This window comes from Anomaloglossus baeobatrachus, chromosome 6 (assembly GCF_048569485.1).
Source record: "Anomaloglossus baeobatrachus isolate aAnoBae1 chromosome 6, aAnoBae1.hap1, whole genome shotgun sequence".
Lineage (NCBI taxonomy): Eukaryota > Metazoa > Chordata > Amphibia > Anura > Aromobatidae > Anomaloglossus > Anomaloglossus baeobatrachus.
This window is the reverse complement of record NC_134358.1, coordinates 478,878,313-479,021,759: the sequence shown is the minus strand read 5'-3', so window position 1 is coordinate 479,021,759 and position 143,447 is coordinate 478,878,313. Positions and strand designations below refer to the sequence as shown.

General features: G+C 47.1%; 5 protein-coding genes across 7 annotated transcripts; 1 reads left to right on the top strand and 4 right to left on the bottom strand.

Annotated features, from left to right (window-relative positions):
- Positions 1–9,024: 9,024 nt before the first annotated feature.
- MALSU1 (mitochondrial assembly of ribosomal large subunit 1) lies at positions 9,025–19,045 on the bottom strand. The gene is made up of 4 exons (XM_075316716.1): positions 18,801–19,045; positions 15,613–15,791; positions 10,864–10,945; positions 9,025–9,345 (listed from the first exon to the last, which is right to left on the bottom strand). Exons 1-4 carry the CDS (start codon positions 18,997–18,999, stop codon positions 9,188–9,190), a joined length of 618 nt encoding a protein of 205 aa, XP_075172831.1. The 5' UTR covers positions 19,000–19,045; the 3' UTR covers positions 9,025–9,187.
- Positions 19,046–26,701: 7,656 nt separating this feature from the next.
- FAM221A (family with sequence similarity 221 member A) lies at positions 26,702–69,966 on the top strand. 3 transcript variants are annotated; one of them, XM_075316713.1, is made up of 7 exons: positions 26,702–26,821; positions 32,403–32,576; positions 35,690–35,880; positions 38,397–38,603; positions 39,827–39,919; positions 41,795–41,883; positions 69,774–69,966. In XM_075316713.1, the coding sequence occupies exons 1-7, from the start codon at positions 26,760–26,762 to the stop codon at positions 69,840–69,842; spliced, it is 885 nt and encodes a 294-aa protein (XP_075172828.1). In that variant the 5' UTR covers positions 26,702–26,759; the 3' UTR covers positions 69,843–69,966. The 3 variants fall into 3 exon arrangements, with proteins under 3 accessions (XP_075172828.1, XP_075172829.1, XP_075172830.1); XM_075316715.1 differs by lacking the exon at positions 26,702–26,821 and adding an exon at positions 26,950–26,998; XM_075316714.1 differs by lacking the exon at positions 41,795–41,883.
- Positions 69,967–73,304: 3,338 nt separating this feature from the next.
- LOC142244483 (protein QNR-71-like) lies at positions 73,305–82,483 on the bottom strand. Its single transcript, XM_075316712.1, has 11 exons — positions 82,351–82,483; positions 79,958–80,110; positions 79,736–79,879; positions 79,501–79,665; positions 76,765–76,923; positions 75,654–75,998; positions 75,383–75,535; positions 75,201–75,303; positions 74,921–75,123; positions 73,596–73,680; positions 73,305–73,511 (listed from the first exon to the last, which is right to left on the bottom strand). Exons 1-11 carry the CDS (start codon positions 82,415–82,417, stop codon positions 73,361–73,363), a joined length of 1,728 nt encoding a protein of 575 aa, XP_075172827.1. The 5' UTR covers positions 82,418–82,483; the 3' UTR covers positions 73,305–73,360.
- Positions 82,484–95,389: 12,906 nt separating this feature from the next.
- On the bottom strand, positions 95,390–104,071 carry LOC142244482 (protein QNR-71-like). The gene is made up of 11 exons (XM_075316711.1): positions 103,858–104,071; positions 101,263–101,415; positions 101,041–101,184; positions 100,806–100,970; positions 98,099–98,257; positions 96,990–97,334; positions 96,720–96,872; positions 96,541–96,643; positions 96,261–96,463; positions 95,883–95,970; positions 95,390–95,607 (listed from the first exon to the last, which is right to left on the bottom strand). Exons 1-11 carry the CDS (start codon positions 103,922–103,924, stop codon positions 95,457–95,459), a joined length of 1,731 nt encoding a protein of 576 aa, XP_075172826.1. The 5' UTR covers positions 103,925–104,071; the 3' UTR covers positions 95,390–95,456.
- Positions 104,072–117,775: 13,704 nt separating this feature from the next.
- Positions 117,776–137,116, bottom strand: LOC142244481 (protein QNR-71-like). The gene is made up of 11 exons (XM_075316710.1): positions 136,972–137,116; positions 134,387–134,539; positions 134,165–134,308; positions 133,930–134,094; positions 131,210–131,368; positions 124,675–125,019; positions 119,110–119,262; positions 118,931–119,033; positions 118,654–118,856; positions 118,267–118,360; positions 117,776–117,993 (listed from the first exon to the last, which is right to left on the bottom strand). The coding sequence occupies exons 1-11, from the start codon at positions 137,036–137,038 to the stop codon at positions 117,843–117,845; spliced, it is 1,737 nt and encodes a 578-aa protein (XP_075172825.1). The 5' UTR covers positions 137,039–137,116; the 3' UTR covers positions 117,776–117,842.
- Between the last annotated feature and the right edge of the window lie 6,331 nt (positions 137,117–143,447).

Genomic DNA, 143,447 nt, shown 5'->3' with positions numbered 1-143,447 from the left:
CCCGCAGTGTACACAGTGTGATATAAAACGGATTTCACTCATGCTGGTTGTGAAAATCTTTGCTTTTAGCTGTGGTTGGAGGTAATTGATGGCGCATGGGTTCTTCTATACATTTGATGTGTTTTAAGAGCCGGTTTAGTGAAATTGCTTTTAGACACCGTTATAGACTAGTTATATGTATTCTCCAGATGTCAGCCAGAAGTTTTGCTTAAAGGACATCACTGATTTAAAGGGAACCAATCACCAGGATTTTCGTATATAACCTAAAGCCAGTGCTATTCTGGCGCTATAAGGCTGATTCTCTACATACCTGTAGTGGTCAGCTCAAATGCTTAGGTTTTGAAATCCAAGAAAGTAAAGTTTAAAAAAAATCGGCAGCTGATTGTGTACACACACACACACACACTCTCACCTGTCCCCAGCCATGCAGATCGCAGCACTGCCACTGACATCCTCAGCGCCTGGCCCCGCCCCCCACTCGGTTCCGCCCCCTCACGCACTCCGCACATGTGTGTACACACACACACACTCACCTGTCCTGCAGTCCCTGCGGCACTGACGTCCTCAGTGCCACGGCCCCGCTCGGCTCCCCCCCCCCCCGAACTCCGCCCCCCGCACACAACGGAATCCGACAAAGAATTCTGTTCTTTGTCATCCGTTGTACAGCGCATCAGTCACATGCGTCAAAGTATATTTTCTCTTAAGGTGGCTTTACACACGGCAACATCGCAAACGACATCGCTGTAACGTCACCGGTTTTGTGACGTTACAGCGACATTGCAGTGTGTGAAACACATCAGCGACCTGGCCCCTGCTGTGAAGTTGTGATCGCTACAAATCGTTCAGGACTATTCTTTGGTCCTTTGTTTCCCGCTGTGCAGCATGATCGCTAGAAAGTCTGTGTGTAAAGGGGACTTTACAGCGACTCCGCAGCTCTGTCTGTGTAGCGTCCTGATTAGCGGTCACCTGTGAACGATTCACCGGTGACCGCTAATCCCCCGAGTGACTGAAGTGTCCCCCCCTCTCTCATACTCACCGATCCCGATCACCGGCGCTGCACGGCATTCACACTGCTCCAGCGGCTTTTCCTTTTTTGAAAAAGCCGGACGCTCATTAAACAATCTCGTATTCCCCGCTTTTCCCCGCCACCAGCAAATATGATTGGTTGCAGTGAGACACGCCCACACGCTGAGTGACAGCTGTGTCACTGCACCCAATCACAGCAGCCGGTGGGCGTGTCTATACTGTGCAGTAAAATAAATAAATAATTAAAAAATCCGGCGTGCGGTCGCCCCCTATTTTAATTCCAGCCAGATAAAGCCATACGGCTGCAGGCTGGTATTCTCAGGATGGGGAGCTCCACGTTATGGGGAGCCCCCCAGCCTAACAATATCAGTCAGCAGCCGCCCAGAATTGCCGCATACATTAGATGCGACAGTTCTGGGACTGTACCCGGCTCTTCCCGATTTACCCTGGTGCGTTGGCAAATCGGGGTAATAAGGAGTTAATGGCAGCCCATAGCTGCCAATAAGTCCTAGATTAATCATGTCAGGCGTCACCCCGAGATACCTTCCATGATTAATCTGTAAATTACAGTTAAAAAACACACACACACCGAAAAATCCTTTATTAGAAATAAAAAACACTAACAAATTCCCTCACTACCAATTTATTACCCACAACAAAGCCCTCCATGTCCGGCGTAATCCACAGTCCTCCAGCGTCGCATCCAGCTCTGCTGCATGCAGGTGACAGGAGTAGCAGAAGACACAGCCGCTCCTGTCACATCCACGCAGCTAATGAAGAGAGCCGTGTGATCGGCTGAGCTGTCACTGAGGTTCCCTGGATCCAGCGGTGGATGCAGCGGTGGCCGCGGGTAACCTCAGTGACAGTCCAGCTGATCGCGCTACTCACCGCCGCACCGGTCAGCTCCACGCAGCAAATGAGGTGAGTAGCGCGATCAGCTGAGCTGTCACTGAGGTTACCCGTGGCCACCGCTGCATCCACCGCTGGATCCAGGTAACCTCAGTGACAGCTCAGCCGATCACAAGGCTATCTTCATTAGCTGCGTGGAGGTGACAGGAGCGGCTGTGTCTTCTGCTGCTCCTGTCACCTGCATGCAGCAGAGCTGGATGCGACGCTGGAGGACCGTGGATTACGCCGAACATGGAGGGCTTTGTTGTGGGTAATAAATTGGTAATGAGGGAATGTGTTTGTGTTTTTAATTTCTAATAAAGGATTTTTCGGGTGTGTGTGTTTATTTACTGTCACTTACAGATTAATCATGGAAGGAATCTCGGGGAGACGCCTGACATGATTAATCTAGGACTTATTGGCAGCTATGGGCTGCCATTAACTCCTTATTACCCCGATTTGCCAACGCACCAGGGCAAATCGGGAAGAGCCGGGTACAGTCCCAGAACTGTGGCATCTAATATATGCGGCAATTCTGGGCGGCTGCTGGCTGATATTGTTAGGCTGGGGGGCTCCCCATAACGTGGGGCTCCCCATCCTGAGAATACCAGCCTGCAGCCGTATGGCTTTATCTGGCTGGTATTAAAATAGGGGGGACCGCAGGCCGGATTTTTTAATTATTTATTTTACTGCACAGTATAGACACGCCCACCGGCTGCTGTGATTGGGTGCAGTGACACAGCTGTCACTCAGCGTGTGGACGTGTCTCACTGCAACCAATCACATTTGCCGGTGGGCGGGGAAAGCAGGGAATACGAGATTGTTTAATGAGCGGCCGGCTTTTTCAAAAAAGGAAAAGCCGCCGGAGCAGTGTGAACGCCGTGCAGCGCCGGTGATCGGGGATCGGTATGAGAGAGGGGGGGGAATCACCAGCAAATGAGGTGAGTAACGCGATCAGCTGCTGTCACTGAGGTTACCCGGTGGCCGCCACTGGATCCAGCGGTGGCCGCGATTAACCTCAGTGACAGCTCAGCTGATCGCGCTACTCACCTCATTGTGGAGCTGACAGGAGCGGCGGTGAGTAGCGCGATCAGCTGAACTGTCACTGAGGTTACCCGCGGCCACCGCTGCATCCATCGCTGGATCCAGGTAACCTCAGTGACAGCTCAGCCGATCACAAGGCTATCTTCATTAGCTGCGTGGAGGTGACAGGAGCGGCGGTGTCTTCTGCTGCTCCTGTCACCTGCATGCAGCAGAGCTGGATGCCACGCTGGAGGACCGTGGATTACGCCGGACATGGAGGGCTTTGTTGTGGGTAATAAATTGGTAATGAGGGAATTTGTTAGTGGTTTTTTTTTTCTAATAAAGAATTATTCGGGTGTGTGTGTTTATTTACTGTAATTTACAGATTAATCATGGAAGGAATCTCGGGGAGACGCCTGACATGATTAATCTAGGACTTATTGGCAGCTATGGGCTGCCATTAACTCCTTATTACCCCGATTTGCCAACACACCAGGGCAAATCGGGAAGAGCCGGGTACAGTCCCAGAACTGTCGCATATAATGTATGCGGCAATTCTGGGCGTCTGCTGGCTGATATTGTTAGGCTGGGGGGCTCCCCATAATGTGGGGCTCCCCATCCTGAGAATACCAGCCTGCAGCCGTATGGCTTTATCTGGCTGGTATTAAAATAGGGTGGGACCGCACGCCGGATTTTTTAATTATTTATTTATTTACACGGCACACAGACAGAGCCGCGCGGCATTAAATGAAGTCGGGTGAAGTTCACCTGCTTTTTTGACACGTCGTTGGCCAGGTCTGCCTGTTTGACAGCTCACCAGAGACTTTGTAGCGATCCCGGCTAGGTTGAGATCGCAGGTTGGATCGCTAGAAAGTCTCAGGCTGTGTGCACACATTGCGTTTTTTACCGCGGAAACGCTGCGTTTTGAACCGCAGCGTTTCAGTGGCAAATTGCATGCGTTCAGCTTTCCCAGCAAAGTGTATGGGAAAGCTGAAAAATCAGTGCACACGCTGCGTTTCTTTCCGCAGCGTTTTGGATGCCAAAAATCGGTGCGGAAAGAAAAGCAGCATGTCACTTTTTTTGTGCGTTGTGGCTGCGTTCTCTCCCCCATTGAAATCAATGATGTGGGGTCAGAACGCAGCTACACCGCATGGACCTGCTTTTTTGTTGCGGTCCGCGGGCTTTGTCGGCACGCCAGAACGCAGGCATTTACCTGGAAGTGAGGTCAAGAGGTTTCCTGTTGACCTCACTTCCTGGCAAAGCCCCCGGTGTCGCCAAAGTGCCCGCCCTGACCCCCGACCCCCCTCCCGAAAATCCAACATGGCCGCGCGCACAGTAGCGCACCGGCCGCCCTGCTCCTATGTTATCTGTCGCATGTGCCTTGAGACATGCGATAGAAAAATGCACCCAGGCCCTGCCCGTTCACCCCAATTCCCCCCGGTGTCATACATACCTGTCCGGTCGCAGCACTGATCCCCCGCGGCTCCCTCCTCCTTCACAGCAGACGCCGGCCGGTCACATGAGCAGAGCAGCTGACAGCCAGCACAGTGTTCAGTGTGAGCTGTGCTGGCTGCTCGGCACTCTGCAGCTGTGACCCGGGGAGAGTGGGTGCAGATTTTTGCACCCACTCTCCTCAAAATGGGGGATATGTTCCCTGAATGTGCCCCCATATTCTAGAAGGTCCAGAGCCGACGTGGGACATCCAAATGGATTTCTGCGGACCCATTTTTTTTATTAAATTGGAGAACAAGGGAATGATTTGGGGAGTGTTTTTTCTAATAAAAAAATTTTTGTTGTCTTTGTTTGCTTTTGTTTACTGTCAATTAGTTATGTCGGGTGTCTGATAGACGCCGTGACATCACTAATTGCTGGGCTTGATGCCAGGTGACATTACACATCTGGTATCAACCCCATTTATTACCCCGTTAGCCAACGCACCAGGCGCGGGATGAGTTGGGGCGAAGCGCCAGGATTGGCGCATCTAATGGATGCGCCACTTCTGGGGCGGCTGTGGCCTGCTATTTTTAGGCTGGGAAGAGTCCAATAACCATGGCTCTTCCCACCCTGAGAATACCAGACCTCAGCTGTCAGCTTCACCTTGGCTGGTGATCTAATTTGGGGGGACCCCATGTTATTTTTTTTTTATTATTTTTATTTATAAATAAAAAAAAAAAACCTGGGGAGCCCTCCAAATTGATCACCAGACAAGATGAGGCTGCCAGCTGTGGTTTGCAGCTACAGCTGTCTGCTTTACCCTGACTGGCTATCAAAAATAGGGGGGACCCCACGCCATTTTTTTTTTTTGTTTTTGTGATAAAAACTAGGCTAGGCACCCTTTAGTGCCACATGAAAGGTACTAAAGGTGCCAGCTTAGAATATGCAGGGGGGGGGGGTGGGACGTTGTATATATATTTGACCTCCATTGACGCTTTTTAGGCTGGATGCCCACAATCGGGGTTTGCAGCGTTTTGGGCGCAGATTGTTTTCCCTGCGTCCATGACGCTGCGTTGTGCAGTAGAAGCACAGTGGAAGGATTTTTAGAAATCTCATGCCCACTGTGCTTCTTTTCTCCGCAGCATAAACCGACCGGTGGCGCAGCTTCCCGAGCCTCAGCATGTCAATTTATGCTGCGTAGATGAGTGTTCTCTGCAGGTAGCATAGCGCTCCACAGCAGCCTGAACCCAAATCGTGGGCATGGGCAGCTGCATTCTCCCGTGGGAAACACTCACATCTCTGCAGGAAGGCTGACACTGGGTACTAGACGCCGTGTCGCTGGATCATGGCCACATAGCCCAACAGTGAGAATATTGTTGCTACAGCTACATTTTGGGGGAAGTAGCTGTGGATTCAAAATGTTTAATATACTCCTGATTAAAATCCTTGAGGGGTGCAGATTCCAAAATGGGGTCACTTGTGGGGGTTTTCTGACGTATAGGTACCCAAGTCTTAAAAAACGCACCTAAAAAAACGCATGAAAAACGCATGAAAAACGCATGCGCTTTCGATGCGTTGTTTCTCAAAAAGCATTGTTTACTATTCTCCCCTCTGCCAGAGGGTGCGTTTTTTTCCGCGCGGAAAAAAAAGCAACGTGTGCACATACCCTTAGTGTGTAAACCCAGCTTTAGACACTGAAGCGCTTCAGAGAAAAGTATACCTGGCTGTAATCGTGGACCCAGGCCATGAGTCATGCATTTGAAGATAGGTTCCCTTCAAGATTAGGCTCACACTTCTTTCCCATAGATAATTATTCGGTAGATTTGTCATGATCACCATTGCCAAGATAATGAAAATTACACCTCTATATACAGTAAATAACACAGGATTCACAATAGACCATGGCTACAGCTTCCGCCCCAATGGCCTCTTCATATGTCAACAGCACATGGCTAGAACTCTCCTACAGAGTTTAATGTTAGATCCGGTCTCTCGCATGTAGCTGCTGTACAGCATAAATCTCATATACAGTTTAATAGCATCTAAAACAAGATGGCAGGCCCTAAAATATAGTAAATGAAAAGAAACCAGATTGCCAATCCCTGATATATCCTTTAGACATCGGTTCCACTAACATTTTGCATGGATGAGTGCAATCTGATTAAAACATCGGACTGCACTTGCACCAGTGCAAACTATGGGGCAGTGTCCATCTGCAATTGATTTCTCATGCCATATCGGCCTGAGAAATTAATCACGGCACGCTGCGTTTGGCAGCAAGTCTCGGATCACATGCACCCATACAAGTCTATGGATGCGTATGAAACATTACACTGCACTCGCATGTCATCCAAGTGCAGTGCGATATACGCAGAGACAGGCAGCGGAGATGAGGAGAAAGTGCTCCCTCTTCTCTGCAGCTGTGATACAATCGCAAGATCGCATCACAGCCGCATGACCCTCAGCTAACACTCGCAGCAGAAGGTCGGAAGCTATGCACAGGTGGAACCGAGGCCTTAAAGTAAGCTACGTTCCTGGACTCATGTAGTAGATAAGATGACCAGTGAGCATGTTGTATTCTGCCCAAGTATAAAGCACAGCAGCGATAACCACTAGGAATATCCACTAAAGACTTTCAGAAAAGAGGAACCCTTCATCATACATAGCCTAGAGCAGTCATGGCGAACCTTTTACAGGCTGAGTGCCCAAACTGTAGCCCTAAATCCATCTTTTTTCCCGAAGTGCCAACCAATCCTATCATGTAAATAATTGATTGTAACCTTTCCTTTGACGTCTTCTCTTCTCTCCAGCAGGCGGCATCACGCTCATGCATGCTTACCACACATTGAAGCTGAGCCTCTGCCCTTTCCAGACACAGCAGTTGGATTGATCTTTCTGGAAAAAATTGCAGCATATTAGACAGAGATTTTAGCCTGGAATGCAATCAGATGTCACCCTGTAATCCACATCTACATTTCAATGTCTGATGATCTTGAAATCCCATAAAGACGTACGAGTTGCCACCCTCCCCCTTCATTGTGTAGTTATGTCCCCCTTCCTGGCCACTTCCTGGTAAACATGTCCCCCATCCTGATATATATTTACTACATTCTGGTATATTTGTCCCCATCATGGCCCCGTCCAGGCAAATATACCCCATCCCAGCATATTAACCATCCTGGTAAATGTACCCTATCCTGGTAAATGTACCCCATCATTGTAAATGTATCCCATCCTGGCATGTTCCCCCATGCTGTCAAATGACCCCATCCTGGTAAATGTACCTCATCCAGGCATGTTCCCTTATCCTGGTAAATGTCACCCTTCCAGCTAAATGTTCCTCATCCTGGCATGTTCATGTTTTCCCCCATGCTGGTAAATGTATCCCCCACACTGGTAAATGTACCCCTTCCTGGCATGTTCCCCTTACTGCTAAATGTACCCCATCCTTGCAGTCATGTTTCCCCCCCATCCTTGCAGTCGTTTCCCCCATCCTTGCAGCCTTGTTTGCCCCGTGGTCTGTATGCCCCGTGCTCTCCATGTTTGCCCCGTGGTCTGTATGCCCCGTGCTCTCCATGTTTGCCCCGTGGTCTGTATGCCCCGTGCTCTCCATGTTTGCCCCGTGCTCTCCATGTTTGCCCCGTGCTCTGTATGTTTGCCCCGTGCTCTGTATGTTTGCCCCGTGCTCTGTATGTTTGCCCCGTGCTCTGTATGTTTGCCCCGTGCTCTGTATGTTTGCCCCGTGCTCTCCATGTTTGCCCCGTGCGCTCCATATATACCCCGTGCGCTCCATGCCCCGTGCTCTGTTTATATGCCCCCTGCTCTCCATGATCCGTGCTCTCCATGCCCCCTGCTCTCCATGCCCCGTGCGGTTTATATACCCCGTGCTCTCCATGCCCCCTGCTCTCCATGCCCCCTGCTCTGTATATATGCCCCGTGCTCTCCATGCCCCGTGCTCTGTTTATATACCCCGTGCGCTCCATGCCCCGTGCTCTGTATATATGCCCCGTGCTCTCCATGCCCCGTGCTCTGTATATATACCCCGTGCTCTCCATGCCCCGTGCTCTGTATATATACCCCGTGCTCTCCATTCCCCGTGCTCCCCATGCCCCGTGCTCCCATGTTTCCCCCGTGCTGGCACTGTCCCCACACCTTGGCACAGCCGCACACAGCTTAAAAAAAAAAAAAAAACCCTCACCTAGCAGCCGCTCCACCACGGCCACAAGACACCGGCGCCGCCTACTGAGTGACGCTCCTCCGTCTCCTAGGCAACAGGCCTGCAGCCCAGGAGAGGAGGAGTGTCAGAGCGAGTAGAAATGTCTCCTCTGCTAAACACCACGTGGAACTGCCGGCGCGATCACATCGGCAGTTCAACATGGCTCAGTGTGGTGACAGCGTGCGTGCCAACAAAAAGGGCTCTGCGTGCCCAATGTTGCACGCATGCCATAGGTTCGCCATCACTGGCCTAGAGTCACACTTGCGCGAGGATCGCATCACCTGGCACGGCCGGCCGCTCTACATGCAGCTGACCGGCTCCTGGCAGTGATTCCAGCCATAAGATGAAATCAGGAGCTGACCGTCTATCTTCAGGAGGCCCCAACCTGTGGTGGCTGCAGGCATCAAGAAACTTGTGAGAAGGAAAACAATAGAACATATTGACAAAAAGTAAAATGTATTTAAGAAAAAACTGGTATACAGGAGGTAGAATCTGCAGATTGCTTCTTTCCATGATCACTGTAATCTGCCACTATGGCATATAACTTCAAAATGCTGGAAAGAAGGCGGCCGGGCCTGTGAGGCGGTGTGGATACACAGGTCACTCTTTCTGCTCGTGTAGTCCGAACATAAAATCGAAGGGTAAAATCTCCGGTGGTATTTCAGATAACTGGTCATCATATGAGCGCAACGTCCACAACTTCTCCAGTTCATAGGTCTCTCTAGTTTCAGACAGCATGAAGTGAACAACAATAGCCCCTAATGGAAAGAAAAAAATAATGGATGTATGTTTAATAAAATAATTGAAAATAACACTAAAATCTGCCTTGTAACATTATCATTATTGTATTATCGAAACAAATGAGTAAAAAACTCATGCAATAGTAAAATTAATCTGTTATCTTTTACTGAACTGCACCTGTAGTCTTTCATCTGCAGGTTTAAAGGGAATCTGTATGTGTAATATGACACTAGGGGAAAGGCAGGGCCAGAGACCCTGATTGCTGTGATGTATCACTTAGTTTACAGGGTGCAGTAGTTAAGAGAGAATCACAGTTTTCTCTGTTGCAGATCTAGCAGAGCTCAGTTGTTGAGCTGTGTATATCCCTGCCCACACCACAAATTGACTGCTTTCAGCTAATCAGTGCTGTGGCCATTTTTTTTTTCTTTTTTACTATGAAGCCATAGACACCTAGCCCTGAAGTGCCTGCAATGATTGTATTAAAAAAGCAAAACCCATCACAGTAAGTTACACATTGCTAGAATCAGGGTCTCTGCAGTACATCAGGGGGCTCTCCGATAACATGGCAAAAACCTGGTGACCAATTTGCTTTAAAGTGGCAAAAAGCCATGGCATATAGAGATGGTAATCTGGCTTTCTCCTTCGAAGTCTAATGGAGTTTTTTTTAAAGAGCCAGACAAAAAACATATTGGTAAAAATTGGTCAGAAAAGTCCTCATACTTTAACAGGTAGTGGGAACAGCCCCTTTATTGTTCATGCAGATATACTGGCCTCGTCTGTATGTGCAATTGGATACAGGAATTGGAACATTCACACTTTAAGGGTTATTCCCATCACCAAGATCCTATCCCAATATGTAATAATAATAATAATTATTAAAAAAACCTCCATTTAGAAATGTAGTATAGTTCTGATTCACTGTCGCTTACCTCATGTGCAGGGCATTGCAGAACCTTAGGTATCCATGGTTACGACCTCACATATAGTCAGTTAGTTGCTAGTGGTCATAACCATGGATTCCTAAGGCCATCAAATGCCCTGAATATGAGGTAAGTGACATAGTGAATCATAGTGAATCAGAAGGACTATACTACATTTCTAACTGGAGGTATTTGCTAACATTATTATTCTTATTATTACACCTACTACATATTGGGATAGGATCTTGGAGATGGGAATAACCCTTTAACCCCAAAAACTTGCTGATTCATGGGGTTCTGGTAGGTGGGTCGCTCTGAAATGCCCTGTGGCTATGGCCTCAAGTTCAGAGCCATTCATTCTATAGTGCCAAGTACAGCACTCTGCTTTCACCAGCAGCCCCACAGAGAATGAACGGTGCAGCGAGGACCACCTCTCCATACTGTTGGTCAGTTCAATCCCCCTTCTCAGGATCACTAGGGTCCTAGTGATTGCACCCCACTGATTAACAAGTTATTCCCTAATTTATAACTAGATAATAGCTTAAAATGATGTGAATAACCCTTTGTAAGTAAATGTGATGTTACTTTATAGAACTAAAAAGAATGTTTACTTACCAAAATCTATACACATCCAATCATCGGTGTCCTTTCCCTCTATGCACACGTGTGGATCATTTTTTCGCTTCATAAACTTATACTGTAAAACAAAATATGACTAATCTTTCTCACGTTTCCCTTTAACAAAAAAAATCCCGTAAAATGTAATATGCAAAGAAATTATACAAAAAAAGGACAGAAAACGGACTCCTGTCTATAAGATGGAAGCATACAAAATATGATCATCACCTACATGAAGGGACATAAAACAATGCTACTTGTTTTTATTTTTATCACAATGGATTGTATTCTTCTGAAATAAAAAGTATTCCGATTTTTTTTTCTATCTTTAAAGTGCACCAATTACCAGGATTTTCCTATATAACCTAAAGCCAGTGCTGTACTGGCACTATCAGGCTGAGTCTATACATACCTGTAGTGGTCAGCTCAGATGTATAGGTTTTGAAACACAAGCAAGTAAAGTTTGTAAAATGAGCAGCTTTTTCAATGACAGCAGCTGCCGATCAGCTAATAGCAGGGGTGGGTATTCATAGATTCATGCTCCCTGCATGTCCATCCTCACCCTGTTATTTATGCTAATTCTATTATAGAATAGTTTTACTAAGTGACTAGAAGGACCTGTGCTGATGTCACTCCCATGTGACCAGAAGGGGCAGGGCCTCAGCCAACATACAGTGTCTACAAGTAGTATTCAACCTCCTGCAGATTTAGCAGGATTACACATTCGGAATTAACTTGGCATTGTGACATTTGGACTGTAGATCAGCCTGGAAATGTGAAATGCACTGCAGCAAAAAAGAATGTTATTTCTCTTTTTATTTTTTTTTTTTTAAATTGTGAAAAGTTTATTCAGAGGGTCATTTATTATTCAACCCCTCAAACCACAAGAATTCTGTTTGGTTCCCCTAAAGAATTAAGAAGTATTTCAGGCACAAAGAACAATGAGCTACACATGTTTGGATTAATTATCTCTTTTTCCAGCCTTTTCTGACTAAAGGCCCAGTCACACACAACGACTTACCAGCGATCCCGAAAACGATGCGACCTGATAGGGATCGCAGGTAAGTCGCTGGGAGGTCGCAGGTGAGATGTCACACAGTCAGATCTTACCAGCGATGCAGGAACAATACAGGTCGCAGTAGCGACCTGTATAACGATCTCAGCAGTCACTGTGACCCTGTCACACAGTGTCAAACACAGTGATGTGTCCTGCCCAGCAGGACATCGCCTTTGAAGAAAATGACCTGGACCATTCTGCAACAACTAGCGATCTCACAGCAGGGGCCTGATCGCTGGTAGGTGTCACACATAATGAGATCACTAACGGGATCGCTACTGCGTCACCAAAACGGTGACTCAGCTGCGATCTCGCTAGCGATCTCGTTATGTGTGACAGTACCTTAATTAAGACCCTCCCCAAACTTGTGAACAGCACTCATACTTGGTCAACATGGGAAAGACAAAAGGAGCATTCCAAGGCCATCAGAGACAAGATCGTGGAGGGTCACAAGGCTGGCAAGGGGTACAAAACCCTTTCCAAGGAGTTGGGCCTACCTGTCTCCACTGTTGGGAGCATCACCCGGAAGTGGAAGGCTTATGGAACTACTGTTAGCCTTCCACGGCCTGGACAGCCTTTGAAAGTTTCCACCCGTGCCGAGGCCAGGCTTGTCCGAAGAGTCAAGGCTAACCCAAGGACAACAAGGAAGGAGCTCCGGGAAGATCTCATGGCAATGGGGACATTGGTTTCAGTCAATACCATAAGTAACGTACTCCACCGCAATGGTCTCCGTTCCAAACGAGCCCGTAAGGTACCTTTACTTTCAAAGCGTCATGTCAAGGCTCGTCTACAGTTTGCTCATGATCACTTGGAGGACTCTGAGACAGACTGGTTCAAGGTTCTCTGGTCTGATGAGACCAAGATCGAGATCTTTGGTGCCAACCACACACGTGACGTTTGGAGACTGGATGGCACTGCATACGACCCCAAGAATACCATCCCTACAGTCAAGCATGGTGGTGACAGCATCATGCTGTGGGGCTGTTTTTCAGCCAAGGGGCCTGGCCATCTGGTCCGCATCCATGGGAAGATGGATAGCACGGCCTACCTGGAGATTTTGGCCAAGAACCTGTGCTCCTCCATCAAGGATCTTAAGATGGGTCGTCATTTCATCTTCCAACAAGACAACGACCCAAAGCACACAGCCAAGAAAACCAAGGCCTGGTTCAAGAGGGAAAAAATCAAGGTGTTGCAGTGGCCTAATCAGTCTCCTGACCTTAACCCAATTGAAAACTTGTGGAAGGAGCTCAAGATTAAAGTCCACATGAGACACCCAAAGAAACTAGATAACTTGGAGAAGATCTGCATGGAGGAGTGGGCCAAGATTACTCCAGAGACCTGTGCCGGCCTGATCAGGTCTTATAAAAGATGATTATTAGCTGTTATTGCAAACAAGGGTTATTCCACAAAATATTAAACCTAGGGGTTGAATAATAATTGACCCACACTTTTATGTTGAAAATTTATTAAAATTTAACTGAGCAACATAACTTGTTGGTTTGTAAGATTTATGCATCTGTTAATAAATCCTGCTCTTGTTTGAAGTTTGCAGGCTCTAACTTATTTGCATCTTATCAAACCTGCTAAATCTGCAGGGGGTTGAATACTACTTGTAGGCACTGTATGATACCAGGAAGCAACATTATTTTTCAGTTGGCTGAGGCCCCGCCCCTTCTGGTCACATGGGTATGACATCAGCACAGGTCCTTATAGTCAGTTAGTAAAACAATTCTATATTAGAATTAGCATAAATAACAGGGGGAGGATGGATAGGCAGGGGGGGCGGGGATCACTATGAATACCCACCCCAGCTATCAGCTGATTGGCAGCTGCTGCCATTCAAAAAGCCGCTCATTTTATAAACTTTACTTGCTTGTGTTTCAAAACCTATACATCCGAGCTGACCACTACAGGTATGTAGAGAATCAGCCTGATAGTGCCAGTATAGCACTGGCTTTAGCTTATATAGGAAAATCCTGGTGATCGGTGCACTTTAATCCCTTTAATTCCTTCAGCCCCAGTGCCCTTTCCGTTTTTTGCTCCCCTTCTTCCGAGAGCCGTAACTTTTTTATTTTTCCGTCAATCTTGCCATATGAGGGCTTGTTTTTTGCAGGACGAGTTGTACTTTTAAATGAAACCATAAGTTTTACCATATGGTGTACTGGAAAACACCAAACAAATTCCAAGTGTGAAAAAACTGCAAAAAAAGTGTGATGGCACAATAGTTTTTGGGATGTTTTTTTCACGGTGTTCACTATATGGTAAAACTGATGTGTGGGTATGATGCCTGAGGTCGATGCGAGTTTGTAGACACCAAACATGAATAGGTTTACTTGTATCTAAGGGGTTACAAAAAATTCACAAGTTTGTCCAATAAAAGTGGCGTACATTTTGCGCCATTTTCCGAAACCTGTAGCGTTCTCATTTTTTCGGATCTATGGCTCAGTGACTGCTTATTTTTTGCGTCTCGAGCTGAGGTTTTTAATGGTACCATTTTTGCGCAGATGCTACATTTTGATCGCCTGTTATTGCATTTTGCGTAAAACTTGCGGCGACCAAAAAATGTAATTTTGGCTTTTGGAATTTTTTTGTCGCTAAGCCGTTTACCAATCAGATTAATTGATTTTATATTTTGATAGATCGGGCATTTCTGAACGCGGCGATACCAAATATGTGTATATTTTTTTAACCCTTTAATTTTCAATGGGGTGAAAGGGGGGGTGATTTGAACTTTTAGGTTTTTTTTTTTTTTTTTTTTACATTTTACTAGTCCCCCTAGGGGGCTATAGCGAATGAGCAATGCGATCGCATTGCTCAATCTGCTGATCACAGCTACAGAGCTTTAAACAGCAGATATGTTCACTTTCTGATTCACTCGGCTCCGGTCCGAGTGAAACCAAAAGTGACTCATGATAGCTACAGGTGTCATCACATGACCCTGTGCTACCATGGTAACTACCGAAAGTCACGTGATCACGCACGTGACTTCCAGTGGGGGCGGCGGTAAGTGAAAATAATGGCTGCGCGCATATACATCTCGCTGCCAGACTTTGGCAGCGGGATGTAAGGGGTTAAATGTTGCGGGTGGAATGCGATTCCACTTGTAACATGCAATATCAGCTGTTTTCAACAACTGACATGTGCGCGGATCGCCGCAACCTGCCCACGGCAGGGGGCGGGGATTAACCTCACACGATCCATGACGGATAGATCCGTCATTGGTTGTGGAGGGGTTAAGGATAAGTGCTGGAGCGTCCTTTTCTCCTAACCATATTACAGTCTCTCCAGTACAGCGCTCCGGCCATCCAGCTAAGTAGGAAAATGCATCAAAGCTTCTCTAAAGTGAACGGGGCTGGCGAGCCCGATGTGCCACTGTGACTACCATCGGGGTTAGCAAGACACCATAGTTACTACTGGGGGAAGCTACAGAGCAGTAACTGCTAAAGGAGAAAGAGGGGGCGACACTGCTGTTACTAGGGGCGATAGGTGGGTGATAATACTTTTAAGGGAAAGGGTAGGAATGTGACACTGCTGTTATAAGAGGGGACAATACAGACAGGAAAATCCGATAATATCTGCTCTTCATCATATCACAAGTTCTAGGATAGTGGGAAACATCCACATAAGTAGGTATTTACTAATGATATAAGTCGCTCCACCGCCAGGTTCATAGTAGATAAAGACTTTACCGCTTTCAGTATGTATTGGGCCATAGCCTGGAGATGCCGTGTCGATGTTCCTCCAACAATTACAAAATATTCTACATATTTCATCTCTGGGGGCACTCGGATGACACACAGATCTTTGCCATTTTCTTGCCGCAGCAAATTTACAAGTACATTGATGTTAAACTCCGGAAGATTTTCATCTGCAACAAAGAGCAGAAGAGATTACTGTAATAATAGATCTACGACACGCAGCACAGTGATGGAGACACTACAGCTGGATTATGGCGGCCGTGCTGCCTTACCCACCCATCTTCCCAGACTGGTTATAAGTAGGCTCAAGCCAGATCCTATACCTTCCCCATAATATACGAGGCCTTCAGACCGGTGAGGTCCATCCATGAGGTCACCTTGTTTTTGGTGGATACTTTAGGCTGTGTTCACACACTGCCTCTTTTTTCTGAGTGCATCTTTTTCCTTTGATTTCAGAAAATGCATCTTGTGGCGCACCAAACACATGACGTTTTGCCGCATTTTTGCCAATGCGTTTTTTTAAAGGAGAAACAATGATAGGATAATTGATAGATAGCTAGAATAGATAGATAATAGAATATATAGAATAGAAAAGAAAGAACAGATCGGATAGATAGAAATAACAGAATAGCTCTATAGAGGGATAGCTAGCTTGGCCAGCTGTTTTGGGTTTTTTTTGTTAAAAAAATGACGTGGTGTCCCCCCCATTTTTCATATCCAGCACAGAAACAGCAGCTGCTGCAGGCTGCAACCCTCAGCTGTCTGCTGTACCTTGGCTTGTTATGAAAAATAGAGGGGATCCCACGCTTTTTTTTTTTAACTACTTGATTTATTGTAAAAAAAAAAAAAATGGAGACATATTTACCTCTTTGGCCCAGATGTCTCCTCTCTACCACCCAGAACGCCAGCATCCATCAGATAGAACTATACAAACCCAGCATGATCCACGCCACTATGTCCCAGCCATGTGGATACAATGGAATACACAGGACTGCCTCACTTCTGGGACTTGTTGGTCACTCTGGTAAATATGTTTGCATTAAATTCCTCTGTTTGCCGAATTAAAAAAAAAACAAACTAAAAAACTTCTTGCATAAGATATACGACACATTGAGTAATTATCTCTTTCTCCTCCTCTCTGAACCTCAGCAGCATCAACCCATCACGAGAGTAGAGGAAAAGGATTAGTACGACCTTGGTCCGGTGGCCGCCACACCAGGGCCTCGGGAACAAGGGTCCAGCACACTTTGCTGGCTGACCAGGTTGAGAGGAGTGAGGGGATCTGGAAAAGTGAGGAGCAGACTGGGGTGCGGAGCGGCTCCTGGGGCACTGATCAGCGTGCGGAGCGGCTCCTGGGGCAGTGCACAATGGGCGGAGCGGCTCCTGGGGCAGTGTACAATGTGCGGAGCGGCTCCTGGGGCAGTGCACAATGTGCGGAGCGGCTCCTGGGGCAGTGCACAATGTGCGGAGCGGCTCCTGGGGCAGTGCACAATGTGCGGAGCGGCTCTTGGGGCAGTGCACAATGTGCGGAGCGGCTCCTGGGGCAATGCACAATGTGCGGAGCGGCTCCTGGGGCAGTGCACAATGTGCGGAGCGGCTCCTGGGGCAGTGCAGAATGTGCGGAGCGGCTCTTGGGGCAGTGCACAATGTGCGGAGCGGCTCCTGGGGCAGTGCACACTGTGCGGAGCGGCTCCTGGGGCAGTGCACACTGTGCGGAGCGGCTCCTGGGGCAGTGCACACTGTGCGGAGCGGCTCCTGGGGCACTGATCACTGTGCGGAGCGGCTCCTGGGGCACTGATCACTGTGCGGAGCGGCTCCTGGGGCACTGATCACTGTGCGGAGCGGCTCCTGGGGCACTGATCAATGTGCGGAGCGGCTCCTGGGGCACTGATCAATGTGCGGAGCGGCTCCTGGGACACTGATCAATGTGCGGAGCGGCTCCTGGGACACTGATCAATGTGCGGAGCGGCTCCTGGGGCACTGATCAATGTGCGTAGCGGCTCCTGGGGCACTGATCAATGTGCGGAGCGGCTCCTGGGACACTGATCACTGTGCGGAGCGGCTCCTGGGGCACTGATCACTGTGCGGAGCGGCTCCTGGGGCAGTGCACACTGTGCGGAGCGGCTCCTGGGGCAGTGCACACTGTGCGGAGCGGCTCCTGGGGCACTGATCACTGTGCGGAGCGGCTCCTGGGGCACTGATCAATGTGCGGAGCGGCTCCTGGGGCACTGATCACTGTGCGGAGCGGCTCCTGGGGCACTGATCAATGTGCGGAGCGGCTCCTGGGGCACTGATCAATGTGCGGAGCGGCTCCTGGGACACTGATCAATGTGCGGAGCGGCTCCTGGGACACTGATCAATGTGCGGAGCGGCTCCTGGGGCACTGATCAATGTGCGTAGCGGCTCCTGGGGCACTGATCAATGTGCGGAGCGGCTCCTGGGACACTGATCACTGTGCGGAGCGGCTCCTGGGGCACTGATCAATGTGCGGAGCGGCTCCTGGGGCACTGATCACTGTGCGGAGCGGCTCCTGGGGCACTGATCACTGTGCGGAGCGGCTCCTGGGGCAGTGCACACTGTGCGGAGCGGCTCCTGGGGCAGTGCACACTGTGCGGAGCGGCTCCTGGGGCACTGATCACTGTGCGGAGCGGCTCCTGGGGCACTGATCAATGTGCGGAGCGGCTCCTGGGGCACTGATCACTGTGCGGAGCGGCTCCTGGGGCACTGATCAATGTGCGGAGCGGCTCCTGGGGCACTGATCAATGTGCGGAGCGGCTCCTGGGGCACTGATCACTGTGCGGAGCGGCTCCTGGGGCACTGATCAATGTGCGGAGCGGCTCCTGGGGCACTGATCACTGTGCGGAGCGGCTCCTGGGACACTGATCACTGTGCGGAGCGGCTCCTGGGACACTGATCACTGTGCGGAGCGGCTCCTGGGACACTGATCACTGTGCGGAGCGGCTCCTGGGACACTGATCACTGTGCGGAGCGGCTCCTGGGACACTGATCACTGTGCGGAGCGGCTCCTGGGGCAGTGCACAATGTGCGGAGCGGCTTCCCATTGTCACGGGGCCACCAGGGATGAGCTGTACAACCCCGGCACATGGGCAGTATCGGGTCTGTACGGCCCCACCATGGAGACTGCAGACCCCGGTACCGTCTGTATAATGCAGCCGTACCAGGCTCGGGAGCGTCCTCCGCGCCGCCGCCAGGACCTGCCGAGCTGGATCCATGGCTCTGCCGGAAACACGTCCTGGTCGGTTCCGAATACGCAGCCCGCCCGGCACACACAGCAGCAGGGCGCCGCCATAAACCCGGGCGGAGCTGGGAAACCGCTCCGAAGCGGACACACAGGCGGCCCAGGCTCCGGGCCCACATCTCGAGGCTTCCGCCTGCTCTGCACAACCTTCCGGTGTCCCGACCAAGGATCTGCCCGCCTATTGGTTACTAAGACGCCAAACTGAACACAGTGATTGGGCCTGCTTGGTAACTAAGCACGTGACAAACTTACGTGACATTGTAAACATGTATCTCGCACTCTCTGTAGAGGCCATGCGGGGCGGGCAGAGCACGGAGACGTGATGAGGGGAATGTCCGGGTGGAGCAGCTGCAGTTCCAGAGCTGTCCGCTGGGTGGCGAGACTTCATTAGAAAGTGGTTTGTCATAATAACGAAGACTGTGCTGCCATCTAGTGGCCGAGCGGGGTACACCGCCCAGTCTACAGCGAAGTTTGTGGAGTTCACGGTGGCCGAATTTAGTTTTCTTCTTTCCCATCTCCCAGGAGGAATAGAAAAAAAATCTTTGGTTGGAATGGAATTGAACTGCATGTTTCCGTCCGAGTTGTGCCTCTTCTTGGTTTTGTGGGGTTGAGTTGTATTTATTGGCACTATGAGGTATGACTTTTATTATATATACTGCATGTCTTTCACACTGCTTTTGTGTGACCTTATACCATTCCTGGTGCAAAAATGTTAGCAGTTCTTCTCTGTTTGATGGCTTGTGGCTAAAAAAATAAATAAATAAATAATTGGAAAAAAAAGTGCGGTCCCCCCAATTTGGACACCAGCCAGGGTAAAGCCACACGGCTGAAGGCTGGTATTCTCAGGATGGGGAGCTCCACGTTATGGGGAGCCCCCCAGCCTAACACTACCAGCCTGCAGCCACCCGGAATTGCCGCATCCATTAGCTGCGACAGTCCCGGGACTTTACTTGGCTCATCCCGAATTGCCCTGGTGCGGTGGCAAATGGGGTTATAAGGAGTTAATGGCAGCAGCCCATAGCTGCCACTAAGTCCTAGGGTAATCATGGCAGACGTCTCCCCGAGATACCTTCCATGATTAACCTGTAAGTTAAAGTAAATAAACACACACATCCAAAAAATCCTTTATTTGGAATGAAAGACAAAAAAAACACCCTCTTTCACCACTTTATTAACCCCTCAAAAACAACTCCAGGTCCGATGTAATCCACGCAAGGTCCCACGACGCTTGCAGCTCTGCTACATCGGAAGCTGACAGGAGCGGTAATAGAACACTGCCGCTCCTGTCAGCTCCATGCAGCAACTTAGTTGCGCGAACAGCTGTGCTGTCACTGAGGTTACTCGCGGCCACCGCTCTCCGGTGGAGGACTGCAGCTGTGGCCGCGAGTAACCTGAGTGAAAGCACAGCTGATCGCGCAGCTCACTGCAGTCACTCAGGGGATTTGCGATCACAGGTGAGTCCTTCACCTGTGACCGCAAATCAAGCCGTGGCACAAGCACAGAGCCGCACGATCACAATGAAGTCGGGTAAAATTCATCCGAGTTCATTCTGATTGCGCGGCACTGTCCGCAGCCAGCCATGACAGTGACAGTGCGGTCCTACTCGGCTCTGCTGCAAGTCTATGGGGATGCTGCAGAGCCGAATGGGACCGCACTATGAAAAATGTGCATTCTGGATGCTTTCCCACTCTGTCTATAGCAGAGAAAGCATCCAGAACGCATGAATTCTCCAGGAATGTGCGCACGTTGCATTCTGCCGAATGCGTCTCAGAACGCAGCTTTTTCGTCTGCGTTCTGAGACGCACAGGAAGTGACTTACACGCTGCGGAATTGAACGCAAAGTGCGCACATAGCCTTACACCTCCTTTGCCTCCTTTGGCCCTTCTGGTCTTCCTTATGTAGATCTACTTAATACAGTGTTTATACAGGTTGGGTGCTATTTTCTGGGGTATATTACAATATGTATTGATTTTTTTGCAAACAGTTACTTCTTTGCTGGTATGTGCGCCCCCTGAATGTTTGTCTGTGCAACATGTGGTCACCTACACCATTTTTATTAAAGGTTTTTCACAGCTTTGCTATTTGGGTGTCAGATCGTATTTTTTCTCTATTTATATAGCTCTCAGGCTAGTGGTGTGCTTGTGGGAGCATTATACTGTGCATGTAGTGAGCAGGGACAGTGGTATTGCACTGTATACTAATGTACATGCTGGGCATTATTTAATCTCATATGAGCGCTTCTTCTGGTTACTGCTGTTTGCACTGCAGTGTATATTGTATACTCATTTAACTATTTACACCTTATGATGTCACAGATTCTATTTAATGTGTAGTGGTCATATTTGCTTATGGTTACATCATAGGAAGAGAAAGAGAATTTGTTTTTCTATTCACAATATAACCATTGGTATGTTGATCATGTTCAATAATATACTGTTTAGTGCATTCAGTCTTTTTGTCTTCATCCCTTCCCTTTTTTTATTGTTCATGTGATAAATTTTGCATTATTTTTTTATTATGCCTTGGAGTAACCATCGACTCTGCTCTATCCTTCAAGCCACACATCCAAGCCCTCTTCACCTCATGCAGACTACAACTCAAAAATATCTCCCGGATCCGTGCTTTCCTTAACCAAGATTGAGCAAAAACATTAGTGCATGCCCTCATCATCTCCCGCCTTGACTACTGCAACCTCCTGCTCTCTGGCCTCCTTTCCAACACTCTTGCACCCCTCCAATCTATCCTAAACTCTGTGGGCCGCTTAATCCACCTCTCCCCTCGCTATTCCCCAGCCTCGCCACTCTGCCAATCCCTTCACTGGCTTCCCATCGCCCAACGACTCCAGTTCAAAACATTAACTATGTCATAGAAAGCCACCCACAACCTGTCTCCTCCTTACATCTGTGACCTAGTCTCCCGGTACCTACCTGCACGCAACCTCAGATCCTCACAAGATCTCCTTCTCTACTCCTCTCTTATCTCCTCTTCCCACAATCGCGTACAAGATTTCTCCCGTGCCCCCCCATACTCTGGAATGCTCTACCTCAGCATATCAGACTCTCCCCTACCATGGAAAGCTTCAAGAGGAACCTCAAGACCCATCTCTTCCAACAAGCCTACAACCTACAATAGCCCTCAGTCCAGTACACCACTGTGCAACCAGCTCTGTCCTCACCTATTGTACCATCACCCATTCCCTGTAGACTGTGAGCCCTCGCGGGCAGGGTCCTCTCTCCTCCAATACCATTCTGTTTTGTACTGTTAATTATTGTTGTATGTATACCCTCTTTCACTGTAAAGCGCCATGGAATAAATGGCGCTATAACAATAAATAATAATAATTATGTTTGAATAAAAACTATTTTACTGAGATTTTGTCATTTTTTCTATGTGTATGTAAATGTGGACATTACTACAAGATGGGGACCAAGATGGGGACATTACTACATAATGGGGACCAGGATTTGGACATTACTACAGGATACGGACCAGGATGGGGCATTACTACAAGATGGGGACCAGGATGGGAACATTAATACAAGATGGGAACATTACTACAGCATGGGACATTACTGCAAGATGGCAACCAGGATTGGGACATTAATGGAAGATTGGGACATTACAAGAAAGGGACCAAGATGGGCACATTACTACATAATGGGGACCAGGATGGGAACATTAATACAAGATGGGAACATTACTACAGGATGGGGCATTACTGCAAGATGGCAACCAGGATGGGGACATTAATACAAGATTGGAACATTACAACAAGAAAGGGACCAAGATGGGACACATTACTACAAGAATGGGACCAGGATGGGGACACTACTACAAGAAGGGAACCAGGATGGGGACTTTACTACAAGATGTGGAAATTACTACAAGATGGGGACCAGGATGGGGACTTTACTACAAGAAGGGGACAAGGATGGGGACATTACTACAAGAAGAGGACAAGGATGGGGACATTACTACAAGATGGGAACATTACTACAGGATGAGGCATTACAGCAAGATGGCAACCAGAATGGGGTTGTTGGGGGAGACCTCCGGGTCTCTCTCAGGGTCACGGAGCTGGATTTCAAATCAGAACTGCGCAGATGTATATGAATCAGAAAAATGACCACACAGAGAAATGTGTCTCTATTTGGGAGAAGTGAAGGTCTTCTGCCAGTCAAAAGCATAACATTTTATACAGCTTTTTGGACAGTCCTGTAAAACAACATTCCTTTATGTCATTCAGGTGTGTCTGGGAACGGACGAAAGTCTATTCAAGAATATTGCTTAATCATGAGTCTAACCGGTTTTCCAAGAACCTGTCAGTTTACTTATTTGAGACTGCAAACTCATTACTTAGCCCTAAGCATAGTTTGTTTACATATACAATCCTTGCAACATTTCAGTCAGATATATGTAGAAAGCAATACATACAACATTCAAAATACAGATTAATCTTATTATAATATAATATCATACTGGACAAACGATTCATACCCTAGGCCTTCACATTGTCATTAATAAAAGATTAGGACATTACAACAAGAAAGGGAACAAGATGGGACACATTACTACAAGAAGGGAACCAAGATGGGGACACTACTACAAGAAGGGAACCAGGATGGGGACTTTACTACAAGAAGGGAACCAGGATGGGTACACTACTACAAGATGGAGACCATTATTACAAAATGTGGACAAGGATTACAAGGAAAGAAACATTCTTTCAGGATGGGGAACATTTATTATAGGGTGGGGACCAATATTATAGGATATGGAACATTATTACAGGACGGGGACCATTATTAGAGGATGAAGATTATTAGTTCATGATTGGGAGTAAAGGGGGCTTTACACGGTACACGGTACGATCACAATCGATCGTACCCGCCCCCGTCCTTTTTGCGTCACGGGCAAATCGCTGCCCGTGGCGCACAAAGTCGGTAACCCCCGTTACACGTACTTACCTCTCGTGCGACCTCGCTGTGGGCGGCGAACGTCCACTTCCTGGAGTGGGAGGGACGTTCGGCATCACAGCGACGTCACACGGCCGCCGGCCAATGGAAGCGGAGGGGCGGAGATGAGCGGGACGTAAACATCCCGCCCACCTCCTTCCTTCACATAGCCGGCGGCGGCCGCGTGACGCAGGTGAGCTGCTGTTCATCGTTCCCGGGGTGTCACACGGAGCAGCGTGTGCTACCCCGGAAACGATAAACAACTAAATTAAACGATATTATGGAACCTAGCGAGCAGTACATGACTCACGATTTGTGAGCGATACTGCGTCGCTAGGAGGTGTCACACAGGCCGGCATCGCCAGCGATGCCGTATGTGCGTCACAAAAACCGTGACCCCCAACGATCTATCGCACGATAGATTGGTGTAAAGCAGCCTTTAGAGTTACTATATGGAGCTAACTGTAAAACAGTATTACTGTTTGGGGCAGATAGGGGAACAAAAAACGTAAATTATTTATTTTTTTTAATCAGAACAAAGAATGAAAAAATAACGGAAAAACATTTGGCCACTAAAAACTTTTTTCTATGTAAAAACTGAGATAACAAAAAAGATCTGTACCATAATCCGTATGATAAACACCATAAGGCCTCTGTCACACGTTCGTGCCTCCGGTACGTGTTTGACAGTTTTTTCACGTACCGGAGACACGTACACATGTGGACCAATGTTACCCTATAGTAACAGGCACATTAACGTAAATCCACACGGAACGTGTGTCCGTGTGGATTGTACGTTTGTGTGTGTTTAAAAACGGCCGACATGTCCACGTATCCTCAGGCATCACGGGTGTCACATGGTCCGCACCCGTACCACACGGATGTAGTGTGGATGCGGTCCCGTGTGACACGCACCGGAGAAACACGTGTCTTTATTATAAAATAAAAAAAACACATACTCACCTCCTTCTTCCCTGCAGAATCTTCCGCTACAAACAGTTGCTGCCGGCCGGCGCTGATTATGAGCGTGTAAAGGAGGTGGGCGTGATGTCACGGGTGCTGATCTCCGCCCCTCCGCTCGGCCGGAAGCAGCATCAGCGGGGAGTGGGCAGGGCTGGAGCCGAAGATCAGTACCCTGGACAGCAGCATGGACTACATGAGTATGTAAATTACCGGTTCTCCGTGTGTTATCGCGGATAGCACACGGAGAACACACGTGGACTGCACGTACCGGAGACACGTACTTACCTAACGCAACACGCAAGGAAAATACGTGTCTCGCGGCACGTGCGTGATTTTCACGTGAGTGTGGCACAGGCCTTACAAAGAATTAAAAAACACACCAAAAATGGTAAAACAAATGATCAAAAAGTCATACAGAAAAATAATTGTATTACCGTACTGTTCAGCAAAGAAGGTGGCCTGGAATATTCCATTTTTTCTATGTGGCCCATTAGCCCGGCGGAGACCGAGAACCCAGCTATAGACACATCTGTATAATGAGAAGCTCATCTACAAAAATGTAGACTTTTTTTTTTTACATTTCCCATAGATGGAGGGTACAGCCCCTGCAGTACGCAGATAGGGACTCAATAACAGGGATTATTGCAATGATACATCTCAAAATAGAACATATTTTTTCCTACTGTAGTGCCCCTAAATACATCAGGGTGCTACAGGGAACTGCATCCTGTCACCCAGGGTGCAGGGCCTACCCCCATGGTTCCAAGTTCCCAACAACGGTGTCACTATCATCCGCACTACAAATCCCAACCACGCCTCACACCATGACCTGTACACACACCAGTGGGTTGGTCAAGTTGGAGCAATGTAACCCACCTAGTGGTCAGGCAGACTAGTGGGAAGGGAGACGAGAGAGTTGAAAGTTGGCCCTCAAAGAGTGAGGATCTGGGGACTTGTAGCTCCCAGGGAGGTGACAGGTTGGGTCGCAGACGGTGGTACGGGACCACAGGAGTCGGGGATCGGTGACAGTGACATTGGAGAGGGTGCGACGGACATAGTCTAGGAGGACTGTTGGCATCAAGACCCCAAAAGAACTGACCGGTACCGAACACGGCGGGGTACAGGACCCTAGATCAGGGAAGAGCTTTAGGCGCCTTGATAATTAACTTGTGGTGGAGCGGGACCTGGACGAGCTCCATAGAGACTGCGGTACCTAGAGACTTTGGTTTACCATCTGTGTGAGTGTCTGCTTATTCCACCTAATCCAGCACCAAGACTACCGCAGTGAGTAACCTGACCCTTGCACCCTGCTTTTCCAAGGCCGAGCCACCCGATCACCAAACCTCCTTACTTACCCCCATTATCCAGGGCCTTCCCTACCTGCGGAGGGATTAACACCATCTGCCCCGGTACACCTTTCGGCAGCGGCGGTACTCCCCTTACGGCAACCCGCAGGTGGCGTCACGAACATTTATCCCCTGTAAATACTCCCTTTACATTTGAGTGGCCGCAAGCCCCTGGGTCCAGAGACCCTCGAGCCACAGTAACCCCGAATTCGAGCAGTTCGACTGCTGCAGGGGCGGCACACACCAAATTCAGACATTTAGGATTCCCACTTATTTTTACCTACTAATATTCTGTATATGATACCACATCATGTGCTTTCAACATTTATGGTAACATTATTTAGTTATAGTGTAAATGTTGCTATGGTAACACTACGGTGTAAATGTTATTAAGGTAACATCTGACTAAATGTTGTCATGGTAATGTTACGGCAACATAACAAAGGTAGCCTGACATGCTGGGACCTGTAGTTCCACACCCGCACCGTGACCTGGTTGTGCTTCCATCAGCACACCTCTGTGAGGACAGGTTGTGTCCCAGGAGCCGCCCTCCTGTGTGTTCCCTTCCGTGTCAGCTTCTCCTGGCGCTGCCTCCTCTCTCACTGACAGGGAGCCATGGAGAGACTGCACTTCCAGGGGGCTGCGGGGGCCATAGACGACTACGTGGAGTACAAGAGGTGAGGAGTACGACTGTCTGCTGCAGCGTTACTGTCTGCAAGTAAGACGCCATTGCGACTGAGCTTGTTGCTAGGCGACCAGGAGGTTGTTCATTGTTGTCAATTGTCACTGCGCACAATAAAGTTTTCAATGTTCACAAAGCGGCGGCAGCGGTGCAGTAGTACTCCTGTGTGCAGGTAGCTTGCAGTGCACATCTCAGGGCTCAGCCATGTGTATAGAGGTACTCCTGTGTGCAGGTAGCTTGCAGTGCACATCTCAGGGCTCAGCCATGTGTATAGAGGTACTCCTGTGTGCAGGTAGCTTGCAGTGCACAGCTCAGCGCTCAGCCATGTGTATAGAGGTACTCCTGTGTGCAGGTAGCTTGCAGTGCACATCTCAGGGCTCAGCCATGTGTATAGAGGTACTCCTGTGTGCAGGTAGCTTGCAGTGCACAGCTCAGGGCTCAGCCATGTGTATAGAGGTACTCCTGTGTGCAGGTAGCTTGCAGTGCACAGCTCAGGGCACAGCCATGTGTATAGAGGTACTCCTGTGTGCAGGTAGCTTGCAGTGCACATCTCAGGGCTCAGCCATGTGTATAGAGGTACTCCTGTGTGCAGGTAGCTTGCAGTGCACAGCTCAGGGCTCAGCCATGTGTATAGAGGTACTCCTGTGTGCAGGTAGCTTGCACTGCACAGCTCAGGGCTCAGCCATGTGTATAGAGGTACTCCTGTGTGCAGGTAGCTTGCACTGCACAGCTCAGGGCTCAGCCATGTGTATAGAGGTACTCCTGTGTGCAGGTAGCTTTCAGTGCACAGCTCAGGGCTCAGCCATGTGTATAGAGGTACTCCTGTGTGCAGGTAGCTTGCAGTGCACATCTCAGGGCTCAGCCATGTGTATAGAGGTACTCCTGTGTGCAGGTAGCTTTCAGTGCGCAGCTCAGGGCTCAGCCATGTGTATAGAGGTACTCCTGTGTGCAGGTAGCTTGCAGTGCACATCTCAGGGCTCAGCCATGTGTATAGAGGTACTCCTGTGTGCAGGTAGCTTGCAGTGCACAGCTCAGGGCTCAGCCATGTGTATAGAGGTACTCCTGTGTGCAGGTAGCTTGCAGTGCACAGCTCAAGGCACAGCCATGTGTATAGAGGTACTCCTGTGTGCAGGTAGCTTGCAGTGCACATCTCAGGGCTCAGCCATGTGTATAGAGGTACTCCTGTGTGCAGGTAGCTTGCAATGCACAGCTCAGGGCTCAGCCATGTGTATAGAGGTACTCCTGTGTGCAGGTAGCTTGCAGTGCACAGCTCAGGGCTCAGCCATGTGTATAGAGGTACTCCTGTGTGCAGGTAGCTTGCACTGCACAGCTCAGGGCTCAGCCATGTGTATAGAGGTACTCCTGTGTGCAGGTAGCTTGCACTGCACAGCTCAGGGCTCAGCCATGTGTATAGAGGTACTCCTGTGTGCAGGTAGCTTGCAGTGCACAGCTCAGGGCTCAGCCATGTGTATAGAGGTACTCCTGTGTGCAGGTAGCTTGCAGTGCACAGCTCAGGGCTCAGCCATGTGTATAGAGGTACTCCTGTGTGCAGGTAGCTTGCACTGCACAGCTCAGGGCTCAGCCATGTGTATAGAGGTACTCCTGTGTGCAGGTAGCTTGCACTGCACAGCTCAGGGCTCAGCCATGTGTATAGAGGTACTCCTGTGTGCAGGTAGCTTGCAGTGCACAGCCATGTGTATAGAGGTACTCCTGTGTGCAGGTAGCTTGCAGTGCACAGCTCAGGGCTCAGCCATGTGTATAGAGGTACTCCTGTGTGCAGGTAGCTTGCACTGCACAGCTCAGGGCTCAGCCATGTGTATAGAGGTACTCCTGTGTGCAGGTAGCTTGCACTGCACAGCTCAGGGCTCAGCCATGTGTATAGAGGTACTCCTGTGTGCAGGTAGCTTGCACTGCACAGCTCAGGGCTCAGCCATGTGTATAGAGGTACTCCTGTGTGCAGGTAGCTTGCACTGCACAGCTCAGGGCTCAGCCATGTGTATAGAGGTACTCCTGTGTGCAGGTAGCTTGCAGTGCACAGCTCAGGGCTCAGCCATGTGTATAGAGGTACTCCTGTGTGCAGGTAGCTTGCAGTGCACAACTCAGGGCTCAGCCATGTGTATAAATGGAGGCCCCTGGATTTCTGCTCAGTGTTCAGTAGATGACCTGGAGAATGGAGCCTGCGGTGGGAGAAATAGAAGCCGCACTACTGCACCTTCATACTCGAGGTCCACAGGGTCCCAGTGGTTGCACCGCCACTGGTTCTAAACTGAAAGCAAATCCCAGTGATCTGCTCCTGTGGGGAAAACTAAGGGGTATTGTGGTTGGATTGGTCCAACTGCTCTGATAGTCCACCTGTGACCACCAGGAAAGAGCTTATATCCCTGTTAGAATGGTTTGGTTTGGCAGAGCGCACCGCACCGCCTCTCTTCATCCCTTATGGCCCCTCCAGAGGGCTGTGTTTAGTTTCTCCAGCAGTCCCATAGGGAGTAAATGGTGCAGCGGTCAGTCCTACTCTCTGTTGCTCCTTTCCAATGCCCCCTTTCTGGTGGTCTGTGCGGGTCCCAGAGGTCAAACCTCTTGAGGATAAGTGACAAATTCTTCCAAATGTAATACCCCTTTCACACTCAGAAATCCACATATATGTTTCAGTCCCTAATAAAATATCATATACGTGATGATAATTCAGCACAGCAATATGTTCCATAACCTTGACAGACAATCTAAGGCTGGGGTCAGAAGAGCACAGAGAATCGGATGCGATCTGCTGAGGACACTCGGCTCTGGCTCTGCTGCAAGTGTGAGCTAAAAGTCATTATACTGTACTCGGAGTCTCTCGAATGTGAGAATCAGATCACTGGTGCGATAAGGAAAGAATCTCTCCATCTTCTCCATCTCCTGTCTCTGCATACATCGCACAGCACTCGGATGACATCAGTGCAGTCCGCACCCATAGGCTTCTGTTCGTGCCCATGATCCAAGACACGCTGCCAATCTGCAAGAGAAAAAAATTGCAGATCTGCTCTGCTTCACTGATTAACATTGGTCTATAGTGGAACGAGAGATTTTACCGCATTGACCTCATCCAAATTAAATGCTAATGTGAGGAAGCCCTTATGGAAATCAAATGGACACCATTTAGACAATGGGTTTTGTCTGGGGCCGTCTGTGTTTATCAATGCAAATCAAAAAAGGTCCGTGGAGCTTCTGTTAGGGGTGCTTCACACACAGCGAGCTCGCTGCCGAGATCGCTGCTGAGTCACGCTTTTTGTGACGCAGCAGTGACCTCATTAGTGATCTCGCTGTGTGTGACAATGAGCAGCGATCTGGCCCCTGCTGTGAGATCGCTGCTCGTTACACACAGCCCTGGTTCGTTTTCTTCAAAGCCGCTCTCCTGCTGTGACACACAGATCGCTGTGTGTGACAGCAAGAGAGCGACAAATGAAGCGAGCAGGGAGCAGGAGCCGGCGTCTGACAGCTGAGGTAAGCTGTATCCAAGATAAACATCGGGTAACCAAGGTGGTTACCCGATATTTACCTTAGTTACCAGCCTCCGCAGCTCTCACGCTGCCTGTGCTGCCGGCTCCGGCTCTCTGCACATGTAGCTGCTGTACACATCGGGTTAATTAACCCGATGTGTACAGCAGCTAGGAGAGCAAGGAGCCAGCGCTCAGTGTGCGCGGCTCCCTGCTCTCTGCACATGTAGCTGCATTACACATCGGGTTAATTAACCCGATGTGTACTGTAGCTAGGAGAGCAAGGAGCCAGCGCTTAGTGTGCGCGGCTCCCTGCTCCCTGCTCACACTGGTAACTAATGTAAACATCGGGTAACCATACCCGATGTTTACCTTAGTTACCAGTCTCCGCAGCTTCCAGACGGCGGCTCCGTGCAAGCGCAACGTCGCTTGCACGTCGCTGCTGGCTGGGGGCTGTTCACTGGTCGCTGGTGAGATCTGCCTGTTTGACAGCTCACCAGCGACCATGTAGCGATGCAGCAGCGATCCTGACCAGGTCAGATCGCTGGTCGGATCGCTGCTGCATCGCTAAGTGTGAAGGTACCCTTAGGAGTCTCGACACAGAAATAGCCAGATATCCCTCCGGAAAGGACCTAGCCAAGGGGTGGCTCTTTTTAGGAGACCACCATAAACACCATATTAAGTGGCCCTTTTAGTCAATATCCAACTCTTTGACGAGTTTAAAGATATGACAAGGGAAATACCAAGGCCAGGTATCCATCCACAGACAGCTGTTTCAGGGTATTGCCCCTCATCAGTGTGGAGTAGGATTCTGGCCAGGTGGGAGCAATGCCTAGTAGACCAGCAAGACAAAACAATCACTGATCTCAGGGTAGACCAGCTAGAGAAAACACTGCCAGCAGCCAGCAAAGGTGCTCAACACAGTGAAATCCTAGGTGCATTGCCCCCTGGGAAGTATGCAAATCAAAAAAGGTCCGTGGAGCCTCTGTTAGGAGACTCGACACAGAAAACAGCATAGTAGCGATTGTGTAGCAGCAGGAGCGGAGATCCAGCTGTCAGAGACAGAGTCCTCATTAGAGAAGCCACAGACAGATTATTACTGTTTGTGCCCTCTCTATCACTGTATACACAGCGCTATGGTAATGTGTATACAGTAATCAGAAAACGCTGTCCCCGCTTCCTCCATGTGATCATCGGATGTATGGAGGGGGCAGGAGCTGCTGGGTGATAGGAGACATAGACAGCTTGGCTATGAAGCCAGAAGTCATTATTTCCCCTGTAACCTGAGTTATTATACCAGCCCCAGTTACACAGGAAATAAGGTGAAAATAAAAATGTTTTAATATTTAAATTTACCCCTAAAGATATTTAATGACTGTATGGTGTACAGAATGTGTAAAATAAATGAAAAATTAAATAAAAAATAACCGGAAATAAAAATGCCACTGTCAATGCAAAAAGGTGTTACTAACCCCATACCCGTAAATGAAAAAAAAAACTAAATGTCTAACTTCTAAAGATAATTGTTACAGATAACGCACGGAAAGAAATATGCAGCCAGAACTGCCCATGGTTCTGGGTCCATATTGCACCTGACAGGTTCCCTTTAACTGTGTAGTAAACAATACAGCACTGCTCATGCTTTTCTTTATGCGCAGCTGCATTTCTGTCAAATCAAAATGAAATGAAATCTCCTTTTTTAACATCATTTGAATTTATGATCAAAATTATTTTAATATATCTTTTATATTGTTTTTCTCATACAAAAAAACCCTTAAAAATATAATCTTTCAAAAAATAAACCAGATTTTCAATTCAACTCCTCACATATTACGCACTCTGGCCATTTTACCAGAGAAGACTTTGCAATGCTAATTTTTGGGGTGGTTGTCTCACACCAGTCAGTTGTCACCAGTAGAGGGAGCTGGGGAGCTCATTGCATATAATTAGTCAATGTATAGTGCAATTTATACATTACATTATTTTGAAAGATTCTGTATTCTTTCATTGGTCCCTGCAGGCGTCTTAATACCATAGGTTGTAGTCCACAATACCCTTGCTATGGGCTGTTTCAAATCATCTTTCAAACTTTCTTTTCATTAGAATTGTCGGTGAAGATGATGGAGGTCACATTTTTACACCAGAAGAATATGAAGCCTACAAGAAAACTGTGCTGCCAATGAGAGCACAAAACCGTCTGTTTGTCAGCTGGAGATCACCAACAGGGATTGACTGCAAGCTTGTGGGCCCCGAGACCCCCTGTTTTTGCACTCACAGGTACTTATAAATATTTGCAACATTGGCTCATTTATCTTTTTTTCTATATTCACTATTTTAGATGTGTGAATCTTTCTTTTCTTTCCTCCTTTAAAGAATGCAGACACCTTGAGAAGATGGACATTATATGGTGCATAGTGATTCTATAAGGAAATTTGGTATCTCATGGTGCCCATTTAAGTCACTCTTATTTTATTTCCACTTTTTTTTTTTTTTTTAAATCCACTGTAGGTGCCACTTATGGGCTTTTTAATTTGGTGCTAAATATATGGTCTTTTCCAAAAGGGTGGTACTCACTGGGTGATTATCCTGAGCAGCCTAAAGACACCCCCCAGAAAATCATCAGAGCCACACCCGCTTGGTAAAGATCATAAATTTAGTACTAAATAAAAAAGCCCATATCTCTGGAACTACATGGCAGAATTAAAAAAAAAATGTAGAATACCCATGGGAGCTGCAGAAATAAAGTAAAAGGAAAAATGTGCCTGGTGACAGGTCCTCTTTACTGGTAACTGCTTACTCTAATACATACGAGTCTCAAGTAGGGACGTCCATCTATTATCTGCTGTAATATGGTTTACGGACTGGGTGTGCCTAGCTGTGGACCATTCCCACTCATGAATATTCAACGTTCATAGTCTTACTACATTCACATGAATGTACTTTTGGTCTGGATGCACCTCGGACTGCGCACTGACCCCATGTGAGCCGGTGCAAAGTAGATCTCTGGTTTCATGTGCTAGTCGGTTCTGATTCATGTAAATGCAGGAATCTTTTTCACCACCTCCTCGCAGGCATCATTGATCTGATTTGTGGGGTCAGTGTGAATACAGCCTTACACACAGACAACAAAACAGCCATGTACTCAACCATGAGAAACCGCTGGGGTCACACAAGTGTATGGCATCTAATGCAAGTGAATCAGATGCGATATGCTAGCTCCCAAAGTGCTGCGAGCGTGAGCCGAGTGTCATGCCACTGTGATCCGATCCTGCGACCGGATCACAGCTGCGGAGGAGAGGGCGAGCGCTGCGGTGGAGAGGGAGGCATTAATCTCCCTATTTCCTTTATTGCCAACTGATGAGATTATTGCAGTGCACTCCGGTGTCATCCAAGTGCAGTGTGATGTTTCACTCACACCCATAGACTTGTATGGGTGCGAGTGAATACAAATCGGATTCCACCCACAGCATGCTGCAAATGATTTCTCTGTCCAATTAGAGCTGTGAAAATAATTGCAGATGGGAACGGCCCCATAGAGTAACATGTGTCCGTGTGGAATGCGATTTTTTTTTTTTTGTTTTATCGCATTCCACTTGGTCCGTTTTACTCACCGTGTATCCTATCCATAATAGGGAAAACATCCTAGATGACCAGTATATGGCTCATGTATAGAGACAAAATGCAGCCATGTCCTGCCAAGACTTAAAGGGGTTCTCCAATACTGGTCTCTGAGTACATTTTTTTTTTAAACGCTTACCCCTTTAAGGTATTGTCCACTATTACAAACCCAAGTTTAATCACCTCTGGACCCTAAAGGAAATAAAAACAATCTATAATTCCTCATGCAATTGTGGCAATCTAATGACGCTGACACTTCTATTCCCAGCAGGTTTTCTCACATGCCCGTTACAGCCAATCAGCTACTGCTGATCATCCACGGCCTTTACAATTCATCAGAGTGGACGTCCGTTGTGACGGAATATCAGTTACTGCAGCGGTCATGTGAATAGCAGCGCTCACATCATTGGTATGACACTACGGAGGAAGGTCTTATAGATTGTTTCTATTTCCAGTGGGTTCTGTGTGATTAAGCTGGGGTTGTAGTAGCGGACAACACATAAGGGGAATGTACTCAGAGACCCCTTTCTGTTCTATCAGCCTACAGTCTAATTTACTGACAGCACGATGCTCCTAACGGTAACATGACTACTGATGACGGAGCGTGTGACCAGTTATTAACCCTCATTGAACATCACTGCATATGTGTTAATTTCTAATGCCATGCATGGATGCCCAAATACAGTTTCTTTTCTTTTTGCTTTCTTTCTTTATCCTCTTTCAATTTCCCACCCACAATGCTTAAGTAGGTTGGCTACTACCTTTACATTGATGGCCTTTCCTTAGGATCGGTCATCAATGTCTAATCCCGCGGGGTCCAACACCTGGCACTCCCGTTGATTAACTGTCCTCAGTGCCAGCGGCAGCAGCAGGGGCCCGGAAAGGGCCAGTTCCAGTGCTGCTCTGTTTGCTGATAGCGGCCGGGTACTGCATATCTGCCTCCTATTGATTTGAATAGACGGTGGATGTGCAGTAGCCAACTGCGGCTACTATCAGATGATGGGGCAGCTCCAGAACTGAGCAATTCCAGCCGCTTGCTGCCGCCGGGACCACGAATAGCTGATCGGCCGGGGTGCCATGTGTCTGACCCTCGCTAATCAGACATTGATGACCTATAAAAAGGATAGGCCATCAAAGTTAAAGTAGTGGACAACCCCTTTTATATTAAAGTAGTTGTCCAGTCTTTTGCTAAAAGTCTGCAGTCACTCTATGTGATTGCAGACTTCTGAATCCTCACAGTGTTTACAGCACACGCTGTCAGCATTCTCCAGTGTCAACGGTTGTGTTGGCTGACGGGAAGTATGTAAATTGTATACATGAGGTCACATGACTGCCCACTCGTGTTTGAGTGAGGCCGTGCACCTCTAGTCTGAATATGTCCAGCAATTATGCAAATCACATACTTGCTGTGATTTGCATAATTTCTGATTCTCCGCTGACACTGGAGAAAATCCTGACAGTTTGCAGTGCGCACTGCACTTTTTTAGCAGAAGACTGGACAGCTTTCTGCCTTCATAATCCAGAGTCTATTTCATTCTGTTGTGATACATGATGCTCACAGACGCCTTTTCCCTTTTATTAATAATTTTTCTCTCTCTCTGGCCTCTATATATACCATTTGTAACAATTGTTTCCCTTTGCAATAGTCTTATTTTCATTGTCAAATGTTTTAATAAAAATCAAAGCCCCAAAAAACCCTATAGAGCGAACTTATAGAATCAATGTTGTGTGGCTCTGAGAGTGTGATTGAACTTATGATATACCTTCTTTAGGTATAAACAGCATAAGACAGACTTTAAGGAGCTTCCGAAGGATCGTCCCATTCTGTTGCCATGTAAAGTCAGTAAATGTCCATGCAAGTCCTATCACTATGTGCCTCTTAATGGCTCCCAACCCATCCGCTGCCGATGTAAGCACTTCGCTGATGACCACGGTGTTACAGGATCCTACAACTGCACCAAATGTAAGTGCAATTCCCTTAATTTCTTTACGATTGTCATATGTATTTGTAAGTTCCACCTCATTGCTGTAAAGTTAAAACTGTGCACAACGCAGTCTAATAAGTCCATCATCGGGTCACATTCTCACACTCTCTGAATAGCTTGTTCCTCTTTATTAATATTCTGCCACCACTATAAGTGCTGGATCTTCTCTCACTTCCATGACCTGAAGTAAAGCTCACCTCTCTGTTAGGCTATGTCTACACACTGCAGTTTTGTGTTCACCACAAAATTGCACCCTGTGGTCAGAAAAAACGCAGCCTGTGATCACAAAAACGCATCCAAAACCACCTACGTTTACCATGCGTTTTTTTGGCAATGCTTTTTTTATTCAATGGGTGAAAAATAGCGATGGGCGGACTATAAAGTACAACCTCTATGGATTCAAAGGCACCCGAGTGCCGGGCCTGGAATTCTGAGGGAACTAGGATCCGGCGCTCTGGAAATAACAAAAAGAAAAGTAAAAATAAAGAAAAAATAATAAAGCAAGCGCGCTATACTTACCAAGTCACTGGCGCGGCTGTAACAACTCCCACAGCCTCTCAATCACTTCCGGGGCTGTTCATTACCTTCATTGCATATGCACTGCTTCCCCCGCCAACCAGCATCTGTGATTGGAAGAGTAAGACACGCTGTCACTCAGCGTGGGGGCGCGTCTGACTGCAACCACTCACAGACGCTGGTGGGTGGGGGAAGCAGTGCATATGTAATGAAGGTAATGAGTGGCCCCGGAAGTGAATGAGCGGCCACGGGCGCATGCAGCCTCTCTGGTGACTTTGTGAGTATGAAGCGCTTGCTCCTACTCCTTTGCGCCGGATTCTGGTCCCCATAGATTATATGGCGACCAGCATCCAGCCAGATACCAGGGATCAATCCTCCGCTGACCCAGAGTCATTGGGGGATTGATCTGCGAGTCCTCCCATCACTAATGAGAAATGCACGGACAAAACGCCAAAATAATTGACATGATGCATCTTTTGTGGTCACCACAAAGATGCAGCCAAAAAAGTTGCAATGTGCAGACAGCAAAAATGAAATCTTATAGACTTTGCTGCGGAAGGAAATGCATGTAGTTTGGTGACCCAAACTGCACCCAAAAAAAACACAGCAGAAAACATAGCTTACGCATGAGGACTTACGCCTGCATGCAGCTGACAGAGGAACGAAAAGACCAAGAGCTGCCACCACTTACATGTATGGCAGTAATAGTCTGCAACGGGTATGCAACAAAATCTGGATATTATATTGCATGTAAGTCCGGCAGTGCAGTTGCTCGAATGTTATTATTATTATTTATTATTATAGCAACATTTATTCCATGGCCCTTTACATGTGAAAGGGGTATACATAATAGGGACAAGTACAATAATCATAAACAATACAAGGCACATACTGGTACAGGAGGAGAGATCCCTGCCGACAAAGGCTCACAGATGGGTGAGGATACAGAAGGTGAGGGTAGAGCTGCTCGTGCGACGCTGTATCAGACAGAGGGTTACTGCAGGTTGTAGACTTGTCGCAAGAGGTGGGTCTTCAGGTTCCTTTTGAAGCTTGTCAAGGTAGGCACGTGTCTGATATGTTGTGGCAGAGCATTCGGAGAGGCACGGGAGAAATCTTGGATGCGATGGTGGGAAGAGGAGATGAGAGGGGAGTAGAGAAGGAGATCTTGTGAGGATCGAAGGTTACGTGCAGGTAAGTACCGGGAGACTAGGTCACAGATGTAGAGAGGAGACAGGTTGTGGATGGCTTTGTAAGTTTGTCATGGTTAGGGTTTTGAACTGGAGTATTTGGGAAATGGGAAGCCAGTGAAGGGATTGGCAGAGAGGAAAGGTCGGGGAGTAGCGGGGGGACAGGTGGATTAGTCGGGCAGCATAGTTTAGAATAGATTGTAGGGGTGCGAGACTGTTAGAAGGGAGGCCACAGAGCAGGAGATTGCAGTAATCCAGGCTGGAGATAAGTGTTTTTTGCAGCTTCTTGGGAAAGGAATGTACGGATCCGGGAAATATTTTTGATTTGGAGGCAGCAGGAGGTGAAGAAGGTTTGGATGTCTGGCTTGAAAGAGAGATCAGAGTCTAGAGTTACTCCCAGGTAGTGAGCACGTTGGACTGGGGAAAGTGAGCAGCCGTTGACATTGATGGATATGTCAGATAGGGGGGTTGAGTAAGGAGGAGGAGGAAAGATAATGAATTCTGTAAATTATCTTCTCTTCTGGGGTCAGGCGATATTTTTTTTTTCCACTGGACAACACCTGTAAGTGGTAATGATAAAATGGAAACGTCAGCTATAACAAATATCAGGGAAGTAGATCATCCAGGAGTGGATCCATCAGTATCGTTAGTTAAATTTTTCCTTGATTTTTTTTTTTATCTCAACCTAGCACCACTAGGTAAGCTTGATGTATGCACACGTCTGAAGATTTTCTATTCCTGGATGGACACTTGATGTGTCTTTGATTTGTTTTTTGCTTCTATTCACACAGGTTCGAACTGCTCAGGCTTCCATAGTTCTTTCACTTGCGGATGTTCTCAGCCAGCGTACACACACGACACTGTTGTAGAGACTAAGGAAGAAAGACAAGCTCTAGGAAAACCTGTTGGACAAGATGTCCCATATGCTGCAATGGGAGGACTGACTGGCTTCAGCTCTCTTGCTGAAGGGTATATGCGGCTAGATGAAAGTGGTGTCGGTAAGTAAACATTTTGGATCTGGAAGGATTGTGATAAAAGTGTCATGCACGTCCTAATTATATTCAGTATACTCTGGTTATACATTAGTGTTAAACTATATATGACCATTAATGCCCCTGATCCTCCTGCAGTCCAGTAGAGACAGGCAGGCACCTTGAGGAAAACACTATATATACAGTGTATATATATCTCATATATATATATATATATATATATATATATATATATATATATATATATATATATATATATATATATATATTATGAGAGAGAGAGTTCAATTAGCATAATGAGCGGGCCAGGAAGCAGCAGCAGAGGCAGAAACAGCGGCGCCGGAGCAGGTAAGTATAAAACCTCTTTATTTTTATGTGATCTGTGTTTTCTCTGGTACGTGTCACACTGATGTCACACAGATCACATCACTGTGCGGTCCGTGGGACACCTGTGCTGCCGGAGAAAAACTGACATGTCGCCGTGTGGAGCACATGGACACACGGTCCATGTCAAAACCATTGAAATTAATAGGCTACATTTGTCCGTGTCTCCGATATGTGTGAAAACGGACATCACACGTACCGGAAGCATGGACATGTAAAAGAGGCCTAAGCCAAAATCAGGAGTAGAACAATCCGAGGAAAACTATAATGGAAACACAGGCACCTCCATCGATCCGTCAGTGATCTGTGGTCGCTGTACAGAAACCCTGGAAATTGCCTCTTCCCTGACGGCATCTACCGCTGTTCTTTTGATTAGCTATCCTTGCGCGATGTCACATGTGCATAACGCTTCAATGAGAACATTGCACCAGCCCAGCTAATCATAAGAAGAGCCACGAGTGCTGGCAGATTGGGAACGGTTTGTCTCTGGCACCTGTATATCGGACACAGATAACTGACATGGACGATGAGCAGGGTCCTGTGAATCGATTCACACCAACTTTATTCCCTCTACATATAAGATAAGACAATCGGTCCCATTGAAATCAACAGATAAACCCAAATTTGCTTAAATCACCATGAGCAAATTGTGTGAAATATGAGAAAATGCTGTCAGGAACCATTGCACACTGAGTTGGTAATAAGGAACAAGCATATGATAGTTGTCTGTCTCACAGATCCTGGTTCATGTTATAGACTTTCTGGTTTTAATGTGTCAAATAGAATTTTTTTCATAGATAATGTGTGTTATAGTCACCAAAATCTCATTGGATTTACTTTTTCAGGTGCTCCCAGTAAAAGTTTTTTGGACTCTCCTGATGATGGTGGATCCCATCCATTTCTAAGAGCATATGGCCCGCCATCATCTAACATCAAAGGTAATAAGTTCTGAAGTCAAAATGTTTTAAAAGAAAAGTAACTCCTTATAATATCTGGATGCTGGATGGAAAGTGATGACTACTTGTCACTTCAGAATTCCCCATACATGTTTGGTTGGATTCAGATCAGGAGACCTAATTGGCCACTTTCACCTTGTTCTTCTACAGAAATGCAACAGATGTGTGTTTTGAATCATTGTCATGTGGAAAAGTGCACTTCTACCAATGGCACAGAGTGATGGGAGCATCGTCTCTTACAATGTAGAGCAGTACATATGTGAATTCATGATACTATCAATGAAGTATAGCTCTCCGACACCAGCAGTGCTCATGTAGCCCCACATAGGGACACTGCTACTACCATGCTTCACCATAGGCACGATGCATTTTTCTTAATACATGGTGCCTACTATGAAACATGGTGGTGGCAGTGTCCACTGCCCCAGCCTCGGGCCTCACCCCAGAAAAAAAGCATCAGTGACATCCGTTTCAGCTATACTGAGCATGTGTCTATTGTCAATTTTGACAAGTAAGATCTTATCACTATTCTTCTCTGCACAGTGACAATACGCTCCCTCGCCTGCTCTGATGAGAAGTGATGAGCTATCAAGTGAGTGCACTGTCAGTGCGCATTGTAAGGATATAAGCTGTCATACAGGAAAAGCAGAGACCAGCCCTGCCCCGTAAGTTACTGCAGCCTCTGCACTCTGATGACGACTCATTTGAGTATCCCAGCATGCACTGGGCTCTCAAACGAAGCATCATCAAACAAGAAGTATTTAAGCAAAAAATAACGAGGAAAAGTAGTGAGGGAACTTTTAATTAAAGTGTATTAGACAAGAGATAGGATTAAATTAAATTTAAATTAGGATTAAATTAAATATTCGTTTCGGACCACCACTTTAACCCTACTTTCATGTTATGACTTATAAAAATGTTCAATATCTTTCAGTTAGATCAAAATTTGGGAAATTATTCTTGTATCCAGTGAGATATTTATTAAAATCTTACTTTTCAAAAAGGTGTACTCATTTATGTTGAGCACTTTACATTAAATTTTTCTTTTATGAAAATCAGATCAGATGAATCTCTTGCCAGTCACATACCTAAATATAAAGCACGGGCTCTCTGGCTTTATGATGCTGCTCCACACCTGTTATCCAATTCTTGTAGGCAAGGGAATTGGATCACAGTAGACGATACTCAGCTCATACTGGCAGAGTTTCATCTCAAGTGTGATTTGCATATAGCATCCCATTCTCTTGCATAAAAGCATCATTGGATGCTATAAACTCGTGTGACCCCTGGCTTAAAGGCAAGAATAACCCTGAATTCTTCACAATTATTGCATCTAAAAGTGACTGGATCCCAGGTAGAGGCTGTCAACACATATGTAGACAAAGCCTTAATGATCAGCTCCATAGATTTATGCTGTGTTACTGCTTTTCCACTACCTCTTACTTGTTTCCACCCCCCTAGACTGTCTGCATTTTGTCATATTGCTACTAAAAGATGTTTGATTGTCAGAATTTACAATTGTGGAGACTGAGAACAAGCTTGTTTGATGCTATTAACAATCTTAACCACCGCCTAAAGGGAGCCAATAATACAGCCGCATAAAAAAGTTGCATTTCATAACTATTCTAAATACTGGTTAGGCTGCGAGTCACATTATATATTTTCCTTACCTTTATAAATGAGTAGTCGAAATATTATTAGATTCCAATGGCTTTTACATTGGGTCGAAAAAGCACCAAAAACATTCCTTGTATCCTCTTCACTTTGACCCCCAGTAGACTTGGCCTCTGAGCTTTCACCGCTTGTCTGCTTGTGGACATTGTATATAATGGGATGTAAATTTTAAAATCTGCTTAGATCTTCCTGAAGGAAATAATCCGATGAGCAGACTGAAGACATCTGAAGAACAGGACATGGCATATTTTGAGAAGCGGTATCAGGAAAGGGTATGTAACACATTATTCTGGCACAGTGCTGGTAATGTAGCACTAGGCTTATATTTAGCTTAGGAGGCATGATGTCCTTAGAAAGGGAAAATTGGTTATTATTCTGCTTGGATCATGAAGGAAAATAAGGCTGAACCTCAAGGAAAGTGACTCAAAAACATTTTCATTCCTCAAGAATGCACAAAATTCATTAGGCGGCACTTACTGAATTTATTGCATCTTTGTTGTGGCGTTTGTCTCACCAGAAATGCTTCTCCAGTCAAGGATTGGAGTAGCATTTCTGGTGCAAAAAATGTTGTCAGTTTTGACTGGTCCACCTAGTCATACCCTTTCCCAGATCCTCCCTTATTCCGCCCATTTTGGTGGAGATGGTAAAATTTGTTGTGAAAATGACAAAAGTCTTAATTTTTTGCGTAACTCTGTGTTGCATAAATATGAAGTGACTTTTCAAAGTTATTTACTCCAGAAAACTGTAAATTACTTTGATGAATCGGCTCTCTTGTGTAGTGGCATCCATGTGAATATAACACATGATGTTATATAACACATGGATTTAATATAACACATGATTTAGGACTCACCACCAACAAAACATTATTGTAGCAGAGTACACACCTGTATGGCAGGTGTTATTCCACAATGGCTTGGCCTTTTTCAACAAAATTGTTCTGGAATGGTTTGACAGACAGATGGCTGCACATCCAATTGGAAGACTGTCTCAAGTGGGGTACCACAGGGCTCTGTCCTGGGCCCCTTGTTGTTCAACATTTTTATCAGTCATTTACATGAAGGAATTAAGGGTAAACTGATTAAATTTGCTGATGACACAAAACTAGGAGGAATAGCTAATACTAAAGAAGAGAGAGATAGGATTCAACAAGATCTAAACAAGCTGGAACAATGGGCAGTAACTAATAGAAGGGTTTTTAACAGGGAGAAATGCAAAGTCATACATCTTGGCAAGAATAATGAAAAGAGCATGGGAGGAATAGAGCTATCCAACAGCATGTGTGAAAAAGACTTAAGGCCACTTTACACACAAAGATAAATCTTTGGCAGATCTGTGGTTGCAGTGAAATCATGGACATATTGTTCCATTTGTACACAGCCACAAACCTGGCACTGATTGTCCACAATTTCACTGCAACCACAGATCTGCCGCAGATTTATCTCTCTGTGTAAAGTGGCCTTAAGGCCCCTTTCACACGTCAGTGATTCTGGTACGTTTGTGCTTTTTTTTAAACGTACCAGAATCACTGACATACGCAGACCCATTATAATGAATGGGTCTGCTCACACATCAGTGATTTTTCACTGCACGTGTCTCCGTGCGGCGTACCCGCGTGTGCGTGATTGCCGCACGGAGACATGTCCATTTTTTTCTGGCATCACTGATGTCCCACGGACCACACAGTGGTGTGGTCCGTGAAACACGTGCCAGAAAAAAAAGTGCTTTTAAAATAAAAATCATTTTTACTCACCCGGCTCCAGCGATGTCCTCTGCAGCCCGTGCAGCCTGCTACTTCTGAGCCAGCTCATTACTGTCGCGCATATTCATGATGCACGACACAGCCAACCCGGAAGCAGCTGCTGTGGGGGTCAGCGCCGGCCGGATGCTGCACCGCGGGAGCGTTCAGCACCAAGAAGAGCGGGAGCGGGCACAGGTGAGTTAATCTCTAAGTGCAATCACGGGCCACGGAGAACGGAGCCCGGATTGCACTTAGACAACCCACGTGTGCCATGATTCACGGCACACGGAGGGACATGTGCGCGTTTTACACGCCAGTGAAAAACGTCAGTGTTTTTCACTGACGTGTGAAACGGGCCTTAGGTATACTAATAGATCACAGACTGAACATGAATCAACAGTGTGATGCAGCAGCAAAAAAGGCAAACACCATTCTAGGATGTATTAACAGAAGCATACATTCTAGATCACATAAAGTCATTATCCCCCTTTACTCCTCTTTGGTCAGACCTCATCTGGAATATTGTATTCAGTTCTGGGCACCACATTTTAAAAAAGACATCAACAAACTGGAGCAAGTTCAGAGAAGTGACCAGAATGGGGACTGGTCTGCAAACCATGTCCTATGAGGAACGGTTACAGGATTTAGGATTGTTTAGCTTGCAAAAGAGAAGACTGAGAGGAGACCTAATAGCTGTCTACAAATATCTTAAAGGCTGTCACACTGTAGAGGGATCAGTTTTATTCTCATTTTCACAAGGAAAGACTAGAAGCAATGGGATGAAACTGATGGGGAGGAGACACAGATTAGATATTAGAAAACACTTTTTGACAGTGAGGGTGATCAACGAGTGGAACAGGCTGCCACAAGAAGTGGTGAGTTCTCCTTCCATGGAAGTCTTTAAAGAGGTTTGACGGGCATCGGTCTGAGATGATTTAGTGAATACTGCTTTGAGCAGGGGGTTGGACTAGATGACCCAGGAGGTCCATTCCAACTCTAATATTCTATGATTCTCGGACATTAAAATTCAGGATGCTATATTTGCCTGTAAAATTCCCCAGATTGAATATACCCTGGAGAAAATCCTGACCAAAAAAAGATATTACATTTCTATGCAAATCGATTACTGATTTCACCCATTTAATTGCAAAGAGTAAAATTAGCACAATTCCTACTGCAGTTTTAAAGGGAACCTGTCAGGTGCAATATGCACCCAGACCCACGAGCAGTTCTAGGTGTATATTGCTAATCCCTGGCTAACGGTCCCTGTATCTAGTAGCATAGATAAAGAGATCTTTAGAAAAAGTACTTCTAAAGATCCTTTATGATTTGCTAATGAGCGCAGAGGCTAGTCTCAAGGGTGTTAATTCTTGCACTTATTCCGCCCTCTCAGCATGTAAGCATACCTACAGGGGCGTGCTAACATGCTATTCAATGCCCACTGCCCAGCGTCATCATCGGTAGTGCCGCACGTACCTGTGTCTGTTGCACCGCCTCAGAGTGCTGGGCATAGGGTTAGTGCGCATGATCAGAGGTTCATGGCTCTTCCGGTCATGCACACTACACTAGTTTGAAGCCGGGACGCGTACACCCAACTTCATAGTGCACATGACTGGAAGTCCAGGGATCATGCGCACTGAGCTGAAATCCAGCGTCAGGCGTGGAGGCAGCTGAGAGGTGAGTGCGACCATGCCTCTGACTCTGCGCATTCATTACCATGTTGGCACACCCACAGGGGCATGCTTACATGCTAAGGGGGCCAACTAGCCAAGGGAACTAACGCCCTTGCAACTAGTTGCTGGCCTGATGAGCATATAATGAATGATCTTTAGAAATACTTTTTCTAAAGATCTCTTTATCTATGCTACTAGATGCCGGGACAGTTAGGCAGGGATTAGGAATATGCACCCAGAACTGCTCGTGGTTCTGGGTGCATACTGCACTTGGCAGGTTCCCTTTATAAATTTGTATTTGTGCAGCTCCTGGGCTGATTCTTCTGCAGTGTGTAGACGACATTTGATAAAATCTCATCCCCATACTCGGGAATGGCACAAACAGAAGAGGTACCCTGTACAAGAGTAGTCTGTAGGCTTTATGCCATCCAATAGTTCATTATAATGCAGCATTTTAAGTGTCTGACAGATGAAGCTTGATGTAGAAGAGGAAAATAGTGTTTTATTATGTGCATAGGCTAAAAAAAGTCCAACGTTTCAACCATCAATTTTGTTTTTTGTCAAGGACAAGAGTATCTAATGTAACAAAAACATAACAGAAAAAAATATTTTAGCTAATGTACAGTCAATAATACACATTATACAAAACATTATGAATGAAATAAAGTATACATCAGAAATGACGCTAGAGCATAATCTCTCTAACAAAGGAACAATCATGTGGTGATATGCACAAATACATGAAAAAAGGAATCATCAAGTTTATCAAACTCAGAAATTAATGTTAATTATTCTCATTTGACTGGTACAAATGCAAGACTGGTCATAATTATGCCAAACGTGCGGAATATAATATATTATATATAGTGTCCACCCGCCTAGGAAAAAAAATGAAAGAATTTTTTTTCTTTTTTCTCAAGCTATAAACTGTTGCTTCTTGGTAGGAATGTGAGGATATGGGGTGAACAGCCTAAGGTGAGTATGCAGAAAAAAATATAATGTAAGAATACAATATGCAGGAAACAGTGATACACTCATATTGGGGTACATACAGATTACAAGAAAAAAACATCAGAAACCTCCAGAGTACAGAATGGAAGATATATACCCTTTGCACTTGTATAGCGAAATCAAGGACCCAATCGTCCTAAAGACAAAAGATTTTTTGTGGTTCTCTTATTTTCCACAGCTTTATGGCATAACATCAATATCTGATTAAATAGGCAAAATGTATGGTATTATTATCCATATATAATGAATTGAAGTATAATCCATTTTAAATATATCCATAGTACCTATTTCATGGGTGAAGACTGTGACAAGTGGCAGAAAATTAATCTGCTGTGTGAACGCAGATTTCTCCCAAGTGACCTTCAGAGAAACCAATGTTATTTCAAAGGAAATTGGGGGGTGCATAAAAGTGAGCTGAATGACGTGAATAACAAAAGGTAACTTATTTGAATCTGAGTAACAATGGGGATATTTCTGAAGTGCTGTGCATATGCAGGGTATTGTGCCGATGGAAGAAGAAATAAAGAAATTACAACTCTGCATGCACATCCGGCGCACTGTGAGCACCGCTTAGTTTTCATGCCCTGAAAGTGCCCAATCGCGTGCCGCACATGCGCTGCACAACAGTGTGCACGGCGCATGTTTCGTTAGTCAGCACACTGCGTTCCATGTCCAGGAAGTGGATAATGGACACAGCACGTAGAATCATATATAAAGGTTGGTCACTGCCGCCATGGCTACACTCCCCTCCACTGGAATCACTCCCTGAACCACCACTGAAGGTATGTACTCATGGGAGAGGTCTTTACATATAATTTGTATTTCGGTCACAGGGGCATTACGTTACATATAATGTGTATAGTCTGCAGTCACTTTCAGATAACGGATCATCTTAAATGATTCACATTGATAGGTTGCAGTTTACTTAACCTAGCTCTATACCTTAGTATGACACATACCATGTTTTAATAATCTTTTATAGCAGGGAGTTTAGTCCAGGAATTCCCCTATCTCTGGAATATTATACTATATCCAATCTATTTCTATGACTAATTCTTTTCTTTGTCGCTCCATTGGGAGACCCAGACAATTGGGTGTATAGCTTCTGCCTCCGGAGGCCACACAAAGTATTACACTTAAAAGTGTAAACCCCTCCCCTCTGCCTATACACCCCCCCCCCCCCCCCGTGCATCACGGGCTCCTCAGTTTTTTGCTTTGTGTTGAAGGAGGCAGGCACATGCACGCAAGCTCCACAATTTAGTCAGCAGCAGCTGCTGACTATATCGGATGGAAGAAAAGAGGGCCCATAACAGGGCCCCCGGCATGCTCCCTTCTCACCCCACTCTGGTCGGCGGTGCTGTCAAGGTTGAGGTACCCATTGCGGGTACAAAGGCAGGAGCCACATGCTGTTTTCCTTCCCCATCCCTTAGGGGCTCTGGGTGAAGTGGGATCCTAACCGGTCACCATGCACTGGGACCGGGCTCCCTCCGCAGCCCCTGGGGGAATCTGCTGGACAGGAGCCGGGTATCATCAGGGACAGGGCCCTGCTACTCTGAGGTACTCTGTGTCCCCTTGGGGACGGCGCATAGAGCGCCTGTATAATGGACGCTACAGCAGCTGCTGGGTGTGTTTGTGCGCCGGGACTACCGCGCTGACCGCGCTTGTTTGCCGGCCGCGCTTATAACTTTAGTCCCCGGCTTTTGCGGCCTAGTACCGCATACTCCCGCCCCCGGGCCTGCCAGTCAGGGGTAAGGGCGGGACGCTGCACTGGACGTCAGCGCTGAGGGCTGGAGCATACTTTGTATCCTCCTCCCCCCTCACTGAGCACCGTGGGGCACCAGATTCCCGCACTTTCTGAGGCACGCCCACGGCTCCCTCCTCCTCTCAGAACGCTGGCAGCCATTCCTATCAGCACTTCTGACGCTGGAGAACTTCAGAGGGGAGACAACACCGAGCTCCACAGCACTGGGAGGCCCAGGCAGGGAATCTGGTGGTCACACAACCGCTGAGGGCGGTCGGTAAGCCGCACCTGTTACTAGGTGCTGGCCCCCCTGGGTGCCGAAGTGTATATTTATATGCTTATATTGTATACATTTACTCTGTACGGCCGCACTATTTGCTTTTGGCTATATACCCTCACTGATTGCTCTAAGAGGAGTAGAGTTGAGCGCGGTTCGTGGTTCGTGGTTCTCCAGTTCTAGGCTCGAGTGATTTTGGGGCATGTTCTAGATCGAACTAGAACTCGAGCTTTTTGCAAAAGCTCGATAGTTCTAGAAACGTTCGAGAACGGTTCTAGCAGCCAAAAAACAGCTAAATCTTAGCTTGGTTTCTGCTGTAATAGTGTAAGTCACTCTGTGAATCAAACTATTATCACATTTCAGTGTATAGTGTGCGTGAACAGCGCCTTCAGATCACTGCTGTTTCTATAATGGCGATCGCCATTTTTTTTTTTTTTTTTCTTGTCTTCCTTCCCTAAGCGCGCGCGTCTTGTGGGGCTGGCCAGCATGTCAGCCAATCACAGACACACACACACCTAAGTGGACTTTGAGGCAGAGAAGCAACGGCATGTGTGATAGGATCTGCATGTCACATGTCCCTGCATTATAAAACCGGACATTTTCTTCACGATCGCCATTATCTGCCTTCTGCGTCTTTGGTGTCAGACATCACTGTCGCAGTTCCGTCCTTTGTCCTATCGCCGATACAGCTGTATGCGCTGCATACACAGCGTTAGACAGCTTAGGGAGAGCACTTTATAGCAGTCCTTTTAAGGGCTCGTACCGGCAGGGTCAGAGAGCCATAGGTGACAGGTCCTGCAAACAGCAACAGCGTCTGTGTAGCCCAGGTCAGGGATTTCCTCCCTGCATTTCACCATTAGGAGGGAATAGAAAGGCAGGCTTCCATTCCTCTACCCAGAGCACCACAATCCTGCCACTGTACCCTCTTGTCCTCTGCACACTCCAACTCATTCTAACTAAGCCATTATACTAGCAAACACTCAGTGTACCTAGTGGCATCCTATCTGTGGCTATTGGACTTTGCTATAGTCCCACTAGTGCAAAGACATTTGCAGAGCACATCTGCCTGCATTGCACACTCCAAGTTTTTTAAACTAAGCAATTTTACTAGCAAACACTCAGTGTACCTAGTGGCATCCTATACGTGGCTATTGGACTTTGCTATAGTCCCACTAGTGCAAAGACATTAGCAGAGCACATCTGCCTGCATTGCACACTCCAAGTTTTTTAAACTCAGCCATTATACTAGCAAACACTCTGTACCTAGTGGCATCCTATACGTGGCTATTGGACTTTGCTATAGTCCCACTAGGGCCAAGACATTTGCAGAGCGCATCTGCCTGCGTTGCACACTCCAACAAATTATAACGAAGCCATTATACTAGCAAACACTCAGTGTACCTAGTGGCATCCTATACGTGGCTATTGGACTTTGCTATAGTCCCACTAGTGCCAAGACATTTGCAGAGCACATCTGCCTGCATTGCACACTCCAAGTTTTTTAAACTAAGCAATTTTACTAGCAAACACTCAGTGTACCTAGTGGCATCCTATACGTGGCTATTGGACTTTGCTATAGTCCCACTAGTGCAAAGACATTAGCAGAGCACATCTGCCTGCATTGCACACTCCAAGTTTTTTAAACTCAGCCATTATACTAGCAAACACACAGTGTACCTAGTGGCATCCTATACGTGGCTATTGGACTTTGCTATAGTCCCACTAGTGCCAAGACATTTGCAGAGCGCATCTGCCTGCGTTGCACACTCCAACTAATTATAACGAAGCCATTATACTAGCAAACACTCAGTGTACCTAGTGGCATCCTATATGTGGCTATTGGACTTTGCTATAGTCCCACTAGTGCCAAGACATTTGCAGAGCGCATCTGCCTGCGTTGCACACTCCAACTAATTATAACGAAGCCATTATACTAGCACACACTCAGTGTACCTAGTGGCATCCTATACGTGGCTATTGGACTTTGCTATAGTCCCACTAGTGCCAAGACATTTGCAGAGCGCATCTGCCTGCGTTGCACACTACAACAAATTATAACGAAGCCATTATACTAGCAAACACTCAGTGTACCTAGTGGCATCCTATACGTGGCTATTGGACTTTGCTATAGTCCCACTAGTGCCAAGACATTTGCAGAGCGCATCTGCCTGCGTTGCACACTCCAACTAATTATAACGAAGCCATTATACTAGCAAACACTCAGTGTACCTAGTGGCATCCTATACGTGGCTATTGGACTTTGCTATAGTCCCACTAGTGCCAAGACATTTGCAGAGCGCATCTGCCTGCGTTGCACACTCCAACTAATTATAACGAAGCCATTATACTAGCACACACTCAGTGTACCTAGTGGCATCCTATACGTGGCTATTGGACTTTGCTATAGTCCCACTAGTGCCAAGACATTTGCAGAGCGCATCTGCCTGCGTTGCACACTACAACAAATTATAACGAAGCCATTATACTAGCAAACACTCAGTGTACCTAGTGGCATCCTATACGTGGCTATTGGACTTTGCTATAGTCCCACTAGTGCCAAGACATTTGCAGAGCGCATCTGCCTGCGTTGCACACTCCAACTAATTATAACGAAGCCATTATACTAGCACACACTCAGTGTACCTAGTGGCATCCTATACGTGGCTATTGGACTTTGCTATAGTCCCACTAGGGCCAAGACATTTGCAGAGCACATCTGCCTGCATTGCACACTCCAAGTTTTTTAAACTAAGCAATTTTACTAGCAAACACTCAGTGTACCTAGTGGCATCCTATACGTGGCTATTGGACTTTGCTATAGTCCCACTAGTGCAAAGACATTAGCAGAGCACATCTGCCTGCATTGCACACTCCATGTTTTTTAAACTCAGCCATTATACTAGCAAACACTCAGTGTACCTAGTGGCATCCTATACGTGGCTATTGGACTTTGCTATAGTCCCACTAGTGCCAAGACATTTGCAGAGCGCATCTGCCTGCGTTGCACACTCCAACTAATTATAACGAAGCCATTATACTAGCACACACTCAGTGTACCTAGTGGCATCCTATACGTGGCTATTGGACTTTGCTATAGTCCCTCTAGTGCCAAGACATTTGCAGAGCGCATCTGCCTGCGTTGCACACTCCAACTAATTATAACGAAGCCATTATACTAGCACACACTCAGTGTACCTAGTGGCATCCTATACGTGGCTATTGGACTTTGCTATAGTCCCTCTAGTGCCAAGACATTTGCAGAGCGCATCTGCCTGCGTTGCACACTCCAACTAATTATAACGAAGCCATTATACTAGCACACACTCAGTGTACCTAGTGGCATCCTATACGTGGCTATTGGACTTTGCTATAGTCCCTCTAGTGCCAAGACATTTGCAGAGCGCATCTGCCTGCGTTGCACACTCCAACTAATTATAACAAAGCCATTATACTAGCAAACACTCAGTGTACCTAGTGGCATCCTATACGTGGCTATTGGACTTTGCTATAGTCCCTCTAGTGCCAAGACATTTGCAGAGCGCATCTGCCTGCGTTGCACACTCCAACTAATTATAACGAAGCCATTATACTAGCAAACACTCAGTGTACCTAGTGGCATCCTATACGTGGCTATTGGACTTTGCTATAGTCCCACTAGTGCAAAGACATTAGCAGAGCACATCTGCCTGCATTGCACACTCCAAGTTTTTTAAACTCAGCCATTATACTAGCAAACACACAGTGTACCTAGTGGCATCCTATACGTGGCTATTGGACTTTGCTATAGTCCCACTAGTGCCAAGACATTTGCAGAGCGCATCTGCCTGCGTTGCACACTCCAACTAATTATAACGAAGCCATTATACTAGCACACACTCAGTGTACCTAGTGGCATCCTATACGTGGCTATTGGACTTTGCTATAGTCCCACTAGTGCCAAGACATTTGCAGAGCGCATCTGCCTGCGTTGCACACTACAACAAATTATAACGAAGCCATTATACTAGCAAACACTCAGTGTACCTAGTGGCATCCTATACGTGGCTATTGGACTTTGCTATAGTCCCACTAGTGCCAAGACATTTGCAGAGCGCATCTGCCTGCGTTGCACACTCCAACTAATTATAACGAAGCCATTATACTAGCAAACACTCAGTGTACCTAGTGGCATCCTATACGTGGCTATTGGACTTTGCTATAGTCCCACTAGTGCCAAGACATTTGCAGAGCGCATCTGCCTGCGTTGCACACTCCAACTAATTATAACGAAGCCATTATACTAGCAAACACTCAGTGTACCTAGTGGCATCCTATACGTGGCTATTGGACTTTGCTATAGTCCCACTAGTGCCAAGACATTTGCAGAGCGCATCTGCCTGCGTTGCACACTCCAACTAATTATAACGAAGCCATTATACTAGCACACACTCAGTGTACCTAGTGGCATCCTATACGTGGCTATTGGACTTTGCTATAGTCCCACTAGTGCCAAGACATTTGCAGAGCGCATCTGCCTGCGTTGCACACTCCAACTAATTATAACGAAGCCATTATACTAGCACACACTCAGTGTACCTAGTGGCATCCTATACGTGGCTATTGGACTTTGCTATAGTCCCACTAGTGCCAAGACATTTGCAGAGCGCATCTGCCTGCGTTGCACACTACAACAAATTATAACGAAGCCATTATACTAGCAAACACTCAGTGTACCTAGTGGCATCCTATACGTGGCTATTGGACTTTGCTATAGTCCCACTAGTGCCAAGACATTTGCAGAGCGCATCTGCCTGCGTTGCACACTCCAACTAATTATAACGAAGCCATTATACTAGCACACACTCAGTGTACCTAGTGGCATCCTATACGTGGCTATTGGACTTTGCTATAGTCCCACTAGGGCCAAGACATTTGCAGAGCACATCTGCCTGCATTGCACACTCCAAGTTTTTTAAACTCAGCCATTATACTAGCAAACACTCAGTGTACCTAGTGGCATCCTATACGTGGCTATTGGACTTTGCTATAGTCCCACTAGTGCAAAGACATTAGCAGAGCACATCTGCCTGCATTGCACACTCCAAGTTTTTTAAACTCAGCCATTATACTAGCAAACACTCTGTACCTAGTGGCATCCTATACGTGGCTATTGGACTTTGCTATAGTCCCACTAGGGCCAAGACATTTGCAGAGCGCATCTGCCTGCGTTGCACACTCCAACAAATTATAACGAAGCCATTATACTAGCAAACACTCAGTGTACCTAGTGGCATCCTATACGTGGCTATTGGACTTTGCTATAGTCCCACTAGTGCCAAGACATTTGCAGAGCACATCTGCCTGCATTGCACACTCCAAGTTTTTTAAACTAAGCAATTTTACTAGCAAACACTCAGTGTACCTAGTGGCATCCTATACGTGGCTATTGGACTTTGCTATAGTCCCACTAGTGCAAAGACATTAGCAGAGCACATCTGCCTGCATTGCACACTCCAAGTTTTTTAAACTCAGCCATTATACTAGCAAACACACAGTGTACCTAGTGGCATCCTATACGTGGCTATTGGACTTTGCTATAGTCCCACTAGTGCCAAGACATTTGCAGAGCGCATCTGCCTGCGTTGCACACTCCAACTAATTATAACGAAGCCATTATACTAGCAAACACTCAGTGTACCTAGTGGCATCCTATACGTGACTATTGGACTTTGCTATAGTCCCACTAGTGCCAAGACATTTGCAGAGCGCATCTGCCTGCGTTGCACACTCCAACTAATTATAACGAAGCCATTATACTAGCACACACTCAGTGTACCTAGTGGCATCCTATACGTGGCTATTGGACTTTGCTATAGTCCCACTAGTGCCAAGACATTTGCAGAGCGCATCTGCCTGCGTTGCACACTACAACAAATTATAACGAAGCCATTATACTAGCAAACACTCAGTGTACCTAGTGGCATCCTATACGTGGCTATTGGACTTTGCTATAGTCCCACTAGTGCCAAGACATTTGCAGAGCGCATCTGCCTGCGTTGCACACTCCAACTAATTATAACGAAGCCATTATACTAGCACACACTCAGTGTACCTAGTGGCATCCTATACGTGGCTATTGGACTTTGCTATAGTCCCACTAGGGCCAAGACATTTGCAGAGCACATCTGCCTGCATTGCACACTCCAAGTTTTTTAAACTCAGCCATTATACTAGCAAACACTCAGTGTACCTAGTGGCATCCTATACGTGGCTATTGGACTTTGCTATAGTCCCACTAGTGCAAAGACATTAGCAGAGCACATCTGCCTGCATTGCACACTCCAAGTTTTTTAAACTCAGCCATTATACTAGCAAACACTCTGTACCTAGTGGCATCCTATACGTGGCTATTGGACTTTGCTATAGTCCCACTAGGGCCAAGACATTTGCAGAGCGCATCTGCCTGCGTTGCACACTCCAACAAATTATAACGAAGCCATTATACTAGCAAACACTCAGTGTACCTAGTGGCATCCTATACGTGGCTATTGGACTTTGCTATAGTCCCACTAGTGCCAAGACATTTGCAGAGCACATCTGCCTGCATTGCACACTCCAAGTTTTTTAAACTAAGCAATTTTACTAGCAAACACTCAGTGTACCTAGTGGCATCCTATACGTGGCTATTGGACTTTGCTATAGTCCCACTAGTGCAAAGACATTAGCAGAGCACATCTGCCTGCATTGCACACTCCAAGTTTTTTAAACTCAGCCATTATACTAGCAAACACACAGTGTACCTAGTGGCATCCTATACGTGGCTATTGGACTTTGCTATAGTCCCACTAGTGCCAAGACATTTGCAGAGCGCATCTGCCTGCGTTGCACACTCCAACTAATTATAACGAAGCCATTATACTAGCAAACACTCAGTGTACCTAGTGGCATCCTATACGTGGCTATTGGACTTTGCTATAGTCCCACTAGTGCCAAGACATTTGCAGAGCGCATCTGCCTGCGTTGCACACTCCAACTAATTATAACAAAGCCATTATACTAGCACACACTCAGTGTACCTAGTGGCATCCTATACGTGGCTATTGGACTTTGCTATAGTCCCACTAGTGCCAAGACATTTGCAGAGCGCATCTGCCTGCGTTGCACACTACAACAAATTATAACGAAGCCATTATACTAGCAAACACTCAGTGTACCTAGTGGCATCCTATACGTGGCTATTGGACTTTGCTATAGTCCCACTAGTGCCAAGACATTTGCAGCACGTCTGCCTGCGTTGCACACTCCAACGAATTATAACTAAGTTACATTGTCAGGGATATTTATTCTTTATTATTCTGCTGTTAATAAAGCTAGACCACCACTGCAATCTTCACCACCTCTCAATTTTTACTACCACATTTTCAGTCCACAATCTTGTCGCAATCAACATGAGTGGCAAAATGACAGATGCTGGTGGAAAGGGGAAGAGGCGTGGTGGAAAAGGCAAAAAATGTTTTGTCAGTGGGGAAGGTGGCAAAGCTCCATTATCATCTGCTGAAGATAGACCATCTACTAGCAAAAGTAAGATGTCTACTACTTATTGTGGACAATCCGATGTGCTCCCTTTTTTACGGACACGAACAAGAGGAACAAAGGTAGATGATGGGCAAAAAAGGAAAATGCTTGAATGGATCTCAAGTGGTCCAACAAGTGCCCTCTCAGCCACTTCAAGTACCGCATCCAAAAAACACCATTCCTCTGAGTTGTCATCCCAATCACACTTGATTTCTCCCAGCTCTGAAGTCTCCATCAGCCCTGCACAGTATGGTGGAACTGAGATGGCTGAGTCTGCAGAGCTGTTCAGTCACACTATAGCCTGGGAATCAGAGGTCTGCTCCCAAGCTACAGTGAGTACAGAACAGGAAATGGTCTGCAGTGATGCCCAGAACCTTTGTGACTCAGATTCAGGCCGTGAGGACCAAGTTTCTGAGCATAATGTTGACCCTTTGTCACAAACTGTAACACCTGTGGTTATAGACAATGAGGAACATACTGATGAAGATGAGACGCAGATACCCGATTGGGATGACAACTTAAATATTCGGTCAGGGCAAGAAGAGGCTCGGTCTGAGGGGGAGGGGAGTGCAAACACAACAATTGATGATGACGTTCTAGATCCCACCTACTGTCAACCCCCAGTCAGGCACTCGAGGAGGTCAACAGAGGCGGTGGAGGAGGATGCAACCGACGACGAAGTTACCTTGCGCCTTCCTGGACAGAGTCGGAGCACTGGTAGCACGTCTACAACTGCATCCTCAGCCACCACTCTGCCTATGAGCATTATTCGGGGTGGATCAACAGGTCGCATGGCCTCTAAGCCTTGCCTAGCCTGGGCCTTTTTTCACATCGAAAAAGATCGCCCAACTCATGTGATATGTAACATTTGTCATGATTCTGTTAGTAGAGGTCAAAACCTCAGCAGTTTGACAACTTCTTCCATGAATCGTCACATGAATAAATATCATAAGTCCCGGTGGGAAGCTCACCGTGCTGCAATGCCGGCTAGCGGAGCGAACCATCCACCGCCCGCCCCTTCCAGTGCATCCGCGCGCTCTTCATCTTCTAGGACTGTGGGGACAGCTGTCACACCTGTTTTTCCACGCAAAACTTCCACCACTGTAACCGCAACAGGCAGTTTGCTTGTAAGGTCGTCAGTTGGTTTGGAAGGGGAAACAAGTGAGTGTGTACAGCTCTCTCAGACATCGATAGCACCAACGTTGGATGAAGGCAACATCATGTCTCCGCCTGCACTTTCCTCACAAACCTGCATTTTTCCAGGGACACCCTACTCAACACCGTCTACACACAGCAGCCAGATCTCTGTCCCTCAGATGTGGTCAAATAAAAGGCCACTTCCTCCGACCCATGACAAAGCTAAGAGGTTGACTCTATCCCTCTGTAAGCTGTTGGCTACCGAAATGCTGCCTTTCCGCCTAGTGGACACACAGGATTTTAGAGACCTTATGTCTGTCGCTGTGCCCCAGTACCAGATGCCTAGTCGCCACTACTTCTCTAAGAAAGGTGTGCCCGCGCTACACCAGCATGTCGCACACAACATCACCGCTTCCTTGAGAAACTCTGTGTGTGAACGGGTGCATTTCACCACCGATACTTGGACCAGTAAGCATGGACAGGGACGTTACATGTCGCTGACTGGGCACTGGGTAACTATGGTGATAGATGGTGAAGGGTCTGCTGCACAAGTCTTGCCGTCCCCACGACTTGTGTGTCAATCCTCTGTCTGTCCAAGTTCCGCCACAGCTTCTGCATCCTCCACCTCATCTGGGTCCTCCACCTCCGCCCCAAGCCTGCCTGGTCAGGCCACCAGCGTTCTCACTGCGCAGAAGGAATCACGCACGCCTCATTACTATGCTGGCAGCCGAGCGCAACGGCATCAGGCGGTCTTTAGCTTGACATGTCTTGGTAATAAGAGTCACACAGCTGAGGAGTTGTGGTCAGCTCTGCGGTCCGAGTTTAATAAATGGTTGTCTCCACTCAACCTGCAGCCTGGTAAGGCCGTGTGCGACAATGCTGCAAACCTGGGTGCGGCCCTTCGCCTGGGCAAGGTGACACACGTACCTTGTATGGCTCACGTGTTGAACCTTGTCGTGCAGCAATTTTTAACACACTATCCCGGCCTAGATGGCCTTCTGAACAGGGCACGAAAACTGTCTGCTCACTTCCGGCGTTCAAGCGCCGCAGCTGAGCGACTTGCATCGCTCCAGAAGTCTTTCGGCCTGCCGGTTCATCGCCTGAAATGCGATGTGGCGACACGCTGGAATTCAACTCTACACATGTTACAGCGACTGTGGCAGCACCGCAGAGCCCTGGTGCAATACGTCATGACGTATAGCCTGGGCCAACGAGATGCAGAGGTGGGGCAGATCACCCTGATGGAGTGGTCTCAGATCAAGGACCTATGCACCCTTCTGCACAGTTTCGACATGGCGACGAATATGTTTAGCTCTGACAATGCCATTATCAGCATGACGATTCCAGTCATTTACATGCTGGAGCACACGCTAAACACTATTCGAAGTCAGGGGGTGGGACAACATGAAGGGGAGGAACTACAGGAGGATTCATATGTGCAAGGGACAACAACATCACCAAGATCCAGACGTTCATCATCACCAACGCAGCAGGCATGGGACCATGGGGAACAGGGATCGACAAGGGCGCATAGTAGCAGGCGAAATGTTGAGCAAGGTGCAGGAGAACATGAAGAAATGGAGGACGAACTGTCCATGGACATGGAAGACTCAGCGGATGAGGGAGACCTTGGTCAAATTTCAGTTGAAAGAGGTTGGGGGGAGATGTCAGAGGAAGAAAGAACGGTTAGCACCTCTATGCCACAAACACAGCGTGGACTTGGTCCGCATGGCTGCGCAAGACACATGAGTGCCTTCTTGTTGCACTACCTCCAACATGACAGTCGTATTGTCAAAATTAGAAGTGATGATGACTACTGGATTGCCACACTATTAGATCCCCGGTACAAGTCCAAATTTTGTGACATAATTCCAGCCATAGAAAGGGACGCACGTATGCAGGAGTATCAGCAGAAGCTGTTACTCGATCTTAGCTCGGCTTTTCCACCAAACAACCGTGCAGGTGCAGGGAGGGAATCTCCCAGTTGTAACTTGACAAACATGGGACGGTCTCGTCATCTTCACCAGTCTACCCGTACCAGTAGGACCGTATCTGGTGCCGGTAACAGCAATTTTATGGAATCTTTTCATAATTTTTTTAGACCCTCTTTTGCAAGGCCACCAGAGACAACAAGTCTGACACATACTCAACGGCTGGAGAGGATGATACAGGAGTATCTCCAAATGAACATCGATGCCATGACTGTGCAACTGGAGCCTTGCTCCTTTTGGGCTTCAAACATAGAAAAATGGCCAGAGCTCTCCAGTTACGCCTTGGAGATTTTGTCGTGTCCAGCTGCCAGCGTTGTCTCTGAACGTGTATTCAGTGCTGCTGGGTGTGTGCTGACAGATAAGCGCACGCGTCTGTCCAGTGACAATGTGGACAGACTGACGTTCATCAAAATGAACAAGTCATGGATCCAGAAGGAATTTACTACCCCTGTGTCATCCTGGGGAGAGTAAATGCTTGTGGATTTGGAATGTGCTTGATGCAAATCAAAACATCCTGTTTGCAACTAGGGCCCAAGTGCTGCCACTGATGGGGTGGGTGTCTGTGTGGCCCAATTTTTGGAAAAAAGGGAGACTCCGCTTGGAGTAACCCTTGCTTGCTGTGTTTTTAAAAGAAGCCAAGATGAACAGAGCTGGGATCAGGAAAGACTTTGCTACCTACCCCGGTGTCATCCTGGGGACGGATAAGAATGGCGTATTTTTGAATGTGCTTGATGCAAATCTAGCTGTGAAGTGTACAACTGGGGCACAACTGCTGCCACTGAAGGGGTGGGTGTGTGTGGGCCCAATTTTTGGAAAAAAGGGAAACTCCGCTTGGAGTAACCCTTGCTTGCTGTGTTTTTAAAAGAAGCCAAGATGAACAGAGCTGGGATCAGGAAAGACTTTGCTACCTACCCCGGTGTCATCCTGGGGACGGATAAGAATGGCGTATTTTTGAATGTGCTTGATGCAAATCTAGCTGTGAAGTGTACAACTGGGGCACAACTGCTGCCACTGAAGGGGTGGGTGTGTGTGGGCCCAATTTTTGGAAAAAAGGGAGACTCCGCTTGGAGTAACCCTTGCTTGCTGTGTTTTTAAAAGAAGCCAAGATGAACAGAGCTGGGATCAGGAAAGACTTTGCTACCTACCCCGGTGTCATCCTGGGGACGGATAAGAATGGCGTATTTTTGAATGTGCTTGATGCAAATCAAAACATCCTGTTTGCAACTAGGGCCCAAGTGCTGCCACTGATGGGGTGGGTGTCTGTGTGGCCCAATTTTTGGAAAAAAAGGGAGACTCCGCTTGGAGTAACCCTTGCTTACATTGTTTTTAAAAGAAGCCAAGATGAACAAGTCATGGATCAGCAAAGACTTTATCTACGTACCCCGGTGTCATCCTGGGGACGGATAAGAATGGCGTATTTTTGAATGTGCTTGATGCAAATCAAAACATCCTGTTTGCAACTAGGGCCCAAGTGCTGCCACTGATGGGGTGGGTGTCTGTGTGGCCCAATTTTTGGAAAAAAGGGAGACTCCGCTTGGAGTAACCCTTGCTTGCTGTGTTTTTAAAAGAAGCCAAGATGAACAGAGCTGGGATCAGGAAAGACTTTGCTACCTACCCCGGTGTCATCCTGGGGACGGATAAGAATGGCATATTTTTGAATGTGCTTGATGCAAATCTAGCTGTGAAGTGTACAACTGGGGCACAACTGCTGCCACTGAAGGGGTGGGTGTGTGTGGGCCCAATTTTTGGAAAAAAGGGAGACTCCGCTTGGAGTAACCCTTGCTTGCTGTGTTTTTAAAAGAAGCCAAGATGAACAGAGCTGGGATCAGGAAAGACTTTGCTACCTACCCCGGTGTCATCCTGGGGACGGATAAGAATGGCGTATTTTTGAATGTGCTTGATGCAAATCAAAACATCCTGTTTGCAACTAGGGCCCAAGTGCTGCCACTGATGGGGTGGGTGTCTGTGTGGCCCAATTTTTGGAAAAAAAGGGAGACTCCGCTTGGAGTAACCCTTGCTTACATTGTTTTTAAAAGAAGCCAAGATGAACAAGTCATGGATCAGCAAAGACTTTATCTACGTACCCCGGTGTCATCCTGGGGACGGATAAGAATGGCGTATTTTTGAATGTGCTTGATGCAAATCAAAACATCCTGTTTGCAACTAGGGCCCAAGTGCTGCCACTGATGGGGTGGGTGTCTGTGTGGCCCAATTTTTGGAAAAAAGGGAGACTCCGCTTGGAGTAACCCTTGCTTGCTGTGTTTTTAAAAGAAGCCAAGATGAACAGAGCTGGGATCAGGAAAGACTTTGCTACCTACCCCGGTGTCATCCTGGGGACGGATAAGAATGGCGTATTTTTGAATGTGCTTGATGCAAATCTAGCTGTGAAGTGTACAACTGGGGCACAACTGCTGCCACTGAAGGGGTGGGTGTGTGTGGGCCCAATTTTTGGAAAAAAGGGAGACTCCGCTTGGAGTAACCCTTGCTTACATTGTTTTTAAAAGAAGCCAAGATGAACAAGTCATGGATCAGCAAAGACTTTATCTACGTACCCCGGTGTCATCCTGGGGACGGATAAGAATGGCGTATTTTTGAATGTGCTTGATGCAAATCAAAACATCCTGTTTGCAACTAGGGCCCAAGTGCTGCCACTGATGGGGTGGGTGTCTGTGTGGCCCAATTTTTGGAAAAAAGGGAGACTCCGCTTGGAGTAACCCTTGCTTGCTGTGTTTTTAAAAGAAGCCAAGATGAACAGAGCTGGGATCAGGAAAGACTTTGCTACCTACCCCGGTGTCATCCTGGGGACGGATAAGAATGGCGTATTTTTGAATGTGCTTGATGCAAATCTAGCTGTGAAGTGTACAACTGGGGCACAACTGCTGCCACTGAAGGGGTGGGTGTGTGTGGGCCCAATTTTTGGAAAAAAGGGAGACTCCGCTTGGAGTAACCCTTGCTTGCTGTGTTTTTAAAAGAAGCCAAGATGAACAGAGCTGGGATCAGGAAAGACTTTGCTACCTACCCCGGTGTCATCCTGGGGACGGATAAGAATGGCGTATTTTTGAATGTGCTTGATGCAAATCAAAACATCCTGTTTGCAACTAGGGCCCAAGTGCTGCCACTGATGGGGTGGGTGTCTGTGTGGCCCAATTTTTGGAAAAAAAGGGAGACTCCGCTTGGAGTAACCCTTGCTTACATTGTTTTTAAAAGAAGCCAAGATGAACAAGTCATGGATCAGCAAAGACTTTATCTACGTACCCCGGTGTCATCCTGGGGACGGATAAGAATGGCGTATTTTTGAATGTGCTTGATGCAAATCAAAACATCCTGTTTGCAACTAGGGCCCAAGTGCTGCCACTGATGGGGTGGGTGTCTGTGTGGCCCAATTTTTGGAAAAAAGGGAGACTCCGCTTGGAGTAACCCTTGCTTGCTGTGTTTTTAAAAGAAGCCAAGATGAACAGAGCTGGGATCAGGAAAGACTTTGCTACCTACCCCGGTGTCATCCTGGGGACGGATAAGAATGGCGTATTTTTGAATGTGCTTGATGCAAATCAAAACATCCTGTTTGCAACTAGGGCCCAAGTGCTGCCACTGATGGGGTGGGTGTCTGTGTGGCCCAATTTTTGGAAAAAAGGGAGACTCCGCTTGGAGTAACCCTTGCTTGCTGTGTTTTTAAAAGAAGCCAAGATGAACAGAGCTGGGATCAGGAAAGACTTTGCTACCTACCCCGGTGTCATCCTGGGGACGGATAAGAATGGCGTATTTTTGAATGTGCTTGATGCAAATCAAAACATCCTGTTTGCAACTAGGGCCCAAGTGCTGCCACTGATGGGGTGGGTGTCTGTGTGGCCCAATTTTTGGAAAAAAAGGGAGACTCCGCTTGGAGTAACCCTTGCTTACATTGTTTTTAAAAGAAGCCAAGATGAACAAGTCATGGATCAGCAAAGACTTTATCTACGTACCCCGGTGTCATCCTGGGGACGGATAAGAATGGCGTATTTTTGAATGTGCTTGATGCAAATCAAAACATCCTGTTTGCAACTAGGGCCCAAGTGCTGCCACTGATGGGGTGGGTGTCTGTGTGGCCCAATTTTTGGAAAAAAGGGAGACTCCGCTTGGAGTAACCCTTGCTTGCTGTGTTTTTAAAAGAAGCCAAGATGAACAGAGCTGGGATCAGGAAAGACTTTGCTACCTACCCCGGTGTCATCCTGGGGACGGATAAGAATGGCGTATTTTTGAATGTGCTTGATGCAAATGTAGCTGTGAAGTGTACAACTGGGGCACAAGTGCTGCCACTGAAGGGGTGGGTGTGTGTGTGGCCCGATTTTTGGAAAAAAGGGAGACTCCGCTTGGAGTCACCTTGCGGTGTTTTACATGATTTTAGAAGGGCGTGCCATGCCTATATCTGTGTGTCCTCCTCTTTTTCCTTGTCCAGCTGTTTTGTTTTCGCATGAGTATATGTCCTTGTCACTTTCCAATGTGTTTGAGTTGTTTGTCACCTTTAGGACACCTTTGAGGGTGTTTTCTAGGTGTTTTTCTGTGTTTGTGATTGCCTGCCATTGTTTCCTATGCAGTTCGAGTTCGGTTCGTCGAACGTTCGACGAACCGAACTCGAACGGGAGGTCCGTTCGGCGAACCAACCTCGAGCCGAACCGCGACCGGTTCGCTCATCTCTAAAGAGGAGACAACAGCATGTCGTCCGCAAAAAGCAAGGGTGCCAAGGCACAGGCCTATTTTGCAACCTGTACCTCATGTGCGGCTATGGAGTAAAGACAAAATCCCTTTCGGCGCTTCCGGAGGATAAATGGATTATCAGTGCAAGTTTGCAACAACTTCAAGAACAAGAGTTTATTAAGGGTTCAATAAAAAACGGACAATTACGGACAACGCGTTTCAGCTAACAAAAGCCTTCATCAGGTGTAGTTTACTACGAACTACACCTGATGAAGGCTTTTGTTAGCTGAAACGCGTTGTCCGTAATTGTCCGTTTTTTATTGAACCCTTAATAAACTCTTGTTCTTGAAGTTGTTGCAAACTTGCACTGATAATCCATTTATCCTCCGGAAGCGCCGAAAGGGATTTTGTCTTTACTCCATTACCCACGTGGGAGCACCCGTTCAGGACTCTCATTGTTTTTCCCGAGGATTCGTGCTGCATACTGGAGGATTAATAAGAGAGTTGATCCACTACACGGATCATACTAGCGAAAACAGAAGAAATCTGCACGGTGAGTGTAAAATTCGTATGATCATACAATCTGTGTTTCCATACATCTACACTTAGATTTGGCGCCCCGTTGTTCTCTTCTTTTTTTCTTTCCTTTATTCATGTGCGGCTATGCTACTTGCAGGTTCCACCTACCCTCATTGTGTGCAATGCTCGGCCCCTGTGAAACTCACTCAGCCGGAGCCTCAGCCACCGGTGGGACCCTCGGCCCAGGTGGAACCACCTGTTGCCACTGTCCAGGTGACAGGGACAGAGTTTGCAGCATTCGCTGACAAACTTTCTGAGTCTATGGATAGATGGTCTGCTAAGATACTAGAAGCTTTGCAGTCCAGACCGGTAACACAGGCCCCGGGCACTGTTGAATCATTGCTCTCAGAACCCCCTCGGTCGGCGCAGCAAAGTGCTCCTGGGGCGACTCATAGGTCCCACGGTGAGGACTCCGACACGGACCGCAGTCCCAGACCGGCTAAGCGGGCTCGCTGGGAACTTCCCTCGACTTCATCACACTGCTCAGGGTCTCAGCATGAGGACTCTCTGTAGGATGAAGCGGAGGTGGCAGATCAGGGCTCTGATCCTGACGCCGCTCTCAACCTTGATACACCTGAAGGGGACGCCATAGTAAACGACCTTATAGCGTCCATCAATCAGGTGTTAGAACTTTCTCCTCCAGCTCCTCCGATTGAGGAGTCAGCTTCTCAGCAGGAGAAATTCCAATTTAGGTTTCCCAAACGTACACGGAGTGCGTTTCTTGATCACTCCAACTTCAGAGATACAGTCCAGAAACACCGAGCTTTTCCGGACAAGCGCTTTACTAAGCGCCTTAATGACACACGTTATCCCTTCCCCCCTGACGTAGTCAAGGGTTGGGCTCAGTGTCCCAAGGTGGATCCTCCAGTTTCTAGACTGGCGGCTAGATCCATAGTTGCGGTGGCAGATGGCTCATCACTCAAGGATGCCACTGACAGGCAGATAGAGCTCCTGATGAAATCCATCTATGAAGCTATAGGCGCGTCCTTTGCTCCGGCATTCGCAGCCGTATGGGCACTCCAAGCTATCTCAGCTTGTCAGTCTGAGATTAATGCAGTCACACGTGCCTCTACTCCGCAGGTTGTGTCCTTAACCTCTCAGGCGTCGGCGTTTGCGTCCTACGCCATGAATGCTGTCCTGGACTCGGCGAGCCGTACGGCGGTAGCATCCGCCAATTCAGTGGCAGTCCGCAGGGCCATGTGGCTACGTGAATGGAAGGCAGACTCTGCTTCCAAAAAGTTCTTAACCGGTTTGCCATTTTCTGGCGACCGCCTGTTTGGCGAGCAATTGGATGAAATCATTAAACAATCCAAGGGAAAGGACTCGTCCTTACCCCAGTCCAAAAAAGACCGCCGGAGGAACCGCTACCAAGGCGGCCTCCTCATGACTTTCGGTCTCCCCAAACCGCATCCTCGGTCGGTGGCAGGCTCTCCCGCTTTTGCGACGCCTGGTTGCCACATGTCCAAGACCGATGGGTGAGAGACATTCTGTCTCACGGTTACAGGATAGAGTTCAGCTCTCGTCCTCCGACTCGTTTCTTCAGAACATCTCCGCCCCCCGAGCGAGCCGATGCTCTTCTTCAGGCGGTGAGCACTCTGAAGGCAGAAGGAGTGGTGATCCCTGTCCCCCTTCAGCAATGGGGTCACGGTTTTTACTCCAACTTGTTTGTGGTGCCAAAAAAGGACGGATCTTTCCGTCCCGTTCTGGACCTCAAACTGCTCAACAGACACGTGAAAACCAGGCGGTTCCGGATGGAATCTCTCCGCTCCGTCATCGCCTCGATGTCCCAAGGAGACTTCCTAGCATCAATCGACATCAGGGATGCTTATCTCCACGTGCCGATTGCACCAGAGCATCAGCGCTTCCTGCGTTTCGCCATCGGGGACGAACACCTTCAGTTCGTGGCACTGCCTTTCGGCCTGGCGACAGCCCCACGGGTCTTCACCAAGGTCATGGCAACAGTGGTAGCAGTCCTACACTCTCAGGGACACTTGGTGATCCCTTACTTAGACGATCTTCTTGTCAAGGCCCCCTCTCGGGTGGCATGCCAACACAGCCTGAACATTGCTCTGGAGACTCTCCAGAGATTCGGGTGGATCATCAATTTCCCAAAGTCAAAATTGACACCGACCCAATCGCTGACATATCTTGGGATGGAGTTTCATACTCTCTCAGCGATAGTGAAACTTCCGCTGGACAAACAGCGTTCACTACGGACAGGGGTGCAATCTCTCCTTCGAGCCCAGTCGCACCCCTTGAAGCGCCTCATGCACTTCCTAGGGAAGATAGTGGCAGCAATGGAGGCAGTTCCATTTGCGCAGTGTCATCTGCATCCACTTCAATGGGACATTCTCCGCAAATGGGACAGGAAGTCGACGTCCCTCGACAGGAACGTCTCCCTTTCTCGGGCAGCCAAGGCCTCCCTTCAGTGGTGGCTTCTCCCTACTTCTTTGTCGAAGGGGAAATCATTCCTGCCCCCATCCTGGGCTGTGGTCACGACGGACGCGAGTCTGTCAGGGTGGGGAGCGGTCTTCCTCCACCACAGGGCTCAGGGTACCTGGACTCAGCCAGAGTCCTCCCTTCAGATCAATGTTCTGGAGATAAGGGCAGTGTATCTAGCCCTAAAAGCGTTCCAGCCGTGGCTGGAAGGCAGGCAGATCCGAATTCAGTCGGACAACGCCACGGCGGTGGCATACATCAACCACCAAAGCGGCACACGCAGTCGGCAAGCCTTCCAGGAAGTTCGGCGGATTCTGCTGTGGGTGGAAGCCACAGCCTCCACCATCTCCGCAGTTCACATCCCGGGCGTAGAAAACTGGGAAGCAGACTTTCTCAGTCGCCAGGGCATGGACGCAGGGGAATGGTCTCTTCACCCGGACGTGTTTCAAGAGATCTGTTGCCGCTGGGGGAAGCCGGATGTCGACCTAATGGCGTCCCGGCACAACAACAAGGTCCCGGCATTCATGGCACGGTCTCAAGATCACAGAGCTCTTGCGGCAGACGCCTTAGTTCAGGATTGGTCGCAGTTTCGACTGCCTTATGTCTTTCCTCCTCTGGCACTGCTGCCCAGAGTGTTACACAAGATCAGGTCCGACTGCCGCCGCGCCATCCTCGTCGCCCCAGACTGGCCGAGGAGGTCGTGGTACCCGGATCTGTGGCATCTCACGGTGGGTCAACCGTGGGCACTACCAGACCGACCAGACTTGCTGTCTCAAGGGCCATTTTTCCATCTGAATTCTGCGGCCCTCAACCTGACTGTGTGGCCATTGAGTCCTGGATCCTAGCGTCCTCAGGGTTATCTCAAGAGGTCATTGCCACTATGAGACAGGCCAGGAAACCAACGTCCGCCAAGATCTACCACAGGACGTGGAGGACCTTCTTATCCTGGTGCTCTGATCAGAGTTTTACTCCCTGGCCATTTGCCTTGCCCACTTTTCTATCCTTCCTTCAATCCATAATGGAAAAGGGTTTGTCTCTCGGCTCTCTTAAGGGACAAGTCTCGGCGCTCTCTGTGTTTTTTCAAAAGCGTCTAGCCAGGCTTCCGCAGGTACGCACGTTCCTGCAGGGGGTTTGCCACATAGTCCCTCCTTACAAGCGTCCGCTAGAACCCTGGGATCTGAACAGGGTGCTAACGGCCCTTCAGAAACCACCTTTCGAGCCAATGAGGGATATTTCTCTTTCACGCCTTTCGCAGAAGGTGGTCTTCCTAGTGAGAATCACTTCGGAGAGTGTCTGAGCTAGCTGCACTGTCATGCAAAGCCCCCTTCCTGGTGTTTCACCAGGACAAGGTGGTTCTGCGTCCGGTTCCGGAATTTCTCCCTAAGGTGGTATCCCCTTTTCATCTCAATCAGGATATCTCCTTACCTTCTTTTTGCCCTCATCCAGTTCACCAATGTGAAAAGGATTTGCACTTGTTAGATCTTGTGAGAGCACTCAGACTCTACATTTCTCGTACGGCGCCCCTGCGCCGCTCGGACGCGCTCTTTGTTCTTGTCGCTGGCCAGCGTAAAGGGTCGCAGGCTTCCAAGTCAACCTTGGCTCGGTGGATCAAGGAACCAATTCTTGAAGCCTACCGTTCTTCTGGGCTTCCGGTTCCTTCAGGGCTGAAAGCCCATTCTACCAGAGCCGTGGGTGCGTCCTGGGCATTGCGGCACCAGGCTACGGCTCAGCAGGTGTGTCAGGCGGCTACCTGGTCGAGTCTGCACACTTTCACGAAACACTATCAGGTGCATACCTACGCTTCGGCAGATGCCAGCCTAGGTAGGCGAGTCCTTCAGGCGGCGGTTGCCCACCTGTAGGAAGGGGCCATTTTACGGCTCTTTTACCGAGGTATTCTTTTACCCACCCAGGGACTGCTTTTGGACGTCCCAATTGTCTGGGTCTCCCAATGGAGCGACAAAGAAGGGAATTTTGTTTACTTACCGTAAATTCCTTTTCTTCTAGCTCCAATTGGGAGACCCAGCACCCGCCCCTGTTCCCTTCGGGCTGTTGTTCTTTTGTGTACACATGTTGTTCATGTTGAATTGTTCTTGGTTCATGGTTTTCAGTTCTCCGAACATCCTTCGGATTGAATTTACCTTAGACCAATTTATAAGTTTCCTCCTTCCTGCTTTTGCACCAAAACTGAGGAGCCCGTGATGCACGGGGGGGTGTATAGGCAGAGGGGAGGGGTTTACACTTTTTAAAGTGTAATACTTTGTGTGGCCTCCGGAGGCAGAAGCTATACACCCAATTGTCTGGGTCTCCCAATTGGAGCTAGAAGAAAAGGAATTTACGGTAAGTAAACAAAATTCCCTTCTTTCATCACAAACACTATGATCCCTAGGTGCATTATCAAGCCAGAGATCTAGAAATCGCTGTTATTAATTTCATACCCTGCATATGCACAGCACTTCAGAAATATCCCCATTGTTACTCAGATTCAAATAAGTTACCTTTTGTTATTCACGTCATTCAGCTCACTTTTATGCACCCCCCAATTTCCTTTGAAATAACATTGGTTTCTCTGAAGGTCACTTGGGAACCTAGGGAGAAATCTGCGTTCACACAGCAGATTAATTTTCTGCGACTGGTCACACAGTCTTCACCCATGGAATAGGTACTATGGATGTATTTAAAATTGATTATACTTCAATTTGTTATATATGGCTAATACCATACATTTTGTCTATTTACTCAGATATTGATGTTATGCCATAAAGCTGTGGAAAATAAGAGGACCACAAAAAATCTTTTGTCTTTAGGACGATTCGGTCCTTGATTTCTCTATACAAGTGCAAAAAGTATATTTTCCTAGGTGGGTGGACACTATATTTATATATTATATTCCGCACGTTTGGCATAATTATGACCAGTCTTGCATTTGTACCAATTGAGAATAATTAACATTAAGTTCTGAGTTTGATAAACGATATGCACAAATACATGAAAAAAAAAAATCATATAATCACGATTGTTCCTTTTGTTAGAGAGATTATGCTATAGCGTCATTTCTGATGTATACTTTGTCAATGCTTTCTATAAACTTGTATGTGTATTATTGACTGTACATTATCTAAAAAAATTTTTTTATGGTTTTTGTTACATTAGATACTCATATCCTTGACAAAAAACAAAAGTGATGGTTGAAACATTGGACTTTTTTTTGCCTATGCACAAATATAATAAAACACTTTGAAGCATTATTATCCTCTTCTACATTTTCTTGAAGTGTGCTGGAAATAGTATAACAAATATCTTATTACTGATTGACATTCATGGGCTTTTTCAGCATTTCATGTTCTTTAGTTGCAGAAAGAAAAAGACCAGAGAAGACTTCAAAAGGATCCGAAACACCACAGCAATCAGCGTCCGTAAGGACAGGGCAGCTGTCAAAAATAGAAGTATTTATCAGTTTGATTTTAAGAATCATTTTAGTGTATTCTAGATACAGTATGAATATATAATATTTTACAATAAATTGACAGATTGTTTTAGTGAAGGATTTTTTCCTGTATTGATCCACTTTGAAAGAAAACTGTCACACAATGCAGAAATAAGGTGACAAATCCACATCGAGATTCAGCGTGGTCATAGCCTCAAGGTGAAACAGGAGCTGCATCATTGCACATAAACCACATCCCTCAACATCACATCAAAGCAGTTAATAACTATACTGTTCTGAAGGAGCTGTATAATGTTCAGTGTCTTTAAGATGACCCGTCACCAGATCAAAAGGCCAGTTTTTGCGCTTATTTTATTAGTGGGATAATAAAAGAATAAAACTCATACATTTAAATTAATAAATTAAAAAAAAGACACAACCTGGACACAGGGTCTATTTAAAAGGTCCTTTCAGATAGGTGTATAATCAAGGAAATCATTAATGGAACACTTCCTAATTATTCATCTATCCAAACAGGCTGGCAAACACCTGATTAACAAGCAAAACTCTTGGTATGTGATTTTTTTTTTTCTTTCTTTTAACCACTACCCAATATTGGACACATTGGTACATACTATTTTGCAGTGGTATGTCCTGGAGATTGTCTGGGCACAGGAGCTATGCACGCACAATCACTGCCAGGAGCTTGGCTTAAGTGATAGCCAAGCTCTGGCTGTCCTATCCAGGTCCTGTGCCCGCCCAGTCCATAGAAGTTTAACACTCTACATGCCACGATCATATCATTTAGAAGGTTGAGAGAGGGAGTGGGCTCCTTCTCTCACCTGATCTGGACCCCCACAATGTAAACACAGGGGCCCGATGGTTGCCATGACAGCAAGAATTCAAATAATGACCTCCTGATTAGAGATTGGCAGACCCGTGGAAGTTCGGTTCAGCAGATTCAGCCTGACTAGATAAAAACAAGAAATCCATTGAAAATTACATGTACTGTATATCAAAAACAAAAAAGGGGGAAAAAAAAAAATAATCCCAGTATGGTATAAATAGGCACATATCCACAAAAGGGCACTAGCAAAATAGGAGAAAAATGTGGACTGAAATGTGCTCAGGTTAAAACATTTTTATTAAATACTATTAATAATCAAAAGGACCAGACAAACATACAAATAAGTGTTTGAAAAGGACAATAGACATCAATAATTAGGCCAGATGTGATTAGTAGTACAAAAAGTGGAACAAAATGCAAATGTTAATAAATATGGCATTCCTGAAAGTCATTTTTATCCTGCAACAAACAAGCCTACAGTCTGCTCCACGAACAAAAAAAAAAAAAAACAAAAAAAAAAACCACCACTATAGCTCTCAGAATATGGTGATGCAAAAGCAAATTTGTTTTTCCTAAAAAAGTGTGAAAGAGGCAAAAAAAAAAAAAAAAAAAAAAAATATATAAATGTGGTATCACTAATCAAACTGACCTGAGGAATACATCCGTCACCACTTTACCAGTGAACTGCATTAAAAAAAAAAATCCTGATTTGCTGGTTTATGTTCATTCTGCCTCCCAAAAATTGGAATAAAAAGTGATCAAAAAAAAAAAAAAAAAAAGTCATGTGCCCAAAAATGTTACCAATAAAAATGTCAGCTCATCCGAAGATAAAAAAAAACAAAACAAACAACCTCATGACTGTCAGAAACATGGAAAAATTATTCTCAAAATATGGTGAAAGAAATTTTTTTAGTGTGTAACAGGGGCCAAATATAAAAATCCAATTTTAAATCTGGTATCTTTATAATATCAACCCAAAGAATAAAGCTGTCCAGTCACTTATACTGCACAGTGAATGGAGTAAAAAAATAAATCAGTTCGTGACTTGCTGTTGAATTGTTCATGCCGTCTCCCAAAAATTGCAGTAAGGCTCAGCTCACATTTATCCTACGCTCCACTGAGCACTTACATCGTGGATTACTTTTATATCTGTGAAATCCGTGATTCAGATGGAACCCCTGAATGAACATTCCCTATGAGGCGGATAGTCACGGACTCTCTGACCCATTATCTGGGTGTTTTGGTTTTTTTTTTTTCTTTTGCTTTAAGAGTTCATAAAAAGCACGGTCTGCAATACTTGTGAACATCTAAAAAGACGGACACCAGAGTACATATGAGTCTAGAGTAACTCTGCTGCCTCATTATAGTGAATGCATTCATCAGGGGTTTCATCTGAATCATTTAATTCCGCAAAATTATATGTAAACCCAAATTTAAATGCTCAGCATAGAGCGCAGGATAAGTGATCCAAAATGTCATGTAAAATGATCCCAAGCAAAGCTTCAACAAAAAAAAAAAAAAAAAAAAAAAAAGTCCCAATTCAGTTCCATCATTTGTCACTGGAAATATAGGGAGGCTTCCACATTACTGGAAAGTGCTATGCCACCAATATTCCCTCTCCCCCCCCCCCCCCCAAAATCCAAGTGCCCACCTCTCACCAGCTTTCCCCCCCCCCCATCTATTCTTGCCACTCTGGCTTTTTTGGAAGCCAATGCTGTCAGAGGTGGTGGAAACCAGCATGTGGGAAGGTGCACCCAAATGTTTGTCCCCAACATGCACCGAATGCCTGCACTCTAGTCTACGCCAATATTCCCTTTCCATGTAGCAATGTGCTGCTGACTTCAGGGGAGAAGTGCTACAAAGTTGTTTTTTGTGGTTTTTTTTTTGTTTTTGTTTTTTTTTTTGTGTGCAGAAATGGCGGAATTCAGCCATTAACCCATCTACCACCATTAGTGCAACACACAATAACTGTCTTTGGAGATGGTAAAAAGGTCCTTTCACCTCTTGGGCCTGTGTGTTACTTCAATGTTATTCTATATAATACACTGAGTGGGTATAATAAGTCAATCTATGAAGATAATGTAATATTGGCATTTAACTAGACATCAAGTCAAACAGTTACTGGTCGGCCCCTGTCACTGTAGTCTAGATCTAGCAGGGGTCTGCAGCCACAGTTTAAAATGCAACACAAGACCAATGATAATCTTTATCCCACATTCAGATTTTCCAAGCCAAAAATCAGGAGTCGATGAAACATGCAGAAATGGTGGAAGTTTCTATACTTTTCCACCATAGATTCTGGCTTAAATACCAACCTAGAACGAGGTGTTTAGTTTCTTGCCAATATTTAAGGCACATTCCTCTTATAAATAAATAGTGTTTTTAGAAAAGGAATCAACATAAGGAATGTTATGATTTCATCCCTCTATCAAATATCAGCCTGCAGGATTGAAGAACACCCGACTGCATTACATTGGAGCCATTTACTGTGTGTCTTGTTGGGAAAACTAAGGTTACATTGTGGAACCAACAGGAAACACCGATGATTACAAGGGAGTTTAGACAGGAAAATATATTTTAAGAACTTTATTGACTACAGCTTTACCAGCTGAAATAAAAACAGAATACCAGAACATGGCAGACATTTACATGTGAAGCAGAATCTTATATTATTGTAGCCTTGCTTTTCAGAAGAGGATCATGCTCATTGTTTCGTTTGAAGAAGACATCTTTGACCTGACTGAAGTACACTGCAATTCCTTGACTGCTTCGTCCATCTGATGCATTTGCAATAGGTTTGTATTCCTTAGATTTCCTAGAAAAAAGAAAAAAAAAAAAATATAAAAATTTTACACACTCCATCTTGTAAAAACCATTGAGTGCTGGGACACCGACTCACCTGTACAAGGTAGCACCAATCAGCACAACAACAAGGGCTACTAGAGCGAGAGGAATAAATACTGTAGAAACTGTCTGTTTAGACCCTAGGAGTGGGGAAGAAAAAAAAAAAAATTAAACAAAAAATAAATTATTTCTTAGTGATCAGTTTGCACACAGGTTGGGTTTTGGTTCCTTTCTGCGCCCCCCTCCCGTGTTACACAAGATTACTTGAAGGCCAAAATTTATTTGTAGTTATGAGCTGGAATAAACTGCACAGTCACTCCACATTAAGCAAAATGTTTCTAATACAAAAGGAGAGGACATGAGCCTATTCATTTGTAATCTTCTTAAAGGGTGGGTGCCAGCAAAAAAAAAAAAAAAAATTAAAATAAAATTCCATTAAACTAAACAAAAACATTGGAAAAAAAGTTAAGTTTACCTATTATCCTTTCATTTTAAATTGACCAAATTATAGAAAGAAAAAAAAAGTGATATTTTCCACTCAAAACGCCAGGTGGAACAGTTACTGAAGACCTAGTGTACAACTAAATTACATTACAACTGCAGTAAAAGTGGGTGGAATCTGCTCTCCTGTGTGTGATGTCACAGCTCCCCCTCAACTTCTGGGTGTTTCCAAAAGGATAAGGGAGGATGAACTTTAGGATCACAGTGCAGAGCCATTTTGTTGGTGACTGCAGTGGTATATGGCATAGTGCTCCACTGTATACTGTGCCCCCATTGTATCAGTGATCTGCAGCCAGGCATTGCACTATAGATGTTAGGCTGCAATCACCACTCCTCGCCAGTTACTCACCCCACCTCTTCCTTTAAACCTGGTATCTCAGCAGCTCATTTCTGTAACTGCTATACTCTGAGTAGAGTGACTGGAGGAGCTACCGGTGATTGCAGGTAGCGTCATTTACAATAACTGCCGCAAACTTAACTCATTCCCGGACCTCCGCTCCTGGCAGCATCTCCTGTCAGCCCAGTGTCACCACTTGCCTAGTGCTGAGCACAGACCTGGTGACGAGGAAACTGCAGCACACAACATATGCTATAGACTCCACAGAGATGGCGGCGGTCTCCTCCCAGAGCTGTGTTCTTGACAGCCCAGGGGACACAACACAGCTTCAGTGCTAGAGAAAGTCAGGCTCCTACCCCATCAACCCTTATACGCAGGGGCTGCAGTATTTGCAGTGTGTAACTGTTACACTGTAAACCCCAAGATTGCTGCCCCCATTGTTTAAGAGAAAAAAAAAACGCAGCACCTTCCCTTTAAAATATGTTGTAATTTTACACCAGGAGCTGCCATTGGCTGGATATTACCAGTACAGAGCCACTTACCACCATCTATAGACACCAGTGTACTGGCAAGAGCCAAACTTGCCCCATTGCTCAGGGTAATATTGACACAGTAAGATCCTGGCTCAAATGCCCTTCTTAGGGTCAGCAAGCATTGAGCAGAAGCTGGAACTTCATCACACACCATGTCTCGGGGAACCATGCAGCTGTCATCTGAGACTATTGTACAGGCATCTGTAGGGAGACTGAAGGAACAGTGGCCATCAGACAAGGAGCAGCAGTAGAAGTGTTATAGATATTGTCACTATTTGCAGAGACATACCTTCCTTCACAAGTGACCACAAAGTCAATTACGGAGCTCCCACTTGGAGATGCGGATATTTGGACACTCGTCATTTCAATGATGTTGACCTCAAGGATACCATCTAAAAGTCAGTAAAAGATTCAGGACTCAGGCCCTTTATATTACCAATATTAGTGTAGAAGCAGCAGCAGACAACTCACCGACAATTGTGATGTTGTTCATGTAATAGCCATATCTGTATATGAAGCAGTCTGGAGCAGGGGTTGTATATGGAGCGGTTGTATGGCCAGTGGTAACATTGGATATCTCAGTGGGCTGAGGAGTGTCAGTGGGTGGTAGATCTGTGGAGTTACCTGCAAGGAAAAGGTTACTGTATATTCCCCATCATAAGAACATGTGATATTTGGGCCCCTGCACAGGACACTCTTGAACGCTCCATATTACATCAATATTAGTCACATTCCTACTTACCAGTGGAATTTGTAGTGGTGAAAGCACTGGTGGGAGTTGGTAGAAGTGTTGTATGGATTGGAGTGGGTGTAGCTGGTTTACATGAACCAGGAATGGCAGCTTTGATAGTCAAGTTAACACTGACGTTTCCAATCTGGGTGTAGTTATGAGCAGAGACTGGACTATTGGAAAGGGAATCATTCCCATCACCATAATCCCAGGCGAAGCTCAGTTTAGATTTATCCAGATAATGGCTTGGATCATGGATTCTGACGTCAAAGGTGATTGGTGAATCCTTAATAAAGATGTTGTCTGAGGAATTCTTGTCATTCTTTTGAGACAGCTTCACATAAAATGGGATTTGATCTAAACAAATTATATAAGAAAAAAAAAAATAAAATTCTGATCAGATATAGCAGTGCTTTAAATGCAGAGCCTAAAGTACACAAAGCTAACAGATTGTGGGGCCTACACAGTAGGAGGACTAGGGGACAAGACAATGATCTCCTGCCGATAAAACAAGGTTTTGTGGAAACAGCACAGCACCCAGCAAGTGACATCACTGGGATCAGGGTCCTTCCCTACATCATGCTGCTCTTGAAATACAACAAACCTGTTAACAGAATACAAAAAAAAAAAAAAAAAGGCAGTGGTGACCATCCATGTAGTATGGTTATGAAAGCCCCAGCATTCAGTTTACAGAGCAATTAATCAGTACAGCAGTGTGCCTTATGGGCACTATACATCTTCCATGACTGACCATTTGTAACTGATTTTTTTACTTTAAGGATAAGTGCACACGCTGAGTATTTGGTGAAGAAATATCAGCATCTCTTGGCAGGGAAAATGCAGCAAAAAGTATGAGTGAAATCTACACCAAAAAACAATTGAAAAATCTGCACAAAAAAAATAAATAAAGCTATTTTTTTTCCCCATAGGTTTTGTGGGGAATGTGTGCAGAAAGGTTACAACCATTTTTGCAAGAAATTTCTGCAGCAAAAGACGTGGGTAAAAATGCAGTGTGCACAGGGCCTAAGGATATTGTATGTGTCCTCATCCTAGTAGGCATCAGCCATCACCAAGTTTCTAGACTGGGTTCTTCGGTTCCTGTGCACACTACTTCACAACTTACCGGTTACTACATAACTACTGCTCGCTTTTGCAACTGGGTAATGCTTCCGGTAACCTCTTCTGAAGACAGTGACGTCAATCATTTGTGTGCCGGCTGTGATGTTTGTAGTATTTATGGACAAAATGGCAGAAGATCGCCCCATCATTTGGTAATACTGGCCTGAGCAAAGAAAGAAAGTCCCCAGTCATTTCCAAACTAAGGAGTCAGCTACAGCAAGTACAAGTTAAGCATTCTAGGGGAGTGGGATCACCCCAACCTGCACAGTCTGAAGTGATTATATATACCGGTTGTATATTGGTTAAAATGACATCAAGTCTCTTCATTGGCTGTAAACAATTGAAATAGATCTCTGTGTAATGCCTATATAATATGGTTTCCCTTTGTATATTTAATTACTGAAATTAACTTTGATGATATTCTAATTTATTGAGATGCACATGTATCATGTAAGTGATCTGACAATGCAATTCAGTAGTAAGAAAAATAAAGCCTAAAACAAGGTAGTTTGTTCCTTCAGACAACCTCTCACCAGTCCAGGGGATAAGTGATCTCTGGATCAGTGGTTTCTGGCTGCTGCCCCCTGCACTGATCAGCAGAATGGAATTTTTATCCCTATACATAAAGCATCAGATCAGATGCCCGACTGCCAGAAAAAGTCAGTGGAGAATCTGACCTGACGCTTCATTATACAACAGCGATAAAGAAGCCCCATTTTGCTTGTTAGTACCAGTGATCAGACAATTCAAAAGTTACCATCATGTCTCCTATAGATAGGGAAGGACTTGTTTTTCTTGGACAATCCCTGTAAGACATTTTTTCCAAGATCACAAGGCCCCCAGACTAAAGTTCTTTAATGTTGGCTATAGGTATAACCGAGCCCTAAGCAGAGCAATCTGAAGTGACCCATGACTCAGAATTGGAGGGCAAACTAGGGGTTAATAGAGCTTTTTTGCAGGCTTGGGGGGGTGGTTATCAGTAATAGGGGAATATATAAGGTCCAGATAATGGGTGGCCCACAATTGGCACCATTGCTGAAGGTGTGACGCCCTGGACTAGCCAGGTAGTCACAGGTAGACCCCCGCACTACACCTGTCCCCTAAAAAAGGAGGAGTCATCAGCCAACCACAAAAACCCTAGTCATCTCCATCAGTGCTTGATGGACACACCAGGGGGGTGGAGCCAGGTTGTTGGCACGCCCACAGAGGAGTTCAGAGGGCCTGAGGCAGGAAACAGCAGTACAATTGTAGTCAGTGAGTGGTGGAGGAGGTCAGGCCTGTGACGAACTGACAGGTGTGAGGGTCGTAGCCCGAACACCTTGGCTAGCAGGCAAGCGGAGGCCTCTGCCTGCAAGAGCCGGGAAGACGGCTTGGTGGAACCGGGACAGGGTAGTGGCCTGCCGGTACTGACCCGGGGAACCGACTCGGAAACCGGAGCACACAGGTGGGGGGTTGGTTTGGTAACTCAGACCTTGAAACGAGGTCCAGAATCCACTGGACTGAGTTAATTCACTGATTGCGGTCTGGACTATAGGTCCTTTCCCACCCAAGTCCCGACTGAAGACAACAGCCCACCAAGGGGGATAGAAAGCCACCGCACAGACAGAGATCCCACGGGCCAGCGTCTGCGGACAAACGGGCTCTCCCGACACATGCACAGCCGGGGAGCGGACTCCCGTAGCTGAAGCGCAGGCAGTCTACATCTACACAACACGGTGCAGGAGAATGGCAGAGACCACCATCTGGGTGGGGGACCCGATCGCAGCCAGCTGCAGGCACCGACCACCATCAACTTTGTTTACCAGTGACTTGTGTGTCAATAACAGCAAGTACAACAGTACCCTCCGGTCGCGCACATCGCCCTGCACAGCTATCCCCAACGGGTCCCGGGGGCCATCATTCCTGCTCACAGAGGGGGTTAATATCTGGCTGTACGAACATCTCCCCCGGGTGCCCCGCAACTGCAATGGTGGTGTCTACCTTCACCACATCCCGTGGGTGGCGTCATGAACTCAAGCACAGCTCTGGCCGTGCACCTACCTAACCCCACGACCGAAAGCGTCAGCATCCCCTTTCAGAGCGACATGACCCCGGGTCCGGAGGCGCTGGAGCCACCCACCAACGAGCCCGGATCCGAACGGCTCAGCTGCGGCCGAGCGCGGGGCGGTACAAAGGCATGATGGACAGGGTTGTTTAATTAAAATGGTTTGGTGGGGTGAATGGTTATTGGGTCATTTCGGCGTGCGGGGGAGAGGGGGGTTCATTGAGTGGGTGGAAAAATTCTGGTTGGTTGGGGGGGGGGGGGGTACATCTGGTGGGTGTAACCTCCCATTTTTGGACAGTTTTTGGTAAACTTGCCTGGCGAATTTGGGGTTCTTCAGGGTGGGGTCCCTGGGAGTCTGTGTGGTTGGCTATGTTTTATGGCAGTAGTGGTGCCCCCAAGCCTGTGGTTGCGGCTGGTGGCAATGCTGGTTGTTTTTCCTTGATTAATGGTTTTGCCAGGTTTTGGAGCTCCAATAACCTCACCATTCATGTTAAGTTGTTATTGTTTGTTATAATAAAGGCCAATTTGGCCATAATCCAAAATGGTTCTGTCGTTTACTGGGGAGGCGAGCTGGATAGGTAATGTGGTGGTTGGAGGTACAAGGTGCAGACTCTACAATACTGCAGTCAAGCTTTAAGATGTCAGCTGTGTATTTAAAAAAAAAAAAAAAAAAAAAAAAAGCAGCACAACCTTTACCTTGGGTGGAGAAGATATAAATGAAGTTGTGTCGTCTCCAGTGCGGGGGATGTGGGAATGGTTTCCCATCTGGAAAGCTGCTGGAAAAACTGCAGTTTCCTTCATCACAGAAGTCCATCCACTTGGTCCAGTTGTACACATATTGGTCTAGGGAAATGGAGGAAACTAGAAGGACAAAGATATTACGTGACCTTATGCCAGGATTCAGTATCTAGCACTGTAAAGCTGCATTTACCATTTCCACATCCTCTTTCATATTCAATGTCTCCATCATAATTTTCTTGCTGACATCTGGGAAACTGCAGGGTCACAGCAAATGTGATATTTGACCCTATCAGCGCAGGGCTGTCACTGGTCAGCAATGCCACCACTTTGCCACCTAGACAGAAAGATTAAGACAGCATGATTGAGAGTAATTGTCAGTGAAATGGAGACATGCATACATCTCGCATAATACCTCTCCAGCAGTTCTCCCATCTAGAGTCACCAGACTTCCAGGCAGGGTAGAGATTCTCATCCCAAGAGTTGGTATCAGGAGACCAGCCAGCAATATGGTTACTGGGACCTGTAGAGCCAGATTTCCTTCTAATCTCCATTACATCCTGAAACCCTGTTCAGTTGAACATAGAACATTCACATACTTAACTGCTCTGTATATTCTTTACAACTGGTTATACTAAGAAGGTGCTAAGCCATCATTACAATAGTGCCATACTTCAATTGCCACCATCTAATCTGTATTGTGCCTTCAGCAGGGACTCCAGGCCAATACATGTGCCATTAATGTACATTAGCTTACCCTTCAAGTCGTGTACTTTGACATTTAGTTCTGGATCAAAAGACTGAAGACATGATACAAGCCATGGCTAAGAAGTTTGTGATAACAGTGTCATCTAGATGGCACCAATGATGGGTCCTGTGGACTTTTTGTCTACAAGGCTAAGGATAAATGATCATGTAGCAGCTCATTCAACAGCATCATAATTTCCCATGAACTAGTTAAATAGGTTGTCTACTACTTGGACATTGATGACGTATACCTTGGGATTATTTAATAAAGGTTTGCCTTTTATCATTACGCCAGGTTGTGCTAGCTCCAATCTTTAGTGTCTTTTCCTCCTCCTGTATCCTTGTGATATGTCATCAATGTCTCATCAGCCTTGCTTCGGTACCCCCAATGATCAGCTGGTTTGTGCTGGTGGCCAAAAAGGTTTGTATGAAGTCCAGCTCACCATATTCCCCCTCAGTATGGAACCCAGTATTTGGCCTTACTATTGCCAAAAAAAAAAATCCCAGCTCAAACTTTGTTGTTTTATTCAATCATAGTGCATCAAACAGCAAACTCATGGTTAGCGCAATCAATGCGTTTCACTCTTCGTCATGATGCTTGAGCTGGATTTCTTTTATTTTAGATGGCTGAAAGTGTCCAGTTCCAGAGTTTGCGTCTTCTGATAACAGATACAGCCGGGTACCGCACATGCACCTCCTATTGATGTGAGTAGTAGATGTGCAGTGTCTGTCTGCAGCCATTATCAGAAGACGGGGCACCCCCCGGAACTGAGCATTTCTGGTCCCCTGCTGACGCCATCACTGAGAACAGAGTGATCAGTGAGGGGGTACCAGGTGTTGTACCCTGGGGTGATCAGACATTGCTGTTAAAGTATTGAATAACTTCTTTAAGCTCATGAGACCAATGTCCAGTTTATGCTCAAATCATTAATCCAGCTTGAAGGTTTGTTGGGAAAGTTCATCAGATGTATGCAAACAGAGGCTACATACACCAGCCATTAGGCGGTACAAGGAGGAGACAGGTCTTCTAACCTGGTTAGAGGAGACAACACCAGGTTTAGGTCACCTGAGCACTATATGCCATTTTCATGAAGTTCCCTCCCAGCCCAAGGAAGAGAACAAGACACCATTGATAGTCCCTTATTAGGCAGAGTTTCTACAGATGTACAAGTTATTGCCACAAGATCACAGAAATTTGTGTTGCATTTAAAAGGTCTCAGATTCACAGCAGCAACATACTATATATAAATTAGATTTTTTTAATTTCATAATTCAATACTAGACACTGGGGGTATATTCACATTTTTCTTTTTTGCTGCAGCAAAACCTGCTCAAGGTGTCATTTCAAGACCTACTGCTGCAAGGGTTCTTGAAGTGACAGATCCATAGACCTTTATGGTCACCAGCTTTAAACCCCTCAGTAATGGGAAGAATCTGTAGTCACAGAAAGGTTACCCATGAAGGGAGGCTGAGATCAGAAATCTGCTTCAAAGTGGCTCATTTTCACACGTACAATTGATTTAAGAATAATCAATTGTTTTTATAAAAAAAAACCCACACACACACACACACACACACACACACACACACCTTGGGCATTAGACAGCTATCAGTTATTTACAGTGCCAGTTATTAGCCCCTAAGGTGGCTTTACACACTGCAACATCGCAAACGACATCGCTGTAACGTCACCGGTTTTGTGACGTAATAGCGACCTCCCCAGCGACATTGCAGTGTGTGAAACACATCAGCGACCTGGCCCCTGCTGTGAAGTTGCTGATCGCTACAAATCGTTCAGGACCATTCTTAGGTCCTTTGTTTCCCGCTGTGCAGCAAAGTTTCAGTGTGTAAAGGGGACTTTACAGATACACAATGACTTTTTGTAGAAACCAGTAAGCCCCAGTGTGGCCACAACGGGGCAATTATTAGTGATCCATAGATATCCAGCAGCCCAGTACAGATCCTTGTCCATCTTATTGACTACTCAGCATCTCAATCTACATACATTGTGGATCTTGTACCAAAGTTTCTAACAACCAAACCAGTTAACCCGTCACTTACTTTTTCCTGCCTGGATGCCTGAGACCAGGCAGAGCACCACCAGCCCCTGCACTGCTGCCTGCAGCATCCTGAACACTGACTGAGCTGCTCAGGGATCTCACCCCAGCATTTAAATTGTGTCCAACAAGTCCCAGCTGCAGGAACCAGCAGTGGATCCCCTGATCCCTCCTCCTGTATATGAGAAGCTGCAGGCCCATCATGTGATGGGATCAGGGAGAGATGTCTGCTCATGTGCTTCTGAGTCACTCAAAAGAATCTCACACTTTTTCTAAGTTTTTTAAATGCTACATTCAGTTAAGACTTTTCTTCCATCAGGAATTTACCACAAATTGTCAGTGTAGTTTAGGCTACTTTCACACATCAGTTTTTTTTGCATCAGGCACAATATATGCAAAAACGGATGTGCCGGATCCTTTTTTTGATGAATCCGGTATACCTGATCTGTCAAAAACGGATCCGGCGCATCTGGTTTTGCATCAGTTTCGTCCGTTTTTTTTGCTGGATCAGTTTTTTACAATAAATTGGAGCATGATCAGTTTAAAAAACCGGATCCGACGGCCGCATCCGTTTTTTTTGCCGCATTACACCGGATCCAGCGTCCATAGACTTCCATTGTAAATCACGCCGTATCGCATCGGATGCGTTTTTTTGTGAGAGACAAAAAACGTTACAAGAAACGTTCCATTCGGCCGCCACATTAGCCAATTACGAAGGATCTGGTAAAAGCCGGATGCAACGCAAGGCCATCAGGCAAAATCCAGCTCTAATACAAATCAAAGGGGATAAAACGGATCCGGCGCCGGATCATTTTTATCCGTTTTTTTCCGGATTGTGCCTGATGGAAATAAACTGATGTGTGAAAGTAGCCTTATAGAGGTGACGCAAAAAATCATGTGAAGTCTCCTGGAGTTTTTATAGATAAAAAAAATTCTTGCGTAAATCTACATTTGTGGCGTATGTCCACATTCAGCTTTTTATGTTGCTTTAAAGTCAATGCTAAAAGAAAATGAAAAGATGTTGCAGGGGAAGATATTGATGTATTTGTTATGGTGGTCTTAATAAAAAGGAAAGAAAAAACAACACAACTGACGCTCCTGCAGTTTGGCTTTTTTTTGTCAGACCTCTCCTAATTTATTTTTTGGGGGGGGGGATGTGTTTGTTGTACATTTTTGCTAGGCTTTATGAAGTCTATTAAACATTCAGTAAAATGCATTTTTTCATTTGGAAACCCTCCCAAAACTTCTGTTGTAAAGAATGGTGTGTCTTCCAAGCAGGAAATGCCTTCAGAATTGTTTGCAAGCGTCTTTTAACTGCTAATAATAAATAACTATATTTATATAGCGCCAACATATTCCGAAGCACTTTTTGGCAGATTCCCTTTATTAGGCTCTGTGCGCACTAGTGCGCTTTACCCGCGGATTTGCCGCGGAAATTTCTTGAGAAATGTCTGCAATCTTTATGCAGACATTTCCCAGCAAATTCTATGAGAAAAAAAAATAGCTGTGCGCACTGTGCGGATTTTTTTCAAGAAATTTCCTTGAGAAGAATTTCTCGAGAAAATTTCTTGAGAAAATGAGCATGTCAATTCTTTTCCGCAGGTACCCTGCAGATTTCAGCAGTACAGTCTGCAAAATCCGCAGGGAACCACCCGCGGGAAAATCGCGGCAAATTCGCGGCAAATCCGCATGCGGATTTGGTGCGGATTTTTTCCGGAGGTCCGGAAATCTTTCACTCCCAGAAGTTTCTCTTGTTACAGTATATCTTATCTATCCCAATTGTATCTTCTCACTGAGCAGTTTCCGGTCTCAGTTTCTGGTGGAAATTATATCAGAAATGATTTCTGCAGGACAGACAGCACAAATCATGTGTCAGATTTAGTAAGGTGCATGTGCCTAATACATTTCTGATATAGATCAAAATAACTTTGGCACACCTCTTTTACTAACTATTTCACTTCAATCTTTCACCGCACGTCACATCCCAGCATTGTGCACATTCTCTCCTTCACTGCTTTCATTAACAGAGTGCCGCAAGCATGTGCAGTGCTGGGTTGTGACATGCGGTGAAACTCCGCCCACAGCCCAGTCACTCAGTGAGACTGGGGCCCACCTCAGTGATATCGGGTCAATTTCCAATTCCAGAAGTTGATGTGACATCACTGAACATCAGAGGCCACTGCAGCCTAGGTAAAAAAAAAACACATCACTATCGCATACGGTATGATGCGGTTTTTTGCCAGAGGTGTAGATTGGGTGCAGGAATATGGTGTAAACATTTCAGCACAAAATTTGCATCTCTAGGCAAAAAAATGCACAAAAACGAGTTTCATGCCATTTGCGTGCAGTCTTCTGCCTGGAGGTGCAAATTTGGTGCTAAAATCTGGTGCAGACATTTCAGCACCAAATTTGCACCTCCTGGAAGAAAACTGCATCAAAACTGTTTTTGTACATTTTTTGCCAAGAGATGCAGATTTGGTGCTGAATTTTTTTATACCCTATTCCCAATATGCACCCAATATACACCTAATGGCAAAAACCCGCATCACTACCGCATCATACTACATGTGGTTATGATGCGTTTTTTTTGCCAGGAGCTGTAGATTAGGTGCAGGAATATGGTGTAAAATTTTCTGCATGAAATCTGCATCTCTTGGCAAATAACCCCACAGTTTTCTTTGAGAGTTCATTGAGGTCATCTGGGGTCTGGTTACCTGTGGAGGACTGTTTGAACCTCCAGCTGTGACTGCAACTAACCTAAGTGACATCACCGCTCATCGCGGCTTAGTCTCTGCCTGAACACATAGAGCCTGCTAATGCGCATGTGCACTTGGATCTGCCCTACTGAGAGCAGAGCCGGTCTCTGTTTGGGATGTCACAGCGGCCTGGCTCGGCTCCGTGACCCCATCTGTGTCAATAAAAAAAAGGAGATGGGGATGATTGGTATAGTAGTTCTTTGTGACGCTACCTGTGGTGTGGTACTATAATATGGGAGCCGCCACTACAAGGAGGTTCCTCTGAGGGCCGGAGATAGTGCAGCTAGGTTCGTACAGCTCTCCACAGGCAGCGCTCAGGCCCACAGGGAAGTTGGGAGTAGTAGTCCACTCTGGCTGCTGCGCAGCAAAGGTGTTGGAAGGAAGGGATGACACAGGGGTTGCAGTTAAATTTCTTTACTCAGTGAGAGGTCACCACCTTTGGACTGCCGGATTCTGCTGTCATGGGCTCCAGGCGGTCTCGGATAGTTCAGAACCGATGTTTCTTTCAGTGAGTCCTTCCTCCCTGCGGCTTGACGGTATGCTTGGACCCGAGTCCTGGGAATGGTTTCTTTCCCGTATAGCAGGCAGCGCAAGTCCGTAGATGGGGGCCACCCTATGGTCACGACCCTTTGCTATATATGCTTCTGTGCCCCAGATACTGTGTGTAGGTCAGAAGACTTTAAATCCTCTGCCCAGCATATCTGCTGGCAGGATGTAATGTGCCCACCAGCCTAGGGCTCTGCACCCTATAGTCTGTGCCCAGTCAACAAGGAGCTATGGCACAGCTCTCCCCTCAGCGACTGTCCTCCTGCATCTCACTTGTTTCCTGGTTGCTGTGTGTTGCCTTGCTCCCCAGTGTCAAGCTCCTCCCCCCTGGTTCCTGAACTAGTGAGCAGAGGGTCCACTACATTAGTGATAGTTGCCCTCTCACCAGGACTGGGCTAGTGTAGAGACTTGGGCAGTGGCTAACTATGGTTTGGTGAATTGTGGTGGTTTACTGGCAATGACCTCCTTACCCAGGATGAATACTGCACCTCTGGTGAGGTGCAGTACCCTGTGGCAACAGGTGTTGTGTATACACACACACACACACAGCACCCTTGACCTATGTACACCACATTCTGGAGATCATATATTATAATATAATATAATATCTCTCTCTCTCTATATATATATATATATATATATATATAATTGCCTTATTCTGTCTGTCTATCTTGCTCCAAAATTGTGTCCTTACGGTGACACAAAGCTGATTGGCCGCTGGGCTCGCCATGGCCCCGCCCCCCGCACGGATTGGCCACTCGCCAAGGCTCCGCCCCACACGGATTGGCCGGCCGCTCGCCTAGGCTCCGCCCCCCCACGGATTGGCCTCTCGACCCGCCACCCTGCAGGCATTGGCAACTCGCCCACGCCCCGCCCCCCTCACGCAATGCACGCTCGCTCTGGCCCCGCACGCATTCCCCGAACCGACCGACACGGAGCCACGACTCCCAGGTGAGTACTGTACCCCCGGGAGCCCACATCAGCGTACGCCGCCAACCCAGCCGACACATACCCTCGCATTGCTGGGGTTGCCGCCGTATGCTGGTGTGGGCTCCCATGCGAGCGGGGGATAGGATACGCTGGTAACCATGGTAGCATAGTTACCAGCGCATCAAGGTCCTGCAGCGGCGGAACATACACACACGCACACATCAGATCACACTCACCCTCACACACACCTCACATCGCATCCACACACTCACAACATCCTGGGATATCGCTTGCTTCTCGGCGGCGATACTGTGCAGTGAACTTCCAGGACCTGCCGGAGGATCACATGGCCAGAAGCATGTGGTATCTCCGGATGTTGTGATTGTGAGCGCGTATGTGCAATATCGTCAATGTGTGTGTGCGTGAGTGTATGCGATCGGGTGTGTGAGTGTATGCGATCGGGTGTGTGAGTGTATGCGATCGGGTGTGTGAGTGTATGCGATCGGGTGTGTGAGTGTATGCGATCGGGTGTGAGAGTGTATGCGATCGGGTGTGAGAGTGTATGCGATCGGGTGTGAGAGTGTATGCGATCGGGTGTGAGAGTGTATGCGATCGGGTGTGAGAGTGTATGCGATCGGGTGTGAGAGTGTATGCGATCGGGTGTGAGAGTGTATGCGATCGGGTGAGTGTATGCGATCGGGTGAGTGTATGCGATCGGGTGAGTGTATGTGTATGCGATCAGGTCTGTGTCGGCAGTGGAGCACGGCGTGCTGGAGGAGGCTGAGATAAGAGAGGCTGATGCTGCGGGAGGTTGAGGCTGGGGTAGGCTGGGAGGAGAGAGGCTGATGCTGCGGGCAGAGAGGCTGATGCTGCGGGCAGAGAGGCTGATGCTGCGGGCAGAGAGGCTGATGCAGCATGGGGGATGGAGCACGATGGGGAGTGCGCAGCATGGCTGATGGAGCACGTTTGGGAGTGCGCAGCATGGCGGATAGAGCACGTTTGGGAGTGCGCAGCATGGCGGATGGAGCACGATGGGGAGTGCGCAGCATGGCGGATGGAGCACGATGGGGAGTGCGCAGCATGGCGGATGGAGCACGTTTGGGAGTGCGCAGCATGGCGGATGGAGCACGATGGGGAGTGCGCAGCATGGCGGATGGAGCACGATGGGAGGTGCACACCTCCCCCCAACACACACACACACACACACACACACACTGCACAACACACACACTGGGAACCACAAACACCACCCTACACAGACACCCACACACAGACAACGCCACACACACACACACACACACAAACACCCAACACAAACACCGCGGCATACATAAATATACGCACATACCGCACAACACACATTGCACAAAACATACCTCCCCCAAAACACAGCACACACACAAACCGCGCAACACACAGCGCTCCACAAACGCAACACACATACAACACCGCTCTCACCCCCCGCCACACCCAGAACATGTACAGCGCCCTACACAAACACTTGGTAAGTACACACAACAACACATATTATGAGAGATCTCGAATATCTCGAGAGATATGCATCTCTATTATATATAGATAGAGATAGATAGATATATCTATCTAACAAAAATCATACATGAACTACACAATACGTAAATTCTAGAATACCCGATGCGTAGAATCGGGCCACCTTCTAGTATTATATATACACATATACTCACTGGGGGTGGCTGCAGCTTTTAGGGGAAAATCCTGGTGACAGGTTCCCTTTAAGCAACCCTGTGGAAAAACACAATTTTTCCTTCCACATTCCAAAGGATTTAACTTCTTGAATGTTTGAACACTGAGGTGTGCAGTTTTTAAAATTGTGTCATTTAGGTATTGTCTGTCACATAGAAGGACCCACAAGAACAGCATTTGTAGCTTTTGCTGGCCAGTGGTTCATAACATAATTCAACTGGTTTTTTTTTGTGGTGGAAACTGGGCTCTTACATCTTGGACCATTATGTGGCTTCACCAATGGTATATCTGTGACGCCCTGGCAAAACCAGGGTGTCAGAGCCTGCAAAATCCATCAAAGTGCAGGCCATTCTCCTCCTTGGTAACCTGATCCCACACCAGTGCAGCAGGACAGACACACCAGGGGGGGGGGGGGGGTTAAGAGCTAAACAGGAGGGGTGTGAAGAGAGCAGACCAGGAGAGCTAGCTCCTGGCTGCTATAAGGAAGGGAAGTGTGAGGAAGGGGCCCGAGGTGGCCGGGGCAGGGTAGTGGCCCACCGGTATCCAGGGGGTGACCCGGATCACTGCAGGGGGAGTGGGCTCCCCGTTTCCGACTGAGGAAGGAGAAAGAAGCGTCTGGCTGCAAAACAAGACCAGGATCCTGCTGTACCGTGTGTGGGACCCCAAAACACCCTCCGCACCGAAGGCTGCAGACACCGGCAATTTCTGGTTAATTCCTGATTGTGAATTTCCTTGCAAAGCGAACTGAGTAACAACATCCCCGGTCCAACCGGGCGCACAGCTCTCAGACGGTCTCCATCTCCTCCCTGCACCACCTCACCAGGGTCCCGGGACACCAACACCCTACCCGTGGAGGGAAATCACCACCTTGCTGCCCACCACCATCCCCGGGATCCATTTACCGGCAGTCCTCCGTTACCTCACCGCACACCACGGGTGGCGTCACGGACAATCTCCCTTACCTAATCCCCTTTTTACTGTGGAGCCTGGGATCACAGACCGGGTCACGCCACCGTGATACCCACAGAAGTGACCCCGTGGCCCGGATCCGAGTACCCCTTATCCCGGGGCATCACATATCCACTCAGTGCACATGTCAATTTATGATTAAGGATATTGTAATATTGGCATGTAGCTGAACAGCGAGTCCGCAAGCTCAATGTTATCGGTGGGCCCTTATCACCCCAGTCTGGCTGTAGACCCCCGTTATGTTACCTGTGACCCTACAGATCTAAGAGCAGTGATCATCTTTAGGCCATGCTCAGATTTCCCAAGCCACAAATCAGGAGTGGGTGAAAATAAAATGCAGGAATGGTGGATACATTTCTGTTATACTTCTCCACTCCCTATTCTGGCTTACAGATACTGAGGTAAAACACTAACCAAAACCTGAAAGTGGCCTTAGTTTCTTGCCAATATTTAAGGCCTCCTCTTATGAATAGTGTTGATTTCTTTAGTAAATACAAGGAAAATTAGAATTTCATCCCTCTATAGACACCAAATATCAGCCTGTGATATTTAAAGGCCCCTTTACACACAGACTTTCTAGCGATCCCACCAGCGATCCCAACCTGGCCAGGATCGCTACAAAGTCTATGCTGAGTCGCTGATGAGCTGTCAAACAGGCAAACCTGGCCAACGACGCAACAGCGATCCGGACCTGCAGAACGACCTAGTTAGTCATTGGGGACGTTGTAAAGCAGCTTTTTGAAAGGGAAGTCGCTAACGAAGTTGCTGTAAAGTCCCCTTTACACACTGAGACTTTCTAGCGATCATGCTGCACAGCAGGAAACAAAGAACCAAAGAATGTAAAATCCCATGGCATGTAGCTTTGGGATTGTCATGATAGCACGGACCCTATTTTGGTTAATATGAGGAGGATTTTTCTGCCTGGTAACGTGAGTCAGCTGGCATGTAGCCAATCAGCTGACTGCACGGGTGTTTATGAAATATTGATTGGTTATTGTCAACTTTGTGTGAGAAGGAGTTTGTATAAATATCTGGGTTTTAGTCAGCTGTGTCAGTCACAGCTGACAGGATCAAGTGATTTGTCATGAAGTCACTGCTGCAACAAATTCTCAGGAGAGCTGGAGAGGAAGACGGCGATGAGAGCCTGCCTTGGGATGTTACCGCTGAAGTATCGGGCGGTATGGAGCGGGGCGAGGTGTCTGTAGTACCTGTTCCTGGTTCGGGTGCGACTCCGGTGGAGGTTTCGGTCGGTGGTCGAGGAAAAGGAAAGAAGTGTACTCACCGCCGGCGTCAGGAGGAAGAACGGGTCGGAGGTCGGCTGGAGCGAAGAGTAGCAGCGCTTGGAAGAAGTCGGCGGCGGCATCGCTGGACCAGTCCCGCGGTGAAGGAAGAGGCAGTCGGGCGAGATCTTCGTGGTCAATCCCAGTGGTATCGCGAGAATTGGGCATCACGGGCTGGCTGGTTGTCGCGTCATCACGAGGTGACCGCCGGCCAGGATGTCTGATGTCTGGCTTCCACCGCTCCAGAAGAAGATGGGTTCTTCAGGCCGCCGGCGGGTGAGGACTTCGGTCTGGGCTGTAGCTTGCCGTCGCTGCTGCAAAAGAGCTCTAGTGCAGCGGCGGCGCTACAGGCCTGGTCTTCGGAGGACTCCGGGAGCGAGAGCGGTGAAGCGGGATGTACTTCAGGGCCTACCGCTGTGGCCGGCGCAGCCATCGTTCCCCAGCTGCTGGAGACAACCGACAGGATTGGTGATCGTCCCTGCAAGTCTGGTAAGCTATCCTATTCCCTCGGTAATAACACTGGAGTAGGTAATAGGGACAGTGTTAGGGAGTTAATTTACAGCGTGTGCGCTGAGTTCATGCAGGGGGGAAGTAGGGTAGACACCATACACACACATGTACAGCCTGATGCACATGAGGGTAGCTTTAAGGGCATCCCTCAAACATGCTTTGAGGAAGCATTAACTTGTCAGGCTTCGCCTTTAGGTTTTCATCTGAGCAATGCGACAAAAGAGGATTTGGAGCAGAGAATATATGGATGGGTTTTCTTTGTCACCATCAGGTAGGGCTTTATTGTGTTTGAGTGGGTATGAAGCCAAAGGTGAGAGTGAGGTTAAGAAGAAGGTTTTCAAATCCTTTCACATTTGGCTGCAGGCCTTCTCAATTTCTTATCGTGGTTTTGGGGGCATTGCTTGGCTTATATACGATGAATCATTCCGGCACAAGATGCGGTACATTCCAGGATGAGATGGGGTGAGAAGGATGTGGGGTTATGGCTGAACTTGATGTTGCCACAGAGGGGTATTTTAGCAAAACAGGCTCCTACTCAACAATTGAACAAGGAGTATGTTTTGTTAATAATGAATTGACGTGTAAGTGGCTTAATAATTTCGGGTTCAGGCATGAGTGCTCATCCTGTGGTGGTTCTCACCTTTTAGCCAGATGCTTTAAACGGGGTGGGTCAACAGGTTTATAATCCTTGGGAGTTTTTTTTTTTCCTCAAAAGCACAGACTCCTGTGAGCTTGGGAAAAATGCTGCCATGGTTAAAGCGGTACCCAGACAGGGAGAAAGCCAGAATAATATATAAGGGCTTTAAACATGTTTTTTTTTTTTTTGTCCCTTATTTTACAGGTTTAGGATGTGTTTTAGTTAAGAATTTACCGTGTGTTAGCCCTCAGAGGGTTTTTTGTTGTTAAACACATCGGAAAAGAGCTACGGTTAGGTAGGTTAGCAGGGCCTTTCCCTGGACCACCTTTTGTTAATTTTCGTATTTCACCATTAGGGATAGCACCTAGGAAAGAAACTGGCTTTTTCAGGGTATTCCATCACCTTTGATATCCTAATGGTGGGTCCCTCAATGACGAGGTGGATACCGGAGTAGCTTCAGTTAGTTATGTGTCATTTGATATGGCAGTAGAGCTCCTTAGGCAATTTGGTCAGGGGGGCCCTACTGGCAAAATCGGACATCAAGTCTGCATTTCCGCTGCTTCCAGTACACCCTTCAAGGTTTAAATCTCTTTTTTTTTTTTTTTTTCTTTTCTTTAATGGTGAATTTTATTTCGATAGATGCCTCCCGATGGGGTTCGCATTGTCGCGTTTTTATTTCAAATGTTTTTCTTCATTTCTTTATTGGGTAGTGCAGGATTCAGTACTTGCTGGTGGAGTCCTGCACTATCTTGATGATTTTTTGTTTATTGGCCACGGGGGCTCGAATTTATGTATGGAATTGGTTCAAAAATTTTTAATGGTCATGGAACATTTTGTGGTTCCCGTGGCCAAGGAAAAAACGGTATTCCCATACCAGAAAATAGAATTTTTAGGAACTTCAATTGATTCTGTGGCTATGGAATACAGCTTTCCAAAGTAAAAATGGTCTCGCTTGCAAAGCTTGTTAGAGGAAATTTCTGCTAAAAGAAAGGTTACCCTTCGAGAGTTACAATCTCTGTTGGGATCGTTGAACTTTGCTCTCAGATTTATCCCTATGGGGATGGTGTTCTGCCGACGGTTGTATGAGAGTATCAAAGGTTTGAATTCAGCAGGTGCGCATGTTCAGGTGTCGGCTGAAATGAGGGAGGTTTTATTGGTTTGGCAGAGTTTTTTTTTTTTTTTTGTGAGCTAAATGGAATTACGTGTTTTCAGGATCGGTTTTGTTCTTCAGAGGATCTTGGTTTGAGCATATGCACAGATAGTGGTTTTGGTTTTTTAGTTTGTTTTGGTATGGATTGGTCAACAGGGACCTGGCAGGAGAAGTGGGTTGTGGTTGGTTTAAATAATGAGAGATGTTTTGGATTTGTTTTCAGTTCTTGTTTCTGTTTCTATCTTTGGTAGCACGCTTGCCAATAAGAGGATTAGTCTTCGGTCTAGTAGTGAAGGGGTTGTTTTCGGGATCAATACCCTTTCTTCAAAATGTTTTTGGGCAGCGAAGGTTTTGAGACAGCTGGTTTTCAGTGTTTGAAATATAATATTTGGTTGAAGACGTCTCTGTTCAGGAGCTAGAGGTTGTTTCACTTTTATCTTGCTTGCAGCGGCTGACCAGTCTGAGGGACGGAGCGCAGGAGGGAAGAAAAGAGTTGCCCTGTCCAGAGCACTTGTGGGTAGTGTTGGGAATTTAATCCCAGTATATATTAAAAATTCTTTAGCTTCGAATACATGGGCAGCATATACTGCCGCATGGGAAAGATGGAGGAGTTTTTGTGAGGGAAGGGTTTTAATTGTTATTGCAGTAATTTCTGTTGTGTGGGAATATGTTCACTTTGAGCTGTCATTTGTTATTAGTTATGCAACACTACACTAAGCTTTGTCTGGGGTTTCCTTTTTTCTTAAATTGTGGGGTTTTTTTATTCTCTGTTTTTCGTTTTTTCCGATCAGGCAGTTTTTGAAACGGCTTAAGAGAAGCTCCAGGCAGGCTGATGTTAGAAGTCCCATTTTGGGTGGGATTGCTGGACGAGTTATGGGTTACCTTAGGTTCGTTTTGTATGGATGACTTTGAAGCAGCTTTATTAAGGACTGCATTTGTGATAGCATTTTTGGCAGCTTTGCGTATATCTGAGTTGGTGTCGCCAAGTAAGAAAGTGGTAGGTGGTCTATTGGTTAATGATGTGAAAGTATTTAGAGGTCATTGTTTGATTTTTATTGTATGTTCAAAAACTGATCAACTCGGCAAAAGGGCAATTGGTTAAGCTATCAACTATTAGAAGTTCAAGGGTCTGTCTGGTTGCGAATCTCAGGCATTGGTTTTCGATTTGTCCGCATCTTGGTAATGCTTTATTTTTGCACAGGTCTGGAGATCCGGCTACTAGGTTCCAATTTAATGCAATGTTAAAGAGCTGTTTGGTTAGTTGCGGTGAGAGCAATTTAAAATTGTAATCACATTCATTCAGAATTGGCGCTGCTAAAGTAGCAGCCAGCTTTGGTAATAGAAAAAAAAAAAAAAAAAAAAAAAAAGTAGAATTATGAAGTTGGGGAGATGGACTTCTGGTAAGTACAAGTTATATGTTTGACCGAATTTTTTGTTTAATTAAATTTATTTTCAGAACCTTTAATCTTGTGGATTGTTGGGCATTCGTTTATTTATTTGGCCCAGAAGCGGGCTGCTGTGCGGAGGTACACAGAAAAGCTCTCTTTTTCACATGATCAAGTTATTTATTTTTTGGATTAGTTGTAGAGGTATGAGATGGGAGCACCTGATAGCTGAGCTGAAGAGGAGTGCTAGGCGATATCAGTCACTGGATTTTTTAATAATCCACCTGGGAGGTGATGATTTGAGTAGGGTAAAGAATCTTGAGTTTATCTCTCGGGCTGAAAGGGACATTATTTTTGTTAAGAACCTTTTTTCCTACAGCTTCCGTTGTATTTTCAGAAATCATTCCTGGATTGGTTGAAATTGTTTTCATTTTGGATTTATGAAAAAACATTAGGAAAGAATAAATATGGTTTTTGGGTGGCCTATATTGGCCTGATGGAGTACATCTATCGGACGGACATAGATATTGATATTTTCAATCTTGGACTTCAGAGTATGGTGGAAAAATGGCTGTGGTTGTGTGTGTGGGGGGGGGGGGGGGGGGTCACTAATGAGGCATTAGTGTCCTAGTGGGGTAGAATCGCCCATTGGCCATGGATGGATTCTGGTATTCAGTACAGTAAAATGGTAAGGTTAAAGTGGTATTTTTATGATGGTTATGGTTTTTATGAGATCTGGTTAAGTTTGGTAACCCTTAATAAAAACAATACGGCCAATTTTTCCAACCATATTCAAGTGTCTGTGTCAGTTTATTGGTATGAGAATGAATGGGTTCTGTGTTATCATGGTCCTGAACGATTTGTAGCAATCACAACTTCACAGCAGGGGCCAGGTCGCTGATGTGTTTCACACACTGCAATGTCGCTGGGGAGGTCGCTATAACGTCACAAAACCGGTGACGTTACAGCGATGTCGTTTGCGATGTTTCAGTGTGTAAAGCCACCTTAAGAGAACATCCGACTGCAGTAGATCCTGAGTTAGAGCCATAAACTCTTTGTGTCTTGTTGGGCAGACTAAGGTTACATTGTGGAACTGACAGGAATCACCAATGGATTACAAGAGACAGGAAAATATTTTAAGAACTTTATTGACTACAGCTTTACCACCTGAGATGAAACAGCAGAATACCAGAACATGGCAGACATTTACATGTGAAGCAGAAGCTTATATTATTGCAGCCTTGCTTTTCAGGAGAGGATCATGCTCATTGTTTCGTTTGAAGAAGACATCTTTGACCTGACTGAAGTACACTGCAATTCCTTGACGGCTTCGTCCATCTGATGCATTTGCAATAGGTTTGTATTCCTTAGATTTCCTAGAAAGGAATTAAGAGCATAGAGGCTGTGATAATTCAAGGAATAGCGCATGTCAGGCAACACAGCCCCATCTGCCATTTGCAGAGCCTGGTTGATTTTTTTTTTGTTTTTTAATATTGGCATCTGAAGCGCAGGTCTGAGTTTACAGCAGCTAGAACAAGACTTGTCAGATTCTTATACAATTTACTGTAGAGAGTTTCTCAGCTAAAACCAGACAAGATTGGGTAATAAGTGAATCCCAGACTCACTATAAAGAGCTGGAACACAAACTCACCTGTACAAGGCAACACCGATCAGCAGAGCAACAAGGGCTACGAGAGCGAGAGGAATAAGTACTGTAGACACCGACTGTTGTGTGGACCCTGGAAAAGGGGTAATAGTTATACACAATTAGTAGTGATTAGTTTGCACACAGGTTGGTTGGTTTCTCTCTACACCCCCCCCAATCAGCGTCACACAAGATCACTTTAGAAGGCCAAAAATATTTTTAGTTATTGACTGGAATAAACTGCATAGTCACTCACTTCAAGCAAAATGTTTCTAATACAAAAGGAGAGAAGTTTCACCCAGTCATTTGTAAGCTTCTTAAGTACGTTTGTTTGTACACCAGGAGCTGCCATTGGCTGGATATTAGCAGTACAGAGCCACTTACCACCATCTATAGACACCAGTGTACTGGCAAGAGCCAAACTTGCACCATCGCTCAGGGTAATATTGACACAGTAAGATCCTGGCTCAAATGCCCTTCTTAGGGTCAGCAAGCATTGAGCAGAAGCTGGAACTTCATCACACACCATGTCTCGGGGAACCATGCAGCTGTCATCTGAGACTATTGTACAGGCATCTGTAGGGAGGCTGAAGGAACAGTGGCCATCAGACAAGGAGCAGCAGTAGAAGGGTTACAGATATTGTCACTATTTGCAGAGACATACCTTCCTTCACAAGTGACCACAAAGTCAATTACAGAACTCCGACTTGGAGATGCGGATACTTGGACACTCGTCATTTCAATGATATTGACCTCAAGGATACCATCTAAAAGTCAGTAAAAGATTCAGGACTCAGGCCCTTTATATTACCAATATTAGTGTAGAAGCAGCAGACAACTCACCGACAATTGTGATGTTGTTCTTGTAATAGCCATATCTGTATATGAAGCAGTCTGGAGCAGGGGTTGTATATGGAGCGGTTGTATGGCCAGTGGTAACATTGGATATCTCAGTGGGCTGAGGAGTGTCAGTGGGTGGTAGATCTGTGGAGTTACCTGCAAAGAAAGGTTACTGTATATTCCCCATCATAAGAACATGTGATATTTGGGCCCCTGCACAGGACACTCTTGAACGCTCCATATTACATCAATATTAGTCACATTCCTACTTACCAGTGGAATTTGTAGTGGTGAAAGCACTGGTGGGAGTTGGTAGAAGTGTTGTATGGATTGGAGTGGGTGTAGCTGGTTTACATGGACCAGGAATGGCAGCTTTGATAGTCAAGTTAACACTGACGTTTCCAATCTGGGTGTAGTTATGAGTAGAGACTGGACTATTGGAAAGGGAATCATTCCTATCACCATAATCCCAGGCGAAGCGCAGTTTAGATTTATTCAGATAATGGCTTGGATCATGGATTCGGACGTCAAAGGTGATTGGTGAATCCTTAATAAAGATGTTGTCTGAGGAATTCTTGTCATTCTTTTGAGACAGCTTCACATAAAATGGGATTTGATCTAAACAAATTATATAAGAAGAAAAAAAAAAAAATTCTGATCAGATCTAGCAGTGCTTTAAATGCAGAGCCTAAAGTACACAAAGCTAACAGATTGTGGGGCCTACACAGTAGGAGGACTAGGGGACAAGACAATGATCTACCGATAAAACAAGGATTTGTGGAAACAGCACAGCACCCAGCAAGTGACATCACTGGGATCAGGGTCCTTCCCTACATCATGCTGCTCTTGAAATACAACAAACTTGTTAACAGAATACAAAAAAAAAAAAAAAAAAAAAAGGCAGTGGTGACCATCCATGTAGTATGCTGGGGCTTTCATAACCATTCAGTTTACAGAGCAATTAATCAGTACAGCAGTGTGCCTTATGGGCACTATACATCTTCCATGACTGACCATTTGTAACTGATTTTTTTACTTTAAGGATAAGTGCACACGCTGAGTATTTGGTGAAGAAATATCAGCATCTCTTGGCAGGGAAAATGCAGCAAAAAGTATGAGTGAAATCTACACCAAAAACAAACAATTGAAAAATCTGCACAAAAAAAAATGCAGCTATTTTTTTTCCCCAGAGGTTTTGTGGGGAATGTGTGCAGAAACAACCATTTTTTGCAAGAAATTTCTGCAGCAAAAAACGTGGGTACAAATGCAGTGTGCACAGGGCCTAAGGATATTGTATGTGTCCTCATCCTAGTAGGCATCAGCCATCACCAAGTTTCTAGACTGGGTTCTTCGGTTCCTGTGCACACTACTTCACAACTTACCGGTTACTACATAACTACTGCTCGCTTTTGCAACTGGGTAATGCTTCCGGTAACCTCTTCTGAAGACAGTGACGTCAATCATTTGTGTGCCGGCTGTGATGTTTGTAGTATTTATGGACAAAATGGCAGAAGATCGCCCCATCATTTGGTAATACTGGCCTGAGCAAAGAAAGAAAGTCCCCAGTCATTTCCAAACTAAGGAGTCAGCTACAGCAAGTACAAGTTAAGCATTCTAGGGGAGTGGGATCACCCCAACCTGCACAGTCTGAAGTGATTATATATACCGGTTGTATATTGGTTAAAATGACATCAAGTCTCTTCATTGGCTGTAAACAATTGAAATAGGTCTCTGTGTAATGCCTATATAATATGGTTTCCCTTTGTATATTTAATTACTGAAATTAACTTTGATGATATTCTAATTTATTGAGATGCACATGTATCATGTAAGTGATCTGACAATGCAATTCAGTAGTAAGAAAAATAAAGCCTAAAACAAGGTAGTTTGTTCCTTCAGACAACCTCTCACCAGTCCAGGGGATAAGTGATCTCTGGCTGCTGCCCCCTGCACTGATCAGCAGAATGGAATTTTTATCCCTATACATAAAGCATCAGATCAGATGCCCGACTGCCAGAAAAAGTCAGTGGAGAATCTGACCTGACGCTTCATTATACAACAGCGATAAAGAAGCCCCATTTTGCTTGTTAGTACCAGTGATCAGACAATTCAAAAGTTACCATCATGTCTCCTATAGATAGGGAAGGACTTGTTTTTCTTGGACAATCCCTGTAAGACATTTTTTCCAAGATCACAAGGCCCCCAGACTAATGTTCTTTAATGTTGGCTATAGGTATAACCGAGCCCTAAGCAGAGCAATCTGAAGTGACCCATGACTCAGAATTGGAGGGCAAACTAGGGGTTAATAGAGCTTTTTTGCAGGCTTGGGGGGGTGGTTATCAGTAATAGGGGAATATATAAGGTCCAGATAATGGGTGGCCCACAATTGGCACCATTGCTGAAGGTGTGACGCCCTGGACTAGCCAGGTAGTCACAGGTAGACCCCCGCACTACACCTGTCCCCTAAAAAAGGAGGAGTCATCAGCCAACCACAAAAACCCTAGTCATCTCCATCAGTGCTTGATGGACACACCAGGGGGGTGGAGCCAGGTTGTTGGCACGCCCACAGAGGAGTTCAGAGTGCCTGAGGCAGGAAACAGCAGTACAATTGTAGTCAGTGAGTGGTGGAGGAGGTCAGGCCTGTGACGAACTGACAGGTGTGAGGGTCGTAGCCCGAACACCTTGGCTAGCAGGCAAGCGGAGGCCTCTGCCTGCAAGAGCCGGGAAGACGGCTTGGTGGAACCGGGACAGGGTAGTGGCCTGCCGGTACTGACCCGGGGAACCGACTCGGAAACCGGAGCACACAGGTGGGGGGGTTGGTTTGGTAACTCAGACCCTGAAACAAGGTCCAGAATCCACTGGACTGAGTTAATTTACTGATTGCGGTCTGGACTATAGGTCCTTTCCCACCCAAGTCCCGACTGAAGACAACAGCCCACCAAGGGGGATAGAAAGCCACCGCACAGACAGAGATCCCACGGGCCAGCGTCTGCGGACAAACGGGCTCTCCCGACACATGCACAGCCGGGGAGCGGACTCCCGTAGCTGAAGCGCAGGCAGTCTACATCTACACAACACGGTGCAGGAAAATGGCAGAGACCACCATCTGGGTGGGGGACCCGATCGCAGCCAGCTGCAGGCACCGACCACCATCAACTTTGTTTACCAGTGACTTGTGTGTCAATAACAGTGAGTACAACAGTACCCTCCGGTCGCGCACATCGCCCTGCACAGCTATCCCCAACGGGTCCCGGGGGCCATCATTCCTGCTCACAGAGGGGGTTAATATCTGGCTGTACGAACATCTCCCCCGGGTGCCCCGCAACTGCAATGGTGGTGTCTACCTTCACCACATCCCGTGGGTGGCGTCATGAACTCAAGCACAGCTCTGGCCGTGCACCTACCTAACCCCCCCACCGAAAGCGGCAGCATCCCCTTTCAGAGCGACATGACCCCGGGTCCGGAGGCGCTGGAGCCACCCACCAACGAGCCCGGATCCGAACGGCTCAGCTGCGGCCGAGCGGTACAAAGGCATGATGGACAGGGTTGTTTAAGTAATTAAAATGGTTTGGTGGGGTGAATGGTTATTGGGTCATTTCGGCGTGCGGGGGAGAGGGGGTTCATTGAGTGGGTGGAAAAATTCTGGTTGGTTGGGGGGGGGGGTACATCTGGTGGGTGTAACCTCCCATTTTTGGTCAGTTTTTGGTAAACTTGCCTGGCGAATTTGGGGTTCTTCAGGGTGGGGTCCCTGGGAGTCTGTGTGGTTGGCTATGTTTTATGGCAGTAGTGGTGCCCCCAAGCCTGTGGTTGCGGCTGGAGGCAATGCTGGTTGTTTTTCCTTGATTAATGGTTTTGCCAGGTTTTGGAGCTCCAATAACCTCACCATTCATGTTAAGTTGTTATTGTTTGTTATAATAAAGGCCAATTTGGCCATAATCCAAAATGGTTGTCGTTTACTGGGGAGGCGAGCTGGATAGGTAATGTGGTAGTTGGAGGTACAAGGTGCAGACTCTACAATACTGCAGTCAAGCCTTAAGATGTCAGCTGTGTATTTAAAAAAAAAAAAAAAAAAAGCAGCACAACCTTTACCTTGGGTGGAGAAGATATAAATGAAGTTGTGTCGTCTCCAGTGCGGGGGATGTGGGAATGGTTTCCCATCTGGAAAGCTGCTGGAAAAACTGCAGTTTCCTTCATCACAGAAGTCCATCCACTTGGTCCAGTTGTACACATATTGGTCCAGGGAATTGGAGGAAACTAGAAGGACAAAGATATTACGTGACCTTATGCCAGGATTCAGTATCTAACATTGTAAAGCTGCATTTACCATTTCCACATCCTCTTTCATATTCAATGTCCCCATCATAATTTTCTTGCTGACATCTGGGAAACTGCAGGGTCACAGCAAATGTGATATTTGACCCTATCAGCGCAGGGCTGTCACTGGTCAGCAATGCCACCACTTTGCCACCTAGACAGAAAGATTAAGACAGCATGATTGAGAGTAATTGTCAGTGAAATGGAGACATGCGTACATCTCGCATAATACCTCTCCAGCAGTTCTCCCATCTAGAGTCACCAGACTTCCAGGCAGGGTAGAGATTCTCATCCCAAGAGTTGGTATCAGGAGACCAGCCAGCAATATGGTTACTGGGACCTGTAGAGCCAGATTTCCTTCTAATCTCCATTACATCCTGAAACCCTGTTCAGTTGAACATAGAACATTCACATACTTAACTGCTCTGTATATTCTTTACAACTGGTTATACTAAGAAGGTGCTAAGCCATCATTACAATAGTGCCATACTTCAATTGCCACCATCTAATCTGTATTGTGCCTTCAGCAGGGACTCCAGGCCAATACATGTGCCATTAATGTACATTAGCTTACCCTTCAAGTCGTGTACTTTGACATTTAGTTCTGGATCAAAAGACTGAAGACATGATACAAGCCATGGCTAAGAAGTTTGTGATAACAGTGTCATCTAGATGGCACCAATGATGGGTCCTGTGGACTTTTTGTCTACAAGGCTAAGGATAAATGATCATGTAGCAGCTCATTCAACAGCATCATAATTTCCCATGAACTAGTTAAATAGGTTGTCTACTACTTGGACATTGATGACGTATACCTTGGGATTATTTAATAAAGGTTTGCCTTTTATCATTACGCCAGGTTGTGCTAGCTCCAATCTTTAGTGTCTTTTCCTCCTCCTGTATCCTTGGGATATGTCATCAATGTCTCATCAGCCTTGCTTCGGTACCCCCAATGATCAGCTGGTTTGTGCTGGTGGCCAAAAAGGTTTGTATGAAGTCCAGCTCACCATATTCCCCCTCAGTATGGAACCCAGTATTTGGCCTTACTATTGCCAAAAAAAAAAAAAATCCCAGCTCAAACTTTGTTGTTTTATTCAATCATAGTGCATCAAACAGCAAACTCTTGGTTAGCGCAATCAATGCGTTTCACTCTTCGTCATGATGCTTGAGCTGGATTTCTTTTATTTTAGATGGCTGAAAGTGTCCAGTTCCAGAGTTTGTGTCTTCTGATAACAGATACAGCCGGGTACCGCACATGCACCTCCTATTGATGTGAGTAGTAGATGTGCAGTGTCTGTCTGCAGCCATTATCAGAAGACGGGGCACCCCCCGGAACTGAGCATTTCTAGTCCCCTGCTGACGCCATCACTGAGAACAGAGTGATCAGTGAGGGGGTACCACGTGTTGTACCCTGGGTGATCAGACATTGCTGTTAAAGTATTGAATAACTTCTTTAAGCTCAAGAGACCAATGTCCAGTTTATGCTCAAATCATTAATCCAGCTTGAAGGTTTGTTGGGAAAGTTCATCAGATGTATGCAAACAGAGGCTACATACACCAGCCATTAGGCGGTACAAGGAGGAGACAGGTCTTCTAACCTGGTTAGAGGAGACAACACCAGGTTTAGGTCACCTGAGCACTATATGCCATTTTCATGAAGTTCCCTCCCAGCCCAAGGAAGAGAACAAGACACCATTGATAGTCCCTTATTAGGCAGAGTTTCTACAGATGTACAAGTTATTGCCACAAGATCACAGAAATTTGTGTTGCATTTAAAAGGTCTCAGATTCACAGCAGCAACATACTATATATAAATTAGATTTTTTTAATTTCATAATTCAATACTAGACACTGGGGGTATATTCACATTTTTCTTTTTTGCTGCAGCAAAACCTGCTCAAGGTGTCATTTCAAGACCTACTGCTGCAAGGGTTCTTGAAGTGACAGATCCATAGACCTTTATGGTCACCAGCTTTAAACCCCTCAGTAATGGGAAGAATCTGTATTCACAGAAAGGTTACCCATGAAGGGAGGCTGAGATCAGAAATCTGCTTCAAAGTGGCTCATTTTCACACGTACAATTGATTTAAGAATAATCAATTGTTTTTATAAAATACAAAAAAAAAAAAAACAACAACACACACCCCCCCCTTGGGCATTAGACAGCTATCAGTTATTTACAGTGCCAGTTATTAGCCCCTAAGGTGGCTTTACACACTGCAACATCGCAAACGACATCGCTGTAACGTCACCGGTTTTGTGATGTAATTGCGACCTCCCCAGCGACATTGCAGTGTGTGAAACACATCAGCGACCTGGCCCCTGCTGTGAAGTTGCTGATCGCTACAAATCGTTCAGGACCACTTAGGTCCTTTGTTTCCCGCTGTGCAGCATGATCGCTAGAAAGTCTCAGTGTGTAAAGGGGACTTTACAGCGACTTCCCTTTCAAAAAGCTGCTTTACAATGTCCCCAATGACTAGCTAGGTTGTTCTGCAGGTCCGGATCGCTGTTGCGTCATTGGCCAGGTCTGCCTGTTTGACAGCTCACCAGAGACTTTGTAGCGATCCCGGCCAGGTTGGGATCGCTGGTGGGATCGCTAGAAAGTCTCAGTGTGTAAAGGGGCCTTTACAGATACACAATGACTTTTTGTAGCAACCAGTAAGCCCCAGTGTGGCCACAACGGGGCAATTATTAGTGATCCATAGATATCCAGCAGCCCAGTACAGATCCTTGTCCATCTTATTGACTACTCAGCATCTCAATCTACATACATTGTGGATCTTGTACCAAAGTTTCTAACAACCAAACCAGTTAACCCGTCACTTACTTTTTCCTGCCTGGATGCCTGAGACCAGGCAGAGCACCACCAGCCCCTGCACTGCTGCCTGCAGCATCCTGAACACTGACTGAGCTGCTCAGGGATCTCACCCCAGCATTTAAATTGTGTCCAACAAGTCCCAGCTGCAGGAACCAGCAGTGGATCCCCCTGATCCCTCCTCCTGTATATGAGAAGCTGCAGGCCCATCATGTGATGGGATCAGGGAGAGATGTCTGCTCATGTGCTTCTGAGTCACTCAAAAGAATCTCACACTTTTTCTAAGTTTTTTAAATGCTACATTCAGTTAAGACTTTTCTTCCATCAGGAATTTACCACAAATTGTCAGTGTAGTTTAGGCTACTTTCACACATCAGTTTTTTTTGCATCAGGCACAATATATGCAAAAACGGATGTGCCGGATCCTTTTTTTGATGAATCCGGTATACCTGATCTGTCAAAAACGGATCCGGCGCATCTGGTTTTGCATCAGTTTCGTCCGTTTTTTTTGCTGGATCAGTTTTTTACAATAAATTGGAGCATGATCAGTTTAAAAAACCGGATCCGACGGCCGCATCCGTCTTTTTTGCCGCATTACACCGGATCCAGCGTCCATAGACTTCCATTGTAAATCACGCCGTATCGCATCGGATGCGTTTTTTTGTGAGAGACAAAAAACGTTACAAGAAACGTTCCATTCGGCCGCCGCATTAGCCAATTACGAAGGATCTGGTAAAAGCCAGATGCAACGCAAGGCCATCAGGCAAAATCCAGCTCTAATACAAATCAAAGGGGATAAAACGGATCCGGCGCCGGATCCTTTTTATCCGTTTTTTTCCGGATTGTGCCTGATGGAAATAAACTGATGTGTGAAAGTAGCCTTATAGAGGTGACGCAAAAAATCATGTGAAGTCTCCTGGAGTTTTTATAGATAAAAAAAATTCTTGCGTAAATCTACATTTGTGGCGTATGTCCACATTCAGCTTTTTATGTTGCTTTAAAGTCAATGCTAAAAGAAAATGAAAAGATGTTGCAGGGGAAGATATTGATGTATTTGTTATGGTGGTCTTAATAAAAAGGAAAGAAAAAACAACACAACTGACGCTCCTGCAGTTTGGCTTTTTTTTGTCAGACCTCTCCTAATTTATTTATTGGGGGGGGGGATGTGTTTGTTGTACATTTTTGCTAGGCTTTATGAAGTCTATTAAACATTCAGTAAAATGCATTTTTTCATTTGGAAACCCTCCCAAAACTTCTGTTGTAAAGAATGGTGTGTCTTCCAAGCAGGAAATGCCTTCAGAATTGTTTGCAAGCGTCTTTTAACTGCTAATAATAAATAACTATATTTATATAGCGCCAACATATTCCGAAGCACTTTTTGGCAGATTCCCTTTATTAGGCTCTGTGCGCACTAGTGCGCTTTACCCGCGGATTTGCCGCGGAAATTTCTTGAGAAATGTCTGCAATCTTTGTGCAGACATTTCCCAGCAAATTCTATGAGAAAAAAAAATAGCTGTGCGCACTGTGCGGATTTTTTTCAAGAAATTTCCTTGAGAAGAATTTCTCGAGAAAATTTCTTGAGAAAATGAGCATGTCAATTCTTTTCCGCAGGTACCCTGCAGATTTCAGCAGTACAGTCTGCAAAATCCGCAGGGAACCACCCGCGGGAAAATCGCGGCAAATTTGCGGCAAATCCGCATGCGGATTTGGTGCGGATTTTTTCCGGAGGTCCGGAAATCTTTCACTCCCAGAAGTTTCTCAAGAAATTTTCTTGAGAAACTTCACATTTCTAGGGCGCACATAGCCTTAGGAAGCTTTCTGAGCGCTTTTTCAGGCTTTTTTTTTTGGGAAGAAAACAAATAATGGCAATTGTGGCCCAGCTTTGATTATTGCCATGCTTGTCCCATTTTCATAAAGGCTGTGTACACATTTGGCTATTCCAAGATTGTAGAATGTCTCTTCCATTTTCTGTCACCTTTTCAATTCAGCACATTGTCTCCCCATCTCCCGCTCTGTACCCCTCATCTGATCCCCATACCACATCTTCTCTTGTTACAGTATATCTTATCTATCCCAATTGTATCTTCTCACTGAGCAGTTTCCGGTCTCAGTTTCTGGTGGAAATTATATCAGAAATGATTTCTGCAGGACAGACAGCACAAATCATGTGTCAGATTTAGTAAGGTGCATGTGCCTAATACATTTCTGATATAGATCAAAATAACTTTGGCACACCTCTTTTACTAACTATTTCACTTCAATCTTTCACCGCACGTCACATCCCAGCATTGTGCACATTCTCTCCTTCACTGCTTTCATTAACAGAGTGCCGCAAGCATGTGCAGTGCTGGGTTGTGACATGCGGTGAAACTCCGCCCACAGCCCAGTCACTCAGTGAGACTGGGGCCCACCTCAGTGATATCGGGTCAATTTCCAATTCCAGAAGTTGATGTGACATCACTGGACATCAGAGGCCACTGCAGCCTAGGTAAAAAAAAAACACATCACTATCGCATACGGTATGATGCGGTTTTTTGCCAGAGGTGTAGATTGGGTGCAGGAATATGGTGTAAACATTTCAGCACAAAATTTGCATCTCTAGGCAAAAAAATGCACAAAAACGAGTTTCATGCCATTTGCGTGCAGTCTTCTGCCTGGAGGTGCAAATTTGGTGCTAAAATCTGGTGCAGACATTTCAGCACCAAATTTGCACCTCCTGGAAGAAAACTGCATCAAAACTGTTTTTGTACATTTTTTGCCAAGAGATGCAGATTTGGTGCTGAATTTTTTTATACCCTATTCCCAATATGCACCCAATATACACCTAATGGCAAAAACCCGCATCACTACCGCATCATACTACATGTGGTTATGATGCGTTTTTTTTGCCAGGAGCTGTAGATTAGGTGCAGGAATATGGTGTAAAATTTTCTGCATGAAATCTGCATCTCTTGGCAAATAACCCCACAGTTTTCTTTGAGAGTTCATTGAGGTCATCTGGGGTCTGGTTACCTGTGGAGGACTGTTTGAACCTCCAGCTGTGACTGCAACTAACCTAAGTGACATCACCGCTCATCGCGGCTTAGTCTCTGCCTGAACACATAGAGCCTGCTAATGCGCATGTGCACTTGGATCTGCCCTACTGAGAGCAGAGCCGGTCTCTGTTTGGGATGTCACAGCGGCCTGGCTCGGCTCCGTGACCCCATCTGTGTCAATAAAAAAAAGGAGATGGGGATGATTGGTATAGTAGTTCTTTGTGACGCTACCTGTGGTGTGGTACTATAATATGGGAGCCGCCACTACAAGGAGGTTCCTCTGAGGGCCGGAGATAGTGCAGCTAGGTTCGTACAGCTCTCCACAGGCAGCGCTCAGGCCCACAGGGAAGTTGGGAGTAGTAGTCCACTCTGGCTGCTGCGCAGCAAAGGTGTTGGAAGGAAGGGATGACACAGGGGTTGCAGTTAAATTTCTTTACTCAGTGAGAGGTCACCACCTTTGGACTGCCGGACTCTGCTGTCATGGGCTCCAGGCGGTCCCGGATAGTTCAGAACCGATGTTTCTTTCAGTGAGTCCTTCCTCCCTGCGGCTTGACGGTATGCTTGGACCCGAGTCCTGGGAATGGTTTCTTTCCCGTATAGCAGGCAGCGCAAGTCCGTAGATGGGGGCCACCCTATGGTCACGACCCTTTGCTATATATGCTTCTGTGCCCCAGATACTGTGTGTAGGTCAGAAGACTTTAAATCCTCTGCCCAGCAGATCTGCTGGCAGGATGTAATGTGCCCACCAGCCTAGGGCTCTGCACCCTATAGTCTGTGCCCAGTCAACAAGGAGCTATGGCACAGCTCTCCCCTCAGCGACTGTCCTCCTGCATCTCACTTGTTTCCTGGTTGCTGTGTGTTGCCTTGCTCCCCAGTGTCAAGCTCCTCCCCCCTGGTTCCTGAACTAGTGAGCAGAGAGTCCACTACATTAGTGATAGTTGCCCTCTCACCAGGACTGGGCTAGTGTAGAGACTTGGGCAGTGGCTAACTATGGTTTGGTGAATTGTGGTGGTTTACTGGCAATGACCTCCTTACCCAGGATGAATACTGCACCTCTGGTGAGGTGCAGTACCCTGTGGCAACAGGTGTTGTGTATGCACACACACACACACAGCACCCTTGACCTATGTACACCACATTCTGGAGATCATATATTATAATATAATATAATATCTCTCTCTATATATATATATATATATATATATATATATATATATATATATATATATATATAATTGCCTTATTCTGTCTGTCTGTCTTGCTCCAAAATTGTGTCCTTACGGTGACACAAAGCTGATTGGCCGCTGGGCTCGCCATGGCCCCGCCCCTCGCACGGATTGGCCACTCGCCCAGGCTCCGCCCCCACACGGATTGGCCGGCCGCTCGCCTAGGCTCCGCCCCCCCACGGATTGGCCTCTCGACCCGCCACCCTGCAGGCATTGGCAACTCGCCCACGCCCCGCCCCCCTCACGCAATGCACGCTCGCTCTGGCCCCGCACGCATTCCCCGAACCGACCGACACGGAGCCACGACTCCCAGGTGAGTACTGTACCCCCGGGAGCCCACATCAGCGTACGCCGCCAACCCAGCCGACACATACCCTCGCATTGCTGGGGTTGCCGCCGTATGCTGGTGTGGGCTCCCATGCGAGCGGGGGATAGGATACGCTGGTAACCATGGTAGCATAGTTACCAGCGCATCAAGGTCCTGCAGCGGCGGAACATACACACACGCACACATCAGATCACACTCACCCTCACACACACCTCACATCGCATCCACACACTCACAACATCCTGGGATATCGCTTGCTTCTCGGCGGCGATACTGTGCAGTGAACTTCCAGGACCTGCCGGAGGATCACATGGCCAGAAGCATGTGGTATCTCCGGATGTTGTGATTGTGAGCGCGTATGTGCAATATCGTCAATGTGTGTGTGCGTGAGTGTATGCGATCGGGTGTGTGAGTGTATGCGATCGGGTGTGTGAGTGTATGCGATCGGGTGTGTGAGTGTATGCGATCGGGTGTGTGAGTGTATTCGATCGGGTGTGAGAGTGTATGCGATCGGGTGTGAGAGTGTATGCGATCGGGTGTGAGAGTGTATGCGATCGGGTGTGAGAGTGTATGCGATCGGGTGTGAGAGTGTATGCGATCGGGTGAGTGTATGCGATCGGGTGAGTGTATGCGATCGGGTGAGTGTATGTGTATGCGATCAGGTCTGTGTCGGCAGTGGAGCACGGCGTGCTGGAGGAGGCTGAGATAAGAGAGGCTGATGCTGCGGGAGGTTGAGGCTGGGGTAGGCTGGGAGGAGAGAGGCTGATGCTGCGGGCAGAGAGGCTGATGCTGCGGGCAGAGATGCAGCATGGGGGATGGAGCACGATGGGGAGTGCGCAGCATGGCGGATGGAGCACGTTTGGGAGTGCGCAGCATGGCGGATAGAGCACGTTTGGGAGTGCGCAGCATGGCGGATGGAGCACAATGGGGAGTGCGCAGCATGGCGGATGGAGCACGATGGGGAGTGCGCAGCATGGCGGATGGAGCACGTTTGGGAGTGCGCAGCATGGCGGATGGAGCACGATGGGGAGTGCGCAGCATGGCGGATGGAGCACGATGGGAGGTGCACACCTCCCCCCAACACACACACACACACACACACACACACTGCACAACACACACACTGGCAACCACAAACACCACCCTACACAGACACCCACACACAGACAACGCCACACACACACACACACACACAAACACCCAACACAAACACCGCGGCATACATAAATATACGCACATACCGCACAACACACATTGCACAAAACATACCTCCCCCAAAACACAGCACACACACAAACCGCGCAACACACAGCGCTCCACAAACGCAACACACATACAACACCGCTCTCACCCCCCGCCACACCCAGAACATGTACAGCGCCCTACACAAACACTTGGTAAGTACACACAACAACACATATTATGAGAGATCTCGAATATCGAGAGAGATATGCATCTCTATTATATATAGATAGAGATAGATAGATATATCTATCTAACAAAAATCATACATGAACTACACAATACGTAAATTCTAGAATACCCGATGCGTAGAATCGGGCCACCTTCTAGTATTATATATACACATATACTCACTGGGGGTGGCTGCAGCTTTTAGGGGAAAATCCTGGTGACAGGTTCCCTTTAAGCAACCCTGTGGAAAAACACAATTTTTCCTTCCACATTCCAAAGGATTTAACTTCTTGAATGTTTGAACACTGAGGTGTGCAGTTTTTAAAATTGTGTCATTTAGGTATTGTCTGTCACATAGAAGGACCCACAAGAACAGCATTTGTAGCTTTTGCTGGCCAGTGGTTCATAACATAATTCAACTGGTTTTTTTTAAGAGCTAAACAGGAGGGGTGTGAAGAGAGCAGACCAGGAGAGCTAGCTCCTGGCTGCTATAAGGAAGGGAAGTGTGAGGAAGGGGCCCGAGGTGGCCGGGGCAGGGTAGTGGCCCGCCGGTATCCAGGGGGTGACCCGGATCACTGCAGGGGGAGTGGGCTCCCCGTTCCCGACTGAGGAAGGAGAAAGAAGCGTCTGGCTGCAAAACAAGACCAGGATCCTGCTGTACCGTGTGTGGGACCCCAAAACACCCTCCGCACCGAAGGCTGCAGACACCGGCAATTTCTGGTTAATTCCTGATTGTGAATTTCCTTGCAAAGCGAACTGAGTAACAACATCCCCGGTCCAACCGGGCGCACAGCTCTCAGACGGTCTCCATCTCCTCCCTGCACCACCTCACCAGGGTCCCGGGACACCAACACCCTACCCGTGGAGGGAAATCACCACCTTGCTGCCCACCACCATCCCCGGGATCCATTTACCGGCAGTCCTCCGTTACCTCACCGCACACCACGGGTGGCGTCACGGACAATCTCCCTTACCTAATCCCCTTTTTACTGTGGAGCCTGGGATCACAGACCGGGTCACGCCACCGTGATACCCACAGAAGTGACCCCGTGGCCCGGATCCGAGTACCCCTTATCCCGGGGCATCACATATCCACTCAGTGCACATGTCAATTTATGATTAAGGATATTGTAATATTGGCATGTAGCTGAACAGCGAGTCCGCAAGCTCAATGTTATCGGTGGGCCCTTATCACCCCAGTCTGGCTGTAGACCCCCGTTATGTTACCTGTGACCCTACAGATCTAAGAGCAGTGATCATCTTTAGGCCATGCTCAGATTTCCCAAGCCACAAATCAGGAGTGGGTGAAAATAAAATGCAGGAATGGTGGATACATTTCTATTATACTTCTCCACTCCCTATTCTGGCTTACAGATACTGAGGTAAAACACTAACCAAAACCTGAAAGTGGCCTTAGTTTCTTGCCAATATTTAAGGCCTCCTCTTATGAATAGTGTTGATTTCTTTAGTAAATACAAGGAAAATTAGAATTTCATCCCTCTATAGACACCAAATATCAGCCTGTGATATTTAAAGGCCCCTTTACACACAGACTTTCTAGCGATCCCACCAGCGATCCCAACCTGGCCAGGATCGCTACAAAGTCTATGCTGAGTCGCTGATGAGCTGTCAAACAGGCAAACCTGGCCAACGACGCAACAGCGATCCGGACCTGCAGAACGACCTAGTTAGTCATTGGGGACGTTGTAAAGCAGCTTTTTGAAAGGGAAGTCGCTAACGAAGTTGCTGTAAAGTCCCCTTTACACACTGAGACTTTCTAGCGATCATGCTGCACAGCAGGAAACAAAGAACCAAAGAATGTAAAATCCCATGGCATGTAGCTTTGGGATTGTCATGATAGCACGGACCCTATTTTGGTTAATATGAGGAGGATTTTTCTGCCTGGTAACGTGAGTCAGCTGGCATGTAGCCAATCAGCTGACTGCACGGGTGTTTATGAAATATTGATTGGTTATTGTCAACTTTGTGTGAGAAGGAGTTTGTATAAATATCTGGGTTTTAGTCAGCTGTGTCAGTCACAGCTGACAGGATCAAGTGATTTGTCATGAAGTCACTGCTGCAACAAATTCTCAGGAGAGCTGGAGAGGAAGACGGCGATGAGAGCCTGCCTTGGGATGTTACCGCTGGAGTATCGGGCGGTATGGAGCGGGGCGAGGTGTCTGTAGTACCTGTTCCTGGTTCGGGTGCGACTCCGGTGGAGGTTTCGGTCGGTGGTCGAGGAAAAGGAAAGAAGTGTACTCACCGCCGGCGTCAGGAGGAAGAACGGGTCGGAGGTCGGCTGGAGCGAAGAGTAGCAGCGCTTGGAAGAAGTCGGCGGCGGCATCGCTGGACCAGTCCCGCGGTGAAGGAAGAGGCAGTCGGGCGAGATCTTCGTGGTCAATCCCAGTGGTATCGCGAGAATTGGGCATCACGGGCTGGCTGGTTGTCGCGTCATCACGAGGTGACCGCCGGCCAGGATGTCTGATGTCTGGCTTCCACCGCTCCAGAAGAAGATGGGTTCTTCAGGCCGCCGGCGGGTGAGGACTTCGGTCTGGGCTGTAGCTTGCCGTCGCTGCTGCAAAAGAGCTCTACTGCAGCGGCGGCGCTACAGGCCTGGTCTTCGGAGGACTCCGGGAGCGAGAGCGGTGAAGCGGGATGTACTTCAGGGCCTACCGCTGTGGCCGGCGCAGCCATCGTTCCCCAGCTGCTGGAGACAACCGACAGGATTGGTGATCGTCCCTGCAAGTCTGGTAAGCTATCCTATTCCCTCGGTAATAACACTGGAGTAGGTAATAGGGACAGTGTTAGGGAGTTAATTTACAGCGTGTGCGCTGAGTTCATGCAGGGGGGAAGTAGGGTAGACACCATACACACATGTACAGCCTGATGCACATGAGGGTAGCTTTAAGGGCATCCCTCAAACATGCTTTGAGGAAGCATTAACTTGTCAGGCTTCGCCTTTAGGTTTTCATCTGAGCAATGCGACAAAAGAGGATTTGGAGCAGAGAATATATGGATGGGTTTTCTTTGTCACCATCAGGTAGGGCTTTATTGTGTTTGAGTGGGTATGAAGCCAAAGGTGAGAGTGAGGTTAAGAAGAAGGTTTTCAAATCCTTTCACATTTGGCTGCAGGCCTTCTCAATTTCTTATCGTGGTTTTGGGGGCATTGCTTGGCTTATATACGATGAATCATTCCGGCACAAGATGCGGTACATTCCAGGATGAGATGGGGTGAGAAGGATGTGGGGTTATGGCTGAACTTGATGTTGCCACAGAGGGGTATTTTAGCAAAACAGGCTCCTACTCAACAATTGAACAAGGAGTATGTTTTGTTAATAATGAATTGACGTGTAAGTGGCTTAATAATTTCGGGTTCAGGCATGAGTGCTCATCCTGTGGTGGTTCTCACCTTTTAGCCAGATGCTTTAAATGGGGTGGGTCAACAGGTTTATAATCCTTGGGAGTTTTTTTTTTTCCTCAAAAGCACAGACTCCTGTGAGCTTGGGAAAAATGCTGCCATGGTTAAAGCGGTACCCAGACAGGGAGAAAGCCAGAATAATATATAAGGGCTTTAAACATGTTTTGTTTTTTTTTTTTTGTTCCTTATTTTACAGGTTTAGGATGTGTTTTAGTTAAGAATTTACCGTGTGTTAGCCCTCAGAGGGTTTTTTGTTGTTAAACACATCGGAAAAGAGCTACGGTTAGGTAGGTTAGCAGGGCCTTTCCCTGGACCACCTTTTGTTAATTTTCGTATTTCACCATTAGGGATAGCACATAGGAAAGAAACTGGCTTTTTCAGGGTATTCCATCACCTTTGATATCCTAATGGTGGGTCCCTCAATGACGAGGTGGATACCGGAGTAGCTTCAGTTAGTTATGTGTCATTTGATATGGCAGTAGAGTTCCTTAGGCAATTTGGTCAGGGGGGCCCTACTGGCAAAATCGGACATCAAGTCTGCATTTCCGCTGCTTCCAGTACACCCTTCAAGGTTTAAATCTCTTTTTTTTTTTTTTTTTTTCTTTTCTTTAATGGTGAATTTTATTTCGATAGATGCCTCCCGATGGGGTTCGCATTGTCGCGTTTTTATTTCAAATGTTTTTCTTCATTTCTTTATTGGGTAGTGCAGGATTCAGTACTTGCTGGTGGAGTCCTGCACTATCTTGATGATTTTTTGTTTATTGGCCACGGGGGCTCGAATTTATGTATGGAATTGGTTCAAAAATTTTTAATGGTCATGGAACATTTTGTGGTTCCCGTGGCCAAGGAAAAAACGGTATTCCCATACCAGAAAATAGAATTTTTAGGAACTTCAATTGATTCTGTGGCTATGGAATACAGCTTTCCAAAGTAAAAATTGTCTCGCTTGCAAAGCTTGTTAGAGGAAATTTCTGCTAAAAGAAAGGTTACCCTTCGAGAGTTACAATCTCTGTTGGGATCGTTGAACTTTGCTCTCAGATTTATCCCTATGGGGAGGGTGTTCTGCCGACAGTTGTATGAGAGTATCAAAGGTTTGAATTCAGCAGGTGCGCATGTTCGGGTGTCGGCTGAAATGAGGGAGGTTTTATTGGTTTGGCAGAGTTTTGGTTTTTTTTTTTGTGAGCTAAATGGAATTACGTGTTTTCAGGATCGGTTTTGTTCTTCAGAGGATCTTGGTTTGAGCATGTGCACAGATAGTGGTTTTGGTTTTTTAGTTTGTTTTGGTATGGATTGGTCAACAGGGACCTGGCAGGAGAAGTGGGTTGTGGTTGGTTTAAATAATGAGAGATGTTTTGGATTTGTTTTCAGTTCTTGTTTCTGTTTCTATCTTTGGTAGTACGCTTGCCAATAAGAGGATTAGTCTTCGGTCTAGTAGTGAAGGGGTTGTTTTCGGGATCAATACCCTTTCTTCAAAATGTTTTTGGGCAGCGAAGGTTTTGAGACAGCTGGTTTTCAGTGTTTGAAATATAATATTTGGTTGAAGACGTCTCTGTTCAGGAGCTAGAGGTTGTTTCACTTTTATCTTGCTTGCAGCGGCTGACCAGTCTGAGGGACGGAGCGCAGGAGGGAAGAAAAGAGTTGCCCTGTCCAGAGCACTTGTGGGTAGTGTTGGGAATTTAATCCCAGTATATATTAAAAATTCTTTAGCTTCGAATACATGGGCAGCATATACTGCCGCATGGGAAAGATGGAGGAGTTTTTGTGAGGGAAGGGTTTTAATTGTTATTGCAGTAATTTATCTGTTGTGTGGGAATATGTTCACTTTGAGCTGTCATTTGGTATTAGTTATGCAACACTACACTAAAGGCCCCGTCACACTAAGCAACATCGCTAGCAACATCGCTGGTAACGAACAACTTTTGTGACGTTGCTAGCGATGTTGCTGTGTGTGACATCCAGCAACAACCTGGCCCCTGCTGTGAGGTCGTTGGTTGTTGCTGAATGTCCTGGGCCATTTTTTAGTTGTTGCTGTCCCGCTGTGAAGCACAGATCGCTGTGTGTGACAGCGAGACAGCAACAACTAAATGTGCAGGCAGCAGGAGCCGGCTTCTGCGGAGGCTGGTAACTAATGTAAACATCGGGTAACCAAGAAGCCCTGTCCTTGGTTACCCGATATTTACCTTTGATACCAGCCTCCTCCACTCTCACTGTCAGTGCCGGCTCCTGCTCTGTGCACATGTAGCTGCAGCACACATCAGGTAATTAACCCGATGTGTGCTGTAACTAGGAGAGCAAGGAGCCAGCACTAAGCAGTGTGCGCTGCTCCCTGCACATTTAGCTGCAGCACACATCAGGCAATTAACCCGATGTGTGCTGTAACTAGGAGAGCAAGGAGCCAGCGCTCAGTGTGCGCTGCTCCCTGCTCTGTGCACATTTAGCTGCAGCACACATCGGGTTAATTAACCTGATGTGTGCTGTAACTAGGAGACTGGGGGCTGGTCACTGGTTGCTGGTGAGCTCACCAGCAACTCGTGTAGCCACGCTCCAGGGATCCCTGCCAGGTCAGGTTGCTGGTGGGATCGCTGGAGCGTCGCAGTGTGACAGCTCACCAGCAACCTCCTAGCAACTTACCAGCGATCCCTATCGTTGTTGGGATCGCTGGTAAGTTGCTTAGTGTGACTGGACCTTAAGCTTTGTCTGGGGTTTCCTTTTTTCTTAAATTGTGGGTTTTTTATTCTCTGTTTTTCGTTTTTTCCGATCAGGCAGTTTTTGAAAGGGCTCAAGAGAAGCTCCAGGCAGGCTGATGTTAGACGTCCCATTTTGGGTGGAATTGCTGGAAGAGTTATGGGTTACCTTAGGTTCTTTTTGTATGGATGACTTTGAAGCAGCTTTATTAAGGACTGCATTTGTGATAGCATTTTTGGCAGCTTTGCGTATATCTGAGTTGGTGTCGCCAAGTAAGAAAGTGGTAGGTGGTCTATTGGTTAATGATGTGAAAGTATTTAGAGGTCATTGTTTGATTTTTATTGTATGTTCAAAAACTGATCAACTCGGCAAAAGGGCAATTGGTTAAGCTATCAACTATTAGAAGTTCAAGGGTCTGTCTGGTTGCGAATCTCAGGCATTGGTTTTCGATTTGTCCGCATCTTGGTAATGCTTTATTTTTGCACAGGTCTGGAGATCCGGCTACTAGGTTCCAATTTAATGCAATGTTAAAGAGCTGTTTGGTTAGTTGCGGTGAGAGCAATTTAAAATTGTAATCACATTCATTCAGAATTGGCGCTGCTACAGTAGCAGCCAGCTTTGGTAATAGAAAAAAAAAAAAAAAAAAAAAAGTAGAATTATGAAGTTGGGGAGATGGACTTCTGGTAAGTACAAGTTATATGTTTGACCGAATTTTTTGTTTAAATTTATTTTCAGAACCTTTAATCTTGTGGATTGTTGGGCGTTCGTTTATTTATTTGGCCCAGAAGCGGGCTGCTGTGCGGAGGTACACAGAAAAGCTCTCTTTTTCACATGATCAAGTTATTTATTTTTTGGATTAGTTGTAGAGGTATGAGATGGGAGCACCTGATAGCTGAGCTGAAGAGGAGTGCTAGGCGATATCAGTCACTGGATTTTTTAATAATCCACCTGGGAGTTGATGATTTGAGTAGGGTAAAGAATCTTGAGTTTATCTCTCGGGCTGAAAGGGACATTATTTTTGTTAAGAACCTTTTTTCCTACAGCTTCCGTTGTATTTTCAGAAATCATTCCTGGATTGGTTGAAATTGTTTTCATTTTGGATTTATGAAAAAACATTAGGAAAGAATAAATATGGTTTTTGGGTGGCCTATATTGGCCTGATGGAGTACATCTATCGGACGGACATAGATATTGATATTTTCAATCTTGGACTTCAGAGTATGGTGGAAAAATGGCTGTGGTTGTGTGTGGGGGGGGGGGGGGGGGTCACTAATGAGGCATTAGTGTCCTAGTGGGGTAGAATCGCTCATTGGCCATGGGTGGATTCTGGTATTCAGTACAGTAAAATGGTATCTTTAAGGTTAAAGTGGTATTTTATGATGGTTATGATTTTTATGAGATCTGGTTAAGTTTGGTAACCCTTAATAAAAACAATACGGCCAATTTTTCCAACCATATTCAAGTGTCTGTGTCAGTTTATTGGTATGAGAATGAATGGGTTCTGTGTTATCATGGTCCTGAACGATTTGTAGCGATCAGCAACTTCACAGCAGGGGCCGGGTCGCTGATGTGATTCACACACTGCAATGTCGCTGGGGAGGTCGCTATAACGTCACAAAACCGGTGACGTTACAGCGATGTTGTTTGCGATGTTTCAGTGTGTAAAGCCACCTTAAGAGAACATCCGACTGCAGTAGATCCTGAGTTAGAGCCATAAACTCTTCGTGTCTTCTTGGGCAGACTAAGGTTACATTGTGGAACTGACAGGAATCACCAATGGATTACAAGAGACAGGAAAATATTTTAAGAACTTTATTGACTACAGCTTTACCACCTGAGATGAAACAGCAGAATACCAGAACATGGCAGACATTTACATGTGAAGCAGAAGCTTATATTATTGCAGCCTTGCTTTTCAGGAGAGGATCATGCTCATTGTTTCGTTTGAAGAAGACATCTTTGACCTGACTGAAGTACACTGCAATTCCTTGACGGCTTCGTCCATCTGATGCATTTGCAATAGGTTTGTATTCCTTAGATTTCCTAGAAAGGAATTAAGAGCATAGAGGCTGTGATAATTCAAGGAATAGCGCATGTCAGGCAACACAGCCCCATCTGCCATTTGCAGAGCCTGGTTGATTTTTTTTGTTTTTTAATATTGGCATCTGAAGCGCAGGTCTGAGTTTACAGCAGCTAGAACAAGACTTGTCAGATTCTTATACAATTTACTGTAGAGAGTTTCTCAGCTAAAACCAGACAAGACTGGGTAATAAGTGAATCCCAGACTCACTATAAAGAGCTGGAACACAAACTCACCTGTACAAGGCAACACCGATCAGCAGAGCAACAAGGGCTACGAGAGCGAGAGCGAGAGGAATAAGTACTGTAGACACCGACTGTTGTGTGGACCCTGGAAAAGGGGTAATAGTTATACACAATTAGTAGTGATTAGTTTGCACACAGGTTGGTTGGTTTCTCTCTACACCCCCCCCCCCAATCAGCGTCACACAAGATCACTTTAGAAGGCCAAAAATATTTTTAGTTATTGACTGGAATAAACTGCATAGTCACTCACTTCAAGCAAAATGTTTCTAATACAAAAGGAGAGAAGTTTCACCCAGTCATTTGTAAGCTTCTTAAGTACGTTTGTTTGTACACCAGGAGCTGCCATTGGCTGGATATTACCAGTACAGAGCCACTTACCACCATCTATAGACACCAGTGTACTGGCAAGAGCCAAACTTGCACCATCGCTCAGGGTAATATTGACACAGTAAGATCCTGGCTCAAATGCCCTTCTTAGGGTCAGCAAGCATTGAGCAGAAGCTGGAACTTCATCACACACCATGTCTCGGGGAACCATGCAGCTGTCATCTGAGACTATTGTACAGGCATCTGTAGGGAGGCTGAAGGAACAGTGGTCAGACAAGGAGCAGCAGTAGAAGGGTTACAGATATTGTCACTATTTGCAGAGACATACCTTCCTTCACAAGTGACCACAAAGTCAATTACAGAACTCCCACTTGGAGATGCGGATACTTGGACACTCGTCATTTCAATGATATTGACCTCAAGGATACCATCTAAAAGTCAGTAAAAGATTCAGGACTCAGGCCCTTTATATTACCAATATTAGTGTAGAAGGAGCAGACAACTCACCGACAATTGTGATGTTGTTCTTGTAATAGCCATATCTGTATATGAAGCAGTCTGGAGCAGGGGTTGTATATGGAACGGTTGTATGGCCAGTGGTAACATTGGATATCTCAGTGGGCTGAGGAGTGTCAGTGGGTGGTAGATCTGTGGAGTTACCTGCAAAGAAAGGTTACTGTATATTCCCCATCATAAGAACATGTGATATTTGGGCCCCTGCACAGGACACTTGTGAAGCCCCGCCGGTGTAGTATCAGTGCATACCTTCAGGGACTCCACGTAGCTGGTGCTGGTCACAGGTAGGGAATCTTCAGTGTTGATCGTGACGCCACTCTCAGATTTGCGGTCAGAGGGGACCGCCACTGCAGATTAGGAGGCACCTGGGGCTGATGGTGGGTGCAGTCGGGTGTAGTAGCCTCCTGAGAGTGAGGCAAGCCCCAGGGCCCTTTGTAAAGCTGTAGTACCACAAGTCGCAGAATGACCACACACAGGCAGAGTGTCTTTCAGGGTTTTTACTCACTTCAGGTGGCAGGGTGAGTAACCCGGGCGTAGCTGGGATGAACCAGGTGGGAACCAGGTATCCTTCCGGCTGACTGTATGAGGGTGACTACAAACTCGCCTTCCTTAGCCCTTGGTGGTTTGGGGTGACCCCGACTTTGAGTCCCTATGGGGGTCACCCAGGGAAGATGCTCCAAGCCTCTCTCCCCTTCTTGTTTTGCCGTGTGCTTGTTCCCCGGGCCAGGCCACTCCAGCCTCTTGCCTCCTGTGACCTATGGGCCCTACTTGCGGTTACGTGGCTGCGGCTTTTGTAGTTGTGGTGTGGGCTGTAAGAGCCCCACACCGGCAGGTTTAGCAGGGAAAGGTGAATCTATCCTCGCTTCGGGATCTGCCGCCCGGTTGGGCCTGGTGCTCTCTAGAAGTCTCCTTACTTCCCACTCCGTGCACTCTCTAGCTGAAGCTGGCTTTCAGGCAGCACTTCTAGTTGACCGTTCTCCCCCGTCTGTAGTCACTGCGCGGGCGCTGTTAGACAGCATCAGCCCCACAGGTCTGCTCCTCACTGAGCCCTCTGGAGTTCTCCTTCTAACTGACTCACTGCTCCTCCTCTCCTGTTCTTGCCTACGCCACCTAGCAACCAGACTCTCCACCACACCCCTTGAGAGGAGATGGAGGCTTTTTAACCCCCTGCCACTATTCCAGTGGAGGTATAGGCTTTGCCCCCTCCTGGGATCCCCAGGGGTCCTCTCATGGGTACATGTGTGAGACCTGATCACTATGCGCCTGTGTTCCACACCCCGGTCAGCCTTCTGGATTACCTGTATTGTGCTGTTCCCAGCATGGGTGCAGCACTCAGTGGTGCCTGACCAGGTCAGGGGCGCCACATTCCCCCTTAGTTATCACCAGCACGTCCTCGGGCTGCAAGACAACATTTTAAAATGCATAAAACATTAAAACATGTAAAACATTTTTAAAACCACCAGGTATCAGACATCACCACCCTCCACCCACAAGTCCGTTAACCCACCCAAAACCCTCTCAGGAGGCAGGTCACCGGTCCTGTTGGTAACCAGGTCTGGGCCATCCGTTTCCTCAGACCTTTCCTCCAATCTTCCTCTCCCGTTGGCCGCGACTTCAGCCACTTCTGGCAGGATGTAGAGGCGGCTTTCATGGGCTGGTGGTTTCAGGGTATACCTGGCCTGGTGGATCCGCGCCGTCAGCCTCTTCTGGCAGAATTCAGAGGCGGCCTCCACAGTTGGTGCTGACCAGGTACCCTCTTTGTGGTGGTGAGCCAAGGCCCCATAAACAGGCGTGCTCTCTGGTCGCAGGTGAGCCAAGGCCCTTTTCTACGGACGGGCCCCCCCTGGTTGCAGACGAGCCAAGCCCCTAAACAGGCTGGCCCTGGTGGTGGTGCCACTGGTGTAACTTTTTACACTGCGAGAGTTTGTGGCTATAGCAAGTTCATAGCCTTAAGTTTGTTTCTCACAATAGTTCTTGTGGGCGCATTTCTTAAACAATAACGTTGCAAACAGAACTTTCAAAACTTTAACTTCTGTACTTCTTTTCTGTACTTTACTCCTCTTTTTCACTAGGGCGAGGGCACGTTGGGCACTGGCACCTGTGACTTTCTTGCTCTTTGTCTCTGTCTTCATCTGTAGGATCTTTATCTTTCCGTTCTTGGTCTTCATCTGTTTCTACATCTGGTTCTTTATCTCTATCTTGTCTTTCTTGTCTTTCTTGTCTTTCTTGTCTTTCTTGTCTTTCTTGTCTTTCTTGTCTTTCTTGTCTTTCTTGTCTTTCTTGTCTTTCTTGTGGCATGGGATGGCTGTAGGGTTTGTTGGTACGTAAGGCTACATCAAGTGCGTACAATCCCCTTTCACCTTGGTGCATGGTAAACTGTACCAAATCTCCCATTTTCAGATTTCTGCAAGGGTGTCCTCTTGGCAGATGAGCGTTCACATCTCTGCGGTTTACAAATATCCCTTCTTTTATTCCTGGTGCTACAATGAAGCCATAACCACTTTTCAAGTTGAAATCTTCCACTATGCCATAACACAGGGGTCCTCTAGCCTGGGCTTTGGACTCTCTCAACATACGCTTCTCCTTTAGGTCTCTGGCGGTGACTGCTCTCTGTTCAGGAGACTGTGGTGCTGGAGCAAACTGTGTTCTTCTGCGCCGTGTCTTGCGGGCTGGATCCATGCCTGTGGGCTCCCAGGTGAAGCTCTTAGGCAGCTCTTCTTCTGCAGAGGGGGTCAGGTCCTCCTCGTCCCAGCGGGAGTATGGCAGCATTTCCGGCTCTGAATACACATCTGCTGCTGGTGGCACTGGAGTCGGAGTCAACCCTTCTGCTTCCTGGCCTCCTCTCCCCCTTAGTTCTTCCTGGCACTCCAGCTGTGGCAGTGCCGGGGATGGCTGCTCTTCGGCCGGCCCAGGTGAGGGACTCCTTGGTGTAGCTGCTGCAGGAGTTAGCAGGAGACTCTTTGGGGTATGCGGAGGGGGTATGTACTGGCTCACCAGCCATTGTGGAAATTTGGCCTCCAGGTCAGCCTTCATCTGCCAATATGCAGGGTCTTCACCCACCGTGGGCTGCCTATCAGGGACCTCTGTGGACCGGGGAGCGGTATCTGCTCTGGCCTTACAGGCCGGGGTAAATGCTGAGGTAGTCTTTTCTTGGCGGGCCGCGCCTGGCATGGCGGCGGCCTGGTCTTGGCGGGCCGCGCCTGGCATGGCGGCGGCCTGGTCTTGGCGGGCCGCGCCTGGCATGGCGGCGGCCTGGGCTTGGCGGGCCGCGCCTGGCATGGCGGCGGCCTGGTCTTGGCGGGCCGCGCCTGGCATGGCGGCGGCCTGGGCTTGGCGGGCCGCGCCTGGCATGGCGGCGGCCTGGTCTTGGCGGGCCGCGCCCTGTATGGCGGCGGCCTGGTCTTGGCGGGCCGCGCCCGGGATGGCGGCGGCCTGGATCAGTGTCGCTGTTGCAGGGGGCTCGGTGCAGGCTGGGCTGGACGTCGCTGCAGCAGTCTGGGCTTGGCGGGCCGCGCCCTGTATGGCGGCGGCCTGGTCTTGGCGGGCCGCGCCCAGGATGGCGGCGGCCTGGACCTGGCGGGCCGGGCAGGGCATCGCTGCAGGGACTGGGTCTTGGTGGGCCGAGCAGGGCATCGCTGCAGCCGCTGGGGCTTGGCGGGCCGCACCTGGCGTGGCTGCGGCCTGGTTCAGCGTCGCCGCGCCGGGCGCCTCTTCAGGGACCGCGGACGTGGCAGCAGGGGTCGGGGCACTTGCGCTAGCCGGGGCATCACTTGACTCACCCACCGGTGGCAGCATCGGGGTCTGCGTCGTCGCCGTCCTGTCTGACACTCGGCATGCAGCTCTCCCTTCATAGGCCCGAACCGCCGCGGTCAGCTCCTGCAGTTCCATCCGTTCCTCCCGAATCTGCTCCACGACCCGGGTCTCCAGCCGGTTGCAAAACTGGGCCAGCTCTCGGTACCACCAGGCAGCGGAGCCTGGTTCTGGGTTCCTGCGGTCAGACGCCATTTCTTCTGCGCCGTCTTCTGCACGGTCTCCCAGCAGTGGACTCTTCGCTGCCTCCTGTAACAAGCTGTCCAGTTTCTGCTCTGCCTCTTTCAGCAGCTCCTCTCCCAGCAGCAGGCTTGTGGCTCTCTTTCCTTCCCGCCGTCTCCCGACGCTTCCACTCTCATAGCTGGCAAGGTCAGAACTCTGCAGGGGATCTCTGGGTAGCCACACCTCTTCGTGGGCGGTAACTTCTTCCAGCGCGGGCTGCTGTTGTTTTTCAGCGCGCTTTTCATGGTGGCAATATGGCGGCGCTTCCAATTTTTCAAGCGGACCGCCTAGGCACATGGTCACCTGTCTGAACAGGTCTAGTCCTTATCCTGTTCGTGACGCCAGATGTGAAGCCCCGCCGGTGTAGTATCAGTGCATACCTTCAGGGACTCCACGTAGCTGGTGCTGGTCACAGGTAGGGAATCTTCAGTGTTGATCGTGACGCCACTCTCAGATTTGCGGTCAGAGGGGACCGCCACTGCAGATTAGGAGGCACCTGGGGCTGATGGTGGGTGCAGTCGGGTGTAGTAGCCTCCTGAGAGTGAGGCAAGCCCCAGGGCCCTTTGTAAAGCTGTAGTACCACAAGTCGCAGAATGACCACACACAGGCAGAGTGTCTTTCAGGGTTTTTACTCACTTCAGGTGGCAGGGTGAGTAACCCGGGCGTAGCTGGGATGAACCAGGTGGGAACCAGGTATCCTTCCGGCTGACTGTATGAGGGTGACTACAAACTCGCCTTCCTTAGCCCTTGGTGGTTTGGGGTGACCCCGACTTTGAGTCCCTATGGGGGTCACCCAGGGAAGATGCTCCAAGCCTCTCTCCCCTTCTTGTTTTGCCGTGTGCTTGTTCCCCGGGCCAGGCCACTCCAGCCTCTTGCCTCCTGTGACCTATGGGCCCTACTTGCGGTTACGTGGCTGCGGCTTTTGTAGTTGTGGTGTGGGCTGTAAGAGCCCCACACCGGCAGGTTTAGCAGGGAAAGGTGAATCTATCCTCGCTTCGGGATCTGCCGCCCGGTTGGGCCTGGTGCTCTCTAGAAGTCTCCTTACTTCCCACTCCGTGCACTCTCTAGCTGAAGCTGGCTTTCAGGCAGCACTTCTAGTTGACCGTTCTCCCCCGTCTGTAGTCACTGCGCGGGCGCAGGTCTGCTCCTCACTGAGCCCTCTGGAGTTCTCCTTCTAACTGACTCACTGCTCCTCCTCTCCTGTTCTTGCCTACGCCACCTAGCAACCAGACTCTCCACCACACCCCTTGAGAGGAGATGGAGGCTTTTTAACCCCCTGCCACTATTCCAGTGGAGGTATAGGCTTTGCCCCCTCCTGGGATCCCCAGGGGTCCTCTCATGGGTACATGTGTGAGACCTGATCACTATGCGCCTGTGTTCCACACCCCGGTCAGCCTTCTGGATTACCTGTATTGTGCTGTTCCCAGCATGGGTGCAGCACTCAGTGGTGCCTGACCAGGTCAGGGGCGCCACACACTCTTGAACGCTCCATATTACATCAATATTAGTCACATTCCTACTTACCAGTGGAATTTGTAGTGGTGAAAGCACTGGTGGGAGTTGGTAGAAGTGTTGTATGGATTGGAGTGGGTGTAGCTGGTTTACATGGACCAGGAATGGCAGCTTTGATAGTCAAATTAACACTGATGTTTCCAATCTGGGTGTAGTTATGAGTAGAGACTGGACTATTGGAAAGAGAATCATTCCCATCACCATAATCCCAGGCAAAGCTCAGTTTAGATTTATCCAGATAATGGCTTGGATCATGGATTCGGACGTCAAAGGTGATTGGTGAATCCTTAATAAAGATGTTGTCTGAGGAATTCTTGTCATTCTTTTGAGACAGCTTCACATAAAATGGGATTTGATCTAAACAAATTATATAAAGAAAAAAAAATAAATTCTGATCAGATATAGCAGTGCTTTAAATGCAGAGCCTAAAGTACACAAAGCTAACAGATTGTGGGGCCTACACAGTAGGAGGACTAGGGGACAAGACAATGATCTCCTGCCGATAAAACAAGGATTTGTGGAAACAGCACAGCACCCAGCAAGTGACATCACTGGGATCAGGGTCCTTCCCTACATCAAGAATGGCCGGAGCACTGACCCCCCTCCCCCCGGGCATGTGTGGAGGCCAGCATGACACTGATTGGAGTGGAGGTCATGATGTCACGGGTAGGGGAGGGGGAGTAAGTCAGGGTATAGTAAAAAGGTGAAGCTGGGGGAGGAGCGGCACTTTTCCCGCTCTGGGACACCAGTGAGAGTCCCCATCCCTGTACCTGCTATGGACGCCGGGGATCAGCTCCTGGAGCGGTGGGAGAGCTGCTGCTGGGACCATTCCCCCAGGTGGCTACAGAGCCTGATAGCAAGGATCTTCGGTGGGAGTCCGGGGGGGGGGCAGGGACGGCACCCCTGCGACAGCGGCGCCCCCGGAGGTCTGGACTGGCAGAGAGGCGGTCACCGGACCTGACTCCCAGGGCCCAGCGTCGCCACGGAAGCCCCCTCCGGGGACCCTCCAGGCCGGACGCCGCGAGCTGCGAGGTCCGGCAGGCCCCGGCCTGGGAGGAATTCAGACGGGCGGCTGGGCCCGGCGGCAGTCGGCAGGCCTACGCTGGAGTTGGGGGCGGGGCCTGCTGCTGCCTTGTCGGCGAGTGACGTCGGCGGTGCGGCGGGGCGCTCTGGTGATGTACCGGCCGAGCGCCCTGAGCCTCTCCTCCCTGCAGCGATAGTATCCCGGATGGATCCCTGTGAGGTGGGCGGAGCCAGGCGGCTGCGGTCGGAACTACATCGGGCCTGGCATTCAGGGCCTGCGGCTACAGAGGCCCTGTCTGGGAGTGGGGCCACATGGAGCGGAGCAGGGGGGGCCGTGCTTGGAGAGCCCTGAGGATAATATGCAGCTCCCCCTGTTGGTCGGCGCTACTGATCGTCATGTCCAGGATATGCGGCCGGCGGGGCCTCGGGCCGCGCGGCTAAAACAGCAATGGAGCAGAGTCGGATGGGAGGAGCCAAGCATGCTAGATCGGCAAGAGGGACATCAGGATACAGGTGGTCCGGCTGGCGAGGTTATGCCTTTGTGCAGCCTGGTGAGTATGGTTACATGTTTTGTTTGTCTTCACATGCTGTTTAGGTACACAGTAAAGGGGGGGTGACGGGTCAGCTGGGGTTCGGTTTGGGGGTGCCAGCGGGTGTTAGGGGGAATGCGTTGAGTGGGGAGTTGTCACAATTGAAGTTGCGTTCGCCAGTTGCGGGACCGGATTAGGGGCCAGGAAAACCCCGGCGCCAGTGGCGGCTTGGGTTAATTTGTCCGTCATTGCGGCTAGTGAGTCCAGTTGGGAGTGTCTCTTCCCCAGTATTAGGGGCAGTTCAGACTGAAAGGAGTAGGGAGGTGGCAAAAATTTATTTTGACAAAAGGGGGAAAAGACGATAGCAAGAAGGAAGATGGGGAGAAGTGGCGATGGCACTTGATTCCTCAGACTTATGCTAATAGGTTTAAGGGGTTGCAGTTTGGGCATGAGGAATTGGCGAAAGGCGCCAGAGAATAGTTTTCAGTGGTTTTGCTATATGGGCTCGATTGGAGAGGCCTATAGGATTTATGGGGGGTAGACCTGGATACGTTATGAGGAGCAGTGTCATCTGAGGATGGCGACCGTCCATCCATAAGATGGGATCAGAAGGATACAGGCTTGTGGTTGCGGGTGATGGCGGCAGCCAGAGATGGGCAGTCATTTCAGGGCGGGGCAGGGTTCCCCGGCCGGTCAGGAAGCTGGGGTGCCGGTGGTCAGTCCGGACAGGCAGGGTCCTAGAAGTCAAGTTCGTGTTGGTAAGTTAATGAGGGGGAAGGCAAGTCAGTGCCACTTGTCGTTGTTTGGACATCTCTGCACCTATTGTAACGGAGCATCCCATGGGATGTCCAAGGGTCAGACACCGGTGAGCTTAGTTGCGATGCTGCCGTATCTAAATAGGGATCCTGTTAGGGCCAAAGCTGAGGTTTGAGGTTGGGTTTTGGGGAGGGTTTCAGGATTCCTTCCCCTGTTTTTTGAAGTTCCAGGGACAACCTGGAATCTCCCTCGGTGTATCAGCATTTGGCGCTGGTAGGTGGAAAGTTAGGAAAGGAGGTGGCGTTGGGGAGAATGGGGGGCACAGTTAGTCACCCCCCTACCTTTTCTTATTTTGTGGTTTCGTCATTCAGGGGGGGGGCCCAAGGAGGAGCCAGGTAAAGTTCGGCTAATCCACCATTTGTCATCCCAGGGGTAGGTCAGCGAATGATGGTATACTGGCTGAGCTTCGTTAGGTGTTGTATACGTCGTTTGATGAGGCTCCAAAAGTAGGTAAAGAGTTGTGGGAGGGGTATGTTGATGGCAATAGAGGGATATTGAGGCAGCTGTCCGGCTCTTAACAGTTCATCCAAAATTGTGTTCGTTATTAGTTTGTTTTTGGAAGGGAAATTGTTTTGGAGACCCCTGCTTGCCAATGGGTAGTGCAGTATCGTGCACATTTGTTGAAACCTTTTGTTCTTTTTTAGAATGGGGGGGGCGTGATGTTTCTGGTTTGGCATCACTGGTACCTTACCGGGATGAATTGTCGGTGTGTGGGTTTGGCTGTTTCGGCACAGGCACAAGAATTCTAGCAGCAATGGAATGGAGAGCGAGAGGCTTTGGGGTGCCTTTGGCACCTGGGGAAGAACTGTTCGGCCAAACACCTGTATTTAGTTTATGGCCATTGTAATTGACTCAGTGCTTTGGGAGGTTCGGCTTCCTGACGACAGGTTGCCACGCTTAAGGTTGAGGTGGCAAGGGCGTGCCGGGTGAGGAAGTTCCAATTAAAGGAGGTTCAATCGCTATTGGGGGAAACTTAATTTTGCGTGTTGGGTACGGTCAATGGGCCGAGTTTTTCACGTCGGCTAGATTGCGCGACAGCTGGAGTGCTTGCTCTTCTCCCCTACATAAGTTTGTCGGAGGAACATTGAGCGGCCTTGTTGGTTTGGGGAGAATTTTTGGGGAGCAGGACAATGGTGGTTCGTTGCTTAAGGATGAGGTAGTGGTTAATTCCAAATAGGAATTGTTTACGGATGCTGCGGGTGACTCAGGTTTCGGGGCCTTTTTATCAGGGTCAGTGATGTGCGGATTGGTGACCAGAAAGTTGGTTGGCGGAGGGGTTGACAAGGAATGTGTCGCTATTGGAAATTTTTTCCGATGATGGTCGCACTCCATTTGGGGAGTGACCAGTTGTGGAATAAGTAGATCCGGTTCAACTGGGACAATATGGGGGTGGTGCTAGGGATTAATAACGGCTCGGCATATTTTACCCACGTTGTTCGGGTGTTGCGGCGGTTGGTTTTTATTTGTTGGGAAATTAATACGGGCACAGCAGCTCAGGTACCAGGTATAGAGGACCTAATAGCGGATTTCCTTTCCTGTTTTAGTGAGCTTGTATCCGGGATGTTGCGGTAGTGGCGGACGGCAGCAGCTTGTGGTCCCCTGCGCAGCTTTGGAGTGTGGTCTTCAAGCAGCAAGACCACGGATTCGGGCAGTTTGACTGGTACCACGTGGGCGGCGTATTAGGCCACATGGGTTCCTGGGAGTGGTGGTTGGGTGGTGGCATGATGAATGAGGATTCCCAGTTAGGACTGTTCCTGGGAAATCGGGGGAGTGGCGATAACAGGTTGGTCTTCCACGAAGTTGAGTCATTTGATTACAGGGTTGGCATTTGGTTTCTGGTTGCGAGGTGTACAGGATTGGGAACAAATTTTTGGGTAGTTCAGGCGTTGAAGGGTGTGCATAGGGGCCATAGGTAGACGGCCTGTGTGATTTAGCTTATTGGAATGTTTGGGTAGGGAATTAAGGTATCATTGTTGCGGTTTGCTTTTCGTTGGCGGTTTTTCGGGGCTTGGTGTATTGGCGAATTGGTATTTCCCAGGGTGACGTGCCCCGGGGGGCTTGGGTAATAGTGACGTCCTATTTTTGGAGCATGGGGATCGAATTTTGGATCCAGAAATAAAAAATGGATAAAGTGGGGGCAGGCGGGTTCGATTAGGGAAGGTTATGGCATCAGGTATGTGCCATTGGCAGTGCGTTTTGAGCTTTGCAAAGGTCCACCCGAGTCTGGATGGCCCATTGTTATGTCTCGAGGACGGGTCTTTTTGTCCAGATATTAGTTCATTAGTGTTTTGTGGGCATGTTTGAAATCATTGGGCTGGTTGGCGAGGTTTGCGTTGCATTCTTTTCGTCTTGGGACGGCAGTGGAAACCTCTGGGTGTGGTCTCCCTGCTAAGACAGTTAAACAGATTGGTCGATGGACGTCTCAGCGTTGTAAGTCGTGGGTTCGCAATGTTTCAGGGGCAATTGATCGGAGGACTGGTCCTGATGGAGGGGGGGGTGTCATTCTTTGGGGTGGTATTGGAGCTACTTGGTATTTTTGTTAGTGCTTTGTTTTTCAGACACCCCCCCCCCCCCCGTTTTTCCAGCCTGGTCTGAATCTTGGGCCATTCTAATGTGTGCTGGGGAACACAGAGAGCGGATACGAGAAGGAACAGGAGACAGCTAAATTTTTGTCGGAGGGATAGGGCTCCTGTCGGATGGGTTGGAATCAGGGGTATGGGGTGGAATACGGTGTTGCAGGGGGTGCATAACTATGCTCATTTGGGCAGGCCCCCTGACATTTTGGTTTTACGCGTCGAGGGACCTATTTGGGTGAGCGGCTTTCTCGCACTTTGATAAAGATACTAAGCATGACTTGTTGCGGTTATGGGTGTCTTTTCCAGGCGTGATAATTGTGTGGTGGGACATTGTTCCAAGAAGGGTTTGGGCGGAAAGCATGGTCTGTGGAGAAGCTGAATAAGGTGCGGGTGAAAGTTAATAGGGTTATCTCAAAAAATTTGGGGGCTGCAACGTGGGAGTCGCAGCTCGGCTTTTTGAGCTGGAGCGAGAGGATGGCGAATTTTGGTAGGCGGATGGGGGTGCATTTGAATGCAGTACGGATTGATTGTGGGCACTTGGATTGCAGGGAGGTATTGAGCGAGCTTTGCTATTGAGGGGGGGTCTCAGGCACTTGAAGGTTATCAAGGTGCCCTCGTTGTGGCAGGTTTTTGGTGGGTCCTTGAAGTTGGTTCTAAATTGGTTAGGGGAACCCATCCGGGTATGGATCCCCTCATTGGCAGAATGGTTGGTCACCTGGTGATTTTTGGGGGATCCCGACGGGGTATGTCGGGGCCCCCGTGGGTGTTTTTGGTGGTTAATGAAGGAATAACCCTTACACTTTGGTGCTCCTGAGCCAGTGTGGGTAACGGCTGGGAGCAATTTGGTTATATGGCTTGGTTATGGGAATCACCAGGGTTTTAGCTTCAAGGACCTTACCACAATGCAAAATATTACATGTTATGTATTTGTTTAATAAATGGCTGCTATGGCCAAAATTATCCAAAGATAAATTGGTGTCTGAGTGGTTATTAGCAGATAAGGGGGAATTGGAAAAGGGGTGTGTGTGCCTAATTTTGGCCGGAATCTACAATTCCAGGGTCATGCTGCTCTTGAAATACAACAAACTTGTTAATACAAAAAAAAAAAAAAAAAAGGCAGTGGTGACCATCCATGTAGTATGCTGGGGCTTTCATAACCAGTTTACAGAGCAATTAATCAGTACAGCAGTGTGCCTTATGGGCACTATACATCTTCCATGACTGACCATTTGTAACTGATTTTTTTACTTTAAGGATAAGTGCACACGCTGAGTATTTGGTGAAGAAATATCAGCATCTCTTGGCAGGGAAAATGCAGCAAAAAGTATGAGTGAAATCTACACCAAAAACAAACAATTGAAAAATCTGCACAAAAAAAAATAAATAAAGCTATTTTTTTTCCCCATAGGTTTTGTGGGGAATGTGTGCAGAAAGGTTACAACCATTTTTGCAAGAAATTTCTGCAGCAAAAAACGTGGGTACAAATGCAGTGTGCACAGGGCCTAAGGATATTGTATGTGTCCTCATCCTAGTAGGCATCAGCCATCACCAAGTTTCTAGACTGGGTTCTTCGGTTCCTGTGCACACTACTTCACAACTTACCGGTTACTACATAACTACTGCTCGCTTTTGCAACTGGGTAATGCTTCCGGTAACCTCTTCTGAAGACAGTGACGTCAATCATTTGTGTGCCGGCTGTGATGTTTGTAGTATTTATGGACAAAATGGCAGAAGATCGCCCCATCATTTGGTAATACTGGCCTGAGCAAAGAAAGAAAGTCCCCAGTCATTTCCAAACTAAGGAGTCAGCTACAGCAAGTACAAGTTAAGCATTCTAGGGGAGTGGGATCACCCCAACCTGCACAGTCTGAAGTGATTATATATACCGGTTGTATATTGGTTAAAATGACATCAAGTCTCTTCATTGGCTGTAAACAATTGAAATAGATCTCTGTGTAATGCCTATATAATATGGTTTCCCTTTGTATATTTAATTACTGAAATTAACTTTGATGATATTCTAATTTATTGAGATGCACATGTATCATGTAAGTGATCTGACAATGCAATTCAGTAGTAAGAAAAATAAAGCCTAAAACAAGGTAGTTTGTTCCTTCAGACAACCTCTCACCAGTCCAGGGGATAAGTGATCTCTGGATCAGTGGTTTCTGGCTGCTGCCCCCTGCACTGATCAGCAGAATGGAATTTTTATCCCTATACATAAAGCATCAGATCAGATGCCCGACTGCCAGAAAAAGTCAGTGGAGAATCTGACCTGACGCTTCATTATACAACAGCGATAAAGAAGCCCCATTTTGCTTGTTAGTACCAGTGATCAGACAATTCAAAAGTTACCATCATGTCTCCTATAGATAGGGAAGGACTTGTTTTTCTTGGACAATCCCTGTAAGACATTTTTTCCAAGATCACAAGGCCCCCAGACTAAAGTTCTTTAATGTTGGCTATAGGTATAACCGAGCCCTAAGCAGAGCAATCTGAAGTGACCCATGACTCAGAATTGGAGGGCAAACTAGGGGTTAATAGAGCTTTTTTGCAGGCTTGGGGGGGGGGTGGTTATCAGTAATAGGGGAATATATAAGGTCCAGATAATGAGTGGCCCACAATTGGCACCATTGCTGAAGGTGTGACGCCCTGGACTAGCCAGGTAGTCACAGGTAGACCCCCGCACTACACCTGTCCCCTAAAGAGGAGGAGTCATCAGCCAACCACAAAAACCCTAGTCATCTCCATCAGTGCTTGATGGACACACCAGGGGGGTGGAGCCAGGTTGTTGGCACGCCCACAGAGGAGTTCAGAGTGCCTGAGGCAGGAAACAGCAGTACAATTGTAGTCAGTGAGTGGTGGAGGAGGTCAGGCCTGTGACGAACTGACAGGTGTGAGGGTCGTAGCCCGAACACCTTGGCTAGCAGGCAAGCGGAGGCCTCTGCCTGCAAGAGCCGGGAAGACGGCTTGGTGGAACCGGGACAGGGTAGTGGCCTGCCGGTACTGACCCGGGGAACCGACTCGGAAACCGGAGCACACAGGTGGGGGGGTTGGTTTGGTAACTCAGACCCTGAAACAAGGTCCAGAATCCACTGGACTGAGTTAATTTACTGATTGCGGTCTGGACTATAGGTCCTTTCCCACCCAAGTCCCGACTGAAGACAACAGCCCACCAAGGGGTATAGAAAGCCACCGCACAGACAGAGATCCCACGGGCCAGCGTCTGCGGACAAACGGGCTCTCCCGACACATGCACAGCCGGGGAGCGGACTCCCGTAGCTGAAGCGCAGGCAGTCTACATCTACACAACACGGTGCAGGAGAATGGCAGAGACCACCATCTGGGTGGGGGACCCGATCGCAGCCAGCTGCAGGCACCGACCACCATCAACTTTGTTTACCAGTGACTTGTGTGTCAATAACAGTGAGTACAACAGTACCCTCCGGTCGCGCACATCGCCCTGCACAGCTATCCCCAACGGGTCCCGGGGGCCATCATTCCTGCTCACAGAGGGGGTTAATATCTGGCTGTACGAACATCTCCCCCGGGTGCCCCGCAACTGCAATGGTGGTGTCTACCTTCACCACATCCCGTGGGTGGCGTCATGAACTCAAGCACAGCTCTGGCCGTGCACCTACCTAACCCCACGACCGAAAGCGTCAGCATCCCCTTTCAGAGCGACATGACCCCGGGTCCGGAGGCGCTGGAGCCACCCACCAACGAGCCCGGATCCGAACGGCTCAGCTGCGGCCGAGCGGTACAAAGGCATGATGGACAGGGTTGTTTAAGTAATTAAAATGGTTTGGTGGGGTGAATGGTTATTGGGTCATTTCGGCGTGCGGGGGAGAGGGGGTTCATTGAGTGGGTGGAAAAATTCTGGTTGGTTGGGGGGGGGTACATCTGGTGGGTGTAACCTCCCATTTTTGGTCAGTTTTTGGTAAACTTGCCTGGCGAATTTGGGGTTCTTCAGGGTGGGGTCCCTGGGAGTCTGTGTGGTTGGCTATGTTTTATGGCAGTAGTGGTGCCCCCAAGCCTGTGGTTGCGGCTGGTGGCAATGCTGGTTGTTTTTCCTTGATTAATGGTTTTGCCAGGTTTTGGAGCTCCAATAACCTCACCATTCATGTTAAGTTGTTATTGTTTGTTATAATAAAGGCCAATTTGGCCATAATCCAAAATGGTTCTGTCGTTTACTGGGGAGGCGAGCTGGATAGGTAATGTGGTAGTTGGAGGTACAAGGTGCAGACTCTACAATACTGCAGTCAAGCCTTAAGATGTCAGCTGTGTATTTAAAAAAAAAAAAAAAGCAGCACAACCTTTACCTTGGGTGGAGAAGATATAAATGAAGTTGTGTTGTCTCCAGTGCGGGGGATGTGGGAATGGTTTCCCATCTGGAAAGTTGCTGGAAAAACTGCAGTTTCCTTCATCACAAAAGTCCATCCACTTGGTCCAGTTGTACACATATTGGTCCAGGGAATTGGAGGAAACTAGAAGGACAAAGATATTACGTGACCTTATGCCAGGATTCAGTATCTAACATTGTAAAGCTGCATTTACCATTTCCACATCCTCTTTCATATTCAATGTCCCCATCATCATTTTCTTGCTGACATCTGGGAAACTGCAGGGTCACAGCAAATGTGATATTTGACCCTATCAGCGCAGGGCTGTCACTGGTCAGCAATGCCACCACTTTGCCACCTAGACAGAAAGATTAAGGCAGCATGATTGAGAGTAATTGTCAGTGAAATGGAGACATGCGTACATCTCGCATAATACCTCTCCAGCAGTTCTCCCATCTAGAGTCACCAGACTTCCAGGCAGGGTAGAGATTCTCATCCCAAGAGTTGGTATCAGGAGACCAGCCAGCAATATGGTTACTGGGACCTGTAGAGCCAGATTTCCTTCCAAACTCCATTACATCCTGAAACCCTGTTCATTTGAACATAGAATATTCACATACTTAACTGCTCTGTATATTCTTTACAACTGGTTATACTAAGAAGGTGCTAAGCCATCATTACAATAGTGCCATACTTCAATTGCCACCATCTAATCTGTATTGTGCCTTCAGCAGGGACTCCAGGCCAAAACATGTGCCATTAATGTACATTAGCTTACCCTTCAAGTCGTGTATTTTGACATTTAGTTCTGGATCAAAAGACTGAAGACATGATACAAGCCATGGCTAAGAAGTTTGTGATAACAGTGTCATCTAGATGGCACCAATGATGGGTCCTGTGGACTTTTTGTCTACAAGGCTAAGGATAAATGATCATGTAGCAGCTCATTCAACAGCATCATAATTTCCCATGAACTAGTTAAATAGGTTGTCTACTACTTGGACATTGATGACGTATACCTTGAGATTATTTAATAAAGGTTTGCCTTTTATCATTACGCCAGGTTGTGCTAGCTCCAATCTTTAGTGTCTTTTCCTCCTCCTGTATCCTTGGGATATGTCATCAATGTCTCATCAGCCTTGCTTCGGTACCCCCAATGATCAGCTGGTTTGTGCTGGTGGCCAAAAAGGTTTGTATGAAGTCCAGCTCACCATATTCCCCCTCAGTATGGAACCCAGTATTTGGCCTTACTATTGCCAAAAAAAAAAATCCCAGCTCAAACTTTGTTGTTTTATTCAATCATAGTGCATCAAACAGCAAACTCATGGTTAGCGCAATCAATGCGTTTCACTCTTAGTCATGATGCTTGAGCTGGATTTCTTTTATTTTAGATGGCTGAAAGTGTCCAGTTCCAGAGTTTGTGTCTTCTGATAACAGATACAGCCGGGTACCGCACATGCACCTCCTATTGATGTGAGTAGTAGATGTGCAGTGTCTGTTTGCAGCCATTATCAGAAGACGGGGCACCCCCCGGAACTGAGCATTTCTGGTCCCCTGCTGACGCCATCACTGAGAACAGAGTGATCAGTGAGGGGGTACCAGGTGTTGTACCCTGGGTGATCAGACATTGCTGTTAAAGTATTGAATAACTTCTTTAAGCTCAAGAGACCAATGTCCAGTTTATGCTCAAATCATTAATCCAGCTTGAAGGTTTGTTGGGAAAGTTCATCAGATGTATGCAAACAGAGGCTACATACACCAGCCATTAGGCGGTACAAGGAGGAGACAGGTCTTCTAACCTGGTTAGAGGAGACAACACCAGGTTTAGGTCACCTGAGCACTATATGCCATTTTCATGAAGTTCCCTCCCAGCCCAAGGAAGAGAACAAGACACCATTGATAGTCCCTTATTAGGCAGAGTTTCTACAGATGTACAAGTTATTGCCACAAGATCACAGAAATTTGTGTTGCATTTAAAAGGTCTCAGATTCACAGCAGCAACATACTATATATAAATTAGATTTTTTTAATTTCATAATTCAATACTAGACACTGGGGGTATATTCACATTTTTCTTTTTTGCTGCAGCAAAACCTGCTCAAGGTGTCATTTCAAGACCTACTGCTGCAAGGGTTCTTGAAGTGACAGATCCATAGACCTTTATGGTCACCAGCTTTAAACCCCTCAGTAATGGGAAGAATCTGTATTCACAGAAAGGTTACCCATGAAGGGAGGCTGAGATCAGAAATCTGCTTCAAAGTGGCTCATTTTCACACGTACAATTGATTTAAGAATAATCAATTGTTTTTATAAAAAAAAACCCACACACACACACACAACACACCTTGGGCATTAGACAGCTATCAGTTATTTACAGTGCCAGTTATTAGCCCCTAAGGTGGCTTTACACACTGCAACATCGCAAACGACATCGCTGTAACGTCACCGGTTTTGTGACGTTATAGCGACCTCCCCAGCGACATTGCAGTGTGTGAAACACATCAGCGACCTGGCCCCTGCTGTGAAGTTGCTGATCGCTACAAATCGTTCAGGACCACTTAGGTCCTTTGTTTCCCGCTGTGCAGCATGATCGCTAGAAAGTCTCAGTGTGTAAAGGGGACTTTACAGCGACTTCCCTTTCAAAAAGCGGCTTTACAATGTCCCCAATGACTAGCTAGGTTGTTCTGCAGGTCCGGATCGCTGTTGCGTCATTGGCCAGGTCTGCCTGTTTGACAGCTCACCAGCGACTTTGTAGCGATCCCGGCCAGGTTGGGATCGCTGGTGGGATCGCTAGAAAGTCTCAGTGTGTAAAGGGGCCTTTACAGATACACAATGACTTTTTGTAGCATCCAGTAAGCCCCAGTGTGGCCACAACGGGGCAATCATTAGTGATCCATAGATATCCAGCAGCCCAGTACAGATCCTTGTCCATCTTATTGACTACTCAGCATCTCAATCTACATACATTGTGGATCTTGTACCAAAGTTTCTAACAACCAAACCAGTTAACCCGTCACTTACTTTTTCCTGCCTGGATGCCTGAGACCAGGCAGAGCACCACCAGCCCCTGCACTGCTGCCTGCAGCATCCTGAACACTGACTGAGCTGCTCAGGGATCTCACCCCAGCATTTAAATTGTGTCCAACAAGTCCCAGCTGCAGGAACCAGCAGTGGATCCCCTGATCCCTCCTCCTGTATATGAGAAGCTGCAGGCCCATCATGTGATGGGATCAGGGAGAGATGTCTGCTCATGTGCTTCTGAGTCACTCAAAAGAATCTCACACTTTTTCTAAGTTTTTTAAATGCTACATTCAGTTAAGACTTTTCTTCCATCAGGAATTTACCACAAATTGTCAGTGTAGTTTAGGCTACTTTCACACATCAGTTTTTTTTGCATCAGGCACAATATATGCAAAAACGGATGTGCCGGATCCTTTTTTTGATGAATCCGGTATACCTGATCTGTCAAAAACGGATCCGGCGCATCTGGTTTTGCATCAGTTTCGTCCGTTTTTTTGCTGGATCAGTTTTTTACAATAAATTGGAGCATGATCAGTTTAAAAAACCGGATCCGACGGCCGCATCCGTCTTTTTTGCCGCATTACACCGGATCCAGCGTCCATAGACTTCCATTGTAAATCACGCCGTATCGCATCGGATGCGTTTTTTTGTGAGAGACAAAAAACGTTACAAGAAACGTTCCATTCGGCCGCCACATTAGCCAATTACGAAGGATCTGGTAAAAGCCGGATGCAACGCAAGGCCATCAGGCAAAATCCAGCTCTAATACAAATCAAAGGGGATAAAACGGATCCGGCGCCGGATCCTTTTTATCCGTTTTTTTCCGGATTGTGCCTGATGGAAATAAACTGATGTGTGAAAGTAGCCTTATAGAGGTGACGCAAAAAATCATGTGAAGTCTCCTGGAGTTTTTATAGATAAAAAAAATTCTTGCGTAAATCTACATTTGTGGCGTATGTCCACATTCAGCTTTTTATGTTGCTTTAAAGTCAATGCTAAAAGAAAATGAAAAGATGTTGCAGGGGAAGATATTCATGTATTTGTTATGGTGGTCTTAATAAAAAGGAAAGAAAAAACAACACAACTGACGCTCCTGCAGTTTGGCTTTTTTTTGTCAGACCTCTCCTAATTTATTTATTGGGGGGGGGGGGATGTGTTTGTTGTACATTTTTGCTAGGCTTTATGAAGTCTATTAAACATTCAGTAAAATGCATTTTTTCATTTGGAAACCCTCCCAAAACTTCTGTTGTAAAGAATGGTGTGTCTTCCAAGCAGAAAATGCCTTCAGAATTGTTTGCAAGCGTCTTTTAACTGCTAATAATAAATAACTATATTTATATAGCGCCAACATATTCCGAAGCACTTTTTGGCAGATTCCCTTTATTAGGCTCTGTGCGCACTAGTGCGCTTTACCCGCGGATTTGCCGCGGAAATTTCTTGAGAAATGTCTGCAATCTTTGTGCAGACATTTCCCAGCAAATTCTATGAGAAAAAAAAATAGCTGTGCGCACTGTGCGGATTTTTTTCAAGAAATTTCCTTGAGAAGAATTTCTCGAGAAAATTTCTTGAGAAAATGAGCATGTCAATTCTTTTCCGCAGGTACCCTGCAGATTTCAGCAGTACAGTCTGCAAAATCCGCAGGGAACCACCCGCGGGAAAATCGCGGCAAATTCGCGGCAAATCCGCATGCGGATTTGGTGCGGATTTTTTCCTGAGGTCCGGAAATCTTTCACTCCCAGAAGTTTCTCAAGAAATTTTCTTGAGAAACTTCACATTTCTAGGGCGCACATAGCCTTAGGAAGCTTTCTGAGCGCTTTTTCAGGCTTTTTTTTTTGGGAAGAAAACAAATAATGGCAATTGTGGCCCAGCTTTGATTATTGCCATGCTTGTCCCATTTTCATAAAGGCTGTGTACACATTTGGCTATTCCAAGATTGTAGATCGTCTCTTCCATTTTCTGTCACCTTTTCAATTCAGCACATTGTCTCCCCATCTCCCGCTCTGTACCCCTCATCTGATCCCCATACCACATCTTCTCTTGTTACAGTATATCTTATCTATCCCAATTGTATCTTCTCACTGAGCAGTTTCCGGTCTCAGTTTCTGGTGGAAATTATATCAGAAATGATTTCTGCAGGACAGACAGCACAAATCATGTGTCAGATTTAGTAAGGTGCATGTGCCTAATACATTTCTGATATAGATCAAAATAACTTTGGCACACCTCTTTTACTAACTATTTCACTTCAATCTTTCACCGCACGTCACATCCCAGCATTGTGCACATTCTCTCCTTCACTGCTTTCATTAACAGAGTGCCGCAAGCATGTGCAGTGCTGGGTTGTGACATGCGGTGAAACTCCGCCCACAGCCCAGTCACTCAGTGAGACTGGGGCCCACCTCAGTGATATCGGGTCAATTTCCAATTCCAGAAGTTGATGTGACATCACTGGACATCAGAGGCCACTGCAGCCTAGGTAAAAAAAAAACACATCACTATCGCATACGGTATGATGCGGTTTTTTGCCAGAGGTGTAGATTGGGTGCAGGAATATGGTGTAAACATTTCAGCACAAAATTTGCATCTCTAGGCAAAAAAATGCACAAAAACGAGTTTCATGCCATTTGCGTGCAGTCTTCTGCCTGGAGGTGCAAATTTGGTGCTAAAATCTGGTGCAGACATTTCAGCACCAAATTTGCACCTCCTGGAAGAAAACTGCATCAAAACTGTTTTTGTACATTTTTTGCCAAGAGATGCAGATTTGGTGCTGAATTTTTTTATACCCTATTCCCAATATGCACCCAATATACACCTAATGGCAAAAACCCGCATCACTACCGCATCATACTACATGTGGTTATGATGCGTTTTTTTTGCCAGGAGCTGTAGATTAGGTGCAGGAATATGGTGTAAAATTTTCTGCATGAAATCTGCATCTCTTGGCAAATAACCCCACAGTTTTCTTTGAGAGTTCATTGAGGTCATCTGGGGTCTGGTTACCTGTGGAGGACTGTTTGAACCTCCAGCTGTGACTGCAACTAACCTAAGTGACATCACCGCTCATCGCGGCTTAGTCTCTGCCTGAACACATAGAGCCTGCTAATGCGCATGTGCACTTGGATCTGCCCTACTGAGAGCAGAGCCGGTCTCTGTTTGGGATGTCACAGCGGCCTGGCTCGGCTCCGTGACCCCATCTGTGTCAATAAAAAAAAGGAGATGGGGATGATTGGTATAGTAGTTCTTTGTGACGCTACCTGTGGTGTGGTACTATAATATGGGAGCCGCCACTACAAGGAGGTTCCTCTGAGGGCTGGAGATAGTGCAGCTAGGTTCGTACAGCTCTCCACAGGCAGCGCTCAGGCCCACAGGGAAGTTGGGAGTAGTAGTCCACTCTGGCTGCTGCGCAGCAAAGGTGTTGGAAGGAAGGGATGACACAGGGGTTGCAGTTAAATTTCTTTACTCAGTGAGAGGTCACCACCTTTGGACTGCCGGACTCTGCTGTCATGGGCTCCAGGCGGTCCCGGATAGTTCAGAACCGATGTTTCTTTCAGTGAGTCCTTCCTCCCTGCGGCTTGACGGTATGCTTGGACCCGAGTCCTGGGAATGGTTTCTTTCCCGTATAGCAGGCAGCGCAAGTCCGTAGATGGGGGCCACCCTATGGTCACGACCCTTTGCTATATATGCTTCTGTGCCCCAGATACTGTGTGTAGGTCAGAAGACTTTAAATCCTCTGCCCAGCATATCTGCTGGCAGGATGTAATGTGCCCACCAGCCTAGGGCTCTGCACCCTATAGTCTGTGCCCAGTCAACAAGGAGCTATGGCACAGCTCTCCCCTCAGCGACTGTCCTCCTGCATCTCACTTGTTTCCTGGTTGCTGTGTGTTGCCTTGCTCCCCAGTGTCAAGCTCCTCCCCCCTGGTTCCTGAACTAGTGAGCAGAGGGTCCACTACATTAGTGATAGTTGCCCTCTCACCAGGACTGGGCTAGTGTAGAGACTTGGGCAGTGGCTAACTATGGTTTGGTGAATTGTGGTGGTTTACTGGCAATGACCTCCTTACCCAGGATGAATACTGCACCTCTGGTGAGGTGCAGTACCCTGTGGCAACAGGTGTTGTGTATACACACACACACACACAGCACCCTTGACCTATGTACACCACATTCTGGAGATCATATATTATAATATAATATAATATCTCTCTCTCTATATATATATATATATATATATATATATATATATATATATATATATATATATAATTGCCTTATTCTGTCTGTCTGTCTTGCTCCAAAATTGTGTCCTTACGGTGACACAAAGCTGATTGGCCGCTGGGCTCGCCATGGCCCCGCCCCCCGCACGGATTGGCCACTCGCCCAGGCTCCGCCCCCACACGGATTGGCCGGCCGCTCGCCTAGGCTCCGCCCCCCCACGGATTGGCCTCTCGACCCGCCACCCTGCAGGCATTGGCAACTCGCCCACGCCCCGCCCCCCTCACGCAATGCACGCTCGCTCTGGCCCCGCACGCATTCCCCAAACCGACCGACACGGAGCCACGACTCCCAGGTGAGTACTGTACCCCCGGGAGCCCACATCAGCGTACGCCGCCAACCCAGCCGACACATACCCTCGCATTGCTGGGGTTGCCGCCGTATGCTGGTGTGGGCTCCCATGTTAGCGGGGGATAGGATACGCTGGTAACCATGGTAGCATAGTTACCAGCGCATCAAGGTCCTGCAGCGGCGGAACATACACACAGGCACACATCAGATCACACTCACCCTCACACACACCTCACATCGCATCCACACACTCACAACATCCTGGGATATCGCTTGCTTCTCGGCGGCGATACTGTGCAGTGAACTTCCAGGACCTGCCGGAGGATCACATGGCCAGAAGCATGTGGTATCTCCGGATGTTGTGATTGTGAGCGCGTATGTGCAATATCGTCAATGTGTGTGTGCGTGAGTGTATGCGATCGGGTGTGTGAGTGTATGCGATCGGGTGTGTGAGTGTATGCGATCGGGTGTGTGAGTGTATGCGATCGGGTGTGAGAGTGTATGCGATCGGGTGTGAGAGTGTATGCGATCGGGTGTGAGAGTGTATGCGATCGGGTGTGAGAGTGTATGCGATCGGGTGAGTGTATGCGATCGGGTGAGTGTATGCGATCGGGTGAGTGTATGTGTATGCGATCAGGTCTGTGTCGGCAGTGGAGCACGGCGTGCTGGAGGAGGCTGAGATAAGAGAGGCTGATGCTGCGGGAGGTTGAGGCTGGGGTAGGCTGGGAGGAGAGAGGCTGATGCTGCGGGCAGAGAGGCTGATGCTGCGGGCAGAGAGGCTGATGCTGCGGGCAGAGAGGCTGATGCTGCGGGCAGAGAGGCTGATGCAGCATGGGGGATGGAGCACGATGGGGAGTGCGCAGCATGGCGGATGGAGCACGTTTGGGAGTGCGCAGCATGGCGGATAGAGCACGTTTGGGAGTGCGCAGCATGGCGGATGGAGCACGATGGGGAGTGCGCAGCATGGCGGATGGAGCACGATGGGGAGTGCGCAGCATGGCGGATGGAGCACGTTTGGGAGTGCGCAGCATGGCGGATGGAGCACGATGGGGAGTGCGCAGCATGGCGGATGGAGCACGATGGGAGGTGCACACCTCCCCCCAACACACACACACACACACACACACACTGCACAACACACACACTGGGAACCACAAACACCACCCTACACACAGACAACGCCACACACACACACACACACACACACACACACAAACACCCAACACAAACACCGCGGCATACATAAATATACGCACATACCGCACAACACACATTGCACAAAACATACCTCCCCCAAAACACAGCACACACACAAACCGCGCAACACACAGCGCTCCACAAACGCAACACACATACAACACCGCTCTCACCCCCCGCCACACCCAGAACATGTACAGCGCCCTACACAAACACTTGGTAAGTACACACAACAACACATATTATGAGAGATCTCGAATATCTGAGAGATATGCATCTCTATTATATATAGATAGAGATAGATAGATATATCTATCTAACAAAAATCATACATGAACTACACAATACGTAAATTCTAGAATACCCGATGCGTAGAATCGGGCCACCTTCTAGTATTATATATACACATATACTCACTGGGGGTGGCTGCAGCTTTTAGGGGAAAATCCTGGTGACAGGTTCCCTTTAAGCAACCCTGTGGAAAAACACAATTTTTCCTTCCACATTCCAAAGGATTTAACTTCTTGAATGTTTGAACACTGAGGTGTGCAGTTTTTAAAATTGTGTCATTTAGGTATTGTCTGTCACATAGAAGGACCCACAAGAACAGCATTTGTAGCTTTTGCTGGCCAGTGGTTCATAACATAATTCAACTGTTTTTTTTTTTGTGGTGGAAACTGGGCTCTTACATCTTGGACCATTATGTGGCTTCACCAATG

What these genes read in the sequence shown, in the direction of transcription:
- LOC142244482 (XM_075316711.1), bottom strand. Translation starts at nt 103,924, where the DNA reads ATGCTGCAGGCAGCAGTGCAGGGGCTGGTGGTGCTCTGCCTGGTCTCA. An exon ending in AGGCATCCAGGCAGGAAAAA is followed by an intron (nt 101,416 to 103,857) that starts GTAAGTGACGGG and finishes TCAACTGAACAG; the next exon opens with GGTTTCAGGATGTAATGGAG. An exon ending in GTGGTCACTTGTGAAGGAAG is followed by an intron (nt 96,464 to 96,540) that starts GTATGTCTCTGC and finishes CTGTTCCTTCAG; the next exon opens with CCTCCCTACAGATGCCTGTA.
- LOC142244483 (XM_075316712.1), bottom strand. Translation starts at nt 82,417, where the DNA reads ATGCTGCAGGCAGCAGTGCAGGGGCTGGTGGTGCTCTGCCTGGTCTCA. An exon ending in CACCACTACAAATTCCACTG is followed by an intron (nt 75,536 to 75,653) that starts GTAAGTAGGAAT and finishes TTTTCCTTGCAG; the next exon opens with GTAACTCCACAGATCTACCA. An exon ending in GAACAACATCACAATTGTCG is followed by an intron (nt 75,304 to 75,382) that starts GTGAGTTGTCTG and finishes ACTGACTTTTAG; the next exon opens with ATGGTATCCTTGAGGTCAAC.
- LOC142244481 (XM_075316710.1), bottom strand. Translation starts at nt 137,038, where the DNA reads ATGCTGCAGGCAGCAGTGCAGGGGCTGGTGGTGCTCTGCCTGGTCTCA. An exon ending in ATGGGAGAACTGCTGGAGAG is followed by an intron (nt 134,309 to 134,386) that starts GTATTATGCGAG and finishes CTTTCTGTCTAG; the next exon opens with GTGGCAAAGTGGTGGCATTG. An exon ending in CACCACTACAAATTCCACTG is followed by an intron (nt 119,263 to 124,674) that starts GTAAGTAGGAAT and finishes CTTTCTTTGCAG; the next exon opens with GTAACTCCACAGATCTACCA.
- MALSU1 (XM_075316716.1), bottom strand. Translation starts at nt 18,999, where the DNA reads ATGTGGGCCCGGAGCCTGGGCCGCCTGTGTGTCCGCTTCGGAGCGGTT. An exon ending in CCCAATACATACTGAAAGCG is followed by an intron (nt 10,946 to 15,612) that starts GTAAAGTCTTTA and finishes TTTGTTTTACAG; the next exon opens with TATAAGTTTATGAAGCGAAA. An exon ending in TTGGATGTGTATAGATTTTG is followed by an intron (nt 9,346 to 10,863) that starts GTAAGTAAACAT and finishes TCTTTCCATTAG; the next exon opens with GGGCTATTGTTGTTCACTTC.
- FAM221A (XM_075316714.1), top strand. Translation starts at nt 26,760, where the DNA reads ATGGAGAGACTGCACTTCCAGGGGGCTGCGGGGGCCATAGACGACTAC. An exon ending in GACTACGTGGAGTACAAGAG is followed by an intron (nt 26,822 to 32,402) that starts GTGAGGAGTACG and finishes TCTTTTCATTAG; the next exon opens with AATTGTCGGTGAAGATGATG. An exon ending in ATCCTACAACTGCACCAAAT is followed by an intron (nt 35,881 to 38,396) that starts GTAAGTGCAATT and finishes CTATTCACACAG; the next exon opens with GTTCGAACTGCTCAGGCTTC.